General features: G+C 41.8%; 1 non-coding gene across 1 annotated transcript; it reads left to right on the top strand.

Annotated features, from left to right (window-relative positions):
- Positions 1-18,511: 18,511 nt before the first annotated feature.
- Positions 18,512-18,567, top strand: LOC130475891 (U7 small nuclear RNA). The gene has a single exon (XR_008933262.1). It is a non-coding gene; the product is annotated as a U7 small nuclear RNA (small nuclear RNA).
- Positions 18,568-144,179: the final 125,612 nt, after the last annotated feature.

The raw sequence follows: 144,179 nt of genomic DNA, 5'->3' as shown, positions 1-144,179 counted from the left end.
TTTGCCACCGGCGGGGTTTTTTTGAGGTGATGCCTGAGGAGGGCAGGGTTTGGGGAGAGGAGGGACTTCAGTGCCATAGAGTCCAATTGCCAAAGTGGCCATTTTCTCCAGGGGAATTGTTTGCTATCGGCTGGAGTTGTAATAGCAGGAGATCTCCAGCTAGTACCTGGAGGTTGGCAACCCTACCATGGATCTATTGATCTGCCTGCCAGTTACTCTATCACAACACTGCACAATATGCACATCCAAATCAGATCACAGCAGGCAGTTTGCTTTCAACAGCCAACCAAGATACCTATTCTGGGGCTTTAGTTTTATTAAATAAATTGTGTAGCAGTTCTACCTTCCTACTCATGTGCAAACAGCAAACATTAATGCCAGATACTTACTCAGGGACTTGGTACTTTTACCACAACTTTGTAATTCTATACGGTTCACATTAGGAAAGTGCCTCACATATTCCTGCTACCCACCAATTAGTCAACCATGCATGGTAATCTCAGATGATGATTTGGATTGGATGCTGAGAATGAAATTTACCCCTTTTCTCCCCCCCCCACTATGATGGGTGATTGATGCTTTCTACACTTGCAGTACTTGCTATCTGATCATTGTATCTGCATGCAGTCTGGTGCGATACAGATAGATCTCCAGAAGTTCAAAAGTAACAATGAAAGATCAAGCCACATGATATCAGTCCTAAATCTCTACAGAAACAATGCACATCTGTTCTATTTGTTCTTCTTCCTTATCATTTTTTAGGAGGTCAGCAATGCCCCATTTTAGTTCTTGGGTATATGAGAATCTAAAATTAGGCTGGTATTACAGATATGTTATTTTGCTCCTGTATTATTCTTGACTAAAGGAATTGTCCTCAAAAAAAGACTAGAGCAAGGTTCTCCAATCCTTTTGAGCCTGCAGGCACCTTTGGAATTCTAACACAGGGTGGTGGGTTAGGATTGCAGGTGGGAGATGGGGGGTGCTTAATGTGTGTGGGGGGGTGGGGACAGTAATCTTTGTTGCTGTACAATGGCATCACTTCCAACACAACCTGGAAGCACCAGCATCACCCAGGAGCGATGCCAGCACTTCCAGGTGGTGCCAGAAGTGATGTCATTATATGGCAAAGATCACTCCCCTGTTTTTTTTGCCTGCTTCTGCCAGCTGACCAGAAGAGTGTCGGTGGGCATCGGAAAAAATTACTAGGAGTTTGTTTGCCATTAGCGGGCACTGGTAAGCCTATGGTTGCTGTAACTATAGTTAAATTGTACATAGTTAAATTGTGGAACTCCCTGTCCCAAAATGTGGTGATGGCTGCCAACTTGAAAGGCTTTAAGAGGGGAGTGGACATGTTCATGGAGGAAAGGGGTATTCATGGCTACTGGTTAAAATGGATACTAGTCATGATTCATACCTATTTTCTCCAGGATCAGAGGAGCATGCCTATTATCTTAGGTGCTGTGGAACACAGGGAGGATGGTGCTGCTGCAGTCATCTTGTTTGGGGGCTTCCTAGAGGCACCTGGTTGGCCACTGTGTGAACAGACTGCTGGACTTGATGGGCCTTGGTCTGATCCAGCAGGGCTTTTATTATGTTCTTACCACAAAATGGCTGCCACAAGAGTTGGTGCCAACTATAAAATGTCAGGGAGTGAAGTTATGCATAACTAACAGTAGCTGTTCAACATTTCAAGCAGAAGCTCTGTTTAATGAAATGTCTTTTAAAACAATTTCTGGCATACATGAAGCTTACCTTCAGTCATACAGCTGTGGCAGCAACTGCTGATGAAGCACCTTTAAAAAAATATGCCCAGCTAATCAGATTTCCAATGGCCAATCAGAAGCCCTGCTGGTCAAAAGCCCCCACCTGCATTAAAAAACAAACAAACTACTCTCTTGGTATCTACAGCCTTGGAACAGGTACATATTTGAATCTTTCATAGTGGCTCCCTTTGCACAATTAGTGTACCTGTTCTAAGTGCCTGTAACAAATTATTTCTTGTCGGTTTATGTTATGTATATTTATGTAGTTGTAGATTCATGTTCCATACGAGTTACTGATAAATTAATCCCTGTGTTTTTCTGGAAATCTATCCATTATGGCATCATTTTCAGAAGACTTACTTACCATCTGATTTACCTAGCTTCAATGATACACCTGAAGTTGTGTCTGGACCCAATCTGTTCTTTTAATCTAGAATTAAGTCCTGCATTCTATTATCTGGGCCATTTAAGTGGTCCATAAGAACAAACGTAGTAAGTGGAGACTTGCAATTGGCCAGTAATACCACTGTATTCTGAGAAGTTCAACTTTCCTGTAGGGAGTTCTGATGAATTCTTATTACCAAGTATAATCTAGGCAGATAAATATTGCCACTCTCTTTCCTATTGTGCAAGTCAAGCTGCAAGAGAGAAGCTGCCAGATTTTTTTTTAGATCATCACTTACTGTGATGTACTTAACTCAGATTTCATTACGTGGAGATTTAAGGATAAAATCCCAAGGTGTCTATTTGTACTTCTAGCTGTCATTCTGATGTATGAAATGCAAACAACTCAGGGGGTGCTGCCTAAGTAAGATGAAACAAAGAACAACAAAATTGCCATACTGACAATATTTCCTTGTATTTATGCCAGTTGGCACCATAAATCCTTGCTTAGACTGACACTGATTAAATCATTCTCTTAAGCAGAAATGTAACAATTTTTCAGCATTTTTTCATCTTTCAATTGGGTGACAACTTCCATGTGTTATTTGTTTCCATTATTTTTTTATTTGGAGAACATTTCTAATTTACCTATAGCACCACTTGTCTTTCTAGAATCTTACAAAAGTTAAGTGACTCTGCCTGCCTGTATTTTTGGTAACTGATAAACTGACTGAAAACAGACATTCAGCATAAACAACATGTCAGTGTGCCTGTCCCAGAGAAAATTTCACCTTGTCTCTGAATTGCTAAGTTTAATGATAGTCACATATATTCAAGCAAATCTGAGCTGAACAATGGCGAATGATGCTGACATCTTGGTCAGACATATTTTATCCAATATTATTGCGACATCTGGGAAAACATTATTTTGTAGACTCTGCTTTCAGACACCATGCTAGTTAGTAAAGGAGCACAATTTATTTTTAGTAGGGTTGGTTTTACCTTTCTTATCTCTGCTGCTTCAGCCCCACAAATCCTCAGATTTCACTGGTCCTATGTGTGAATTGAACCCAAGATATTTGGTACCATTTCCGTGTCCTCACACAATTTTTTACTGCAAAATGTACACATCCCCCTTCTTTGTTTCAGTATATCTGAAATATACATTACAGATATATTATACATATAAATTATGTACATTGTTATGTACTGTATAAAACCACACAATACATGTGCAAAACACAAGTGAATCTACAAAACCAACAGCACAAACAGCAGGAAGGGATAAAATAAACAATTGGGGACCCATGAGTAGTTTATGGGAAAAGGGAAATCCCATGACACACTGCCCCTGCTTCTTTCCTTCTTGTTCAGCCTCTAGGGTTGTCAGGTCCCTCTTTGTCACCAGTGGGAGGTTTTGGGGGCAGAGCCTGAAGAGGGTGGGGCTTGGGAGGGGAGAGATTTCTATGCCATAGAGTCCAATTGCCAAAGTGGCCATTTTCTTCAGGTGAACTGATCTCCATCGGCTGGAGATCAGTTGTAATAGCAGGAGATCTCCAGCCACCACCTGGAGGTTGGCAACCGTATCAGCCTCCTACCCTCCAATGGCTGCCTTTCTACCACTCAAGCCTCCCATTGCCTCAGTTCCTTCCTCCTCCCTGCCCCCTGCCCTCCTGTCACATCCTCTATCCCTCCTAACCCTCCCATTACCACTGTTCCTTTCCTCCCACTGCCGGTTGTCTCTCCCCTCACCCTCCCTGTGGTCCTGCCACTTTCTCCTTATTGACTGGTTGGTTGGTTTCTTCTTCTGGCCTTTCTATTGCTGCCTCTTTCTCCACCTACCGCTGCTACTGTTTTCATCCTGTTTAGAGAAACACAGCCTTAGTGATGCATATCATGTTGAATATTTCACTAACCCTTGCTGTGCTTTGATGGTTTCATCACGTCAAGCTAAATATTAGTGTTCTTTCTCAGACACAAAATAATTTTGTGTGTGTGTGTGTATATATATATATATATATATATATATATATATATATATATATATATATATATATATATATATATATACACACACACACACACACACACACATCACCTAGATAACTACTTTCTTGCTCTTCTCAATTTGATGTCCAAATCAACCAGACTGCTTTACTATGTAGTTTGTACCCTAGGTAAGACATGGAGAGGCAGTTTTGGTTGTTGCCTAGCAACTGTGAAATACCTGAGAACTTCCCGTAGTGTTCTGAGAACTTCGGAGAAAAGAGGCTAAGATTAAGCTGATACTATATCTGGAGGATTTGCATCACTTTATTAGTTATGTATTACAAGTGCGAGCACAGATTTCATATTGTTAGGAAGTTATAAACAATTCTGAATTATGAAGAGGTGTAGGACATTTTTAGTGTTCATTTTACCAATTACTAAGTTAACACGTGGTGTGAACCTTCACCCTACTTTAAAACTTTGTCTTAAAACCTACATTTAAAGGTTTAGCTCAAAGAAGATAGTATGTTCTCAAAGTAATCATGGAAAGCCTAGGCTAAGTCTTAAAACATTTAGGACTAGGATACCTAAAAGATCACTCATTCCTGTATTAGCCTGCCCAAGAATTAAGAGGTTCCACTGAAGCCCTTCTATAGATGCCAGAAGAAAAAGTGGTTTTTATATGCCAACTTTCTCTCAAACCAGTTAACAATCACCTTCTCTTCCCCTCCCCACAACAGATAACCTGTGAGATAGGTAGGGCTGAAAGACTGTGACTTGCCCAAGGTCACCCAGCTGGCTTCATGTGGAGTAGGGAAACAAACCTGGTTCTCTAGATCAGACTCCACTGCTCCAAACCACTGCTCTTAACCACTACACCACAGTGGCTCGCAAAAGTAAGATGGGTGATCACTTCGGGTACTTTTCCCCCCTGTAGAGGCCCCCTATACCAGGGGTGTCAAACTCAGTTGTTACAAGGGCTAGATATGACATAAATGTCACCTGGTCGGGCCAGGCCATGCCTCTCAAGCCCAGATCAAGAGTGAGGGGTGTGTGGCTGCCTCCAGCTGGCTTGTGGGCTGGATAAAAGCCCTCAAGGGGTTGGATGTGGCCCACAGGCTTTATGTTTGACACCCCCACCCTAGACTGTGGCATTCCCACCACAAACGTTGCCTGGAACCTGATCTCCTTAGTTTTAGGTGCCAAGAAAAATGCCTTTGTTTACCTGTGCATTTCTTTTTCTTTTCTTTTTTTAAGAATATGAGGGCTTTTTTATTTTTATTTACCTGAATGGATGTTGATGCTTAAAGCTTTTGAAGACTGTAGGTTGGATCCTACAAAATTTTATGTTGGTGCACAATGGAAGAAGGGTTATCTTGCTCTATTCCCCCTATTAACTACAGACTTGTCCCATGCAGATCCCATGACAGCTAGCATAGACAAATTAGGTGTAAAACAAGCTCCCTCCTTGCCTTATACCAGTTTGAAAATTGGTAGGATCCAAAACTATTTTATTGACTTAGTTGTGGACTTTGCTAGTAAACCACTTGAAATACCATTAAGTTGAGACATGACTCTGAATTTTATAAACAAGCAGTTTGTGTACATGATGGCTACATAGTTGAGAAACAAATCTTTCACCAGAATGCAGAATGTTTAGTGAGTCAAAGCACCATCATGAGATATTTCTGTAAAAGATCTGTGAAAGTTCTGTGTTAGCCTTGAGTGTCTTAGTAGTAATTGGCATGTTTGAAAAATGAACACTCCAAAACCTTAACTCCAAAAGAATCAATCCTTTAAATAGTTGTTTGAGTTTTGCAGGCATTATTTATGGTTATTTAGGTATCAGAAGAGCTATATAAGTGAGATGGGAAATTGTAACCTTCAGTGTCAAGTACAGCTTTATAAGACAGCTACGGGCAAATTATATGAACAGGAGTCTGATGCTCCTGCAAGCGTTGGAGAGGTACTGTGTGAGGCACTCAAGCAGCATAGAGGCGGATTGTTTTACTAAATTTAGAGGATTTTTTTTTTAATGAGGCCATCTAAAGCTACAAACCATGCAATACGGGGAAGGGGCTAATAACAATTGCTTGTGTCTTTGCCTACTTCCCATTGGTCAGTCCTGCTGTTTTCCACTCTGGCAAATAATAACTTGATGTGGGGTTGACTTATATTGCAGTTGAAATTGACAAAGCCAAATCAAATTTGTTAGGCTATGCTGAAATATTGTTGCTAGAGAGGAAACGTACATAATTTGTAGAAGTAATATTTTCAGCATTTGATGGGCTGAAAGCGTACCTCTTTAGTAGACATTCTATTTAAAGCAATAAAGTCACTAGAAATGGTGCTTTTATGAAACAGACATCCCAATCTACACACATGGTTTGGAAGTAAGTCTACAAAATCAGGAGAGACCCAATTATTTAGTACTAGCGGTGAGAACACCCCCCTGTTTCTCTGCCTTTCTTATTCCAGAATTTTGCTAATTCTAGATCCTACTTTTTCTGAATTCTGACTTAACAGGATTGCTGCAAATATGAGTTCTTTACCTTGGTTGTGTCTCTTCTCCCTTCTACATTACTAGTGTTCATGCCTGTAAATAAGTTCTACTACCCTCAAGGCTGATTTTGTTGTTGGTTTTACTTTCTCCAAACCTGATATAGTTTTTACTTTCTCCAAACCTGATATAGTTGCATAGAAGATAGTATCTCTCCACTTGATTTTTATGGGAATTCTGGGTCCTCTGGCATAGATGATCTTACCTTGCTTTGGTATGGGCTTTGCAGAAGAAGCAGTATTATCTATTTTTTTTGCCTGTGGCTTTCTAAAAGTGAGAGAAGATATCTCTCACCCATAGATTTTCTGTTGTCCTGAAGAATTTGTGAGAGGGAAACTTTGCTGAGCATCTGGTGAAGGGAAGGTTGTCACAAGCAGTTGTATTTGTGAACCTTTGGGGAGGGGCTGTGGCTCAGTGGTAGAGATAGAGCTTGGCATGCAGAAGATCCCAGGTTCAATCCCCGGCATCTCCAGTTAAAGGGACTAGGCAGGTAGGTGATTGGAAAGACCCCTGCCTGAGGCCCTGGAGAGCCACTGCCAGTCTGAGTAGACAATACTGACCTTGATGGACCAAGGGTCTGATTCAGTATAAGGCAGCTTCATGTGTTCATGTGATTCACATGCTACAAGGTTCTCATGGCTACAATGTGGACATTTCATCAGGCATGCAATGGGAGTTCTGTGCCTCCCAGAGGCATCAGAGCCTGAATCTGATTGTGATAGTAATGCTCAGGTAGAAGCTTCTACCTTTCCCCAATCATGCAGTGTTCACAACCTGATATGGCCCCAAAGAACTGCTTCTTTTTCTGGTGGGGAAACTTACATGTAGTCATCATTCTGAATGAATGATGGGCCAAAAACATGAGAGTTGGACTGAACTCTCATGTTTTTGGAGGGAGGTGTATTAGGGAAATGTCCACCTTTCTGTCAAGTAAGCAAGTAACTGGGTGCCACATAAGCGGCCCAGAAAGGACTAAAAAAAGCCTTTGGAGCCATGGGTTTGTTGTGCCCCACACCCAGCTTCCATTTATTCCTAACGCACCATCAACTTTCCCCAATGATATAGGTTGGCTAACTGATAAATGAAAACATGTTCATTAAACAAAAAAACTAAACAAAACAAAATTCTTGTACGCATAAGGAAAAGAGAGAAAAAAAGATGCAGAAAGGATTGGTAGGTATACCAAGGTCAGTGAGCAAGCGTATCAGAGACCTGATTCCTGCTCTGTTAACTCCTTCACTAAGTCATACTGCCTCATTAGAAGCTGTCAAATGCAGTGATGTCTGTTGTTAGGGAATTGGATCACCTCTCTCATGTTCGTTGGCAAGAGAAATGCTAAAACGGTCCCCCTTTGTTCCCTCTCCACTGATTGATGTGGCTGCGGCTACAGCGTTTATTGTATGGCTCCGTCAGTTTTGGGGCTGGTATAATCAGGGTCCAACTAGAAAAAGACATACATTTCAATCTCTCCTCTGATCAGGAAATTTACTTTGAAGTGGTTTGTTCTGGAGCACAAATGAAAAGGTTTTTTCCCCTCTTTAAATGTGGGTGGCACAATGAAGTTGGAACCACAATAAACCACAGCCGCAAGGTAGTATTTATAAAATGTAATGAAATCTGAATTGTTTTCACATGAGCATTTGGTCTAACAGTACTTAAAGGCCCTAGATGACAATGTTCTTGATTTTAGAAAGCCAGGGCACTTTCATACCATGATATTATTTCCACATAGGAAACCTGTACCTGGGGATGTCAAAATGTTATAAATGTGAATGTCACCCTCGTATGCATGGCTTTCAGACATAGAAGTGACACTGTGTAGAAAATCACCTGTGTAGAAAATTCTATCAGCACATCTGAAAAATTTGATTTCTAGGAAGAAAACTACTATTTGGTCCCTCAGACCCCCACTTCCATTCAGCTATTTATACTTCAGCTTGATATAAGATTTTAAAATTGTGTGCGTTCTTCTTGGGAATCACTCTCCATGATGTTATTTTGTAAATCTGCGTGAGGCAAATACAGATTCCAGTGTGCATTGTTAATATACCTTTAATTGACCATATCAGAACTTCCCCTCTCATAATATTTAGAGGGTTTTTATACACATGAGACTTCTTTTGTTAACTTTTGGTCCCAGTCCAGAGCAAGTCATGCTTAAACCAATGGTGAAAGTTAGTCATGACTAACTGAAGTCCTATTACACTAATAAGACTTAAATTCAACTAATTTTGTCTAGATTTGCAGCCTCCTGTATATTGCATGTTTGCTTACTAATTTTTCTACATGCTTTATACAACAAAGTAAAAAACGTTACCTACTATACTATTATATAAATGATATGATATAATTGGCTTTGTGATCACTAAGAAGACATCAGTGCTATACAGATGTACTATTTCAAAATATATGCAGACTGCATTCTTCATTTGCACTGGAATATTCCAGTCATCGTCTCTAGTTGGCTAGATTTAACTAAATGACTGCTGTGGGGGTCACATAGCAGAATTGGATTTGGAGGTTGAGAGAACAGCCATTTCAAAATGGGTCTTCCGTGCATGAAGAAATCCCCCAGGTATTTCCACACATACACAGGACTGTGGGCTCATCAAAATCTGTCAGTTTAAGTAGAAGAGTTTCCTGGGAGGAGAAGAGATCATGGCAAATGTAATATCTATGGAACCTAAAATATGCATGGTTGTACTATCTGGATTACTGAGCTGACAATATGAAGTGCACACTTCCATAAAATTACCCGATGATCGCAGTCTTTTTGGCATCTGTTATACAATGGCACTGATAAGTAAAACTTAGATCTTGAGGAAAAGAAGCTGATGCCTTATTAGCATCATTAGATAAAAGGCAGTTTATTTGATGAGCAAACAGAGTGAAACCTGGTGAAGCTTGAAAAAAGGTAGAAACGACTTTCTAGTTTCACTGGCATGGCATCCCTCCACAAAATTACAGGAATGATGATTCTCTGAAAGGGCAATCTTTCATAGAACATTTCTATTTCTTTCAGAATTATATTTGCTAAGATTTCTCAGGGAAAGGTGCTGCAGTGCTTCAGTTACATACAAGCCAACTGAGTCTGCCTTTGTACCATATGAAATAGCCCCTTTAGTTTCTATTTTTGAAGGCTATAGATAGCGTTCTGTCTTTTTAAGGATCTCACCTTTGAAATTCCACCATGTGTCTCTGTGGCTACATGTCTGGCTAAGAAGAACAGATTGGTCCCCTGGTGCAGCATTTGTTGTTGCTGTTTATTTCGGTGGTCCTTGCAGATCCATCCATGTTATATTCCAACACTTTTTTGTGTGTGTGGTTTAGCTTGCTAGCTAACCTAGATGCGCTTGGACTGAGTCACAGACACTTCCTTCCAGCAGTTAAAATCTCCTGACACAATCCAAGGGTTCCAGACGAGGGTGGATTGGCCATTTAATTTATTGGGAAGCTTCATGGTGAGCTGCTGCCCTGTGGAACCACTGGAGGCCAGGGACAACTGAGTGCTCCAATACAATACAGGATTTTTTCAGGCTGATTTCAATATTGGAATTACTTTTAGTGTACTTCTGCACTGTTGCCACTAGGGGCACATGAAAAATAGAGTAGAGAAAGTAGGAGCAGCTGTGACTTCCTGTTCTTGTTTCCCGTGCTGGTTTAGCAATCTCGTTCTGTGGCTCCATACTTTACTATAGCAAGGCTGAGACAAACCCTTGCCTAATGATTTGTGAGGGTCCTGCATAGGATGCATGAAGCAAATTCCAGAAAATTATTTTCTGGAGTTAAAAGAAGGGGGAGAAGGACAAGTAGAACCAAAATCAGCTCAGACCAATATCTGTTCCTATTAATATTACAGTGAGGAGACAGAGCAGTGCAGACGTTAATAGGGATCAAAAGGAATAGTCTGCTGTGCTTTGCTGCCATTTGATGCCTGCTATCTCAGCTGATACACCATTTTGGAGGATTCTCTATGGGTTGAGCTCAGCTTTGGGCAGACATTTTTCTTTCTGGACTACTGCTGTTTCATGAACATGGTGGGGGAAAACAAAGGTGAAGCTGGTTATTGCTGCAAGGAATTTTTTTGTAAGAAGCTTGAAAAACAAACTCATGAGAGCAGAAAGATCTGGTTATATGGCAATGAATTTAGCCAATCAAGTCTAGCTATGTGATGATATCACAAAGCCCATTAAAATGAATGCAATCTCATACCTTCACTCTGAATTTTGCCCTGTTCATAGCCCTCTTGTAGAAACAGTAGGGCCTATCACAAAGGAGAAGTAAAACTTGTGAAAGCTTCCCCCCATCTTGACAGTGTAGATTTGTTTCCTGTGTCAGTTCACAGTCTTGCAACCCATTCCTGTAGGGGGGTGTAGATCTGCAGCGGCTGGGAGCAGCCCAGCCGCGCCGCCTCCTCAGAGGCTTCCCGTCTGCCAAAAATAAATTAAAAACAGTTTACAGTAAAAGAAAAGAAAATGCCCCCATTACAATCAGTGGGGCTACGCTGCCAAAAAAGGTTGCACAGCAATGCCACAGCACTAGGGAGTGTTCCCGGGGCAAAGGGGGCTAGGAAGCTGCCTAAAGGGAGCTCCACCCCCAGGAATGCCCTGAGAACACCCCGCCCATGCCGGCGTGGACTTTCCCTTCTAGGAATTCCCTGCCGGCATGGCTGCGTTGGTGGCGGGGGCTGGCGCAGCTGCGTGGCTCCCCGACTCTGGCATGTTTGCTCCTGGGATGGCGTAAGTGCCCCTTATTCTGGGTTCAAGAAGTACTTATGCCAGCATGGGGTCACACAAACTCCTAAGGAGCTTCAGACCACCCCTTCAGGATTGCAGCTTTGTTGTCACAAACTGAGTAAAATAACCTTGTCAGATGCCTCGAATTCATGTGATGTTCATCATCAAAAAAATTAGTTATCCTAGCTTGTTTAACATTCCTTTAGCATAAAGAAAACATCCACTGTTGATTTGTCATTAAGCCCATCTATGGTTACAATTAGTTTTGAATATGAAAATTGTCTCATTAAATAATCTGCAGAAAGCAACAGACAGAAAACTGTTCAAATGTTCACAGGTAGTGAATCAGTACCATGAAACAGGATAGCCTGTTAATATATGTGGAGTCAGACCATACTCTACGTGCTATTACAGTGCGATCCCAAGTAGAGTTACGCTGTTCTAAGCCTACTATGGTCTTAGAAGGATTTAAGTCTGTTTGGGATTGAGTTCTCTAACAATGTAGATATTTTTGCCGTGCAGCAATATGGTGTGTGGGTTCAGCTTAGGTATGAGCAATGTTTTTGTTTTCATTTTTTCTTTCATTGTAGTTACAAAAAATAATTCACTCTCATTCTTTTATTATTACATTCATGAGCTCTTTCATTTTGCTCCCCGTCTTCTTTCTCCTTTCTTCTGCACAGTTAAATTGTAGAACTCCCTGTCCCAGGATGTGGTGATGGCTGCCAACTTGGAAGGCTTTAAGAGGGGAGTGGACATGTTCATGGAGGAGAGGGCTATCCATGGCTACTAGTCAAAATGAATACTAGTCATGATGCACACCTATTTGCTAAAGTATCAGAGGAGCATGCCCATTATATTAGGTGCTGTGAAACACAGGCAGGATGCTGCTGCAACCATCTTGTTTGTGGGCTTCCTAGAGGCACTTGGTTGGCCACTGCATGAACAGACTGCTGGACTTGATGGGCCTTGGTTTGATCCAGCATGACCTTTCTTATGTTCTCCTTTGGGTTGACGACAGGCCAGGAAAAAGATGTCCTGTCCCTTTAGGCTTGATGTGTGTAAATAGACAGGTCTGGCTTTTTATGGAATGGGTGTAAATAACATCACCTGGTAAATAACATTGCATTAAGCCTTTTGTAAAGGGATGGTTTCTTTCTCTCCAGGTAGTTGGCAACCCTGTTTCACCCAGATATTCAAGTGATGGGGAAATTCTCCTCCTCCTCCTCCTTCTTACAAAATTTGGAACAGGGAGGAGAGGGGTAATAAACCTGTGCCATCCCTTTCTGTGTTCTGATATTTTCATCAGTTTCCTACCTACCTGGCTTCCAGTACTCTGGCTAGGAGATAAATGCAGAAAGCAATACAGTAAGGAACAAGATGGGACCAATTTTTAAGCCTCTGTGACCTGTGTACTCTGTTTTTGGGTAGAGACCCTCCCACCCCTTAACAGATTACCTGGTTTTTCTGGGCTGTTAGCAGCTGGAGGCGCTTCTGTGGGGAAATGGGTTGGCTTCATTCTTTGAAATGTCATTCTCAATGAACTCTGATTTTTGAACCTCATAAAAGAGTTTTGAGATGAAAATTCTTCACTGGCATCCTTGGAACAAGGGCTGGAACAAACCAATACTATTTCTAATTAACACTTATGAATATAAAATTAATATTTATAAAGAATAATGACTTTCAGATTGGCAGTGGTGGGGCTGTGGCTCAGTGGCAGAGCAACTGCTTGGCACGCAGAAGGTCCCAGGTTCAATCCCCAGCATCTCCAGTTAAAGGGACAAGGCAGGTAGGTGATGTGAAAGACTCCTGCCTGAGTGACCCCGAAGAACCACTGCCAGTCTGAGTTAGGGCTGTCAATTCGGTTCGGTCCGAACTGAAAATCAACCGAATTTCCCCTGATTCGTTGCTTTTCTGTTCGGACGGATCCGAACTCAAAACTGGCGGGCAACCGGGGGACTGCGGTGGCCGGGCTGTTCTTTCCTCTGCATGGCAAGGGGATGTTCTGGTACAGTCCTCATGCTGCACCAAGGTTGTCGCAGCTGACACCAATAAAAAAGTTGTGGCCGCATATTTACCAATAAATAAACAATATTATCAAAAAGTTAACTCTTATATATATATCAGAATGTTTAAATGTTGTTAAGAAGTAAAATAATTGTTGGTATCATTATGAGTTGCTGGTATTAATTTCCTCCACAAGTTGGCCCTGGGGGGGACAAGAGTAATAATGAAAAACCATAGGCCAAATAATGACAAAAATGGTCTAACTATGGGAGGAAAAGGTATTTGGGGCACCCCAGTAGCAGGTGATGATAGGTAGTCCTAAGGCGTGATAATAGATAATGAGGTTAGCACACACCAGACACTTACAGAACACACCAAAAAGAATAGAGCACTCAGGATTCTTCCCATTCACTTGTCTCTCACACAAAGATACTTAAAGTATCCGATTAAGGGAGTTTTGACTCTTGAAAGTTTATGAGTGGCAATTTGCCAGAAGGTAGTCATGGATATGTATTCTAAATAAGAATTGCTTAGTCTGAAGCCCTGATCTGAAAAACAAACAAACTTAGTATGGTAATCTTAAACAGAGCTGACTTCAATGGACTTTGAAGGATGTAACTCTGTTAAGGATTGTACTGTGGGTCTCTTTTAAATTAATAGATTAAGTAACTTGTTATTAACTTGTTCTATTGATTTTAACACACACACATTGATTTTAATGAGTCTTTACTCTGTCTGATTCTTTGTGGATTAGTGCCTAAACGCTGACATGTAGTTGCCAATGGATATTATCTTGTTATCAACTGTTTTTATGAAAACAAATCCCATTGGGCAAGGTGGTTATTTAATTCATTTACTTCTGATACGTTGCTCCTCTGTTTTTGTCTTTCTTAAGTGTTGAACACCAGGGATTAAATTTAAAAAAACACAGATCAATAGACGTTTGCTTTCTGTGCTGTTTCAATCATGCAAATTGAAGCAGCCACATAAACCGCCCTTGGAGATGCTGGTTTTAGGGCTGTCAATTCAGTTCGGCCCGAACTGAAAATCAGCCGAATTTCCCCTGATTCGGTGGTTTTTAGTTCGGGAGGAACCGAACTCAAAACTGGTGGGCAACCGGGGGGGCCGAATTCAGCGAGTTCAGGAGTTCGCGAATAAATTCGGCCAATCCGGCCGTCAGTAAGCAGCATAACCGTCAGTAAGCAGCATTCTCCTCCCCCGGCCAATCGGTGGGCAAGCTGGGTCTTCTTCTGGCCAATCAGTCAGGATTGAGTACTGGAGGAATCAGCTGATGTGCGGCCCAGCCAGGGAGAGAGAGAGAGAGAGCGAAATCCTCGTGTGTGTGTGTGGGGTGCTTGTGCACATTCGCTCCTTTCTGTGGCTGCAGGGGGCGCATTTGTTGGGGTGCACACACAAAACTTTCAGTGGAGCTTCAGATGAAGCTTCTTAAGGTACCCCCCAAGTTTTGTAAACATTGGGTCAAGGGGTCCCGAGATATGGGCTCCCCCCTTTTTCTTTCCATGGCTGCAGGGGGCGCATTTTTTGGGGTACAAATCCCAAACTTTGAGCGGAGTTTCAGACCAGTGTTCTTAAGATACCCCCCAAGTTTTGTAAACATTGGGTCAGGGGGTCTCGAGATATGGGTTCTCCCCCTTTTCCCTCCCCCCTTTTCCATTTATGTGGCTGCAGGGGGCTCTTTTTTGGGGATATAGCCCCCAAACCTTTATCATAGCTTCAGTGAATTATTCTTAAGATACTACCCAAGTTTTGTAAAGATGGGTTCAGTGGGGGCAGAAATATCGCCTCCCCCCTTTTCTATTTCCATGGCTGCAGGGGGCGCATTTTTGGGGGTGCAGACACAAAACTTTCACTGGAACTTTAGATTAAGCTTCTTAAGGAACCCCCCAAGTTTTGTGAACATTGGGTCAGGGGGTCCCGAGATATGGGCTTTCCCCTTTCCCCTTTCCCCTATTGGGATGAATAGGGCAGCCGATCCGATCCTGTGTGCATCTCTCCAGAGCAAAACGTTCCGTGCCTAATTGGAATCATCTTGCTGATCTTGGATTACAGCCCGTCCGGATGGAACAGAAGACAGCCACAGTAAGACCCCTTTGGGGGCTTTAATCTATAATTTTTCTCCTGTGTATGTGTGTGTGTGTGGGGGGAAAGCAGAGTCTGTGTGTGTGTGGGGAGGGAGCAGTTTCTGTGGGTGGGTGGGAAGCCAAAGGGGGCTGTCATCAGTTCTGCCTGGGGTGTGTGTTCCTCGCCTTCCTGGGAGTCCCGGGAAGACAGGCGAGGGGTCTTTAAACCCCTCTGCTTTGCCTGTCCAGGCAGAGCAGAGGAGCTTGCCAACCTCCCGCTCGCCTTCCTGGGAGTCCCGGGAAGACAGGCGAGGGGTCTTTAAACCCCTCTGCTTTGCCTGTCCAGGCAGAGCAGAGGAGCTTGCCAACCTCCCGCTCGCCTTCCTGGGAGTCCCGGGAAGACAGGCGAGGGGTCTTTAAACCCCTCTGCTTTGCCTGTCCAGGCAGAGCAGAGGAGCTTGCCAACCTCCCGCTCGCCTTCCTGGGAGTCCCGGGAAGACAGGCGAGGGATCTGCAGTGGATCGCCTGCCCTTCCCCCCCTCCAATCCCCCCTCCAATCTCCCGAGCGATCCTGCCGCCTGCGGGGGCCACAGAAGCCACGGCCCTCCATTTGCAAGATCTCAGCAGGGCTGTCAAAGATGGGACATTTTGGAGGACTTTCATTCATGGAAGGTTTTGCATCAGAGTTGCCACTCTTTAGATGCACTTTTCCCCCCATCCATATTCTCCAAACTCAACAATAAGCCGCCGTGCAGAGTTTTGAGAATTCAGATGGGGAAAATGTGCATTTAGAGAGTGACAACTCCAATGCAAACCTTTCCATTAATAAATGGCCATAGGGTCGCCATGAGTCGGAAGCAACTTGACGGCACTTAACACACACATGCAAACAATGAGCAGGCGAGTGCGGTGGGGTGGGAATTTCTCCTTTTGCATCAGGACAGTGAATAGTCATTTTAAAGGTGTTTGGTTTGTTGCTCTGTGTGTGCGGGCTGTGATTTCTGGCCTGTGCTACTGTTCCCAAGTTTGGCTTTCTAATTCCTGCTGTGGCCTGGAGTTGGCATAGGCTTTTACTGACTGAGTCTCTGTTAAGCTTGGCCTGGTTTGGGGCTCTTTATGTTAAATTTGATGTTTGGGTTGTTGCTCTGTGTGTGTACGCTGTGATTTCTTGTTGGGGGGGGATTACCTGTTCTGGTTGGGGTGGGCTTGCCTTTGTGGGAGTGTTATTCCTGCTGTTTTTTGTGGTTGCCAACTTTGGCTGGAGTTAAGTGGGTCAGTGTGAGTCTCTGCCCGCGGGGGGGGGAATCCAGTGTACTTTGGTTGAAGTTAGCTTGGGTTCCTAGAGTGTTGCGCCGCCTCACCTGTGTGATTCCTGCTTGCAGGGGAGATCCATCTGCTTTAAGGTAGCTGCCTTGTTTGTGAATTGTGATGTTGGTGGTTAACTTTGTTTAAGGGTGCACTGGTTATTAGGTAGAGTAGCACCCAGGCTTGGGTGAGGGAGGTAAACCTCTTGGTCATTTAAGCAGGGGAGGTTTTGCCTTGGATTTGCCACTCTCCAGATGCACATTTTCCCAGCCAGATTCTCCAAACTCTGCATGGGGGCTTATTGTTGAGTTTTGAGAATTTGGCTGGGGGGAATGTGCATCTAGAGAGTGGCAAATCCAAGGCAAAACCTCTCTGACCCTGGAGATTATAGATATGCATCATGACTAGTATTCACTTTGACTAGTAGCCATGGATAGCCCTAAGCCCTAAGCCAAAAGTTTTGCATTGGTTTTTATGGAGAAGGGGGCAAGCCCCCTTCCAGCCCCCCCCAACCCAATCCTCACCAAACCTGGGGGTTCTGGCAAGAAGTCCCCCCCCCAAGCTACCCTAAAAGTTTGGGACCACCACCTCAAAAAATGCCCCCCACCCAGAGCCGTGGGAAAAACCTCCCTATGCCTGCCTATGCTGGGAGATTTCTCATTAACCTACTTCCCATGAGGGGTTAACACTTTGGGTGTATGTGGTTAACCAGAGTAAACAAGCTTAATGAGAAATCTCTCAGCACCAGCAGGCATAGTTTTTCCCACGGCTCTGGAGGGGGCATTTTTTGAGGTGGTGGTCCCAAACTTTTAGGGTAGCTTGGGGGGACTCTTCTTGCCAGAACCCCCAGGTTTGGTGAGAATTGGGTCAGGGGGTCCTGAGTTATGGGGCCCGGAAGGGGTCCCCCCGCCCATTGCATGAATAGCAGCCGGCTTCTGTTCTTTCTTTCCTTTGGGTGGATGGGGGGACCCCTTCCGGGCCCCATAACTCCGGACCCCCTGGTCCAATCTTAACCAAACTTGGGGGTTCTGGCAAGGAGGGTCCCTCCAAGCTCCACTGAAATTTTGGGACCTCCACCTTAAAAAATGCCCCCCCCAGAGCCGCGGAAAGGCGCGATTGTGTTTTTAATGGCTTTATTCGGCCGAATTTTTTTTCGAACTTTGAATTCCGGCCGAATTGAACGGATCCGAAGTGGGGGAGTTCGGACTTCGGCACGTACCGAACCCACAAGGGCCAAATTCGGCCGAATCCGAACTGTACCGAATTTTTTTTTTTGACAGTCCTAGTCTGAGTAGACAATACTGACTTTGATGGACCAAGGGTCTGATTCAGTATAAGGCAGCTTCATGTGTTTCTGTGTTCATCATGAAAATGTTCTGGTACATAGAAGACAGTGGGAGAACACTTAAGTCTACCAAGGATGGTTTTCTCCTTACCTGAGATTCAGCATTCTTCAACAAAAGAACTTAATAACAACCCCCCTACTCCAGAGCTGAATGTGGACTTGGGAGTTTTATCACACTGTAGGTGCTAGCTATCTTGCAAAACCTGTGACTCCTGAGCCTTTGCAGAACTAGTGATTGGCCTCTGTATTTCTCTTATTTAGATTAATATTTTGCATGATTGAAGTTTATGACTCCTCGGCTTTCCACCCAATGCAGGTGATAGCTTGGTTAGCATAGCTAGTGATTTATCTTTGAATTTGTCTTGTAGGGTTTCCAACCTCCAGGTAATCCCACAAAAAGATGTCTAAGCTGTAGAAGGCTTGGCAATTCAAAAAAATACAGCTATTACGGCTATCAGAAATCGAAAACACACACATATATATTACTCGTGAGTAAAATAGGGTGTTGACAATACGGGTTTTTTGTATCTTTTGTTACTCATGAGTAAAATGGGCTGTTGACTTACTACTTGTGAGTAAAATAGGGTGTTGACAATAAAGTTTTTTTGTATCTTATGTATTGTAGCAAAAACTTCTTTAATATCTATTGTATTTCAACATAAATAATAATTGCTGCTACATCAGTCAATTATATTATACACTCAACTTGTGTTTTTGAATTTTCATACACAATCTGTGTTTCTAACATACAATGGATTCAACAATAACAGTTCATATATGGTAGGTGGGACAGCTTTCTGGTAAGTAGCGCTGTTTCATAGTTTTCTTCAGCCACCCTTTGTGTCCACTTCCACTTTGTAGAACAGCAAAGTTGTAATTCAAGCTATTAACATGAAAATATATACATAAAATCATATATACAAAAATATCCAAATAAATTCTTTAAAACTCACAACACCTTATATAATACTTACAGTTATCAATTCTTATGATTTCTTATAGAAGAAAATTATTCTTAAAAATGCTTTTTTAGGATCATGCAGTAGTCTCTGACTAGCTTGTGAAGTCCCAATCTTTTGAATACAGAGGCTTCCTTGCTCATTAATATACCTATGGCACCTTTGACTTAAAGTAATCTTCTTAAAGTGACCCTCATAAAAAACCAGTGTAATCTCATGTTGCGTTTAGCCCATTGGGTTCCAGTAATCTAAGAAGGAAAATGAAGTGGGATTCTTGCTGAGCTAGTATCTTTTCTATGTTAGCTCTTTGATATCTGCGTGGCTTATATTACCAGAAGGCAAAGAAACGAAGATCCGTCTCTGCATGTTTAAATTTTTAAAAATGAGAAACAACGGGTGCTTCCATTACGTTGTTCCTTATGCGGGACAAATGTCGCCAATTCTTATCTTAAGTGGTCTGGTCGTCTGTCCAATGTAAAAAGGTTTACAAGGGCAGACTAGGACATAAATCACATTTAATGAGTTGCAATTAGTGAAGGTTTTGAGTTCAAAATTAAAACCTGTTTGTTCACAGGTGAAGTATTTTACAGAGAGTGCATATGCGCACATTGCGCATGCGCCGCAACGGTGATGTCCGATGACCCTAAATTAGAAACAGTTTGCAGGGAATCTGTGTGAACAAGTCGGTCTTTTAAAGAGACAGTACGTCTATATGCTAACAATGGAGGTTCAGCACAGCCAACAATGTCCTGCACTATATGCCAGTGTCCATTTATAATTTTTTAAATTTTTTTTCTGTAAAAGGAGTAAATTGTACAGAAGAAACCAATCTTGTACCTGAGTACCTGAGTCACATTTTTTTATGAATAAATCATTACGTGGTATGGCTGGGCAACCTCTGTTTAATAAAGTGGTGTATAAAGAGTCGGCAGTTTTCTCATAGTCCTCTTGTTTTGTGGAGTTTCTTTTCAGGCGTAAAAATTGCCCATAAGGTAAGTTGTTTTTAATATGTCCTGGATGGTGTGATTTATAGTGTAGCAAAGCTTTTCTATCTGTGGGCTTTCTATATGGCGAAACCCATATGTGTCCATCTTCTGCAAGGTGTATTTCTACATCTAAGTAAGGCAAGCCGGAGTTACTTATTTTGCCTTCAAATTTAATGTGTGGAAAAACAGCATTCAGTTCCCTGATAAGGGAGTTGTAATTTTCCAGGGAATTGACAGCATTTAACACATACACAAAATTGTTTTGGGTGGGGCAGTCTCTTTCTTCTTCCCTTACCAGAGGCCTGTAATTAGTTCCAGAGTATGCCCTGAACCTAATGGTCCTGTGCCATCCTGAAAGCCACATTTCTGCCCTCCATTGTAGTGAAAGCAGAACTCATCTATACATGTGACAATGGTAAACAGCTGTGAAGGAAAATAGACCCTTTTAGTAAAAGGCATGAGAACCATGGTCATTTGCACAAACTTCTATCCCAGCATGACAAGCTATACTTACCAAAAAATCTCTTCTTCATAATTAATGATATAGAATTCATGCCCCTCCTTGCTTTCTGGTCACCCCAGGCATTCCAATATTTATTTCATGTAATTATTTGTATCCTGGAGCCATCATCTGAACCTGAACTGTCCAAGCTGAAACCATGAATAAAGGCATCTCTTTTGAACAGCTGTGGCTAATAGTTATAGGATTGATTCTGGAAAGGTTGGTTTTGTTACATCTATTCCCTTTAGCAAAGCTTAGTAATACTGTATATTAAGAATACATCTCATTTCTTCGTTTTTCTGATGGTTGTTTCATGTACTGAATCCATTGATTTACTTATCTTTTCTGTGATGCTGTAGTTTTCTTTAATACAGTCATCCATTTTGTGCTGGCCTGAAAGACAGATCTATGAATAAAAGGATGTACTAGATACAAATAAATTGTTAAAACCTAACAAAAGTTTCATGAGGCTAATAAAAAAGACAAAATCCTACACATAATAACTTCTTTTAGGTGCATAAATGCATAATTCCTTTGATTTTTTTTACTTTGTATTGTTCACAATAAATATATATTTCAAATCCTATTTTATTTTCTGCACTCTGTCATAGTTTCTTACAGTGCAATCCCAAACAAAGTTATGCCACTCTAAGGTCATTAAAGCCAGTGAGCTTAGAAGGGTGTAACTCTATTTAGGATTTTGTTGATAATCACCATATCAACAAAGCCTTTACTGTAATTTCTACGCTGTGGTTGGCTTTGATTCCTTTCAGGATACGAAAATCACTTTAGTTACGGCATTTTCTTCAGATGAAGGTAGAACGCTGGCCATTTTGATATTATTATGCTAGTGGAACAGGAAGGATTAAGTCCGCTGAGATCTATCATTGCTGCTTTCAAAACATATCAGACCAGATGCAAAAAAAAAAAGAAAAAAATGATAACTGTACAGCCATTTTCAAATTGTGCATATGTTTCAGGAACAAAGCCAAATTCTTATTTCAGAGTTAATGTATCCATAAAAATGTAATTACCCCAATCAGTACTTTTAAAATTACTATTGAAAGGTCCAAAAGCTATTTCTAGAGTAATTTCTCACTGATATTAATGACCCACCTGTAATTAAACAACCCTAAAAGTGAATGATATTGTTAGAGGGGACGCTACCATTTTGAGCCCATTATAGCCATCCTCTCTGCAACAGACTGTTAGGGATTTGTGGAACTCCCACACTAATAATATCAAAACTCTTCCTTCACTCAGATTTAATTTTACCCTATACAATGCCTGACTGTTTCTGGGCTCAAGTCAGGGTGCTGATTTTCACCTTTTATAAGGGTTACCCATGGGGGTGCCAACTCTTAGTTGGGAAATTTCTAGAGATTTGGGAGCAGGGTTGGAGAGAGCAGAGTTTGAGGGGAGAACAGAGCTCAACAGGGATATGATGCCATAGAGTCTACCCTCCAGAGCTGCCATTTTCACCAGGGGCACTGATCTCATTAATCTGGAAATTGGTTGTAATTCCTGAAGACCTCCAAGGCCCACCTGGAGATAGGCAACCCTAGTTATCCACTTCAAGGTGGGATCTGGAGTTCTCCTGGAATTAAACTGATCTTCAGACTACAAAGATCAGTTCCTTTGGAGCAAATGGCAGCTTTGGAGGGCTGACGTTCCTGTTGCACTCCCTCCTTGCCCTGAACTCCACCCTTCCTTGGCACCACCCTCAAATCTCTGGGAATTTCCCAAGCATTATTTGGAAACACAAATAATGTTTAATTATTTAAACCCATGGCCTGGGGCCTTCATATCCGAAGGACCATCTTTCACGGTCTCAGAGAATCTGCCTTTTCCCAGCAGTTTTTACTCCCCATTCCATTGTACAGAATTTGAAGATTTGTGTTGGCTGAAACATGAGCAATGCAACTGCAATGCCAACCCTCTGGAACAGCCTCCTAGGAGAGGGATGTGAGCAGTGGAGTCTCTCAGGGATCTGTGTTGGGACCGGAGCTTTTCACCCTGTTCATCAGTGACCTGGAGCTGTGAGGTGGCCAAGTTTGCAGATGACACTAAATTATTTAGGGTGGTTAAAACAAAAACAAACTGTGAAGAGCTCCAAAAGGATCTCTCCAAACTGGAGGAATGGACATTAAAATGGTAAATGAGATTCAATGTGAGCAAGTATAAAGTGATGAATATTGGGGCAAAAAGTCCCAACTACACATATACATTGATGGGATCTGTGCTGGCAGCAACAGATCAAGAAAGGGATCTTGGGGTGGTAGTGGGTAGCTTGATGAAGATGTCAACCCAGTGTGCAGTTGCTGTGAAAAACACAAATTCCATGCTGGCCATAATTAGACAAGGAATAGAGAATAAATCTGTTGCTATCATACTGCCCTTATGCAAATATATGCTGAGACCACACTTGGAATACTTTGTAAAGTTCTGGTCACCACACCAAAAAATGATATTACAGAGCTTGAGAAAGTGCAGAAAAGAGCAACCAAAATGATCAGGGGGCTAGAGCTACTGTCCTACGAGGAGCAGTTAAAACACTTAGAGCTGTTTAGCTTAGAAAGAAGGCGGTTAAGGGGAGACTTGATAAAGTCTTTAAAATTATGCATGGTGTGGAGAGAGTAAACAGGGAGGTTTTCTCCCTCTCTCATAATATTAGAACATGGAGTCATTTGCTGAAACTGAAGCGTGAGAGATTCTAAACAGACAAAAGGAAGTATTTCTTCGCACAACACACAGTTAAATTGTGGAACTCCCTGCCCCAGGATGTGGAGATGGTTGCCAATTTGGAAGGCTTTAAGAGGGGAGTGGACATGTTCAGGGAGGATAGGGTTATCCATGGCTATTAGTACAAATGAATATTAGTCATGATGTATACCCATTCTCTCCAGGACCAGAGGAACATGTCTATTATCTTAGGTGCTGTGGTACACAGGTAGGATGGTGCTGCTGCAGTCATCTTGTTTGGGGACTGGACTTGATGGGCCTTGGTATCATCCAGCATGGCCTTTCTTGGGATCTTAACAATGGGCTGCATATTAATGGATTTCTATTAATAAGCATATGTTTCAAATGAAAAGTTTCCATCATTGTGTGTGCTTTTTACAGCAGCTAGAAATAGATACACACTAACAGCTGCATTTACTTTAGAATTGTACTTATCTTGCAATGTACCAATTTAGGTCACTTTAAATTCTTTAGAAAATGTACACGCTATGTTGGGCATAGACACTAATAATAATAAAAAAAGATGATTTTACATTGTGTTTCAAGTGACTATGTGCCCTTTCCCTCCCTATGCAATTTCTGAAAATGACAGAAAAATAATGACTTCATCACCTTTTAAATCGCCTTGTTATTAAGTCAGTAGGGAAAAACATCTCCATCAAAATGAAGGGAAAGGGGGTACTGTAGGCTTCTTGCCAGGTCATTTTGGTTTTAAAAGGCATTTCAAGGGAATCTATGAGCATGGTTACTTCCGCTACAGCACTCCAGAATACGCAGTTGTTCAGTGTAATATATATAAGTGTTTTTCAAAAGACCATTGCCTGCTGCACTGCTTTAGTCATCCATAGCTGTAGACTCAGCATGCATGTTCTGTGATGCCTCCGCTGTCCATTGATTGGATTGGCTGGATGGATTGTGTGCATGTGTGTGTGATGTCTTTGAGCAAAGGACTGGATTTTTCTGTCCTTTTGGCCCTGCCCATTTTATGATTTTGTTTGCTGACCTGTAAGACATTTGTATAATAATCCTGCAAAGTCTTCCGAAGTCAACCCTCCCTCTTTTTTTTTTAACTAGGTCACATCTATTTATCTAATTCCCACATGAGCCCCCTGCCTGGGGATAGCTAAATCTACAGCTAGAGGGCAAACTCCCCCCAACAGGTTTTTCTGCAGACTTGGGGACCCCCTGGGTCTGCAGAAAGTCCAACTTTTTTTTAATGGGGAGGGGTTAAATTCCTCCCAAATAAGAAAGCATTCTCTGTGCAACCACAAAGAATGCATTACCTCAGGCTATCACTGGCAGTGGTGGCACAGCCCAGGAGCAATGCTGGGCCTGGTGGCGGCAGCTCCTACTGAGAGAAAGAAAGAAGAGAGAGAGAGAAATGTGGCTCCCAGCAGTGGCCTCGGCATTCCCGCCAGCCAAGAGGGAGAAAAAGAGAGAGAGAAAAAGAAAGGGGGGAGGGACACTGCTCCCAGCTGGGGGCTCAGTGCACTTGCTGGTTGAGAGGGAGAGAAGGACAGTGAGAGAAAGGGAGATGATACCAAATTATTTAGGGTATAAAAACCAGCTCTTCTTCTTCTATCTCTCTTTTTTAACCCATCTCTTTTTATTTATTATCAATTATAGCTGGGCACCTGTGAAACTCCTGCAAGTCAAAATCACTCAAAAGCTGGTAAACACATGGTTCAACACAAGGGAAAATGGTACTTACTGTATTGTGCATGGTTTGCAGTAGAAGCACCTGTGCCAAGGCAGCAGCTGTTCCAGAGCCATGCATTGACTCTAGCGGGGTGCAGAGATACTCAATACCCCCCCCCCCAGGGTTCTTTGACTTTCTCTTGCTGGCAGTGATTTTTATCAACGTCTTTAGACTAAATCCACCTCAGGCACTTCTTCAATGAATATGCAAATATGCAGAAGCAAAGAGTGACTCTCTTTCAAGCACGAATTTTTATGTAATCACAAAGATGCTCAATTTATCAAGAAATATTATTATTGCCCAATACTTTTCAAGTCAGTTATTTGCTTCCTCAATGGGAATCTTTCAATGGCAGATGACAAGCCTTGAAAGCGTTTCTTCGAGTCTGACACTTCTTTGCTTTTGTTCATATCCTTCTACTCCTCACCCCCCCCCCCCCAATTTATATTGTGGTATATAAAATAACCATTGGATGAGATTATTTTGATGGATAAAGTTTGGGATGAAAACGAATCATTGGACTTCTGTTGTAATTAGTATATTTAAGCCATTTGGCACAGCAGGAGCTATGTTGGCACTAGCATATAATCGAGCCCCTTGGGTATTGTGAGGCAAAAGACACAGCTGCTGCTGATCAAGGGGAAGGAAAACCCAAAAGATTTGTGATGTGCAGTTATTTCATGAAGACATTATTGTAACAGAAAATAGGAAAATGTATGTAGATATATTTTTTATTTTTTCTACTGGAAGATGATGGAGTTGACTGATTACAAAAAACTACTGATCAGCATCTTGAGATAAAGACAGTATTTATGTAGCTGGATTCACTACTTCTCAGCATTGTTTCAGCAAAGGCAGATGCACATTTGATGAAAAGGTACATTTTAAAAGATGGTGAAATACTACCTATGTTGCGCATTTTCTTTCCCTGTTAGCTTTAGTTAGATGAGTTTTAAGACAAATTTCCTACTAAAGCCTTGGTCATCCTTGATTTCATATTGATAATAGTTTTAATCCTGCCATATGTCCAGATGAATTACTGGCTTGCTGCTGGCATAACACAAAACCATGGTCTAATTCAGTGGTACCCATGGATTGCAGAGAGCTAGTTCATAGAATCATAGAAACATAGAGTTGGAAGGGACCACCAGGGTCATCTAGTCCAACCCCCTGCACAATGCAGGAAATTTACAACTACCTCCCCTCACGCCCCCAGAGACCCCTACTCCACGCCATCAGCCAAAAGAGCCACATGACTAGTATATGCCCTGTCACCATCCCAAACATACAGAAACAATAATCTGTAGCTATAACATAAGCCTTGTAATGATTAGAATACTTCTGAGCATGTAGGTTTGTCTGTTCCCACTACTACTGAACCTTAGTCAGGCCTTGTGTATGTGCAGTGAGAGGAAGGGCTTGTTCTGGTTTTGACAACAAGGGCCTGGAGCAGGCTTAGTAGCTGGGGGCTGGTTCCAGTCTCACAGGAAGCATGGGAGCAAGCTTACCATACAAACTGGTTGAACTAGCAAGGCTCTCTGCTTAGCCCACAGCATAAGTATCCTGAGGGGCAGGAGGCCCTATCTCTTCCTGGGCTTCATCTGGCCCGGGCTTCATTGAGCCCTGATCCTGTAAAGCACTATATGCACTTTGGCAGTGATCTGGCTCAGTAGCTGGAACTTGGGCTGCCAGCCTAGTGCTTCTTCGTTGCTGAATTGCCTCCTCATATGCCTTCTGTCTTAGTTGCTCTCGCTGGGTGGCTGCGTGGGTGGGTGGGAACTTGGTGAACTAGAAGTCCAGGAACTGGCCTACCTGGTCATTGATGGGCGTTTGAAACGGATATGTTGTTAGACAGCTTGTATTTTTGGAACCACGTTCTTTTTTACGTTCAGTATATTGATGATCTGTTTTGTATATTGGACTCCGATTCCTCTTATTCCACCATCTTTCAGTGGATGAATACTTTAAACTCACATTTACAGTTTACAGGCTCTATGGATCATCAATCTATATCATTTCTTGACTTGACGGTCTTTAGGACCGCAGGGAACAGGACGGCTGTGAAACCATACAATAAACCCACTGACGTAGGTGCTGGTTTGCATTTTGCGTCTAACCATCCACTCCACCTACGCCTTAATTTACCGTACAGCCAATTTCTTAGAATAAAACGTAATTCTACATTTAATCAAGATTTCACCATTGCTGCCTCTGACTTGTGTAAGAAATTTAACAGTAGAGGTTTTCATCCCCAAGTGATACAAACTGCTCTAACTCGAGCCGCAGCTACTGACAGGGAGAAACTGCTGAAACCATTGATACACAGCAAGTCTACCCAGCCGAGAATTTTTGCTTCTTTAGAATTCAATCATCTCCCTTATGAGATCCAGAAGATCGTGCGTAAGCATTGGCATGTTTTATATAACGTACCTGGATGCGCTGAATTTCCATTATTTGGACTCAGGAAAACAAAATCATTGCGCAATTATTTGGTAAAGTCAGATATTCTAGAGAGTAAGACAGAAACTAAACCGAATGGTCACTTTAAATGTGGCGCATGCGCCATGTGCGCTTATAGTTTGCCGATTAAGGAAGTTAGTTCTTCGAGTTCTAATTTCACTTTTAGACTCAATCAATTCACTAATTGTAGTTCCACCAACGTGGTGTACGGAATCTTTTGCCCGTGTTTTTTTATTATACATTGGATCAACATCAAGACAATTAAAAAACCGTATTGGAGAACATAGGGCAAGGATTCGCTCCAAAACACGTGAGGCACCTTTAACGAACCATTATCTAGAAAAAGGCCATTCAGACAAAGACTTGCTGTTTTTTGCGTTATGGCAATACAAACCACGTCCTTACTGTCAAGAAGATGTTGTTAAATTATTACACAGACACGAAATGAATTTTGTCCATTTATTCAAAACCATGACACCATTAGGTCTGAACAATGAATTTGATTTGACTAGTTTTCTTTAAATGTATACACTCCTTATAACCTACAGGTGTAGACTATTTGATCTTAGGAATATATGCAGTATGAGCTTTGCACTCTACACCAGCTTTGGCAGAGCTTGAGGAACCGTGAGGGTCTGCTGGTCTACTGGTGGTAAGCTTGGGAATGTAATTATTCATTACTGTAATATTTGATTGTTATAGCACACTGGTTCCCAATTAGGGATCCATGGACCCCCAGGGGTCCACGAGAACTAAATTAAGGTCCACGAAACAAAGTTATAAACCCATAATAAATTAATATTTTCAATTAAAAGTTCTCTATTATAAAATATATATATTCAAATATTATTCTAAGTTTAATGTTTAACTAACAGTTAAACAGTTAGTTAAACAGTTTATTTTCAAATTCTCGGAATTTTTATTTTGAACCTTGGGGTCCCTGCACCGAACAGAAAAGTCCTAGTGGTCCCTGGTCAAAAAAAGGTTGGGAACCACTGTTATAGCATGTCGTATATATATTGTATATATTGTCTTTGCAGAGGTCTTTGTACCCTTTCACATTAAGGATAACGTTACCCCAAAGGGCAGGATTAAAAAGAAATAATCAACTGAAGAAGCAATTTATATATTGTGAAACGATCACTTGTCCAGAAGTGCCGTTTTGGATTATACTATCTGTTTGGATTATACTTTGATGGATTGAAATTTCCCAGATATTGGACACCTTTGTTTTGGACTTTACCTTGCGGATTGAGAATTTCCAGATATTGGACACCTTTGTTAAACGGACTCTTTTGTTTAGATCGTGGAACATATGGACTATTATTTATAGAAGTGATTGGTATATATTTTTGGTGAAGCAACCTATTTTTCATTCCTTCATTTATTTCTGTTCTATGTCATTATTAACTTGGTAAACTCCAGGTAAGGGCTGGAAATCTTCCAGAATTACAAATGATCTCCATATGACAGAGATCAGTTCCCCTTAAGAAAAAGGCTGCTTTGGAGGGTGGACTTTATGGCACCATACCCTTCTGAGGCCCCTCCCATTACTGTCCCTAGGCTCCACCCCTAATCTCCAGGGATTTCCAAACTGGGAGTTTACAACCCTACTTGTAAATCAGAGTTATGACAGAAAACCGTGTGCAAGGTTTTAAGTTCTCCAGAGCTCTGTTAGGCTGGATGTTAGAAAATGAGTATTTCCCTGTGACAAACATTTCTTTCAAGTTTTACTCTCAAAAGTAACAAACACCTGTCTGTGAAACCTATCAGCTACATTTTGAACACAAAACATCTGTTGTAAATAATTATTCTAAGTTTCCTCATTCCTGTTGTGTTACCTGTCAAGTTTATTTCTGAAATCCCCCTGACAATCTGACTTTACCATTTCCCCCCAAAATAAAAATAAAATAGTGTTGGAGTTCTTAATTCATTCAGCCTCTCTTGTGCCATATCCAGAATTAAACAAATAAAGGGTTTTTGGTGGATTCCTCATTGTCCTAAGTGTGAGTCAGAAAAACAACTAGAGACAAGTCATAAGTCTCTGGAGTGAATGGTTTGGTGAGGAATAAAAATATAAGGTCTGTCATAGCTTCATAACCAGGATTTAATATACGGATGATTACTAAAAATTTGGTTTGCTAGTTTTATCATCAACTCTTTCTCCCACCTGTTCCACAGAGACCTGGCTTATATTCTGGCCTGTACTGCTATGGAGGCAGTGTTATGGAACGAGCTAAGGTTCACAAAGGATGGCCACATCTGTAAAGCTGGCAAAACCCCAGGGTAATTGATGGGTAGGTAGGGTAATTAAATGACAGGGGGTAGCTGTGAATTTCCTGCATTGTGCAGGGGGTTGGACAAGATCAAAGCTTCTTAAACTGTGGGTTGCGACCCCATATGGGGTCATGTAACTGAATGTGGGGGGGTCACAATTTTTTAAATTTTAAAATAATTTTCTTTATGAATTATTATCAATAAATGTTTGATTTGTATACCTATTTTATATACCTATATACTCGGGGTCACATAAAAAATTCTCGGGCAAAAAGGGGTCACGAGTGGGAAAAGTTTAAGAAGCCCTGGACTAGATGATCTTTATGGTCCCTTCCAACTCTATGATTTGATTAATCTATGATTCTGCAACTCTCCTAAAGCTATGTGCATGTGCAAAATAATTGGTAATTTACTTAAATGAATACCAAATGATAAAACTTTTTTTAAAACCTACAGTAGCTTTTTATAATCACTGGCTGACTGATTGTCTAGTAAGGGAGAGGAATCCTGGGAACATGTTTGCCAGCAGTATAACATCTTGGCTGAGTTTCTGTTTCCCTTCCTGCTTGCAGCTGTTGAAGCCTGGGCATGGCCAGAGGTGTAAGCCTTTTGACATGAGCCAAAGGTGTTTTTTTTTAATAATATTTTTATTGATTTTCAACAATAAATAAGGGTACAGAAGGAAAAAGGGATGGGGAGGGGAAGGAAGAAAAAACAGAGGTAAATTGTTAAAATAATATTTAACAGTATAACGTCTTATACTACCCCCTTGCATCTTTTATTAATACCATTATTTTCTAGTAGGGTAATTTTAAGCCCCAACTTAAATCTACTATAGCTCTTGGAGTCTAGTTGTTATTTTTTAGTTGCAATATAATCATAGAAAGGTGTCATTTTGTCTCTATTTTGTTTTTTATCATTTGTTTGTAAAGTTTCAGTCAGTTTTGCCATTGTTATATATTCATAAGATTTATCCAACCAGATCTCTATGGTGGGGATTCTATTTGTTTTCCATAGAGATGCTAATACTACTCTAGCGGCTGTGATTAGATATTTCAGCATATTCTGTTGGTCTTTGTCAATATTGTCTGGAGTTTTACTTAATAGAAATAATTTAGGGTCATATGATATATTTTGACCAATAATGCCTTCTAAGTTCTTGTGTATCTTCTTCCAAAATTTCTGAACTAAATCGCATGTCCACCAACAGTGATAGAAAGTGCCCCTAGTTTTACGACATTTCCAACATAGGCCAGATGTCAGATTATTCATATTTTGAATATCACTAGGTGTAATGTACCACCTATGTAGCATTTTCAACCAGTTTTCCTGAATCCCTTGACATAGCGTAAATTTGAGGTTCTTACGAAATAGTTGTTCCCATTCATCAATCGTTATGGTCTCATTCAAATTCTCCATCCATTTAATTTGGCACAACATCACTTGTTCGTCTTCTGTATCATATATCACCAGTAGTTTATAAATTTTACCTAATAAATGTTGAACTGGTTTACATATCATCTGTTCAAATTCTGTTTTCATTTTCAATACTCCCCGAATTAAACAGTCTTCCTTGAATCTTGAAACTAACTGATGATAAGTTAGCCATGGCATCTGCGGATAACTATGATGTATCTCAACTAGTGTTTTCAATGTACCGTCTATTTTCACCAAGTCCTGATATTGTATTGTCCCATATTTTTTCCTGTCACTTACCGAGCCAAAGACATTAAAAGGTGCCATCAATAAAGATCCATTGGAACTTAGTCTTGGTTTTAGTTTTTGCCACACTGTCACCATGTTTTCTATAACTGGGTGACCCCCAGTTTCTTCTAGATTTTTCTTCCAATTCTTCCCCCATAGCATATAGTGAGCTCCACATTGTAAGCTAGCCAGTTCCAATTTAACGCTTCTTTCATTAGTTTGCATGATCCAGTCTTTAAGCCGTACCAGGGTTGCCGCTCGATGGTATAATGTTAAATTTGGAAGTGACATTCCCCCTCTTTTCTTTTCAACCGTCATTATTTTGAATTTTATTCGTGGACGTTTTTTGTCCCATACAAATTGATTGAGTTTTCGTTGCCAGGATGTTAATATCTTATCCGAAATTTTAATAGGAATCATTTGAAACAGAAAGTTTAATCTTGGAAGAACATTCATTTTAGCTATAGCTATTTTCCCCAACCAAGAGACTTTTAATTTATTCCAATTTTGTAAATCACGTTCGATCTTATTCCACACCGTTTGATAATTGGACGCAAACAACTCTTGATTTTCTTTTGGAAAGAGTATTCCTAAATATTTTATTGGTTTAGCTGATATTGTGCATCCTGAAAGAGCAGTTATGTTTAATTCTTCTACTTTAGTAGTATGTTCCAGAAATATTTTTGTTTTGGTTTTATTAAGTTTATAGCCTGCCAGTTCTCCATATGCTTGGATATCGTTCATGAGTTCTTTAATACCGGTTTCTGGGTGTGCAATTGTTAACAAAACGTCGTCTGCATATGCTTTTATTTTAAATTCCTCTCCTTGCGTTTGTAAGCCAACTATTTTCTGATTCGTTCTAATTTTATTTGCTAATATTTCTAGCGTTAAATTGAATAACAGTGGAGATAAAGGACATCCTTGTCTAGTCCCTTTCTCAATTTTTATATCTTTTGTTAATGTTCCATTTATTAGTAGCTTAGCATGTTGATCTGTATATATGCTGGAAATCCAGTGGGAGAAATTGCCTTCTTCACTTATGCTATAAATTACTTGATTTATAAATTTCCACGAGATATTATCAAAGGCTTTCTCTGCATCAACAAAAATAAATGCAAATTTTTCTTTTCTACGTTTTACCAGTTCTCTTGCATTAACCAGAAATATGATATTCTCTGACATATGCCATGTGGGTATAAATCCTGTCTGATCTGAGTGTATCAGCGTATCAATATTGTCTAACAGTCTTTGCGCAATTATTGTAGTAAATATTTTATAATCTGTGTTGAGCAGTGATATTGGTCTGTATGAGGAAGGTAACGTTGAATCTGTTCCTTCTTTTGGAATTAGAGTTATATAAGCCTCTTTCCATGTATCCGGGACTTTATTTTTTTTGTATATTTCGTTCATCACGTCTACTAATATTGGTGCTACTTCTTCTATGAATAATTTATAATACATAGCTGTGAGCCCGTCCGGTCCAGGTGTCTTCCCACTCTTTAATTTCCTGATTGCGTGTTGCACTTCTTCTATTGTAATATCTTGATTTAGGAGAGTTATATCTTCTTCAGAGAGTTGGTTTAAATGGTTCTGTTGAATGTATTTTTTTATGTCTTCAGTTTGCTCATTCTGTAATTGTTTCTTATAGAGACCTTTAAAGTAATCTAAGAAGCATTGTGCTATCTCCTCTTCTTTATGTGTTATCCGCCCGTTTATTTTTGCTGAAATTATCGCTCTTTTCTGTTTTTCTGTTTTAATCATAGACACCAAATATTTGCCTGGTTTATTTGCGTATGCAAAATGCTTTTGTTTTATAAATTTTAGTTTTTTTGCCATTTTGTCTGTATAAAGTAGATCAATTTCGTGTCTTGTCCTTTTGATCTCTTTCAGGATTTTCTTGCTATATGTTCGCTGATGAGTTTTTTCCAAATGAGCAAGTTTAGTCTGTAGATCTGTCAAGTATTTATTCCTCTCTTTCTTGTTTTTTGCATTTATGGAGATTAAGATACCTCTCATATAAGCTTTTGAGCAGTCCCATATCGTTGCTTGACTCATGTTTGGAGTTCTATTCCTCTGCAAAAATTCCTTAAGTTCTGTTCGGCATACATTAAGATCTGTCTTCTTCTTAAGGGATGAGTCACTTAATCTCCATCTAAATATTGTCTTCATCTTTTTTTGCCATTTTATTAAGATCGGGTTATGATCTGATAGGATCCGAGATAGTATTTTGACATACTCTAAGTTTTTCATCAGGGTAGTCGAGATCCAGGACCTATGTCTGTCCGAATAAAATGTATAATCTTTGGCATTTGGATTCTTTATTCTCCAAACATCTTGCAAATTAAAATGCTGCATGTTTAATTTAACATTTTTTGGTAGTTTGCCACTTTTCTGATTTTTAGATCTATCCAGTTTACCGTCCATAACTCCATTCATATCCCCAATAACAATGATCTCATGTTCTAGCTGGTCTTCTAAAGTTGTAAAAAGGTCTGTAAAGAATTTTTCTTTTGCAGTCAAGGGCGCATATATAGAGGTTAGTATTTTTATCTCTCCTGTTAAAAGTTGCAGCTTAAGTATTAACTGTCTACCTTTCGTATCTTTTACTACTTCCAGCACTTTGATAGTAGGATCTCTAATATATATTGCTATGCCCCTTTTTTTTTCCGGCGCTGAAGATGCATATACTGTACCAAGACGTTTGTCATTTAATAAGTGGTTATATTTTCTTTTTATATGCGTTTCTTGAAGGCAAATTATATTGGCTTTACATTTTGAAAGTGCATGAAAGGTCTTCTTTCTTTTTTGTGCTGTGTTCAGGCCATTTATATTAATAGATAATATTTCTAGGCCTTCCATTTTGTTGTTCTTTATTTGTAGGCCGCAGCCTCATCTAGTAAGCCTTCTTGGTTTGTCGAAGCATTTTTGTCTTCATTTCGAGGTGGGCTTGACCTATGAGACCTATCGTTTCTTTTCTTTTTCCTCATTTTAAATTCTTCTTCCAGTTCTTCTGCTTCTTCTATGGTTCGTATTAATGTTCTACCTGTTGGAAGCAGAACACTTAAGAAATATGGTCCAACCCATCTATACCTTATCTCCAAGTCACGTAACGTCTTACGTAAAAAATCAAGGTCACGTCTTTTTTTTTCTGACTGAGAACGGCAGGTCTGGGTAAATCTGTACTTCTTTTCCCATGCAAAATAGTGGTTCTTCTCTTTGCTTGTTTAGAATATCCTCTTTTACTCTTTTGTCGGCAAACTTTATAGAATTTCCCTAGGGAGTTTTTTTGTTGTGGCATATTTAGAGTTGACCTGGTATATTTCTCTAATATCTATGGCATCTTCTTCTATTTCAAGGTATGTGGCCAGCAGTTGAGTCATATCTTCTTCTAATTTTTCTTGTGCCATATCTTCAGGGACTTTTTGAAAATGAAGATTATTTTCTCTTGCTTGCATTTCTGTTGTCGCTAATCTGTTTTCTGTGTCATCTTTCCATGTGTTATGTTCTACTTGTAATCTCTCTGTTCTAGATTGTCTTTCTTTAATTTTCTTTATATTTTCTCTGTTATCTAGAATATCCTTAGTGTTCTCCTCTATTTTCTGTTTTATATCCTGGAAACCTATAACCAGTTCTTGCTTAACCGTTTTCATTTCCGTCTGGACATTTAATACATCTCTTCTAACAGAGTTGCATTCTTTCGTTAATCTTTCTAATTCATTGTTTACTTTATCCATCTTAGTATTTATTTGATCTACTTTCGCCTGTAGTCTTTCTTCTGTTCCAGTTAGCTGAGTTGTTAAGGCCGTGAGTTGGTTGGCTAATTTTTCCAATGCCTTCTCCATATTGGTTTGTGTTTGATTAGATTTCTTTTGTTGTGGTTGAGGGCTTGCAGTTTTTTCTAGGTTTTGTATTTCTTCTTCCTTCTCATCTTCTGGGTTTTTCCTTAGATTTGAGTCGCTATTTTTCTCTGTTTTTCTATTTTTTTTCATTAGATTGTATCTGTATGTTTTTCTTCTAGTTTGCAACTCTGTATAAGTACCTGATATAAACGATTAATATATATACTAGCAGCTATCTTTAAATTCCACAGTTTTTTGACCTTATTCAAATATCTATATGTTATCCACACCAAATAAATTATAGATGTTATATATCCACCCCAAATAGAGTATAGACGTTATATATTTTATACCAATTAATTCAGAAGAGTTACTTTGATTTTCTTACCAATATATTATTAAGCATACATTTAGATTATTCAGCACTTTAGTTAAATAAATTAGTCTCATAAGCACATTTGACCTTTACAACAGCCTTCTATACAATTCATTTATATAGATTGTTTCAATAGATTTTCCCCATTATTTATATATAGGTTCCTTATTTAAATTCCTTTCCCCCCTGAGACAGTATTGAGCTAACTAGAAATCGCTAAGGTTCTTGGGAGTTGTAGTTCAGCGTACTACCGGTTAACGTCACCGAAATTACTCAAAGCTTAGGTGAGTGTGGTGTGCAATTCTTGTCTGCTCCCACCACCCCTAAAGCCACCAGCTTCCGCAGTCCAGCCGCCTCTACAGTCAGGCCAGCCTCCTCAAAAGTCAGCACTGCAATTTCCTCACGCCTCCGGGTCTCCTCGAGAGTCAGCTTCCTCACGTTGCCGGCCTCCGAGGCCTCGTCCCTTCCTCGCCTGTCGGCTCCGCCGCCCTCCTGCATCGTCGGCCTCCTCGCGAGGCAGCGCCTTCTACTCCAGCGACCTCCGGGTCTTCTCGAGAGTCTGCGCTGCCCTTCTTCACACAGCTGGCCCCCAGGGCCTCATCCTCACCCGTCCGCATTGCCACCCGCTCACACCGCCAGCTTCCCGGGCCCTTGTTGTCTCCTCGAGAGTCAGTGCCGGCTTTCTCAGTAGACTGGTTCCTCGGAGAAGTCAAAAACAAAAAAGTTAGTGACGTTCTTATCAGTGTAATATCCTATATTTTTATATATAAACCAAGGGGTATAGTTGTTAGCAAAGGAAAGGGCGAAGGAAAGGGGAGAGAGAGGAAAAAGAAAAGAGAGAGGGGAAAAAAAAGGGATGGGGGTGGTCGGTTGGGAGGTCGGAGCTATACAGGACTTGCCTGAATTTGCCTGCTGGTACGTCCAAAGTCCTTTTCGGGGATGCGACGTTTCTCCTCTCTTGAGAGTTGGGTTCTTCAAAGAAAATCTTCTGACCCAGGGCTAAAGTAGGAATTATTAGCCACAAAGCAGGTATTCTTCAGTCCCGCTCCCACGGGAGCGGTCGCTCCGCCATCTTGCCCAACCGGATGTTTTCTCCTTCATGAGCCAAAGGTCTTGTGGCTCTTTGCCTCGCAGCCTGACGGCTTGAGTAAACTCTTGTCAGTGGATCCAGGACCAACCCATGATACAGTTTATATTTTTATTGTGTTTTGCTCTTTCGGTTTCTTCATTTAAATGAAAAGTTTTTTGTAAGCTGCTTTGTGTCCCCACTGGGGACAAAGATGGAGTAAAGAATGCCTAAATATATTTTGCTCAGTGTTTATTCAACTAGCTGCCAAGTGGCATGCCACGAAATCAGGTCTGTGGGACAGAGGGGAAACTAGGATTCCCATTGGGCTATGTAAGAATTCACGTGAGTGAAATGCTGCCATTTGCCCTGGAGTGGTCTCTTTGAATACACAAAAAGTAGCTCAGCAAGCAGGTTTAAGCTGCTTGTGAACAACCAACTACAGTAGTTGGTCAAAAATCAGCCCCTGTTCATGACTAGTTAGCACAACATCAGTCAAACTGGGAGGTGTTTACTGTAAATTGACCCCCTCCCCTGGAATGGCATGAAATGGCAGATGCTTGTAGTATGAGGGGTGGGGATGGGGAAAATTAGAAAAAAATCAGTAGTGTCTGCCCTGCTCACACCCAGGGCACTTTAGATCCAAGCTGTATCACTCCATAGTGATAATAATAAATTGATTTGAGCAGCAAGGTATTTTGTTGTGCTAAGGAATGAAGAGACAAAAGTAATTAAATGGGGAAAGATCAAGGAAATGTAATGGGAGAAATGATTATGTCATTACCTAGTAATTACTGTCATAGCTTACAAGTTATAGTGGGAAACTGGCATTTCTCAATAACTGTGCTGCTGCACTGATACTGAATGATAATGATGAGACGTTATTCCTGTAATTAATATTTCATTGACCTTGAAGGTACAATGGAAACTGTTTATTGTAACCCGAAGCACAGTTTTTTTTCATAGTCTGAAAGAGCCAATAAATATCACTGGCATGCTAAAATGCACAGCCAAACATATGCAGAGCACTAAACCATTGCTTTTATGAGCGGTTGTGTATGGATATGTTATGAAGGAGTGCCCCCACGCTGCCACTAACTGAATGAAGATAGCACAGGCATCTCATTGGGGGAGAATCGCATCCGTGTTGGGAGGGTGTCCATGCTCTTCTCTGAAAGGAATATTGGAAGAGCAAATTGGGGCTTAGCCTTGATGGCAATGCAAGGATGTTTCTGAAATCTCGTCCTAATTTCTTCCTTGATTTTGGAATGACAAATGATCTGACCTTGATTCTGAAGTGCAATTGATGCATTAAAAATTCTCCATTGTTGTATGTTTTAGATTTCCAACTTTCATACAGAGCACTTAGAATGTATAGCTTGCCACTGCTGTCAATTCATCCAGTTTTGGTGTCTTTTCTCTATTAGCAGTGCATATGTACATAGCTAGAACATTGTAGCAAATGTGATCCTATGTATGATTGCTTCACATTGTTTTAGTTGCAGTGTTTTACAAATATACCCATATGCACTCATATACGATTGCATTAACATTTTTTGTGATGTTTTATTGGTACATGTCTGCTTGTCTGTCTATCACATTTTTTGTTCTGGTCTTACACCTGGGAATGTAGGTACATAGTTCTTCCTTACCTGTTTTATCCTCAAAACAACAAGCCTGTGAGGTAGGGGAGACTAGGAAAAACAGAAGGTCTGGCCCAAGGTCACACAGCAAGTTTTACAACAGAATGGGCATGAATGAAGCATGGGCATGAATGAAGAATGTTTCTCCTGGAGTGGGGGGGAGAAGAAGAAGAAGAAGTAGTAGTGCGGAATCAAACCCAGTTCTCCAGATTAGACTCCACTGCTCCAAACCACCGCTCTTAACCACTACATCATGCTGGCTCTCAAGGCTGAATGAACTGACCATCTTTTCTGCCTTCTGTAGGAAAAATCATCTGCACTTTGCACACCACACGGTGGACATTCATGAGTTCTCACAATTGCAATTAGGTCCAGCAACAACAACAACAAAAAAAGAAGAACAACGCTTACCTCCTCTTCTGGCATTTCATCACAATGCTTCTAGTCTTTAGATCATGCTCCTGCACAGATATCTTGCAGTGCTGTCTTAAACAGAGTTAAACCCGGCTAAGCCCATTGTCTTTTGTCCAAACCAGCTAGGGCTGTTGAATTTAAAAAAATTCGGTATAGTTCGGATTCGGCCGAATTCAGCCCGTTTAGATTCGTTTAGATGTGCCGAAGTCCGAACTCCCCCACTTCGGATCCATTCAATTCGGCGGGAATTCAAAGTTCGGAAAAAAAATTCGGCCGAATAAAGCCATTAAAAACACAATTGCGCCTTTCCGCGGCTCTGGGGGGGCATTTTTGGGGTTAGAGGTCCCAAACTTTCAGCAGAGCTTCAAAGGACGTTTATTGAAAGACTCCCCAAGATTTGTAAAGATTGGGTCAGGGGGGGCTGAGATATGGGCCCTGAAAGGGGTCCCCCCACCCTTAATGTGCATCTCTCAGCAGAGCTTGCTGCCCACGCACAAAGCTCCCAGCCCCGACAACAGTTTGCAAAGCAACTCAACCTTGTAAAACAACACCTTTGCAACAGAGAAAAAACAGAAGACACACAACTGAAACCTCCCCCTTCAAATCAGGGAGCGAGAGACTCGAGGGGGAACACACACCCCAGGCAGAACCGACGAAAGCCCCCTTTGGCTTCCCCCCACCCACAGAAACTGCTCCCTCCCCACACACACACAGACTCTGCTTTCCCCCCCACACACACACATACACAGGAGAAAAAATTATAGATTAAAGCCCCCAAAGGGGTCTTACTGTGGCTGTCTTCTGTTCCTTCAGGAAGGGCTGGGGAGGACTTGTAATCCAAGATGATTCCAATTAGGCACAGGACGTTTTGCTCTGGAGAAGATGCACACAGGATCGGCTCGCTGATCCATTCATCCCAATAGGGAAAAGGGGAAAGGGGAAAGGGGAAAGCCCATATCTTGGGACCCCCTGACCCAATGTTCACAAAAATTGGGTGGTCTCTTAAGAACACTGGTCTGAAACTCCGCTCAAAGTTTGGGATCTGCACCCCCAAAAATGCGCCCCCTGCAGCCACGGAAAGAGAAAAGGGGGGAGATGATATTTCTGCCCCCACTGAACCCATCTTTACAAAACTTGGGTGGTATCTTAAGAATAACTGTCTGAAGCTATGCTAAAAGTTTGGGGGCTATATCCCCAAAAAAGCGCCCCCTGCAGCCACATAAATGGAAAAGGGGGGGAGGGAAAAGGGTGAGAGCCCATATCTCGAGACCCCCTGACCCAATGTTTACAAAACTTGGGGGTATCTTAAGAAGCTTCATCTGCAGCTCCACTAAAAGTTTGGGGTCTGTACCCCCAAAAATGCGCCCCCTGCAGCCATGGAAAGAAAAAGGGGGGAGCCCATATCTCGGGACCCCCTGACCCAATGTTTACAAAACTTGGGGGGTATCTTAAGAAGCTTCATCTGAAGCTCCACTGAAAGTTTTGTGTCTGTACCCCCAAAAATACGCCCCCTGCAGCCACAGAAAGGAGCAAATGTGCACAAGCACCCCCCCACACACACACGAGGATTTCGCTCTCTCTCTCTCTCTCCCTGGCCGGGCCGCACATCAGCTGATTCCTCCAGTACTCAATTCTGACTGATTGGCCAGAAGAAGACCCAGCTTGCCCACCGATTGGCCGGGGGAGGAGAATGCTGCTTACTGACGGTTATGCTGCTTACTGACGGCCGAATTTGCCGAATTTATTCGTGAACTCCCGAACTCGCTGAATTCGGCCCCCCCCGGTTGCCCGCCAGTTTTGAGTTCGGTTCCTCCCGAACTAAAAACCACCGAATCAGGGGAAATTCGGCTGATTTTCAGTTAGGGCCGAACTGAATTGACAGCCCTAAAACCAGCCTCTCCAAGGGCGGTATATGTGGCTGCTGCAATTTGCATGATTGAAACAGCACAGAAAGCAAACGTCTATTGATCTGTGTTTTTTTAAATTTAATCCCTGGTGTTCAACACTTAAGAAAGACAAAAACAGAGGAGCAACGTATCAGAAGTAAATGAATTAAATAACCACCTTGCCCAATGGGATTTGTTTTCATAAAAACAGTTGATAACAAGATAATATCCATTGGCAACTACATGTCAGCGTTTAGGCACTAATCCACAAAGAATCAGACAGAGTAAAGACTCATTAAAATCAATGTGTGTGTGTTAAAATCAATAGAACAAGTTAATAACAAGTTACTTAATCTATTAATTTAAAAGAGACCCACAGTACAATCCTAAACAGAGTTACATCCTTCAAAGTCCATTGAAGTCAGCTCTGTTTAAGATTACCATACTAAGTTTGTTTCTTTTTCAGATCAGGGCTTCAGACTAAGCAATTCTTATTTAGAATACATATCCATGACTACCTTCTGGCAAATTGCCACTCATAAACTTTCAAGAGTCAAAACTCCCTTAACCGGATACTTTAAGTATCTTTGTGTGAGAGACAAGTGAATGGGAAGAATCCTGAGTGCTCTATTCTTTTTGGTGTGTTCTGTAAGTGTCTGGTGTGTGCTAACCTCATTATCTATTATCACGCCTTAGGACTACCTATCATCACCTGCTACTGGGGTGCCCCAAATACCTTTTCCTCCCATAGTTAGACCATTTTTGTCATTATTTGGCCTATGGTTTTTCATTATTACTCTTGTCCCCCCCAGGGCCAACTTGTGGAGGAAATTAATACCAGCAACTCATAATGATACCAACAATTATTTTATTTCTTAACAACATTTAAACATTCTGATATATATATAAGAGTTAACTTTTTGATAATATTGTTTATTTATTGGTAAATATGCGGCCACAACTTTTTTATTGGTGTCAGCTGCGACAACCTTGGTGCAGCATGGGGACTGTACCAGAACATCCCCTTGCCATGCAGAGGAAAGAACAGCCCGGCCACCGCAGTCCCGCGGTGGCACCCTGGGATGATGTTACAGGGATTGGCACCTGGACGTACGACCCTAGGTGAATCCCCCGCCATTTGGGGGGATGGCTGCCTGCTACCCCTTGGGCAAGTTTTTCTTGAACCAATTCCCCAAAACCCCTTATTGAGATTCCCTTAATCTGAGGCAAGGGGACATGCAAGCCGCCTTCCTCAATAAAACCGGGTACAGCCCCATGCTAAACCAGCCAAGTTGTGACAAATAACATGTAATAACAGGGTGGGTGGGTCGGGACAAAACTGGAGACGGACTGAAGCTATTGGGCTAAGTTTGCCTGTTTTTATCCTCCTCTGGTGGACCACGGTGAAGCCCCTCCTTCTCTCCTTCCTGGCCCCCACCCTCTTCCTGGCCCGCCTCTTCCCCCCGTTGCCCATTTTTGGACGGGGTCGGGGAAGCCATTGGCCGAACGGGGGGAACGAGGCTCCCAGCATGAGGCAGCCATCTGGAGCCAGCACGAGGCCCTACATGTGGTGAGCCTCCAAGATGCGGCGTCAGCCCGGAGCCACAGAACCCGCGGCCCTGCGCTCAACCTCCTGTGCCTCCTCCCCTAATTTCCTCCCCAGCCCGGGTCAGCAAAGGAGGCTTCCGTTGACCCGGAAACCTCGCCTTACTAAGATATTCTATGTTGTTACATTCAATTCCATTTTTATTACATTGTCAGTGGTTGTAGCCCATACCCAAAGCATCTTCCCTGCCAGATATAAAAGCAAATTCTCCTCCTCCTCCTGACAAGGTGCCTGTTGTGGGGAGAGGAAGGGAAGGTAATTGTAAGCCTGTTTGAGTCTCCTTAAAAAGGTAGAGAAATTTGAGGTATAAAAACCAACTCTTCCTCTTCTTTTTCTTCAGTTGTCTTTGTAGTGCAGTGTGGGTTGGAAACCAAAGGGAGATAGATCAAGATGGGGAGAAAAGAATACACCTGTAGCTAGTCTGTGTAGAAATCAGATAAATGAAGAAGGGATCAGTTGTGCTTGGAGGCTGAGTTGAAGTTCATGTTGCAGCCGGGATCAGATTTCGACTACTGACTTTAAAACTGGGCCAGTTATACTGTTTTAGGCCAACAGGTAGGGATGCCAGCCTCCAGGTGGGACCTGGGGATTTCCTGGAATTACAGTTCATCTCCAGACTACAGAGATCACTTCCCCTGGAGAAAATGGATGCTTTGGAGGGTGATGGACTCTATGTCATTGTACTCCACTGAGGTACCTGTCCTCCCTGGGCTCCATCCCCAAATCTCCAGGAGTTTCCCAACCTAGATCTGGCAACCCTACCCCCCCATCCTCTGCCAGTTACCAAGGGGGACCTGGCAGTCCTACCCATAGGGTAGCATGGGTTCTTATGAAACAAAATATTTCAACAGAGGATAAAGGAATACTTGAGAGTTGGGAAACTTATCAGGATAAAACTATAGAACTGAGTAAATCCGCAGAAAAGAAAATGTGTGGATGAATTATAATTCAGAATTACAAAACTGGGGACAGGGCGCTGTCATATATTTGGTAGGAATTTTGGGGACAATGGGAAGATGTGACTCAGAGGTTCTAGGCTGTCACAGGGCCCTTAATGCCCAAAGTGGATGAATGGTCAGTGATAGCCCACCATGTAAAAGACAATACAAAGAGAGGCATCTTTCTCTTCTAGCCTGGTACGACTTAATTGCTTTCGTCCTATTGGCACTTCCTGATTTCTCCCAGAAAGGCTTTTTTTGAAAATTGATGTTGCTGCAAGATCCTTTGCTGTGTTTTGTGCTGCAAAATCAATCGTGAGACAGAAAACAGAGTGATTGCTCCCCATGTTCTGTGCTTGCCTTGTGGGGTCCGGGACTCCTTCACAGTGTTAAACATGCCGGATGGGAAGGAGGGGTGAGCAGATGGGGGGGGGGGGGCTGGCGACAGTACCAATCCAGTATTTATGTTAAGTATCATGTATGTATTTAGAGAATGATGAAGTTATCATCTGAATGTGTGCTGTTAATCTCCAGCATAACAAGTGTCTTAAAATTCCACTTCTCATTTTAATATTATGAACTATATGAATTAAATCTAATGCTCACCGTAAACATTCACATGAAACTTTTATAAGGTCAAATTGTTGCAAACATGCAAGGCATACTTTTCTTTCTAGATGCATTCTAGGCATTACATTATAATTTATTTTCGGTCTTTGCTCAGCCTTACCTTATGAATATGGGTGGATGAGTAATTTGTAGATAAACCAAAATAACCAGAGAGGGAGTGGCTGTAATTTTAATGGGCTCTTAGACTTGTCATTGCTTAGGGTCTCAGCACGTCTTAAACTGGCCTGCTGTTGCTGCCCCATTGCTATGGAATAGCCTCCAAGAAGGGGTGAGGTAGGCATCTACCCTTGGGCCTTCTGTTGAGACTGTAAAGTGAAATTATTTAAAAGAGTTTATAAGCAGCTTGAATAGGCTCTGGTTTAAATGACTGTCGGGAGAAAGGTGGACTATATATATGCTCTGCACATGTAGAGATTTCTCTATTTGATGCAACTTGAACAACTTTTCTAAGACATTACCTGCTGCTCCACAGAGTTACTGAGAGGTAGCTGAGAAAGCCTGATTTGCACAATGTAGGGTGTAGCAGGTTCTTCAAGGAAATGGCAGATCCTCTAATGACGTTTGGGAGATCTCTGCCATATGTTGGGAGATTATGTGAGGGTGGGGGTGAGGCATACCTGATGGCTTTCATACAACCATGACATCAACTCTGGAGAGAGGAGGAAGTGGTCCCTGCATCGGTGTCATGGTTTAGGGTTCACCCAAAAACTCTATTAAGAATAGTAGAGGTTGATCAGTATTATCCAAAAGTCAGTTGTAGAATTGATTTTTCTTTAAGAAATCCCTTTTTCATATCTTGGATGTATACAGATTGTACTTGATAATATTGAAGCCATGATAGGTGGTCTTTAACCTCATCAAAATCCTTCAGGGCACATTTATTCTCTTCCCATTTTAAAAGATCTTGGTATATTATAAATTGTGATGGTCTTAACGGTCGCATAGTTAACATTTCTTGAGAAGATATCCATAGTGGTGTCTTTGTCTCCAACAGATATTTATATCTCAACCAGGTTTTTATCAATGATGATCTGATAATATGGTGTTGGAAAGCCACATGTATTTTAGTTTTGTCATACCACAAATACCCATGCCACCCAAATCTATTGTCAAAGCCTTCTAAGTAAATGTGCATTTTTCAGCGTTATCCAATCTTTTAACCATACCATAGCTGAAGCTTCCGCATAAAGTTTAAAATTAGGAAGAGCAAAACCACCTCTCTCTTTTGCATCTACCAAATATTTATATGCTATGAAAAAACAATTTAAAAAAATTTATTTAAAAAAAAGAATAATAGAGGTTGGTAACAAAGACACATTCCCTATGATGAAAGCAGTAGAAGGCATGGATGGGGCCTGGCGGCACTGGTGGTCTTCCCTGTCACCTTGGCCTCCCAGCTTGCCTCTCCTGCCAGTCTCCTGGCAGCTGCATTGCATTGCTGCCTTGCCCTTGGTATGTGGGGAAGGGGTGTTTTGGAGAAGTCTGGGGTGGTGGCGAGTGCCGACCCCAGACATCAGGATTTTTTCAGTTCATTTGATCTTGTTGAAAAAGAATATATCATACATATACTACCTTGCCTTTTATTTTGTTCAGTCTACAAATGAATGTTGAAAATAAAACCAAGTTTCCAATATAACCTTGGTATTTTCCAGAACAAAATGAAAAGTCAAAAATGTCAATGAAGGATTGTCTGAAGAATATTGGTTCTATAGCTCACTGGCTCCAGTGTAAGGGAGAAAAAAATTAAAAGGAACCTTTCAGCTAAATTGGTTATGTGACAGATGCAGTTAATATAATCGCCTCAGGCCTTTGTGGCCAGACATAGATTCTGCACTGAGTTAACCAAGAATGGATAGTGCACCTTGAAGAGGCTAAATGATTTTTGGCCATGATCCAGTACAGAGTCAGGTTCCAAAGAATAGTTGCCTGGGAATAAGCACTATTGAATAAAGTGGGATTTACTTTCCAAGGATTGTTTAGGATTGCTCTCTGAGGTTTGCCTTTTAAAATATTAATATCAATGGGTCTGAGAGTATATAAGTCTGCACTAGATTTTCTGAACCTTTCAGAGGAATTTTATTGCAGCAGTATGTGAGTGTATTGTAAAGATGTTCCTAAGCGATGGATTCCCATTATAAAAATATGCAGTTGCCGTTATATTACCTTCTTCTTCAGATTATAGCTATATCAATTTGCAGTAATTCTATGATTCAAGAGGTCAGAATTCAAGATAAAGAACTTAATGTAACATCATATGCTAACTGGGTGCTTTTTAACCCTACTGCATCTATTCAAGAAATTTTAAGGCGCCAGAGGATGTTAATAGTGTATCTGGTTGGTTATAAGATTAAAGAGTCAAAAATGGAGCTGATAGGATTTAACTTAGACAGAACTGTAAATGTAGAAGTAATTTCAGTTTGTTAAGCCAGGTGGAAGAAAGGAGGCATTATCGCTTTGATAATAGTATTTTTTAGACTGCCGTAAGTATTATTTTCACATTATAGAAAGATTACTTGAACACAAATGTATTCTACTGCAAGAGAAAATTGGCTAGAAAGACTAGTTTAAATATCTCCTGGAATAGTTCCGTATAGTTCATTAAGGAAAATATCAATCCAATCTAAGTTTCTCTTATTTCTGATACTACTAACATCTGTATAGCAATACAAAGAGAACTGACTATAATAAAAAACATTCATTTTGAAATGTTAGAATCATTTAGGTAAACACAATATTATACAACAACGAATTTTTAAGGGTAGAAGCCATTTTGCTCTCCCAGGGCAAGCTGGCAATGGGGCAGAGTCATCATAGCCCCTTTCCCCCTGGTATACTCCATAACAATAACAATAACCACAACAGTAATAACTTTCTGGTGGTAAATGGCCAAATTTTATTGGCAAAAGCTGAACACTGCAACAGCACAGCATGGGAACTGGAACCAGAAACACAGGCCGACCCCAATGCGGCCAATGCTATAAACCTACTCCAGCAAGCCTGCTGAGAGTAGACTGGGATGGCAGTATTGGGATAATTACGTAGGCATGAGCCATTTGCTGGTTCCCCTGCCACTTAAGAGGTGGCTCCCTGCACAGCCCCCAGCCGGCCGTGACCCAACCTGTGCCTCCTCCCAAATCCCCTATTGGGATCCCCAAGCATGGGAAAAGGGGCATGTAGGACACTTTCTCCCAAAAACGGAAACCAGCTCCATGCTTATCGCCTAAGTTGTGACAACATACGCAAAACACAACATGTATTTACACAAAGGGGGAGGGAGGGGAGGGACAAAATCCCCGAGTGAACTGCTGGCTATGCAGCAGCTGGGCCCCTATTTAACCCAACAGGACAGACCAGAGGGAAAACTCTCCCTCCGACATCCAACCTCTCATTCCTCCCCCCCCAAGACTGCTGATACCCTTGTTTGAGCCTAGAGGGAGCCTAGAGAGAGGCCGCTGATTGGCCGGCAAGCCTGCCGAGCCTGAAGCTGAGTGGTGAGGAGAAGGAGTACACCAAGCACTCTCCCAACCCGCCGCTCATCAACGGCCTTGCACACCGCCGACTACATCCTCCTGCCCCAACTCCTGGGACAGCAAAACAGAGCCACAGGTAAGCCCTGTCACCCTCGCTTACACAAAGTATGGTGTTGGTAGTAATGTGTAATCGTTCAATATGGGAAATATTGGGTTAGATCCTTCCAGCCAGCATTTCTGCTGGTAAAAAAGGAAGGAGACATTGGCTTTGACATCCCAAAAAGGCTCTGCTGAGAATCATGGGAGCGTGTGTACAAAAGCAATGCGAGATGAAGACTTTTGTATAGAGGGGAAATCGATGACATTGAATGGAAAAGCTGCCTGGAGCCGAACCATTGTGTTAAATTGGTGTATGAGCTAAATATGAACTAAGAATCCCTTTGACTGAGCTTTTACTATTTAAGAAGACTGGGAGAACTCTGGCAATAGCATAAATTTAAGATAAGGTTTTAAACTTTGAGATAAATATAGAGAAGGGCCAATGGTCTCATCTATTTTGGGGAGTTTTTGTCGTCAACTCTCTCCCACAGCCACAATAAAAGAAATGGGAGAGTTTGCAACATGGATAAGATATGGAGTGAGTAGACTGAAGGGCTATTTTAAGGATGGTTGTTTCTGTCTTGTGAGAAAATAGCAGCTAAGATGGAGGGTGACAGACCAATGTTCCATCAATTCGTAAAGATTAGAGCATTTATTCTCTCTCAGGGAGAGATAAGAGTATCTCAAGGCCATTAATAGTATTTGAACAGGTTCTTCAGGGAACAATTGTGTTTAAGAAACTATTGTCAAGGCCATATAATATCTTGACATAGTTAGTACCCCTGGACTACAGATACAAAATTAAACAGGGATGTAATAGAATCAAATTAATACTGAAGAACAGTCAGTATTCATCAGTACATTCTGTTCAGCGTATCTAAGCCTGAAAAGAATTTTCACAAAACCAATGGTACTTTACCTCATATAATTGAAGAAAACATTTAGAAGGATCTTTGGAATGTTCTAACAATGTAAGAAATATTACAAGAAACAAAGAGGCGGGTGACCTTGGGCTGGTCACATATTATCAGCATAACCTACCTTACAGGGTTGTTGTGAGGGTAAAATTGAGGAGAGCATAATGAAGTAAGCCACTTTGGGACCCCACTGGGGAGAAAGACTGGGTATAAATGAATAAACAGATAAGGTCTTTAAAAGAACTCATAGTGAGGCTGCAGAAAACTCAGCTTTGAGTGTGACTGCTAACTCCTAAATTCTTTGTTCTTATGATTTTGATAACTATTGAATTGTTTTCTTTAATGCTGAGGTTTTATTTTATTGATATCCTGCCTTTCTGTTCAGAAGAATACCCAAGGCAGCAAACAAATATTTACTATTTCATTATAATATAGACATAAAACAAATCACTATTAATTGACAAAACAGTACCAGTGTTCAAGTTGGTTTGACTGGCAGGCACCTAGGGGATGGGGCAGAGCAGCTAGAACAGCCCCACCTAGATGGCAAAGTTTCTGCTGGCAAAATGGCAGCATCTCCAGGTTGCAGCTTCTTTTAAAGGCACTGGCAGTCATAGGGTGGGACTGAGTGGTGTAAAAGCTCAGCCTAGATGGCAGGGTCTCTCCAGGCAAAGACTTAACCAAAATTCTTCAAACTCTAACCCATTACCTGATTCTGACCCAGAGGCTGCAGGGAGGTTCTGAGCCACAGTACACAGGTTGCTACCTATAAGAGGCCCCAGATGTTTCTTAAAAACAGGAACCATGCAATATCTTTTAGAAGGGCCAAGCACAACGATACAAAATAGTGCGCAAGTTTTAAAGGAAAGAGACATTCTCTAATGTTCAACACTAAGCACAAAGACTTGAAACTAGGGTTTTGAAGAACATGACTCTTGAAAGGGTGATGGAACTCCCTTTTCCCCTCCTGGACTAAAAAGTCTATGCTAGTGATGCCCCAAGAACCCAAGAAGATGCAGTTGAGACAGACATACTCTGCCTGGCTTGTTCAGCTAACTCTTGGTGATGAATGCTATTTCATTATGGACCAACCTACTATTTAACATCAGCATCCAAAAGCATGATGCCACGTTGAGAGTTCCTACAAATTGTCAGGCCTGTATCTCAGTTGCTGTTTGCTTTCGCTTTCCCGCCGACCAGGCTCAAGGACTGTTATGCCAAGAACTGTTATGCCTACTGAACTCTGTTTAAAGCTCTGGGAACACAGTAGGACTGTTATGCCTACGGAACTCTGTTTGAAGCCCTGGGAACACAGCTTTGTTTTTGATATGTAATCTCTCGCCTTTTCAATGCTTTTATATTGCCAAGTTTTAGCCAGGCAGCCTCATAGCTGTCACCCTTTCCTTTATGCTCTGTTATTCTATTTGACCAGTAAAGACCAGCTTCTTTGGACCTGATTGTCTATGTCGTGGTTTCTGGTTCATTTGGACCAAGGGCTTACACAAACGGAGTGTGAAGGACACATGATTTTGAGTGCATCCAGTGACTTCTGTGTAAACTGTATCCTGTTTATTATTTCAATTTAAAAATACGTTTGGGTAAAATTTGATTCCATGTTGCTACAGAAATTGCAGGAAAATATAGACATCCAAGTGAGCAAAATTTTGGCTTTTATGGCTTATGTTGCCAGGTCCTAATGTGAAGTTATTTTCGTATTCAGTTGGCAAAAGCTACACATTTAAGCTCCCTGTATTTTTTTATACTTTTCACACATAGTAAGCAATTGTTATTTAATAACAAGTAAAGAGCCCTGTGGCGCAGAGTGGTAAACTGCAGTACTGCAGTCCAAGCTCTGCTCACAACCTGAGTTCGATCCCTACGGAAGTCAGTTTCAGGTAGCCGGCTCAAGGTTGACTCAGCCTTCCATCCTTCCGAGGTAGGTAAGATGAGTACCCCGGTTGCCGGGGGTAAAGGGAAGATGACTGGGGAAGGCCCTGGCAAACCACCCCGTAAACAAAGTCTGCCTAGGAAATGTCGGGATGTGAAATCACCCCATGGGTCAGGAATGACTCGGTGCTTGCACAGGGGACTTTTACCTACCTTACCTAAAGAACTGATAGCGAGCTGAATTCATATGCTGATGTTAAATATGCACCATTCTTGGAAGCCATATTTTCAAGTTCAGGCTCCTAACATATTTTTCCATGGTGACTGCTATTGTTATTTAGCTTTTGTAATATTATGCCTCTGATTTTCAGACTCTTAAAAAAAGCTATAACTGTAGAAAATGTCAGATTAATTGGAGTAATTCTATATGAAGCCCACTAATAAAGCCATGCTACTCCGTATAAAACAGAGTGATTTATAAATGGAGGCTCTACACTGTTCTGTCTCCTTCCTTAGAATTGGCAGTGCAGAGAAAAGGACAAAACTAACAAAATCCATCTTCCCATTGACCTGGGACCTTCTACAAATCTCAAGCACTGGCTAGCTGTATCTGCTGTAATATCAGGAAGGTAAATGAGCAAATCAATCTTAATTCAGTTGGAATAATTCATTAGCTAGCTCTGTCCCTTGGGTCTATCCAAGGTAAATCCCAGACTAACTGTTTTTTTTTTGTGCCTTTCTCCTCAGTAGGCTGAAGTTAGGCCCCTAGAGAAGGCTGGCTCTAATGGAATACCAAATTGAATGTTCTATATACAGAGTTTAGTGGAGCTCATTTTATTTCTGTCTCTACCAGACTCAGAATGTACAGACTACTAGGGTTAGTTTTGCCAGAGCATTTTCCTTTCTAGGAGTTTGCATGAATAATTTTTTTGTCTTCTTGTTTGTTCTTCTCTTGTCCCCTTGAACAAGAGACTATAAATGGTGTGGTTCATGAAAGTCTGAATGTCTGTTTATATGTCATAACTTTGGTAACTCACCCAGTCCTAAACCTTGTTTCAAAAGTATTAGGACTATGACTAACACCTGCTTTGGCATATCTTGGAGATGCCCTGCTAGGACCACTGGCTCACCGCAGCAGCAACTACAAAGGCTTCTGTGAATAGGTGAGGGCCACCCTCATTTGTGGCCAAGGTGACCCTGGCGAGGAGAGGTAGTCTGCCAGCCATCAGCTCAGTGGGATTTTTCCTGGTGGTCTCAATGGCCAATTCATTCCTTGTACCCTCCAGAGATGCATTTTAAAATACATTTTATTGACAGAAAATGATCGTGGATAATTTTCAAATGGTAGGAACATGGTCTCAGTAATAATTTTGTGGCACAGAATAAGAGAGACTTGAATGACCATGAAGTACCTGACATTTACAACACTGAATGCCAAGAATTTTGTCAACAGCTTTTTCTCTTGTGTTCTTGATTGAAAGTCAACAGTTGATTGTATTCAGAATAAAATATGGCCCAAACTGTTTTAGGATGCCTCAAGGATGTTTATTTTTTTCATCTTTGGGGGAGGGGCTGAGGACACATTTTGCACCTATTGAGTGGCAATGGCAACTCTGTCTTTGTGGATAGTATTCTGTGTTCATGCATGTTCCTCTTTAGCTGAAGAAACCTAGACCAAACGGATAGAAAGTAAGCATCTGTTACTCCCATTGGAGGAAGTCTGCTGTTTGATTTCCTGTTTCATTACAAGGTCCTACAAAGTCTGCCTGCCATCAGTTCAAATGCTGTTTGAGGCTGTGGCTCACCAGTTGAGCAGGTGTTATGCGCACAGAAAACCCTTAGTTTAATCACTGGTATCTCCTGTTCAAAAGAGAAATAAGTGGGTTCTAGATCAAATCAAGCCTGAACTCTCCCCATAAGCTAGAATGACTAAACTAAGACTATTGGTCTTTGGTCACATCAGGAGAAGACAAGACTCACTGGAAAAGACAATAATGCTAGGAAAGGTTGAAGGCAGCCGGAAAAGAGGAAGACCCAACATGAGATAGATTGACTCAATAAAGGAAGCCACAACCCTCAGATTGCAAGACCTAAGAAGGGCTGTTAATGATAGAATGTCTTAAAGGTCATAAATTCATAGAGTTGCCATAAGTTGGAAACATTTAATGACATTTTGCACTACTTTTGCATAATTTCTATGCTATTTTTATTTATGTACTATTTACGTGACATGTATATATTATAAATATAAATGCCAAAGTAATGCCAAAATCGTTTTGAAAAAAAGTGTTAAATTTAGCAAGAAATGTTTGAGATCAACAAAATGGTTCAAAATTAATAACTCACAGGTTCAGTCCTCATAAGAGAGAAAAAGATCAAAACAGGGATTTTCTAGTCAGAATGCGAGAGCTGCATAATTCAATAGCATCCCTAAAACACACATTTATAACTTATGCAAACATGTCTGCAAAGTCCATCTCTACGTTTTGACTTATTTCTCATGTGAGTAGCCATAAAGTTTAAAGATTTAAGCTAACAATGGCTTTCTACTTTTTTTATCATACCATCTGGGAAAGAGGGAAGAGATGAGGCTTGACACAATAAGGTTACAACTTCCAGAACTTTCAGAAGAACAGAGAGAGTGTAAGAAATTCATGATGATCAAACATGTAATTTTTTAAAAGATGAGATAAAAGTACGGCAGTTTTCAAGAGAGCTATCAAAATGTTCTGATCATGATTCTGAAGTGATGGCAACTCAGTGGCCAATTCAAATTGGATTTGTGTGTGTGTGTGAGAAGCAGATTGAATTAAAAGCAGGTATTCCCAGGATCTGATTCTCTGAGCTCCTGCACAAATACAAGAGATCATTAAGAGCCCAGAGTCAGCCCAGATACCAGCAGAATATATCTATACCCATGCAATCTCTCTATACAAGAGGCATCCATGTCATGGAAGGGAGGCAAGACAAACGCATATGAAGCTGAGGACTGAGAACCATTGATGTAACTGTAGGAATGGTGGCTTGAATTTTTCTTTTTTAAAAAATAAACCATTTTGAAAAGCAAAAGATCACACTTGCAAAACATAAGCTATCACTTTGGGTGCAATGGTGCAAGGCTCTGTAACTTTATATATTTATTTAGAGCATTTTTAGTCTTTCTCTTAAACTGGATCTTCAAAAAATAATGATAACCCTTCAATATTATAGTTGTTTATATGGTAAAATATAGACCAGGGCCTTAATAATGTAAGCCACACTAAGCGTACTATAAAAAGATAACAAAATAGGCTATGGAAGGAAGACTCCAGGCAGCAGAATAAAAAAAAGAATTCAGATTTTCATCTGAACATGTTAATCTTGTGAAAAAAGAGCTCATTTTGCTACTTTCCCTAAACATACTTCAAAAGTTCTACCCTGTTCTGTAATGGCTTGGCCACTGTATTTTGATTTGAGAGACTATGGCATTCTCCATAGGTATAAAATGGGGGGGAGGGAAACTTGCCTGTTGAGAGAATGAATAATTCAGTGGCAGGTTGAATGGCAGGTTGTTAGTTACTTTTGATGATTAGTGGGACAGGATATGTAATGATAATAATATCGCACCACTGTTCTCACTACATCAACTGAATCTCCCCAGCACCTTTTAGGTATATTTCTGAGACTAGTGCAGAAGGGGGCTCCAGAATAGGGTTGCCAACCTCCAGGTACTAGCTGGAGATCTCCTGCTGTTACGACTGATCTCCAGCCAATAGAGATCAGTTCACCTGGAGAAAATGGCCACTTTGGCTATTGGATTCTATGGCATTGAAGTCTGTCCCCTCCCAAAACCATGCCCTCTTCAGGCTCTGCCCCCAAAATCTCCAGGTATTACCCAACCCAGACCTGGCAATCCTACTCCAGAATCTGCTGTAAAACCTCACAACCTTTTTTTAAAAAAATTAGATGTTCTCAATGGGCACCCAATGTAGCTTACAGCATTGTTCTCTTCTACTCACATTATCTGTTTAACTTGCTGTAAACTGAAGAAATGGTGTGGACTTAAAGCCAAAAGTCTAGTTCTGCAATTCCATGCATTCTATTACAATTCCATGTCCAGAGATCTCATTCTTCCAGCCTAGGTCTTGCCCATTTAATTTCTCTAAGTGATTAGATGATCCATCATGTCTGAGAAGGTCCAAGCATTTAAAGGTGACTGCTCATTATTTAGGGGGCTATGCAGAGTGCTAAATATTGTAGCACTATCTGCAGTGTTAAGTATTGAATTTAGGATCCATTACAGGTAGTCTTTTATGACCACTTATAATGACAAGAGATGCCAGTTTACACATTTGATCATTTTAAAGGAGACTGAGATCAGCTTTAAACCCAAGCACAAATTGTAGCTCATTTCCCTTATACAGGCTGACTCAGCCAAGAGCTTTGCAAGAAAGGCATAGAGGAGGAGCTGCAGTGCTCCCAAATGTAAAGTTTGTGGACGTTTCCATGTTGGTTTCTTATGGGAATAACATTTCTGTCTACATACTTCATTGTAGAGTGCCAAGCACAAATGCAACAATAGAGAATCAATTGCAGACAAGACTTAATTTCTGAATATCCGGGGGACTTTCTAAGGATGCTGAAAAATATTAATTTGTAAGTTTAATGAAGATCTGTCCCACCCAAAAGCAGCCTGATAAGGACTAAACATGCTGATTGCTACAGAATACTGTAAGCAGCTGAGAACCTGTAGGAGAGACTGTGGAGGATAAAGATTAAAGAAATCCTAAAGAAATTTTTTTTTTAGATTATTTATGAAAAGGCAAAAAAGCCTTGTGTAATTTACATACTGCCCATAATGGGCTTGTTACCTTGCCTCCTGCCATTCACACCCTCTGCAAGGAAGAAGGGATTTAGCTGGTGAGCAGCAGCAGAAGCCTGGGAAGAATAATCCTTAAGGCTGTTGCAGTGCTCAAGAAGTTGCTCAACAATGGGATGAATAAGAATGGCAGATTCCTGTTCCTTCCAGTTCAGTCAATGGGGCTGGGAGACATTGGAAGCTACAGTTCCATGCATGTCAGTGGCAAAGGAAGTCAGGAGAGCCTAGTCCTTACGACTGAAGTGTATAAAACTGCTAGTGTTGCTATCACTTCTTCCATGTTGCTTTTCAAGGACTGTGGTGTAGGCCAGAACCCACTTCGTCACATAGGTGATGTGTTACATCAGATGGCAGGTACTCACCCACATCTGCAAAGCAAAACAAAAAATAAAAACCCAAACGAACAGAATAAGAGTCTGGAAGCAGGAGCTATTACAAACAGAAGCTAGAAGACCCAGTATCTCATGACTTTGGTGTGATTGATATAATTGGATATATAGTTATATCAGCTTTCTTTTTGTGTTGTGTTTTACTGATGCAGAGGAATGAATGTATGCCATCAATAAGAAGATAAAAAAGAGAGCTGCAGGCATCCACAGGTAGAAGAAGAATTGATTTTCTAAGGCTGCAATGCATTTCAAGCATATTGCTCTATATCAAAGGTATTTTACTCTTGATAATTCCTCAGGGCTGGGAAAGAGAACAGACAAATATAGAGCCACTTGTATGTGAAGGAAGTATTAAGGGTAAAAAAAAAATCCATGATGAAAAACTGCACATTCAAAATATGTTAGGTCAACTTTACAGATATTTTTTTTACTGAAACTATGGATGTTTTTCCTTGTTACCCAGGGAACAGGTGTTACTTTTACAGGGCACTTTACACAAGTGCTTCCTTCACCTTGGTTTTGAGACCCTGTTAAACCTTTTGTATATATAAATAACCACAGGAATATTAGTAAATGACAGAGGCCATTATAAAGTAATAAGAACAATTTAAAGGCAAGCAAGAGAGGCAAATTTAAAAGTGCACTTCAGTCACAGTAATCTCTATTCTGAGCAGTGTACTATTCAGATTGACTCACCAACAGCAAGTCCAGTCTAGACCTTTGGTTATGTGAACAGTGTTCCGAAAAGAAGGGAGAAGAGTGATTTGAAACAAGAAAGACAGGGCTAGGAAGGAATCTGCTGAAGGACTGTGGAGAGAAGTAAGGAGAAGGAATCAGCCTTGGAGTAGGCTAGTTAGAGAAGGAGAATGTTTTCAGTGAGAGGAAGGTAAGTGGGGTAGGAGGGGAAGAATCTGTGGCAGCCTTCCTTGTGCTTGGGTAAGCACAAAAAGCGAAAGCATGGACAGAGAGAGAGAGAGAAGGAAGGAAGGATAGCTTGAGGGAGGAAGGCTTTGGAGCAAGGCACCAAACAAGTGACAGGGAGAGTTGGGCAGTGAAGGTCAGAAACCATGAGGAGGAGAGAGAAAGAGTGCAGGAGAAGTAGCACAAAGGAGGGGAGTTCAATTATAAGTTATCTGTTCCAGAAGCATGAGTGTTGTCCAAGTATAGTGGTGGTGGAGGGCATATTTTCGATAATACCTAGTTTGCCGATTTAAAAACTGTATTATTCTTGTGTAATCATTCAGTATGTCTCTCAGTAATATCAAGGGGTGAGAGGAATAGATGAGAGCTATTGAATTAAAAGCAAACTCCATTTGTACCATTTCTGGAAGCATTTCAGAAATTCCCATAGAGCAGAATTAAAAATAACAGAAGCAATAAAGGAACAGAATGGGGAAATTCTGTAATCCCTACTGAGTATATTATTTTTATTTAAAGCATCTTTAAGCCACCTTTCCACCCAATTTAGGGTCCCCAGGGCAGCAAACAATAAAAAACATTAAAACAAGCACACACACATGTAAACAATCACAACAGATGAACACATATTGTGTGCCCTCAGAGCCACACATCCTAAGATACATTGAGTAGAATGAGCAAGGTTCACACACTCAAAAAACTAACTCTGACATGGCATGGTAGCTACCGACATTGCTCTGTCATTGCTGCACTTGCCCCCTAAATGCAGGGCCATAACGGGGGGGGGGGTGAGGAGGGCATCCGCCACCCCATTGTATGCACAGAGGATTGCAGAACTGCCCCTCCTGCCCAGCCTGCTCCTCCTGTAGGAGAGGCATTTCTGCCACCCCCTCCGCATGCCACAGGGGCGGTGGCTGCACTCCTCACCTCCCCGCCCAGCTATAGCCCGCCTAGGTGTTCAGTTCTCTCAGACATAAGATCGTGTCACAAGGGACCCACTATTTTGAAGCTATGTTTATTTCAGAATGAAACAACTTATTCAAATGTGTCATCCAAATTCTTATTTGAGTGCCTCTTGCTTTCCTACGCATGCATGGTGGGGGACACTCTAGTGCAGAGTTGGGAATTACCTAAAATAAAGGCCTTAAAGGTAAAGGAGGTAAAAAGGTCTACTCAGTCCTGGAACTCATCCCAGCAACTCTTACCAAATATGCCAAAGGAGGAAGCATGGGTTGCTTAACAAGCAACAGGAAAGCAGATCCAGTCTTGTATAAGACTACCGGTAACCGTGAGGCCGCCTCCAATGTACTGCCTTGCTAGATGGGTATGACACCTTGTTTTCCTATGAAAGCAGTGTTGATGGGCTGCGTCATTGTCAAGGACAGAGACATCAAAATATGAGCAAGGTTGAATGTAATCTTGCAGGTAAATGTGGCCCCCTAAGTGCATTCCAGATGGCTTAGAACAAAAATTTTCTTGCTGCCACCGACTGCCTATTAAACAGCTTCCATTATTGCCATTGACAAAGATATCCCTGTGTGCTCAAGAGAACAGCCATTTTTTTTTCCATTTTACAGGACAAAATCCTGTGGCATTGTAACAAGAACTAGAAAATAAAATCCCCTTTTCACGATTCAATTTACAACCTTTTTTTTATTTACTACTCACAGCATAAAATTACATAACTCATGACTTGGTCTGAAAAATTAATAAATTTAACTTGATGAGTTACTTCCATGTCAAGTCATTTTAGTAGAAATGATAGTTTCATGCCAGATAAAATAAAGTATCACACCGCTAGAAAGACATGTAGAGAGGCATTTTATATAACATTGCAAAATGGAAACATTTGTAGCAGAGGAAATCAGCTTTATTATTAAAGCTCAGGAGCAGACAAGAAAGCTAATTTGAAGGGATAGTGCTGAAGTTTAGAACTGAGAAGTTCAGAGTCCCAATTCAGAACTTCCAGTCTAATTCTAATTAGGGATGCTTGAACACCCGCTGGGACAGCTCACATTCTCATCATCAGTCACAATCAGGGAGCCCGTTTACTGATAGACTGCTCAGCTGGTTGTGCTTGTTTGCTATCAACAGGAAATTTTCTTGCTGTGACCTAGCCATGCAGGGATACAGGGAGAAGTTTTGGAGTCTGGAGGGGGGGGGGATCAGAAGCTGCCCCTCAGCTGATTATGGGATCAGCTAGAATTTGTCTACTGATCTCTCTCTTCCAGGTTGGGACTCAGCAACATTTGGAGAGAGTCTTAGTTATCAGGGGGATCCAGTTCTGATTTTTCCTGTCCCTGGAAACTTTGCTGTGCCCCATCCTTGCAGGGACTCCCTAGTTTCCCAAGGGTTGGATCAGAAGCCATCTCTCAGTGGATTACTATGAGCAGCTGAGACTCGGGTTCTGTCAGATCTTCCATCTTGTAAAACATAGCAGAGCAGCCACAAACCTCTTTGGCAGCTTCTCAAATCATGCAGAGCCTAAAAGAAGCCAAATGGGGCTCAACACACCTCTGATCTTGGCAGTCAAAAGAGGAGGAAGAAGAAGAGTTGGTTTTTATATGTTGACTTTCTCTACCATTTAAGGAAGAATCAAAATGGCTTATAATCACCCTTCCTTCCCCTCCCCACAACAGGTAGGTGAGGTTGAGAGAGCTGTGACTAGCCCAAGGTCACCCAGCTGGCTTCATGTGTAGGAGAGGGGAAACCAGCCTGGTTCACCAGATTAGCGTCCACTGCTCCAAACCACCACTCTTAACCACTACACCACGCTGGTATGCTTGGAGGGCAAACACAATCATAGTGAAGTTCTCAGCATCTCAAAGAATAAGCCTACCTGTAAACACCCCCCCCCCCAGTGCAAGCTCTAGTCATAATTATAAGAAATACGGTCCTTTCTGTTGCTGCCACCTCCCTTTCCTTTTTCATTAGTGCAGCAGCAATGAGAAACTGATGCTGCAGCACGTATTAGATAGAGTATTTGCTTTCCATTTTAGTAAGGTCGCAGGAACCCTGGGAGAATACAATTCATATAATCTTAGTGCTCAGGATACCACTTGGTGTTCTTGGTGGTACCATGATCCCTGCAAATGGTAGTTTCCAAAGGCTCCTGAATCCTTACTAACAATTGTGAAACCTTCCAGAATGGCACAGCCATTTTTGCCCTGTGAATACAAGACTTCCATGTAGTTGGGCAGGAGCTAATGTATTAACTAATGGCTACAGCTTTACAAGTCTACTTGTTAATTTCAGATGAAGCTGCAGTGTTAAGACCCATTGTTTCCTTGTATCTTTCTTCCAATGTCCATCAGCAATAGGAAACCAATGAGCATCATTGCCATCAGCTTCACTGCAGTTAGATGACACCTCATTTTAACGTTTTAAAATGTACTTCTTTTATACTCCACCATTCTTCCCAATGGGGACCGAAAGTGGCTTACGTCATTCTCCTTTCCTCCACTTTATCCTCACAACAACCCTGTGAGGTAGGTGAGGCTGAAGATATGGCTATCCATGGCTACTAGTCAAAATGAATACTAGTACTGATGCATACCTATTCTTGCTAGTATCAGAGGAGCATGCCTATTGTATTAGGTGCTATGGAACACAGGCAGGATGCTGCTGCAGTGGTCTTGTTTGTGGGCTTTCTAGAGGCACCTGGTTGGCCACTGTGTGAACAGACTGCTGCCTTGGTCTGATGCAGCATGTCATTTCTTATGTTCTTTTTTTATATATATATATTTTTATTATTTTTTCAATAATAACCAACATTATATTTTGACATACATCCTCTATATCAATAAAAATAACCATTAAAATTCATAGAATTATTAGATGTATGTCTTCAAAATACAATAAAAAATAATTGACTTCCCCACCGTCTTCCTCCCTCTCTAAAATATCTAAAATCTCCTTTGCATCCATGCATTCTAATTCATTTATAAGACACCCTATTTCATATTGTAGTTTCCCCTTATCCAATATATTCAATATTATTTATACCAAGGAGAGAAAAAGAGAAGAAGAAAAAAAGAAAAGGAGAAGAAAGAATAAAAGAAAAATAAGAGAAATCTCACTTCCCTCCATACATTCATCTCAAAATACATGTGTTAATCTAAAAAGAAAAGCGAAAAAAGAGGATTAAAAAAAAAAGATATACAATCTTGTACAAAGATAATGATTATAGTATTTTCCCTCTACCTTTCCCATGTTGAAAATCAAATTTATGTTCTTCCTGCTTTCTCGGCCTTTCTTCTTATTCTTTTTCTTCTGTCGGGAGTTTCTATCACCCATCACTTTTTTGCTCGAAGTAGTCTCCTTTCTGGAACAGTCAATACCCTGTGTTTCATGAGCTATAGAATCTTCCTCCTGTTTTCCAAGAACATGAGTTGATAGCTCACTGTTTCTTGTCAAAAAAAATTCCACGTCTGCCAATGAGTTAATAGCATGTTTAGTTTGTTTATAGGTAAAGGTAAGACCTTGTGGTAGCAACCAGGTATATTTTATTCCTTTGTTTCTGAGTATTTCAGTAAAATCTTTGTATACAGCTCCCTTTTCCATCAGGTGACGTGGAATATCTTTAAGAATTATCAGTGGTATATTATCAAATCTCAGTTGATTCTCCAGTTGAAATTTTATGATAATATTTTTCATCCTGATGTCAAAGAAAGAGATCAAAATTTCTCTGGCTTTTGCTTGCACCCGTGTTGATAAAGGAATTCTATATATCTTATTTATTGCTGCATTCAATTCTTGTGCATTTAGATGGAATATTTCAGCCAATGATTTAATGATGTCATCTCTGGTAACCCCCAGTCGTTCCGGATAATTGTGTATGCGTAGATTATATTCTCTTTGCTGTAAATCCAAAATAGCAAGTTGATCTTTTATTTGCTGTTCTTGAAATTGTATAGCATCAATTAGTTGTGCCTGGGAATTCATGTCTTTCTTAAGCCTGTTGACATCATCCGTGTTGTTGTTAATTGAAAGTTGCATCTTATTCATACTGTCTTTCATTTGTGAAACTTGGGTTTTTATTTCCTTAATCTCATTTATAACATCAGCAAACTGTTGAGTAATGATTAAAGTCATTTGTGCAACTGATTGCTCTTGTTGCTTGGAGACCTGTTCAAACTTTTTCTTAACTAGTCCATTTATCAATTCATTTTACTCAGCCAGCATTTCCTGTATCTTCTGATAGTTTATTTCCATAATTGTCTGTGGCTTTCTCCTTTTCCCCGACCAGAGATAAATGTAAGCAGGCAGACCGATTCAGTAAAGTTGTAGAAAGAATCTGTTAGCTTTAGTACTGTTTCTAGGCAGAACTGGAAGATGCAAGGATGTAAGCCTTCCGTGACACTCTGATACAGGGAATAGGATGTATTTTGATGTTGCACAGAGCGAGGCACACCGGCACGGCCCTCCTCTTTGATTTCCAAGTCCTAGAGAAGTCTCTTCCTGGAGGACTCTTCCAGACGGGGAAAACGAAAGCTAAGAATATTCCTCCTCCCCTTCACACTACAGCTGTCGATTGGAAGCTATCGATGCCACTCAAATCTTCCAGGTTGTTTTTGTTTGCCTGCTAATTGAATTTATATTGTTTTAAACAGACTTTTTAGCAGGATGTTCATTTAAAAGTCTGGGTGGTGGGATGTAAAGTCTTAGTTGGATTTTAAACAATTCCAGTTGTTCAAATCCTTGGTAGTAAGCAAAAGGAATTCTAGTAACTTACATGGAGCTTGAAAGACGGGGTTTCTCTTTCATTTGCTTGTAAAATTTATTGGTGTAATGTGAAGGGGACCACAGCTTCTGTTCCTCGAGGTGTTTTATGGCGATGAAATCCTCCTCAGCTGGCGGGACTCAAACCATCTCTCCCCCTCTACAGGAGGGGGGAGGTTGGGAGTCAAAACCGCTCTTCTCGGCAGCAGGAAGTTACCTGCATTCCAATCCCCTGTTTAGGATCGGAGACGGGGCTTTTGAAGAGAGCCCCGATTTAAAACACCTCTCGGTTCTTCCGAGCGAGCTCAGAAGACATGGCGCTGGGTCGGCATCTTCACAGGAAGTCTCATTTCTTATGTTCTTATGGGAGAGTGTGACTGATCCAAAGTCACCCTGCAAGCTTCCATGTTGAGAGTGAGGATTTCAACCTGGGTCTCCCAGATCCTAGTCCAACACTCTGACCCCTGCACCATGCTGGCTCTCCAGTGTTAATTTGTTCTATCACACCTTTCCCAATCTATGCAGGAAGGTGACTAGTTGAAAACTATTTCTGCACAAAAGCAAAACTAAAAAGGGAACTTGTCACACTCTTCTAACCTGAGAAATGCAGAAATTAAAAAAAATATATTCTGCTTTCTTGAAACAAAAACAGTCCTTTGTTTCCCATGCCTGTCACCCCTCTCCTTCATCTTTGAAATTTCAGTCTGAAGGAAAGTCACAGTAGTCCAATGATATATTAATACAACCAGTATGATAAATGATTGAGTTACGAGAGGCAAACCGTTTTCTGACAATATTAAACATCAGCAAGAAAAGATCACAGCACATTCTCCTTGGAAACAGGAAACCAAATCGAAATGCAGAGTTCATGGGCCCAGGTTTGCTAATGTACCTTTCAATCAACATAAAAATTGTGGCCATGGTGGGCTAATTTTCTACATATGTGCAATTATATTACAGGTGTACTTTCAATGTCCAGCATATAGTACAATCTGCTACCATCTCCCAAGATTTTTACAAATTAGAAAAACACACATTTGTTAGTTTGCCCCAGGGTCAATCTAACTGGATTATTTCCTTGGGCAAAGGGCAATCCTACAGAGCTTTGTAACATATTATTTTAATGAAGAACATCCTGTATATTTGCATCCTGTAAATGTATATTTGCCAGTCATTATCAGGATGCAAGATTATAATTAATTATGCTGTTTCCCAAGGTCACTGGGGGATATAAAATTCCCTTGGCCCAGACTGTTGGGGGGGGGGAGGGGGGCTGAGAAGGTAGTCCACCTGCCTAACTATGCTATCACCAGGTAGCATGAATGGAATCACAGTGCTTAAACAACATCTAAAATCCTCTCTAGGAATTGATAATCACTCACTTTAACCCATTTGTAGGACATAAATCATATCAAGAGATCTCTTAAAGCAAGAGGACAGTTGCTATGTTTTTCAGTTAAGTGAGGAATTAAAGTGAACAATTATGAATTTCTGGAGAGGCTTTCCCCGTTACAGTTCCATTAAGTTCCCTCTATCATATGTCTGTCTGTTCAGGGTCCCAGGGGGGATCTTTTTTCAGGGTCCCATAGTGGCTCTTAGCAGGCCCAGCATTTCTATTTCTTTTCATTGACAAAGAAAAAAAAAGTAATGCTTGGAAGGAAGAGAATAGGATGAAAATCAGGCCAATATATATACATAGAGAGGTATTGCATTTGTTTGGATTCTTTTATTTTAACCCAAACACCTTTGCTGAAAATTCTAGATGTGTAAGAGTGTATTCAAACATAGGTACAATAGAGAAGCAAACAGAGAAAGTATTAGGAACTAGCATCAGAACTGTTATACCTCGTCATCACCCATCTTGGGCTCCTAGAAGCATAACCCTGTAAGAAATTGCTAGCCTGGGCTGCTCTTTTGTAATCTCATATAATAAGCAAAACATTGACTATATTTCATGTTCCCAATGTATGAATTTTTTTCCTATTAATGCTAAAGATACTTTAGAGAAAAACAAGATCATTAAATGTGCTGCGCATCTTGAGAATAATATCTCAAAATATAACATTCAAGACATGTTCACAGCAATGCAATACAAATAAAATTTGAACTAGAAATATTGTAAAAAGTTGGCATCTTATAAATGTTTGCCTTGCTTGGAGAGTGAATTTTCCAGTTTATTTGGGTGGTGGTGGGTGGGTGGGGGGTTAATATTCTTAACCAGCTGTCAATTCATTTGCATTTTTCATGCTGTTACAGAAGGTTGCATTGCATGGGAAATATCCATGTGTAGCTTCTTCTACACAAGCCCCATTAAACTGAGTGGAATTTGTGAAACAGCACATTTGTGCTTTCCTGCAGCTCCCATTGGGCTTCTTATAGAGAAACTGACAGTAAATGAAACCTGATATAGAAAAGGCGTACTTTGGTTATGATAGTAAAATGATAATACAACAGACTGAAATTTGCTGTCTTGTGCTCTTTCCCACACTTCATTCCCTGTCAAATATTCTGTGTGTGTGTGTGTGTGTGTGTGTGTGTGTGTGTGTGTGTGTAAAGTGCCCTCAAGTTGCAGCCGACCTATGGCAACCCCGTACGGGGTTTTCCTGGCAAGAGACTAACAGAGGTAGTTTGCCAGTGCCTTCCTCTGCATAGCAACCCTGGTATTCCTTGGTGGTCTCCCATCCAAATACTAACCAGGGCTGACCCTGCTTAGCTTCTGAGATCTGATGAGATCAGGCTAGCCTGGGCCATTCAGGTCAGGGCTCAAATATTCTACTATCCACTATTTACACTGATATCTCATTGTTGCTAGATATATACTGGAGTAACTATAATTTACCCTATTTTATCACATCTCTATGACCCTCCCCCCATCTAGTATAAAACATTAGAAAAAATGTCAAAAAGTTCATACCCACCAATGCTTCACAGATGAAAAGTAGAATACTGATAGCCTGAAACTTGGTTTCTTATACCAAGGACTATTCTGGGAGAAAGGCTGAGACTCAGTAGACATGTACTCTCAGAAGTTCCTATGTTCACTTTCTCACATAGCCTGTTAAAAGAATCTCAGGTAGCAGACTTTGGGAAAAACATTTATCTGAGACCATGAAGAGCACCTTCTAGTAAGACTAAATAAGACTAGACAATACCACTGTAGATGGTCTAGTTATCTGATGGTATAAAGTAGCTTTGTCCTGACCTGGATGGCCCAGGCTAGCCTGATCTCATCAGATCATGTGAAACCAAGCAGGGTCAGTACTGATTAGTACTTGTATGGGAGCCCACAACAAAAGTTCAGGGTTGCTACACCGAGAAAGGCAATGGCAAACTATCTCCATTTGTCTCTTGCCTTGAAAACCCTATGGGGTCACCCTATGAAGTTGGCTGCAACTTGACTGCACTTTACACCATCACAAAAGGTAGCTTCAGATACTCCCTCCCCTCCCCTACTTTAGCACATTTGTTTGCCTAAAGTATGCACTTCCCATTTGCCTTGCAATAGTACAGCAAGCAACACCTTTTATCTCTTGCCTTGCTAGTAAGATTCTCACAATATCTGACTAGTTAGTGCTAAAAACAGGGTTGGGACAAGTGATTCCCTTCCACCAACATAGATTGAGACATTTTCAGGAGTAAGGCTGCAATCCTGAAGGCAAAGCTCCTTAGGAGCCAGTGTGGCCCCACATTGGTGCAAATGCCCATTTAACCATGGATAGTGGGCACTTTGCCATCCCGGGGGCAAACATGCCGGTGCTGGGGAGCCATGGATCTGCACCGGCCACCACCACCAATGCAGCCATGCTGGCAGGGAATTCCCACAAGAGAAAGCCCACACTGGCTTTGGGGGGGTGTTCCTGGGGGCAAGGCTGCCTTAGGCGGTTCCCTAACCCCTTTCACTTGGGGAACGGCCCCTTGCGCTGCAGCATTTTGGTGGCATAGCTTTGCTTTGTTCTATGGGGGCATTTTCCCGGTTTACTTTTTAAAATGCCTTTCATTTTCTTCGTGGGGGCCGGGAAGCCTCTGTGGAGGCAACACGGTTGCACAACTTCTGGCTGCTGCAGATCTCCCCCACCCCCAGAATGGCCTGCCTGTCTGTTTCCTCTGGAGCAATACTTCTGACTTAGTAGAAGGAACTCTTTGGATCTAACTCACAACTCCAGCCTAGATGGACCCCTTGATCGCAACCAAGAAAACATTTCTTACAGTATCTCATAGGAGCCCAGATTTCCTGCTCAGGTTCTCTGCTCCCAAATCTGCATCTAGTTCCTTGGGTCCAAAGAGGCACAGCTAAACTACCTTTTTTTAGAACCAGCCAGGCATACTATATGCTAAATTGCCTTTGAAACTAAGGGATATTTTAAAAAAGAGTTTGCCATAGTTGGAACTGCAGAGGAAAGTCAAATAAATCCACTGGGAAAATGCAAGGCTGAAGTAGTTTTTCTGATCCCCATTGCCATGAAAACAACAAAAATCCCATTGTAATTGGAATTCATAATAAAAATACTTTGTTGCGATTACTACCTCAAGCATAAACTGTTCTTACACATTTTGTTGTGAGCAAACCAATTGGTTTGTTGTGCGTCACATCCACTTTGCTTCTCTAGTGATCTGGCTATGTATCTGATGTTGGGATTTCTCTGTCTGGGGTAATTGATCAATGTGACACATTCTTTTACCAGGAAGAATGCAGGAAGCTTTTTCCTATAAACAGTGCACCTCTCTTGCTACTTACACAAAGGTTTTATTAAAAGCTCCAAAGTACAGTGGGTATGCCCTTACTGCTCAGTGGTCACAGTCTCTTGTAAGCAAAAATTTGAAATTCTTGTCCAGTATGATGAGAGTGACTTCTGCACTGCTGAATCCAGGTGTGTGACATGAAAGCCTGCCTCTTTACATGGCAACAGGAAAATGCAGTTAGAGATGTATTTTTTCAATTAGGGGACTTGGGTCCCTTTCATGTGTGTGTGTGTGTGCATGCGCGTGCAGTTAAGTAACAGCTGACTTATGGTGACACCGTAGGGTTTTCAAGGCAAGAGACATGCAAATAGGGCTGTTAAAAAAATTCGGCAAAATTCGGATTTGGAAAAATTCAGCCTGTTTTGATTCGGGAAATGCCAAAGTCCGAACTCCCCCGATTTGGGGAATTCGGCATGAGATTCAGCGTTCCCGAATCAATTCGGCCAAAAAAAAGACCCCCATCCGGTTTCCAGGGAGTCCCTGGAAGCCGAGCAGCGGGGGGGGGGGTGTCTTTAAACTGCTCTGCGCTGCCTGCCTAGGCAGCGCAGAGCAGTTTAACCTCCCCCCGTTCCTGGTCCCGAGGCTCAGCTGTTGGAAATAATTTCCATGACCAAGCAGAAGGTTTTGAGTGTGAACTCACAAAGATAAGACGTTTTTATAAACGTAGTAAATCCTTGATGCTGTAACGGCCCATGGTTAACACCATGCCAAACAGGAATTGTACTAATTTGTAAACAGAAAAATGTAGAAGAAACCCACAAAAACTTCAAAAGTATTTATTCTAGCCACAAACTCTACAAGTAACTTCTGAACTATTACCCAATGCCTTGTATTGTGGCTTTCTGCCGAATATGTTAAATTTGTTACCCTTGTAAAGAGCAGCTATGCTTGAAATGAGATGGGAATTTTTCTATCACTTTGTAGTTGTAATAAATATTTTTGTTCCTTTGTTGGGTTTCTACTATATATTTTTTGCTGTTCAACATCACCACAGCCTTCTTCGATCACAGTCTCTTTACAGTCTTTTCCAATGGCCAATAAATTGGTTCTGGTCCATTCTGCTTCTTTATTTTCAACATATAGCTTGATATGATATAATTGTATTGGCTACTCGAGCGTTACAATTGTGTTTCAGTCTATTTGACAGCCCTTAAGATTAGATAGGCTATAAAACTGCCTTTTTGGGGTCTCATCCAAAATTCATTGATGCCACTGAAAATAACTCCAAGAACTTGAATGGGCTTTTCAATAGGGCTGGTTTTTCAGCTGCCCAGCTTTATTGGCTGTTGGACAGGGATGAGCACATTTTCCACCCTCACCAGTACCCAAGTAACCAAACAGCTAATTTTTAAGGATGCACAACAGCTTCTTTAATATTGTCTGTCAGCAGTGTAGGTGTTTGTGATCCAGCACTTTCTACTGTCAAGCTGTCTGGGAGATTTGCCATTCACTTTGACAATTTTGTTTGTCTCCTATATTGGTCTGCCCCCCTTTTTTTAGCTTGAGTACTTAAAACACTGAATTAGAGCTGTAATTTGGGTGAAATGCCTGAGACGTCTTGTGGCAATCTTGTTCTGATCTCATAATCCTGGAGCATGCAGTGTTTTTTTCTCAATATGACCATGATAGTCTCTATCAAGCAGTGAGTTAGAATAAAGTAATCTGTACAACATTCCCTTCTTAGTTCTATTCTGTAATTGTGATGAACTCTAAATTGTACAATGCAGATACTAAAAGAAAAAAAACTTCAGTAGCCGTTCTCCCATTACTATTGCGAGTTTGAACAAGTTCTAAACACGAGCTCCAGCTATACTGATGGAACAAATGATAGCAATGTGAAGCTCATCTAAATTACACCTGTCATAGTGACTCTGATGTCTTTATTGTTAGCAAATCCATGTTAATGCTGTCCATTATGCAGTGTTTCCTACTCACACCCAATGGTGGACGCAAGTGACATGGATCACATGCTGGGGAATTCAATGGGTCTGGATGAGCCAGGCTAGCCTGATCTTGTCACATCTTGGAAGTGAAGCAGAATTGGTCCTGGTTAGCATTTGGATGGGAGACCACCAAGGAAGTCTAGAGTTGCTGCATAGAGGCAGGTAATGGCAAATCATCTCTGTTCATCTCTTGTCTTAAAAACCCTATGAGGTCGCCACATGTTGGCTGTGACTTAATGGCACTTTCCACCACCATTCACATGTTGAGTACTACTAAAAAATACCATCGTGTGGAGGAAAAAAAGGACCAACTCTTCCAGTATGTACCCATGTAGCAACTCTTCCCACCCAAGCTACACACTATATTATAGGCATATTAGAACATCTACTGTCCATTCTTGGGTTTTTCCTATGGTGCCTCCAATGTTATGGAATGGCCTTTCTGAGCATAAGAAAGCATCTGTTGAACAAGCTTTCTGTTGTTATAAAATCCTACTATGTTATTTTTTCATCATTTGACATGTCATGCTAATGCTTATGCTTGGTTTCAGCTCTGTTTCAGATTTCTGCTTGGTTTCAGGTTTTTGCAATCCAAATGCTATTGCATTGTTTAGTGGCTGTCCCATCCTGGTGATTATGTTGAATTACATTGTATAATCCGCCTTGAGTATGAAAGGCAATTATAAGTGGCATAAATAAATTTTAAAAACCTACTTTGTTTGGTTTTTTAAAGCAGTGTTTAGAATTGCTTAGGAGGGTGATTACAGTTGATAACTAAATGTCTTTTTTCTTAAGGTTTTGTGCAACTGATTTTATAACTTAACATTTTCTTGTTGTTTTGATACTGTCTGCTAATTGGTTTTTAAATGGTTTTATTTTAAATTTAATTGCAAACTGCCTTTAGTCTGTTGTTGAAGACAGGCAGATTAAACAAACTTGGTGTCAGGGTCCTAAATGTCCAGGGTGACTGTCATTCATTTAGTTATTTAAAACATTTCTGTCCCCCCTCCCTTGGATGCCCACCTTAATGTGGTGAGGGGGTTTCTGTGTGTCAGCAAATACGAGAGCAATGCTGTAAGGGGTTTAGACCCTGTCAAGAGGCTAAACCCCTGGCAGAGTCACTCAAGGCAGAATAGTCATAGCTGAGATATCAGACTACGATGCTTCCACCCCCTTCAGGGATCAATGGCTACATCAGCAGAAGAGAACAGAGTTTTCCAGTGATTATGGGGTGGAGGAATCCTTGAAGGGTAGCTACTGGGCAGCAGCAGTAGTGGAAGGTGACACTGGCAGAGGCTTTTTAGTAGACAACAGCAGTGCCACTTCAGCTAGGTTAGTACTGTGCAGAAGAAGGGAATGATGAACAACTTATGATCATCTCTTACCTTAAAAACCCTATGTTGAGACAATGCAAAAAAAGAAGAAGGTAAGCTTGAAATTGTAAAGCAAGACATGGAACGTTTAAACATTGTGATCCTGGGAGTGAATGAACTAAAGTGAACTAAGAACATTTTCAGTCGGAAAATTACAAAGTGTTTTACTTGGGGAAAGACAAATGCAGAAGAAATGGAGTTGTTTCTAACATTGAGGCGAGATGTAGCACAGGCAGTCAGGGGCAATAATGTAAAGCCTGACCAAATCAGACTCCATGGGAAGCCTATAAATATAACCATCAATCAATTTTACACCCCAGCTACAGATGCTGATGAGGAAGAAATTGAAAGCTTTTATGAAAGTGTCCAGGAAGAAAGTGATCACACACCTAAGCAAGAGCAATCCTAAGCAGGTCTACTCAGGATCCTACTCAGAATTCTATTCAGTGGTGCTTACTTCCAGGAAGTGTTCTTAGGATTGCACTTTTTGGTTTGAATCCCAACTGCCTCAGACGTTTGCTTGCTGAACCTGGGCCAGTCACTGAACCTACCTTACAGGGTTGTAAGGACAGAATGGCAGTTGGGAGACCAATGCTGTAAGCGGCTTTGGGTTACCATTAGGGAGAAAGCAGGATATAAATACATTTATATAAATGTACAACCAACCTGTCCTGATGTGAGAAATCACCCATGTCAGCTTGATCACATATATTACTCAGTAAGCAGCAGGGAGATTTTTACCATTCATCAGATGCAGATGTGTGGTAGAATGTATGGTGAAATGATTGTGTGTTATTATGCTCTTACACTGACCAGTTGGGTTCATGTCCTGCTTGCTGGTGGTAATGCCTGGGGAGCCCTTTGTTCAGCAAGATGTTCAGTTGTGTCCAAATGAATCTGGGCATCTCTGATAGTATAATTAGGACTGCTTTTGTGCACCATGGGACTTTGACACCACGCTTGCTGCCTCTGTCTGCCAGCCATCTGCCGCTGCAGCCATTCCAATTTTTAAAAGATTACATGGTAAAATAAAAATTCAGTTTAAGATTTTTGAGTTGATACTTACTACTTGGTGTCATCTGCAATGTCCAAGCAGCTACCACACAGGTACAAAGCTATTTGGCATAGTACTGTCCTCAAAATGAACTTTGTAGGGAATGGTGAAACAATCTACAAGCTTGCCTTGTGTGTAATTTAGAGCAAGTTATGTTTTCCTGGCAAGCATATTTGTTGCAAAGTTCTCAGCATGCATAGTGGTCTGTTTGAGTATCTAAAACCACTCAAAGGTTCAAGCAATTGGGTGCTTATAGTATTTCCTTGTAACATTTGGCATTCTTCTGCATTGTACATTCTGCTGAATGATCATGAGAAAGCAAACAAAATTATTGAAGACATTCTTTTTTTAATTCTCACAGTTTGAAGGTAATTCTGAGTTATAAATAATAAGCCTGATTTTCTCTGATTTTTGTGTCTTTGCTATTTGATCAGCTCACTGTGGAAAGGGAAGGAAACAGGGTATGTGTCAACAGCTTGATCTGCAGAAATCAGTCAGTGAACCTTTCCACAGCATGGAGAAAGCTGATAATTGGCTGATGCCTGTGCATCAAGCTATTCTTAAGGGCACAGTTACAGTGGCCGGTTGGAAAGAAGGTAACTCAAGTAAGAAGAGCCTATTGGGCATGAGAGAAGCTTGATGAACTCATCATAAGAACATAAAAGCAGCCATGCTGGGTCAGTAAATTGTCCATCTAGTCCAGCATCCTCTTTCAAACAGTGGACAACCAGGTAGCCATGGAAGGTCAACAAAAAGAGGGTAACACCTCTCACTGCTGCTGGCTCCCTGGACTGGTATTCAGATGTTTATTTGCTCTATAAATGGAGGCTTCATATAAGCCATCATAGCCATTCCATCGCTTGTGGCACCCCATCTAATATTGTAGACTTCCAACGCTTCTTGTTAGTTTTTTACTTTCTGAAATGTGTGATGGGCCATTGCTGTCCAATGCAGGCATGATTCATGTAACAAGGATGATCTTCTATGGCAGGGGTCGGCTCTTTGGCCCGTTGAGTGCGGCTCTCCAAACTTGGTTCGGAGCCCCTGCTCTCGCGCCCGCTTGCTCCGGCAGCCGGGCTGCGGAGCCGGCATGCCTGAGAGAGAGAGAGAGAGAGAGAGAGAGAGAGAGAGAGAGAGAGAGAGAGAGAGAGAGAGAGAGAGAGAGAGAGAGAGAGCAGGCAAGCAGGCATGCTGTATCTCCCCCCCCCCACAGTGGAGAATGGCCTGGTCCCCCTTTCCCTTGCCCTCAATGATTGGGAGGCTAAAGCCTCCCCTCCCCTCTAGCTGCGCGATTGCTGGGCGGGCGGCTCAGCGGTTCCTGGCCCGCCCCGCCCGCCTATCAGCTGTTGGGAGGCCATGTCTACCCATTGGCTTTCTTGGCGGTAGACCTGGACTCTGAGGAGGGGGGAAAAGTTCCCCTTCAGAGGCCAGGTCTACCAATAGGCTTTTATGGCAGTAGACAGGCCTCCAGACGAGGACCGGACGGGGAGGGGGAAATGGCAGGGACTTACAATTTAATTTTTATCAATAAATAAGATCACTATTAAGTATGATATCAAGTTTTATTCAGTGTACCTATAGTTTAATTAAGACTTAAAACTTTAATTAAAGTTTATTAATAAACAGTGTACCTACCTATATAGTTTAATTTTAAGAAATTTGGCTCTCAAAAGAAATTTCAATCGTTGTACTGTTGATATTTGGCTCTTTTGACTGATGAGTTTGCCGACCCCTGTTCTAGGGTATAATTCCTTCTAAAAGATTATTTACATTAGTTATTTTAGTGCAGTTTTTAATTTAGTGCAGTGTTTGTTTCATGTGGTAAAGTTTTGTTTACTTTTTGTTGTACTCTTGGTTCAGACTTTGTTTGAACCTTTGAGCCTGTGAGTGTATGACAGTGAAAACCAGGTCACCGCTTAGTCCTTACACAAGTAGTAAGGTCTGCCCTACTTTGGAAACTGTTTTTCTCACTCCCGTTGTAGACTTTTTGCAGAATATGCCATATTGTGTGGTTTTATTTTGTGATATATGTAGGAACAAAGTGGAAGTGTCTGTTTGGTAGATAAGATTTTCTCCATTTCTGACCAACAGATGGAAAGTGCTGATTAAAATGGAGTTACATTTCAATATTAATTGGGTTGAGATCACACTGTATAATAATCTTCACTCTTTTCAATAAGCTGTCACATGAAGTGTTTTGGACACTGAATTTTTCATTAGCACATAATTGAATCTGCAGCACACTGTCCAAAAGAACATCACAATATGCCTTAGTCTCACTACATCTGAGGAGAAAAGAGTAGCTACAGCTGTTTATCATATATTTTTTTCAAAATGGCTATTTTTTTCTTTTTTTCCTCCCACAATTCTTTATAGGTGTACCATGAAGAATGGCAGTAAAGACCGTAGTGTTTAAATTTCATGGCATATCTGTAGCTTTCCCACAAAATGAGTTAGTTATTCCTTTTTCTTAAAAATAATACTCTTTTGTGCTTCCAGCCTCCATTAAAAGTTGCTCCTGGAAACTTTTCTTCTGAGTTATAGGTTATGAGAATGCTGAACTGTGAAACTGAAGTTATGAGAAGCTCACTACATAATAGACCATTACATTTTTTTAAATGGAATGGCTGTCAAAGATCTAAACTAGTCTAATTCAGTGATTCCTGCTCTGCTGATATCTGTATTATTATTATCTATATTCAAATTGGAGGTAAGTTTTTATTTTCTTGGTATTTGAAAGGATCCAAATATATCATCTTGATCAGCTCCCCCAAACAATGAAGCATCCTGCTTACAGCTGCAATATTGCTTCAAGATCAATAAAACATAAAAACCATGAACTGTGTTCAAATAAAACAACATAAAACAAAGAACAAAATGTGTTTTGAGAGAGTTTTCATCAGTGGTCCATTACCACTGAGTAATCATGAGTAATTTTCAAATAAAGTATTAATTTATACATATAAATAGTGTTTGGTCCTTTATTTTGTTCAAACACAATTAGTGTTTTTATATATTTGACTGAATTTGTGAGATTTCTATTTGTTTATCAAAGTTGAAGTATCATTGTCATTTAAGCATAGATATTCTTGTATTGGTTTTCTTCAACCTTTTTTGGCTTTTAGTTTTTTAATTTTTTTATTAATTATTTATTGAACAATACAATAGGGACAATATACAACAAGATACATGTAACAAAAACAACATGTTTTAGTTTTATCAGATTGCAGGTTTGTTCAAACTGTACCTGTTACAGGCTTTGACATATTAGGGCATACAAACTACTGTACATGTGCAGAATTGTTCAATGTAAAACCCTAACAGCTTATAAAAACCCATTTAAAAAGATACAAGCCTGAGCATTCTTGGCCACGGACAAACGTGACAAGCCAGAACAATGCTTGTACCTTATCCTTGAAAGACTTAAATGTCACCGAGCGGCGAGCTCAATGCTCGTCCTTTACCCTTGAAGGACCTAGAACACTGCTTGCATTCTATCCTTGAAGTGTCATGCAGGAATTACGCTTGTATTCCTGTACTAAAAGGACATCACCTTCACAACGTTTGTCCTACAACCTTGTATTTTGCTGACTAATGTACTGTAACATTATATTGGGTTTTAATATGATAAAATAATGGTAGAAACTTATAAATAAAATAGGTTCATTTTATTCGTATTATCCAGGAGATGAGAATGCTTTTGGGGCTCAAATTGCACCATGGCAATGTACCCAGCCTGTGGTCTTCGGTGAGGCTCTCATTTTCATCTAGACCAGCATTCTGTTGCAAGCAGCCAAATGCCTTTGAGCAGTGATGGCTGGCAGAGAGCATGGCTGGCAGAGAGCTGCAATTGCTACTATCAAAATCCAAAAGAGCCACATGACTACTGCATGCCCTGTGCACCACCCTACCAAACACTCACTGGATAATATATAGATAAAACTAGAACCACAGCCCCCTTACTTCTACACCTAGCATAGGTCCAGCAGCACATCTATCCTCCAGTTCCTCTGGCAGTGGATTTTTCAAGGTTGGAACCACCCGTCAGCAATGCCTCACTGGCAATGGTATTGCCCACTTTCCTGGAACATGAGGCGGGTGCCACATTGGAGATTAATGCTGAGATGAGCCACAGGTGTCATGTTAAAGAGCCACATGTGGCTCCTGAGCCACTGAGTGAGTGTCACGGCCTTTGAGAAGCTTTCAAGCAAAATGTGAAGGCAACAGCACTGCCCTGTTAGGCCTCAGCAGTGAGGCTCCTATACATTTAGCTATCAAGCATGAAAAGGAGAGCTTATGTGGGATAAGATTAAATGATTTCCATTTAATAGCAAAGTTTCTGGGAGAAACAGTTTTGCCCCCTCATTAGAAACTTTGAAAAGTCAAGAAAATAAAGGCTGTGGGAAATAATAAAAGGCAAACTATTTAAAAGTCTTTGCAAAGTTCTGGGCTGTGAGAAGCTTTGAACAGTTTGGTTAGACAAGCTCAAGGACTGCACAGCTTCTTTGTGCTGAAGTTCCAAGGCATCTTTGAACATGACCATAGTTCTCTGGAGCCAAAAAAATGTATCTTTGGGGAGCATTTGCTTACCTCTGAGTGCATCCACACTTCATTGCTTGTGATACACTGTAGCAGTCATTTGCAACGGTATTTGTCTGCATGTACAAGTCAATCCAGGAGATGAATGATTGCTATAGAGCAACAATAGCACAATATTCAGCAATGTTAGGGTTTCCAACTCTGGGTTGGGAAAAACCTGGATATTTGGGGGGTAGAGCTGGGGAAGGGTGGGATTTGGGGAGAGGAGGGACCACATCAGGGTATAATGTAATAGAGTCCACACTCTGAAGCAGCCACTTTTTCCAGGGGAATTGATCTTGATCTCCTGGAGATCAGTTGTAATATCAGGAAATCTCCAGGTGCTACCTAAAAATTGGCAACTCTAAATAATGTGGGGATGCCATTTCTGTTTGAGCAGTGATACTGCATTTGTACCCTCCCTTTCTTTTCAATTAGGACTCAAAGCAACTTATATCTCTCTCCTCCAAAGTCACCTGAAGCTTCCATGGGAGAGTGGGGATTTGAACCTGGGTCTCCCAGGTCCTACTGTGATACACTTACAGCTACAACTATACCGGCTCTCTGTTTGTGCTCAGAACTTGGATAAAAATAGATTCCAAGTATGATCTATGCAGAAACTTATTTTATGTTGTAAGTCAGAGTTTAAAGCTCTGTCTCAAGGATTTTTTAAACAACGTTCATCAGTTATGGCCATAACTGCATCCCACTTCTGAAATCAGCATAGTTTGTCCTTTGCTAATCTGTAGAAAATGTGAAGATTGTGGCTCAAGCAGAACCTTCACAAGAACGTGATTGTAGTCAAAAAGTCTTTCTATAAGGACAATGAAATTTGTGAGTGATCTCACTCACTATAGCTGTGAGGATATTATCCAGTGTGTGATGGAAAGCAGAAATATCAGTAGGTTTGAAAAACAACTAGATTCTATAAATACTATTTTTTCCAGTCTTGTTTAGTGCCATTGGTTCGAAGAAGAAGAAGAAGAGTTGGTTTTTATATGCCGACTTTCTCTACCACTTAAGGAAAAATCAATCTGGCTTACAATTACCTTACCTTACCCTCCCCACAACAGATACCCTGTGAGGTAGGTGGGGCTGAGAGTGCTCTAAGAGCTGTGACTAGCCCAAGGTCACCCAACTGCCTTCATGTGGAGGAGTGGGGAAACAAATCCAGTTCACCAGATTAGCCTCCGCCGCTCAAATGGAGGAGTGGGGAATCAAACCCTGTTCTCTAGATCAGAGTCCACTGCTTCAAACCACCACTCTTAACCACTTTACCATGCTGGCTACACCACACTGGAGTCTGTGCATCATTTCCCCCAGCTGCTGCTTTCTCCTTTTTCATATAGTAGTCACATGGATGATCCCACCTAATCAGGGACCACATGAATCAGTTGGCATCAAAATGCTACATAGTCAGGTTTATCAGTATGAGGATGTCACTGAACAGAAATTAGGGGAATTGAAAGCAATGTAAATAAGCAAACTGTTTTGCAAGTCAAGATAGCTAAGTAGAGCCTCCAGCTCCATAGGCAATATAACTCTGAATGCCAGGTGCTGGAGACAAACAGGACATTTCAAGTGATGTTAAATAAATTTCCCTACCATCTGTGAATTTTACTATAGAACAAAATGGACAGTTGAAACATCTCTGGTTAAAAAGTGGTACTCTGAAAGCCTGGTTGTAAATAGAAATCTAAAAACATAGTGATATTTTCTAACCTTTAATTTCAAAATTAGCATTTTGCTCTGGGAAACAGATACACATTTCAGTAGGGGATTACTGAACTGATCTTGAATAATTTCATGTTTTGCTTTGGTACCATAAGTCAGTTGTGACTTGATGGCAAAACATACACACATCAAAGAAATAATATCCTTGGCAGTGCCATCCTAAGCCATCCTTCCGGGTCCATTGAAGTCTGATTGCTTAAAAGGGTGTAACTTAGTTAAGGATTGCACTGTTAGTGAGCATGTTGTCGTGAAGAATTGCAATACTGAATGCTTCGAAGACCGAAACTGAAAATGAAATGAGCTCTTATCTGATAAGACACCTGCAGCTGTTTGCATATCATTTTCAAGTTTTTAAGTTCACCAACTGAGAAATTAAGTTTCCTCAGGAAAAAAACAGATCACTTCATATGATCTTATAAAGGCTCAAATCTTCTGCACACCTACTTGGAAGTAGGTCCCACTGAATTAAGTAGTGCTTGTTTACAACAAAGTGTAAGGAAAATATGTGCACTTAAGGAGTCCCAGATGCTCCTTTTTTCTCTGTGTGTGAGTAATTCCACTAAAATTAGTAGTATACTGCATCTACCTACTTACTTATGTATTTACTTATTTAGACATTTATTCATGTGTTATACACAGTGGATATCCCAAGCTGCCTACAACAGCATTCACCCCTTACTTTACTGCCTCCTGAATAAAAATTACCAAACTAACCTTTAAAAAAATACCAAAGTTGTTTTTTAAAAGTAAATAGACAGTCATTTCAGGAGGAATACTGAAAAATGTATAAAGTTTATGTGAAAACTTTGGTGTGTCAGAAGAGAATTGTGGTGTGAAAATAAAAGAACTATGGATTTGATTTGCACATGGGAGAATCGAAATTTCAACAAGAGTGTTCAGATCAAAACAGTAGGGATGAGAAATTCAGAAACGGTCCTGGTTTTATGTAGATAAGATAAGAAACGTTCAAATTGTTCGGACTCCATGGATTTCTGTTACTTGTCCAATCCCCTACACTGAAATTTACTGATATATTGTGGGTACAGAATATCCATCCTATATATGCTGGAATATGGATCAAAGCTTTTCAGCAGCTTCCAAAATGGTTGATGTACAATGGAAAGGGTCAGGTAATGGGACTGCAGCTGAGAAGAAAATGAAAAAAAAAAGCAGCTTGATATGCCTGGTTCTATTCCATGTACATCTCCAGATCATGGCATTTGACTCCTGTACTATTTTCTTGACTTTAAGAGTCAGTGAATGAATTAATTATACTGCTTTAGAAACAGCTAATGTAGCAATATTGAGATTTCTACTGTGCCACTAAAGAGGGGGAAATTGAAATAATTTCAAATTTATCACAAGTGATAATGATGTCATATGGGAAGACAGAAGAGGCCACTTTTCTAGAAGAAATAAAATAGAACATATTTTGAAAATGCATAAATCTACACAACTATGTTAAATCTAAAGGGAAAAATTACCGTTTCTAGTAGACCAAGGGTCAATGTTGACTTTGTAAAATTGAAATTAATTCCGCTTGCTGTGGTAGACAGTGGGATCATTTGTATGTATGAAAATTAATCTTAAAATACTTTGTGGCTGGAATCCAAAGGGCTACCTGAGGGAATTTCTATATGGGCAGTGGAACTGCTGAGGCATCTGTTTCAATAGCAGTTAACTCGCATCAACAGAAAAGTCATTGCTCTGGCATGGGGAACATTTGGAGTACCCTTAGATACACTGCAAGGAACTGAAAGACAGAAAAAAAACCCTAGGAAAGTCTTGGCGTATATGTGAAAGTTCTTGCATGTGCTTGAGGGATATTTCGATCCCATTTTGTATGTTTACATGCTCAGTTCTTTAAACATCCCCCCCAAGTACCATTTAAAATATTCTCACTGCAAATCTCATTGGTCTGAACCCACTAGAGTCCATGACTGTTTCTCTCTGCTACTTCTGAGAACCATAGCCTTCCCTTGCCTCGGTATAGACCAAGAGGTTCATCCATCTTCACTTGAGTGAGTTCTTATGTGCAGTCCTTCTGTTGCATTTTGGCATCAGTTTTTCCCCCATACACCATTGCAGTTCTTTTGTGTTCTGTCATGACTACAGTGGTCCTGGAGAGAACTTCACAGCAATCATACCTTGTTCCATTTCCCTTAGTTACACAGGAGGTGAGCTCCTGATTGTATCACATTGATGTTCCCTGCTGAAGTTCAAGCATAGCACTGTGCTGAGCAACTTTGTGCCTGCAAGGAGCCACTAGACCCACTAGGTCATTAAAGATTGCAGCTGCTTTTGCCCAGTATAACTAAATAATCTTATTCACCTGAGAAGAGGCACACATTTCCCCAGGTTAATAGTCATTCAAGTCATTAAACTGACCAACTTGTGCAAAGCATGGGATCACTTTCTATTTGACCCCCTCTTTGCACCTGTGCAATCCTTTAAATGATCAATGTTGGAAAGACTTTTTGAATCTGTTTTTGTGCCTGCATGCTCAGCATGAACTTGTGTTTAAAGTGGCTTACAATAATAGTTAAAAATCATTTCCAGTTAACAGAATAAAACAGAATAAAATAACAAACCAAAGTACGGAACAGAATATCAGTTGTGTTCATGCACAGACACTGAACGCACTCTATAGGGTTGTGCATATTGATATACCCATACTGAAAATAAACCCGAAATTAGCCATTCCGGTAATTTTCAGGTTTACCAAACACCAAAACTTGGGGATCTGCCTGAAGCCAAATAGACGATTCCCAAAAAAAGCCGAATAAATATTCTGCTTTTTTTTTCAGTTCGGGTATTCACCTTTCTCCCATCTTTTTTTTTACTGGTTTTGTGGCCCTTTTGAGGTGGGGATAGTGTAATCAGAGTCAACTTGGTCTGACCAACCATCCAATCACACAACCATTCATCCATCACCATTCAGTAGGTTAATTTGGATAAAGAATAAGGGTGGTTTTTTAAAAGATGGGGCTCGCCAGTCCCATCCAGAGGGATTTACCCTCCAAATAAAAATAACTGGCTTCAACAGCTGCTCACATCACCAGGCTTCCAAAGGAAATTTCCTCACCTGCGCAGATGAAAAATCTCTTTCAGACAGTCCACATGGTCGAGACTTCGGCTGGCTCCAATATCACAACCACCCCCCATGAAAACCTGGTTTCAAAAAGAAGGTCACCCTGAGTAGAGACTTCATTTCTCCGCACTGTGACCGTCTCTTGAAATCAGCTTTTTCATTACTGTAATAAAGAACTGTTCACAGGATGTCATTTGCCACCAAAAGAAATGTTTTTTGTGCCTTATTTTTCTTGCATTTAAGTGGTTTTCCTGAGTTTGGAAGCTAATTTGCATGGCCATCATGCTATGCGCCCCAGATACAAAGGGATCCTCCAGACTTTGAGGCACCAGCCTACCAATTAGCTCTTTCCGCCAGTCCTCGGCAACGCTGAACTTCTGAACCTGAAAACTGATGGACAGCTCGGCTCACAAATGCCTGGAGGATGGGGGTGACCCCTTTGCAGGCCCATAAAATTGGACTCCCTGTCTTAATGTTCACCAAACTTTGGTGTCTGCTCTAGCCTGTACTTTACTTACTTACTGATGAATGGAGAGTGACTTTCAGATTGGACTTGCAGTATGCTTCAGATGCTTGTGTAGATGATTGACTCAAACTGTGTTGCAGCCTTCCCTCTGGTCCTGATGTGGCATTCTATCTCCTCCTTTAAACAGGCTCAGCTACAGATCTTATATCCCCTTTTCAGTTATCTGTGCCCCTTCTGCTTTTCCTTGATGGGGAATCTTCTTTGTCTTCAGTTGCTTACTCATCCAGCTCTTGGAAGACCTTGCCAGGTAGTTCTCCATCTCCCCTCTTCCCCATGTATTTGTTTGCCTTTCAACTACTTGCCAGCGCCTTTCTGATTATCTTCCAGCTGCTTCCCTGCTACATTTCTATATACTAGCTCAGGAGGCTTCCATCCAATCAATTACAGACACTTGTCAGCCTTTGGTCCCAGCCTTGGTCCCTGCATTTCAAAGTCCACAACCCCCTCAAGTCATCTTTCCTAATTAAAACCCTATTCTTAGCTTGAAAGTCCTTCTCACTGACCATTTAACCTTCCCTTAGCAACACCCACTCAATTAACCAACCAACTAGTCTCTGCATATACAGCATATGACTTTATAACCAGCTTTTGCCCCTATAAAACAAAACATACATGAACAAAACGAAGGTAACCATAACACCCCATTCTGAAATTATGTTTAAAACAATCATATTTTGTTAACAGAGAGCTCGTTTCTCCATTCGTGAGACTAGCTAACAAAAGCTACATGGAATAGTGGCTGCTGTAAGGACAGAAATCAGAAGAGATCAGGCAGAAAAACTGGTAGGTTCCAACCCAATGGCATTGAAACAGAGGGGATTCACAGTCCTTTTCCTTACCAGAAACCTAATGTTAAACTTAAAAGTACATTAGGGATCTACTGCAGCAAACCTTTGAAAATAGTGGCTATTAGAATTGCCAGGCTGCAAAACAGACAGCTGCACGTAAGCTTTTAAAACAATAAGGAGCAGTAGATAAGTTGGTGCAATTAGTCCCATCTTTTCTAGCTTTAGTTTTCCATCTGCATAAACAAGCAGGACTCCATCAGAGAGCACTATCAGGGGACAGGGACAAAACAATTTAGGGATAGAACAGCCGGGAAAAATGGTGGTTGCCTTGTTCACTACTTTATCTGAGATTTTAAAAGTGTGACATAAATGTGTGGCCTACAAAGGAACAACACTAATTGTTAAAGGTTTCAGGAACTTTCTGCATGGCACAATGTTTGGATTTTTACTAGATACTTCCACAGAGTACTTGCCACTGTTGGGAAGGAAGGAATATATTCCTTCCTTCCATCACATGGCAAACCTACCTCCTGCTTTCTAAATTATGATTCTGGAGAGGATTCGGTATTTTTTTATCACCAGTCACTTCACATTTATCATTTGTCCCAGCACATTAAGCTATTATGCCACTCAGAGGCGTCACACTGTAGCGTGCGTAATATGACTGGGTGCAGTGTAACCCAATGTGACATGATGTAATGCCATAGGACAACTTCAATTGATTCTCATTTTTACATCAGGAAGCTGTTGTCACAGTAGATAGACCTTCACAAGAGACATGGCTGACCTGCAGTAGATGTCCACTGTCATGGTCTTTCACATTCAGCTTATACAAGAATACAAAGCTATAGGAACAAACTAGGACACACAAACATCCTCAAGCGATATCCAGATTTCCTGAATTTGACCTCCCTGCTTCTCCGGTTTCTGCACTGTTGCTATAAAGGAGGACACAGGGCTGTTGTTCTGTAACTCAACAAGCACCATGCATCTCAGCCAGTCTTCCAGTGGGAAGTTAGCTATAGTGTCGGTTTTGTCTTTTTGTTCTGCTTGATTATTCTGAGTTATAAAATCATTTTTTTGGGTTTAACTATATTTTGATTTATATGCTTTAATCATAATCATCACTTTTTATACCCTTTTGACAGATGCATCAATTGAAAATGCATACACTGCAATTTATTGCCATCTTTCTGAAATATTTTATGCTCAGCATCATTTTAAGATGCATTTAGTAGAGCTGAACATTTATATTGAATTGACATTCTACTTTTCTCCATTGTACAGGAGATTCAAAGTAGCTAAAACATAGTAATATGTATTTAGTAAAAGTATAGTAATATGTATTTGGGGCAAGAGTAGGACCGTAGGGCTTAATGGATTTATTCTGATTCATTTCTTTGTTATTATTGTTGTTCCAGAATTTATCTCTGCACTTCATTCGATTTGTCCTTAATTATGATTTAACTTCTAAACTTCTAAAATTAATTCAAGAAGTTGATAGTGAACAGTTTGCAAAGCCTTCAGTTCCTCCTGTCATTTCAATCTATTTCTCACTCTGAGTTAGGGATGTGCACATCCAAAACACTGCAAAAAAAAAAAAGTGACCTTGAGATAAGTGTGTGTCTGATTGTATGAAGACGCTTAGATGTGGGGTTTTATTGATGTGGTCATACATTCCTTCTCTGCATTCATAAAACCTCGTTCAAAAATAATATTGACAAGATTGTATGTATAATCATATTGAGCTTGCTTTTTTGCAGTGTTTTAGTAATCTACGCATGCACTTTAATAACAAAAATATGAATATGTATGGATGAATTGAAAGTTGCAAATACAATGCAGAGGATTCTGTACCAAATTTGGAAACAAGCAAAATAAATTAATGTTCCAACACACACTTGCTTACTTTTTGTGAGCACAGAACTGAATGTTTGGCAAGAGGTTTGGATTTATCTGAATTTATTTGGATGTGTCCATTTGCATGATTATAATTGTTTTCTTGCAAAATTAGATTTTCTCACTGCTCCCCCACCACATATCTGCTGTTGCCCCTGCCTCTAACATTTAAAATGGCACATAATAAAATGAAAAATAATTCAGTTTAGTTTTTTAAATTGAGATTTACTACTAACAGCCCATTCCTGACCTCTGAGGATGAAAGTCCTCAAGAGGCCAGGAAGGGGCTGTGCTGGCGTTGGTGCCCCAACACAGGTGGGGAGGCCCAGACACTGGTCTCCCAGCACTGCCACAGCAGTGCCACCCAGAGATGCTGGATGGGCCTTCTGCCGGCATCCCACCAGTGCAAATCCCCGTGGTGGCATTCCAGGGGGTGTGCCAGGGGGCATCCTGGGGCATTCCAGGGGCATGCTGAGGGGTGGAGCTGCCTGTAGACAGCTTCCTGTCCCCATTTGGCCTGGAACGCCAGTGTCAAGAATATAGTTGCTGTGACTGCTTTTTGGCAGGTGCAGCATCTCTGTTCTCTATGGGGCAAAAAAACCCATTTTTACAACAACAAAAAGCCTGTAAAAGGCTTCTTTAAAAAAAAAAAACACCTTTTGGTGGCCATGAAACAGCTTTGGAGGCACCGTGGCAGCAACTTGGCCTTGTCGTCCTCGGCCGCTGAAAGGTTAGGAATGGGCTGTTAGTGTCTCTGTTTGACTTTGGTGTCTGTTCACAAGCCCAGTTAAATTTGTGATCAGTTCTTGTGATCACTCCTTGGGTAGATGCACTGACTATGCAGATACAAAAAGCAAGCCAGGCAATCTAGCTGACATTGGTTAGTTAATTAATATGTCTGACTCCACAGGCACAAGGAGGGATGAACATTAAGTGATAGCCTGCTAATGACAAAGTTTGCCAGAAAACATTCTTTTTGCAATCCAGTAAGGGAGATCGCACAAAATATGTTCTCTCAGTATTCACAGCAAACTTCTCAGCACACCTAAGATTTGAGTCCAGTAGTACCTTAGAGACCAACAAAATTTTCTAGGTATAAGCTCCAAAGGGCGGTCTGATGGAGGGAGATTTGACTCTTGGAAGCATATATCCCCAAAATCTTGTGGTCTCTGAGGTGCTACTATACTTAAATCGAGCTCAAAATTTGGGGAGTATTTCAGAAACATCCTGGTCAATAACACATAAATTTCACCCAAAAATGCAATTTTATTTTTGAAAAGCTTCCTATGCTCCAAAATAGCCAGACTTACTGCTTGCTTTGTTTATACTCACCTTGAAAAAACAGTGCCAAGAGGCATTAAGCCTCATTCCCAACATGCAGCTTCAGCAACAAATGGTTTGGTTGATGCTGCTTAACCAACAAGGGCTTCATTCCCCCCTCCTCAGCCTACAGGACACCTGAGCCAGTGATAGGCTAGCTTGGGAACAGACCCCCCACAAAATCCTTAAATGGCCCACGGTATTAGGGATAAATGGCTCAGGGTACTAGGGATAAATGACAATCTATACTGTAGAAACTTGCACTAATCCTGCCAAAATCTTTTACAGTCTACCACTCAACATACCAGGCCTAATTAGAAATGCCACGACTCCCCAAGATACTGGGAAATAGGCAAAAAAGAGGACATCTTCACAGCCAATTTGAAGGCCAACAAATTCCTGTTCAGCTCTTCAAAAGGCAACCAGCTATTTCCACATTGTCCACAGCAAGAGTGGGCAGGCAAACTTGCAACAAAAGCCTGCTGCAGGAAGCAGAGCAGGCTAGATCTAGGGTTGCCTCCCTCTTTGCCACCGTTGGGAGGTTTTTGGGGCAGAGCCTGAGGATGGCAGGGTTTGGGGAGGGGATGGACTTCAATGCCATAGAGTCCAATTGCCAAAGTGGCCATTTTCTCCAGGTGAACTGATCTCTATTGGCTGGAGATCAGTTGTATTAGCAGGAGATCTCCAGCTAGTACCTGGAGGTTGGCAAACCTAGCCAGAGCTCAAGAGCTAGTCCAGCACCCTTCTGATTGGCTGCACCATACATGGCAGCATCAGGAGCCAATAGTGCTCTTATGCCTTCTTTAAAATTGGGATTGGCAGAAAACAAGAACCCAGCCCTACAGGCTGAGAATTATATTCTCAACAAAGGGGCATTTCTGAAAATGTCATTCTTCTACACATTGGTAAGATCCAGGCATGATTGGATATTGTACTATTGTAATCATTCACCTCTTAAAAGTTCCCCCTGTTGGAGCCAGTTTTGATAGGAGATGAGCTTGTTGTCCTAACCAACAGAAAATGTACTAACCAATAGAATACACAAGTTGACATTTTTGCTACTATGCTTGACAGGGAAATCCAGGAAGTGAATGATTACAATTGTGCAATACCATATGGATCCTTTATCTCTTGTTTTTGCCCATTTATTGCATGATAATCATATTGACTTACCTCAGAGTCATGATGAGTATACATGACATGTTTGTAAAACCATGTTTAGGAATGTGCCAGTGGAGTAACAGACATCCACAATCAACAATATATTAAAAGAGCAACATTTACATGATAATAGTTACCAACAGGCAAACAAATTAGTCATTTGCGGTGATAGGGGGAATTTCATTTTTAGGAGGATTAAAAGACTCTGCCTAGAGTGGTGTAAGATTCATTTCCTTCTATGGCCAATTGGCCATCTTCAAATGCTGTACAGCAAGCCATTCATGCTCAATAGGACTTCCTGAACTTGAAAAGAAAAAAAAATCACAGGGCTCATGAAGCTTTATTCAGTATATGGTTAAACATAGCTTGTCATGGTGAGTTAAAAGATTATAAAAGGGAATTATATGAGCTGCTCCAAACGGAAACTGTGGGGATTGGGAAGAGGAGGTGGTGGCATAGCAGGTATAGCCACGAAGACAGAGGTGACCAGACACCCACCAAATCCATTGGCTGAGACCACTGCTTTACCTTGCCTCCTTATTGGATTAGACCTTGCTACCCGTCTGGAATCCTGACAGAACTGTCCCTGTATACATAATCCCATCAGGGTTGATTTTCCCCCACATATAATTTCACAGGTGCATATTGGTACTGTAACAGGAGGTGAGGAGATGGAAGATCTGAAAGAACTGGCAGCTAGAGAACACTGCAGTTCTGAAATTAATTTCAGAAAGTCTTTTAGTTGACTAGAATTAAGGCAGAATGCAGTGCAGTCAAGAGTCCAGGATAACAGAGCGATGAAATGAGGATATCTGCTTATCTCCACAAAATCTGAACAGAAAGATTAGAGGATGCCTAGTCCATACTGTGATTTTTTTTTAATGGAACCATTTTATTTCCAGATGGCTTACTGCAACTTCTGATGTCAAATAATCTCTTTGTCAGCTTGTTAGTTTGACTAATGGGATCATTAGTGTGAAGAGTAATTTATTAGTTTAGATTTGCCTCACACAATGTCTTTTGTTAACAGGAATAAAGAGTATGAAAAAGAGAGTAGTGCAGAGGTGGCATCATAAAATTAGCAGCCGCAATTCCAGAAAGAACTTTATTAAAACTCATTTTAAATAAAAGATTTGATTTGCAGTTCTCAAAATGAAAAGACAAAAAAAAACAAAAAAAAAAACAAAAAAAAACATGAGGGCTCCAGTGTGGGAACATGTCATATTATGACCATCGTTCCAGCCTGGAATTTCAAGAAAAATAAACCACAACGAGAAAGCTTAGCTGGATGCAAAGTGACACATAGGGCATGGTTACTCAAATGGGAAAGCTCCTGTCGAGAGAAGCAGCATCACTTGCCACCTGATCTAATTACTTCTGACATCAGATGAGAGGTACCTAGAAAAAGCCCAGCATCTGTAATAGGCTGATCAAATTTCATTAACAAAGCATGAATGCTAACAAGATTATAAAATACAGTTCACTTGAATGGTTACCCTGTACACAAAAGTATGATTTGCATTTAAAAGGCAAAAGGGCTGGTAACTGAAAGTTGCAAAAGACAACAGCCCTCATATCAGGGCAATGAAAGGCTGTTCACAATTATGTGTCCACATGCAAACAATGTGAACACTTCTCATTCAAACCCTGCAAGAACATTGTACTATCCTCCATTTTAAGATAAGGATTGATTTCTACTGCCTATACTCAGCATGCAAACTATCTTCAAATCCTTAACCCCAGGAGACAGTTTGAAGTGAGCGTTGTAACTAGGGTGTATGTGCAATTTCTTACATTCCATTTCACATTTTTATTCCAAATTTTCATTTTTCTGTTTCATTTGTTTTTGGATTAATTTGTTTTTTTATTTCTGTTGCTTTCAATAAAAACACATGTTTGGTTGTAAAATATTTGTTGTCCATTGAACTGAGATTTAATTTTAGGGACCCCATTTAAAGGATTTTCCCTGCCAGATTTCAGACAGATGAAAGAAGAAGAAGAGTTGGTTTTTATATGCCGACTTTCTCTACCACTTAAGGAAGACTCAAACCGGCTTACAATCCCCCTCCCCACAACAGACAGCCTGTGAGGTAGGTGGGACTGAGAGAGCTCTAAGAGAGCTGTGACTGGCCCAAGGTCACCCGGCTGGCTTTGTGTGTAGGAGTGGGGAAACAAATCCAGTTCACCAGATTAGCCTCTGCTGCTCATGTGGAGGAGTGGGGAATCAAACCCAGTTCTCTAGATCAGACTCCACCGCTCCAAACCACCACTCTTAACCACTACACCATGTCCAAGTTTCAAATTCCTGCTTGTAGTGTGGTCAGAAGGAGACATTTGGCACTCATTACACAATGGGCACAAAGACTTAGCTTGAACTTTCTAAACTATATGGCAAAGCATCAGAATAATGAATACCAGTGCTATTAGTTTTCCCATTTTTGTTGTTCTAACAACAACAACAACAACAAAAAGACTTTTGTTTTATTGCTAAAATTGTTAATAAACATTCATAGAAGAAATGCTTCCTTTTCTGTTGCAAAGGTGGTCCTGGCAACGTGGAACACTTTTTTTCCTTTAAAAATAATAATTTTATTACATCTTATAGAGAACTTTTTTCCACTGCTCAGAGTTTCCATTTATGTAAGACCAGTGTCTTTCAAGGAGCCTCAAGTCACCAAACACTAGAGGAAAGGGCTGTGCTGTGGAAGACAATAAGGGACACAAATGGAAGTAAGGTTTAGAATCCAAGCCCAACACCCTGTTTACAGGATCATATCGGTTCCTGTTGTATTGGCGGACAGTTGCTTTTGATAAGATTTCAGTTCTGATTGTGTGTGTCAAAATGAGAAATTACACAAGTTGTGTAAAAGCATTAATTGCCCTTTTTTTTGGCTTATGGTCTCCATTTTAAAGACTTGTGTTGTATCCCTGAACCTTTGGGAAGAGCAACATAAAACTATTTCAAATATATAAATGCAGACAGTTGGTGTGGAGAGGGCCATAGACAATTTCTCTATAATGACACAAGCATGCTCGTGGTGTATACAGGCAAAAGTAGTTATATATCCAACACTAAGCACTGCCTATATCATGATTTTCAAATGGATCAAATACATAGGAAACTTTCCTTACATAAACTCCCATCATATATTGGGAAGGATATATACGATGTCGGGTTTCTATTAGACGTTTGCCAGGATCTAAGAATATATTTTACATTTTATTACTTTGCCAGTAAAGTCAATAAATATTTTTGCCTTGACTATATTTCAACTATATGTATGGCAGAATCACTTTTTCTGGGCTGTAATTTTGAAGATTTACAAGGAGCCAGTTTTTAAAATTATTTATTTATTTATCTGAATCGACGGGGATGTAATGTACTTTACAATTTCAAAGAGTGAAAAATTAATAGACCAGGCGAACAGCAAAGCCTGCTTTTGGCAGGCAATGTATATGCAATTTCCACATCTTGTTGATGCATTTCCTATTCCTTACCCTGTCCCAAGGTTTTTCTTACAGCCTTGAATGACTTGGCTGTGACTGCAAATTTAGCTAAATCTACATACTACCTTGATGCTGTTTTTAAAGCTCTACCCACGTTTCTATAAATACAAAGTCTGAACTATTGTTTTGTACTGTATATCAAGACATGTGAAGGAAATCCATCTTAAAAATCTATATGATTTACCCAAATTTTGATAGCTAACAGAAAGCCTTCTAAAATAGGTAGATCTTACATTTCTTACAAAAGGTCAGGAAAATCATTCCTAAACTGAGGGGCAACACTTGAGAATGCCCAATTACTCAGAGGCACCAGAGTTCCTGTGAAGATGGCATACTCAGCAAGTGTTGATGGAAAGAAGGTGTCTGTTTCTATACCACAGTGCTCTTAAGGTGGTAATGCATTCAGAGGGGAAAGCTGCTTGTGCATAATTCTCAGCTGAGCTCTGTTGAGTTGAAGCTTGGATTCCTTTCTGTCACTCCCAGTGTTTTGGCTCAACTCTTCTTTCACCCATGTATCCTATTTAGAAAGTTGTTATGATAAAGGTTGATAGAATGGATGCCACATGTGCTACTGAACTTTATAAATAAACAAAAGATGTTCAGCCAGCCACTGGTTCAGTCTGCACACTGTCTACAAGTTGCAGTCAGCACCATGAAGTGTTCGACAAGCTGTTTCGTGTTTGCTCAGTTTGTATAGTTTTAATCATACTCCCCCCAGCACTGATTGACAATGTATGTTTTCATAGTGCCTTTCTGTGGCTTCCCTGTCTTCTGCTGACATTGCTCCTCCATCTGCTGATCACCATATTTTAAAGTAACAGCATTAACATTTCACACACAGAGACTTACAACTTTGAGGTGCCCCGGCTCTTTGTCCCTTACAGCTGCCTGACTGTGTTCATTAATGGCAAAGGCACATCCATTTTATCACACTGCCTCATGGGGATTGTAGTTTTTTCTCTATCATCTCCTTTCTGCTGTCAATTTCTATTGTTTTATGTATGACTAACAAAATATTCCTTGGCTTGTGCTATTTCTGTATTCTTGGTACATCATGCTTACAAGACCTGTTTTTGTTAATAGGGAAAGCAGGCAAATGGTCCTGATTGAGAATGTCTCTCTGTGTATGTGTCCTTTCACAATCCCATGAAAATTGCAGTTATTTAGGAGAGGGGAAACCCAGTATTCCCTAGACAACCATGTGATTTTTTGTCCTGCATTATGATGAGTTCCTCTTTTGGGTGCTTATCTACGAAGGCACAACTTGCACATAAATGTGTGCAAAGAAATATATGTAGGAACAGGGACAGTTGCCAGGCTGAATACCATCCACTGTACAGACTCAAAGCTGATCCACATGGCATGCCATTTAAAATTTGAATTAAACAGAGAGGCAATCAGATGAAGGGTTTGACTCACATGTAAATGTGGTAAGTCTGAATGTCAGTCACATTACCTTTGCAGCATCCCTAGACATGAAATGCTTTTAACTAGCATTTTTGTGAACTGGCACATTCAAATGAATCTTAAAACTGCTGAGTTACGGTTGCCAACCTCCAGGTACTAGCTGGAGATCTCAGCTGATCTCCAGCTGATAGAGATCAGTTCACCTGGAGAAAATGACCGCTTTGGCAATTGGACTCTGTGGAATTGAAGTCCCTCCCCTCCCCAAACCCCACCCTCCTCAGGCTCCGCCCTAAAAATCAAAGAGGGACTTGGCAACCCTATGCTGAATGCAGTAAAATTTCTTCATTAAGGACTGAACTTGCCCACCTGCTCAGCCCCATCCCCATACTTCTCCATCCCATACAAGAGAGCTGCTGCGAGTGCACCTGGACCAATCAAAGCATAAAAGATGGCTGGGAGGTTACAGGTGCTAACCTTTGGTGGTTAGTGACTGCTCAGGTTCTGGCCCTTAACACTCAGTGGTGGTGGTTGTTCTTAAGAGTTCTGCTCCTGGTTCCACTGACTAGTGTTTGTTGTCACTGAGCCCTGTTCCTTAGGGTTGCCAACCTCTAGGTACTGGCACGGGAAGAAATCAGTACAATAATACAAAATGTGTATATTGTGTTTCAAAACATTTCAACAAGTACAATGGACTACAACAAGTGACAATAAACAATATATACAAAATATACAAAACGTGTTTGATGCAGTCTATGAATAGTACAGTCTATAAGTAGTAGAATCTTCTTAGTATATAGAAAAGTATTTTAAAAGTCCATCAGGTACATGTATAAATGATCACAGAGTCTTCATTAAGCATGATGGGTGGGGGATGGCCGTTTCAAAATTTCTTCAGCCCCATTTTCAATCCTACATTAAATATAATATAATACATTCCATCCTGAAATTCCTATAAACTACATTTAATTGAAATTAATTCATATATATTATACAAGTATCCAAGCTTAATTAGATTCTATATATCATCATGAAGCCAGTTCACCAGTTCCCGTAGGATACTCCCAAGTGTAGGCAGCAGCTTAGCTTGTTTAGAGCCAACCCGTAATCACAGCTGGAGATAAGAGATCACTCAAGCCGCATTCCTAATAGAGTCTACCGTAAATCCTGTAATACTGGCGTTAAAGCTCCCATTGCTGTGCGAAAATTATATATAACAAGAAAAATCATTTTCCAAATTTAATCCGTTTGGCTGTAGTGTATTAAAAAAATGTATAAAGTAAGTCTCTTTTTGACGTAAGATTCTTTCAGTATCCCTTCTATCATAACGTTTACCCACCAGATTCCAAATCACAAAAAATCTAAGGTCGTTCTCAGAATGGCGTGCCTTCATGAAATGATCAGCTACTGGGGCATTTGATATTTTCGCGCGTAACCTTGCCCTAGGTTCAAGGATCCTTGCTTTTATGGGTCTAATACTGGATCCTATGTATAAAAGATCACAAGGGCATCGAAGGCAGTACACAGAGTTCTTTGTTTCACAATTTGTAAAATTTCTAAGTGTAAATGTAAATGTTGCATCTATCCGTTTAAATTCTTTAACCTCCAGAAAAGGCTGCAAGCAAGGCAGCCGTGACATGTATAATGTCCTCGACATCTTTCAATACTGGCCCAGACCAAGAGTCAGTGCTGTACGTACTTTTATTTAAGATGATGGTATTACAAAGGCCAACAACCAAACATTCTTCTTTCTCATATATGGTGACTCTTACTTTTAACTGTGAGAAGAAAGCAGCAAAAGAAAAAAAAATCCTGCCAAGCTGACTAGTACTTACAAGGTATTCAGATAGGGTTGCCAGGTCCCTCTTCGCCACCGGCGGGAGATTTTTGGGGCAGAGCCTGAGGAGGGCAGGGTTTGGGGAGGGGAGGGACTTCAATGCCATAGAGTTCAATTGCCAAAGCGGCCATTTTTCTCCAGGTGAACTGATCTCTATCGGCTGGAGATCAGTTGAATTAGCAGGAGATCTCCTGCTACTACCTGGCAGTTGGTAACCCTATATTCAGACCTACTCTGCTTGCATACAGTATATTACTAGTTTTGCATACAAGGGACAATCTCAGAGAGAAGATAAATCATAGACTACAACCAGCAACTGCTAAGATCTGGCTGTAGTTTGAGGATGCCATGACTAGGTCGGGACCGTGAATTGACCATGCATAAATGGCTAGAGAGAGAAAATAAAATAAAATAATTCACGGTCCCGACGCAAAAGGAGAAATTCCACGCCCACACACACACTCGCCTGGTCCTTTGTTCCTGTTTGCACAGCCATTAGCATGTGTACAGCTAACCTGCTGCTGTTGTTTTGCATGGTTCCTTCAGGGGGATTCTTCACAGCAAACACCAAAGGTCACGTTAAATGGGCTCTTTAGTAATGCGAAGCAGATATGGGCCGGCTTCATAGTCACTTCTGGAATGACGGTTCAGTGTGAAAAATTAAAAAAAATATGTGGGGCAATTCAGCCTGGAACGCACTGCTAATTACCATGCAAAAATGGCCTCTGACTCCTTGTTCTTTATTGTATTTACTGTTATTTTGAGTTTAGCTAGAGGAGCATTTTTAGGTCAGTTTAGCCCTCCTAGTAGAAGAAAGCTGAGGTAAAACATTTTAATAAATAAACAATACATTTATTATACTGATAGGAAGTTGATTGATTAAAATGCTACTTAGTAATGCTGTCCAATAATTAATGGTTTGGAAATCATCATAAAATGCATTGCTTGCTAAGTCCTCTGGCTATAAATGTAGAACATAAAATTTACCTTCTTGATGCAATGCCAAAACGTGGAATTTTAAAAAAATGTTTTACTTCTTGTTTTGTTATTCTTTAACTATAAAATGAAAGTAAACAATTTTAAAAATTGCATTGTGAAGCAAGAGAGGTGCAGACCTGCTTTGCAGTGCTTATCAGCATGCAAAACATTTTGGGTGAGGGAGGAACATTAGCAATTAAAATCAGATCAAACATCCATACTTTCATCATTAGTGACTTGAGATCACAACTTGATCTTCACGCTAGTATGCATTAAAGTCCCTCCCCTATCCAAACCTTGCCCTCCTCATGCTCCACCCCTCAAATCTCCAGGTATTTTTCAACCTAGAGCTAGCAACCCTAATGTGTTAGTATTAGGGTTGGCAACCTCCAGGTAGTAGTTGGAGATCTCCCACTGTTACAACCGATCTCCAGCCGATAGAGATCAGTTCACCTGGAGAAAATGGCCTCTTTGGCTATTGGACTCTATGGCATTGAAATCCCTCCCCTCCCCAAACCCCACCCGCCTCAAACTCTGCCCCAAAAATCTTCATGTATTTCCCAACTTGTAGATGGCAACCCTAGTTAGTATACCTCTATTGACTTCCCCCAGACTATGGCACTCTGGTAATCATTAGTAGGCTGGAATATCAATATCAGTGCTGTAACATCTTTCTATCCCATTGTCAGGTACTGGATTTCACAGGAGGAAAATGACGTCACTGGATACAAAGGCATAAACCTCCACTAGACATTCACTTTGAAACACCTAGCAAGTTCTGTCCACTTTTCTGTCTTATTTGGAAAATTTCATGGGCACTGGTAGGCTCCTGGCCCATGCCTCTTATTAGCTAGGAACTACATATACATAATTCTGGGTGAATTGAGATTTACACTCCAATCTGAGCAGAGTTGTACCCTTCTATGTCCATTGACTTAGAATAGTGTAACTCTATTTAGGATTGCACTGTAAGGGTTGGATCCAGCCAGCTTTTCTGATAATTTTTTATCATCGGAGCATCAAAGGACCTGAATGAACAAAACCTCTTTGGGATGGGGATGGTATTAGAGAGAGATTCAACAAGATAGAGTGAACTCAACAAGATAGAGTGAAAAGGGTTGGCTGGTAGCCATAGGTAACGATACCTTTATGCAGTATGATGTACGGTCAGTTTTCAAAGGCACAAACGCAAAAATGGTGATCATCTTTTAAATCATTCAGGCCAAGCCAGTGAGTCACCCCAATCTCATTTGGTGCCTCAGTTTAGTTGGACCCGTTGTTGGTTAACTGCATAAATAGATGGTGCAAATAGATGGTAACATGAGGAATAATTAGATGGTAACATGAGGAATAATTAGGAATTCAAATGTGAGCATAATTATTTTTTAACACAAATGCAGTCTTCAAAATATTTTACTCAGTGACTTGAGGTCAGCAACTTGCAACCAAAACATAACATACTTTAGAATCTTGTTCTCTGTCTTGTGGCAAACTTTTTTTTCTTTTTGGCTGCACTATTTTAGATGTGTGTGTTTTTTAATACTGTGATTATAAGTGCTAATCTCCCTGATGAGAACAGTGATAATTTGTTACTGAGAACTATCAGCCACAAGTGATAATTTAAATGTATTGGATTTTGCAACATTGCAGCCTGCAGCCTTTGACTAATAATATTTCAAAATAAAGGCTATAATATAGAACCCTACTCAAATGAGAATTTTAAATAGGGGAGGAGGAATATAAGGGCAGTACAGAAACATCTCTCTCTTTCTGTCTCAAACCTGTTCAACAATAGTGTGCTTTCATATTTTGGAGAAAAAACTAAAGTAGGGTAAAGCATCAGATTTTTCATATCTCAGACAAAAGCCATAATTTGTTTGTTTCAAAGACTTGTAAGTCATTCTGCAACAGCAGCATAAAAAACAATAAACAAGAACACCAATAATAAAATGGCTTGTATCTAACAAACTGCTAGCAGACACATTGATTTTCTTTGCAGTCCTCTCTCTCCTGCAGTCCTTTTCAACCTCTGGCAAGATGATTCCTGAGTTTGTATGACGTGTGGATGAACTGTTGCATGGGTTGGGGCTACAGTGAGGAGGGTAAAGGAGATGAAATTGCACCAGGCTTAAATTGGCCTTTTCCACTTTACCTGTGCTTTTGGTCATCCCCACCTTCTGTGAAGCCCTCCTCCCATGTTTAGAACATAGTTTCTGGTTTGATTAGGAGAGCTGCTAAAAAGGAATAACTGAAGCATACTTTCAGAGGGGCAGCTCCTGTGTTGATCTGCAGTAGAAGAGATTTAAGTCTAGTAGCACCATACAGACCAATAAGATTTTCAGGGTAGTGCCACCAGGATGGTCTAAAGGAAGCACTGGAAACACTGATGCTACTAAGCCAAGTAGGGCTGCCAACCTCTAGGTGGTAGCTAGAGATTGCCTGCTGTTGCAACTGATCTCCAGGCCAGAGAGATCAGTTTAGCTGGAGAAAATGGTTGCGTTGGAAGGTGGATTTTATGGCATTATACCCTAATGAATTCCCTCCCCTCCCCAAACCCCTTCTCAGGCTCCACTCCCAAAATTTCCAGGTATTTCCCAATCTGGAACACTAAAACCAAGGAAAAGCTGTCTCAAAAACTAACATCTCCTGGGCTTAGTACAGGGTCTGCCTGATCTCTTGGTGCCCTATGGTAAATGGGACTACAGGACGCGTTAGAAGTAGGGTTGCTAACTCCAGCTTGGTAAATTCCTGCAGATTTAAGAGTGGTGCCTGGAGAAGGCAGAATTTGGGGAGGGGAGGGATCTTAGTGAGGACGAGATTCCCTTTCCTCCAGGGAAGTAGTGAACATCTGTAGTCTGGAGATCAACAGTAATTCTGGGAAACTCAAGAATCAGCCGAGTCTCTGGGTCTGTAGCTAGAACCCACCAAAGTCAAGGAATACAGAAAAATTTGTCCACTTCTCTTGGGCTGCATATCAGCCAGCCATCTGTGGCAACTCTGTGTTTTCTCTCCTGACAAGAGGAGATGGTAGAGGCCCCAGTGAGGGCAATTTCTATTGCTAGTCCTATTTGTTTATGTCTTAACAAATAGAGATGGTTTGTTTCAGACAAAAATATGCATTCTTGGATATTTGTCTTCCATTTAAAAAAGGCACCAGGGGGTGGGGACGAGAAAGGAACATAACCATCTCCTGAAGTTCCCTGTGGTTCAGCTCATCATTCCCAAGGGCAATGCTATTACTACATTTAGCCTTTCTAACATGGGCAGCAGTAAGGACAGCGTGAACGTACGAATACGCATGCTGATTTCAGCAGGCTGTGAGTAATGTCGTTATCAATTACTTGCAAATATTGTGACAACTATCAGATTGGTTCTTGTAGGTTATCCGGACCAATGAACTCTGACCGTGAAAGCCTTCGACAACTATCAGATTGTTTAAAATAATAAAAATAGGATGGCTTTTTTAAAAAAAATCATGAATTAATTTCCCCTAGTAATCTTTATTTGTCTGAAAGATATCAGCCACTCAAAATATGGAATGATCCTAACAGTTACAATTTCTAAATGGGCATGCTGTCAGGCTTCAGTTTTGATCAGTTTCAGAAAGATTAGAAGTAGGATAGAGATGCTGGAAACCATTGTTTCTGTGGAGAATACATTTGAGTGAAGCAACAGGATGCTCTGACTTTCAAGTAGAGGCACTTGGTCAGTGCTGGATGTGAATGAATTAGTCGCTAACTTTTCCAAATAGAATCATAAAGGTAGTAGGCAAAAAACAATTCCCACCTAATACAGCTATTACAATGGGTTGGAGCTAAACAGCTCACCCAATTCCTCTCTATACTGCAGACCCCATTCCACATGGCTTTTTTTACATACAGGTCCCATTATTCTTTACCTAGCCTTTTTGGGTAATCAATTATGACATCTGCTTCCTTTTTCACCTGCAGAAAAGCCGGATGGATCCAATCTAGAACATTTACTTTTTTCTATATTCCACTCCAAATTTTCATGGTGCTTTGATGCTTGTGAGGAATATTCCCTGAAGTTGGAAAGCATAGGGGAGAATCTTATTGTGTTTTTTTTTTTTTTTTTTTTGCTACAGCCAATGGTTCAAGTCTTAGATCAATGGATCAAGGTACCATAACTACAGAAATAGCAACATTATGGCTATTCTTTGAGTTCCTGATGTTCCAACAGATCTGGAACCATAAGGAAAGATGAAAAGGCACTTAGAGAGCAATCCTATGCATATCTGTTCAGTGGACCTTACTCCCAGGAAAGTATTCTGAGGATTACAATGATAGTAACTGCCAACGAACCCTTTAAATATTGCCATTTTCATTGTTTTTCCTGGCTTTCGCTGTGTCATCCTTCTGTGCTGTTGTGCTATTTGTTGAGTTTGACTAGAGCTCTGAGCTCCACAGCAGACTGCACAGCAAGGGACATCTGATGCACAGGCATTGTGTGCAACAGGTGCCACACTGATATTGACCAGTCTCTTTTTATTGAACAAATGTGGGCTGGCTTGAGCTTAGTGTGGAGAGTTTGACCAGAGTATAGCGACTGTACTCCTAAACAGAAATCAAAGGGTAAGATGTCTTCTTTTCAAAGGGGAAAAAATATTGCAAATCTCGTCTCTTCTCAACGGATGAGTAGAGCAGCAGTCATTAAATTATCTCATTAAAAGTGGATCCCAGGAAAAGTGAAGAAAGTCACTGCTGAAAGTAATATGGAAGTAAAATATTGCTTTTTGGAACAAGAGGTATATTCAGTCACAGATATTGAAGATAAAATTTCAGAAACTTCCCCCTGCTGTGAATAGTCATCTAAACTGTATAGCGGGTGTGAGCATGCGTGCATATTTGACTTTTTTATCCTGATCCCCTAGTTATATTGTCTTTTAGTCAAATATTCCTCTTATCTCCCTGTGGAAAATATAAAGTAGTCATAAAAAATGCATAAACACCCATATACTTTGCATGCCTTGCTTCTAAATGTCATCTCGCTGTGTAAATAAAACATACATTGGGAAAATTTAACAAGTTCAGTAAAAATTGATGAGGTTTGCCATAATCATACACACAGAATCTCTTTCATACACTCTGAACCACAGTGTGAGCCCATTTTAACAAAAAGAATAACAGCATAAATCTCTGACCTATTGGCACCTTTGAAATTAAAGATATAGACCAGACATTGGCTAATTCAGAATGAAATAAAAATGCCCCATTTTCAACTTATCAACTGAATTAAAAACTAATAATACTCCAAAAAAGTTTGTTAAAGCTTGGTAATTTCTGGTACCTCATGGTGTGGTAGTTTGCAAAGAACAGTGGGAATGGGATGGGGAGAAAGAGAGTCAGCAGTTAATATAAGTAACAGGGATGTTTTCCAGCTAGCCACATTACACATCTTGCCACTGTGGTTTTCCCATCAATCATTTCACTGTCCACGTGTCTTGGAGAGTGCTTTTTGGAAAACACATAAGCAGCTGCCATTTTCCTTTTTCTGCACCATACTTTTTCATACACAGCCTGTGGTTTTACGGATTTATCAGTAACATGCTTTGCTATTAGTAATACTGTGTTGGTATTTAGCTAGTGGTTGAGTTTTTTTTCTTCCTTTAGAGTCACTGGGGCATTTTTCACGGTAGATTTTGCTTCTCTCATGCCATGGACCAATAAAAAACCCGATTTAAATGTTTTTTTCATGGCGGCGATTTATCCCCGTCAATTATCTGTAGTTTTGGTTTTTCATGGGAACAAAGCATGCTGTATTTGACAACGGTTTGGTCTGTCCCTTTTGCAGAAGGCCTCCCCTTCCAACAAGCTCATTGTTTATGCCTGCCCCCAACTCCGCCCAGCAGATTACATCGTGCGGTTCACCAGCCCCAGTGCAAAAAACAACCACCAGTCCCTCTGGTCTCCTCCATTTTTCTTCCACCCTCGCTCTGTTCTGCTTTTGGAACAGTCAGATTCTAAATTGGGGGGGGGGCAAGGCAGCGCTTTCCTCAAAGCTTCCCTCTATTTTCTATAGGTGTGGCACCCATTGCCCTTTAATGAAAGACAGGATTGGGGGGGGCAGGAATTGCATCCATGTGCCAAGAGGTGTGCCTTGGATCCAAGGTATGCCTTGGATTTGCCGCTCTCTAGATGCACATTTTCCCAATCCTAATTCTCAAAACTCTTCTTGGGGGCTGATTGTTGAGTTTTGAGAATTTGGATGGGAAAAGGGTGCATCTAGAGAGCAGCAAATCCAAGGAAAAACCACCCGTGCATAAATGGCCACGGTAAACCTCTTGCATTAAAGCCAGTGCATCGTGAGAGAGAGGAGGGCTCCTGGCTTGCTCGCCGGCCCCGATCTAGCCAGTGTGCATGGTGGGGGGGAGAGGAAAGAAGGCCCCTGGCTTGCGCGCTGGCCATGATCCGGCCCCAGTGCATCGTGAGAGAGAGTAGGGCTCCTGGCTTGTGCTCCAGCCCCGATCCAGCCAGTGTTCATGGCGGGGGGGAGAGGAAAGAAGGCCCCTGGCTTGCGCGCCAGCCATGATCCGGCCCCAGTGCATCATGAGAGAGAGGAGGGCTCCTGGCTTGTGCGCCGGCCCCGATCCACCCAGTGTGCATGGCGGGGGGGGGGGAGGAAAGAAGGCCCCTGGCTTGTGTGCTGGCCATGATCCGGCCCCAGTGCATCGTGAGAGAGAGGAGGGCTCCTGGCTTGTGCCCCGGCCCTGATCCGGCCCCAGTGCATCGTGAGAGAGAGGAGGGCTCCTGGCTTGTGCGCCGGCCCTGATCCAGCCAGTGTGCATGGTGGGGGGGAGAGGAAAGAAGGCCCCTGGCTTGCGCGCCAGCCATGATCCGGCCCCAGTGCATTGTGAGAGAGAGGAGGGCTCCTGGCTTGTGCGCCGGCCCTGATCCAGCCAGTGTGCATGGCGGGGGGGGAGGAAAGAAGGCCCCTGGCTTGCGTGCTGGCCATGATCCGGCCCCAGTGCATCGTGAGAGAGAGGAGGGCTCCTGGCTTGTGCCCCGGCCCCGATCCGGCCCCAGTGCATCGTGAGAGAGAGGAGGGCTCCTGGCTTATGCGCCGGCCCTGATCCAGCCAGTGTGCATGGTGGGGGGGAGAGGAAAGAAGGCCCCTGGCTTGCGCGCCAGCCATGATCCGGCCCCAGTGCATTGTGAGAGAGAGGAGGGCTCCTGGCTTGTGCGCCGGCCCCGATCCAGCCAGTGTGCATGGCGGGGGGGGAGGAAAGAAGGCCCCTGGCTTGCCTGCTGGCCATGATCCGGCCCCAGTGCATCGTTAGAGAGAGGAGGGCTCCTGACTTGTGCGCCGGCCCCGATCCAGCCAGTGTGCATGGCGGGGGGGAGGAAAAAAGGTCCCTGGCTTGCGCGCTGGCCATGATCCGACCCCAGTGCATCGAGAGAGAGGAGAGAGACCCAGAGCAGACTGGCTGCCCCTCTTCAGAAGAGTGATAGGAGGGAGTTTTGCCTTGGGTTTTCCGCTCTCAGGATGCACATTTTTCCCATCCGAATTCTCAAAAATCCCCCCTCCCCACTGGGGTAGATGGGCCAACAGCCACTTCCCTTGAACATCCCCCCCACGGGTCCAGCTGCCCTAGACCGAGCTGCCACCACCACCACCTCCAGCGCGTGAGGTGCACATGGCGTGGACCCGCCGGTCTCCCCCTGGAGCCGTCCGTCCGACGTCCCCCTGGGCTTGGAGGTGTGGGCCCAGCTCCAAGGCCCATCCCGGGCGAGGGACAGGGAAGGCATGCCGCCTGCCTGCCCGCCAGCCTCCGGGACGGAGGGAGAGAAGTGCCAGGATTCTAGGCAGGCAGGCAGGCAGCAAAAGGGGTGGTATTCTTGTCCAAGTGCGAAACTCCCCCAGCCAATCACTGTTCTTGGGGGAGGAGAAAGTAGACGTCACGGGCAGGGGCAGCGGAACTGAAGCAAACAATTCTTTATGGGCCTCTGAGCCAAAAACCCACGCGCCAACAGGAAAGGACGCCTCAAAAGTGGTTTCAGTTGCCTCAGTTATAACGCGGCTTTTATTGCTCATTCTGGGAAAACGCGGACCTACAATGAATAACCAAAAATTTGCACCTACACAAATCAGATTTGAAAGCACAGCAAATCTCTGTGAAAAATTCCCCACTGTGTATGTTGCCATGATTCGAATCATAGAATCATAGAGTTGGAAGGGACCACCAGGGTCATCTATTCCAACCCCCTGCACAATGCAGGAAATTCACAACTACCTCCCCCACACACCCCAAGTGACCCCTACTCCATGCACAGAAGATGGTTAAAAAATAAAAAACCTCCAACAACCCTGGCCAATCTGGCCTGGAGGAAAATTGCTTTACCTTGGGCATGCAAGAAAGGGCCACGAGAGCCAAAGATTGATGCATACCTTCCTGCCCTTCCCTCTCATGATCTGCCTAAGGTCACAGAATCAGCATTGCTGACAGATGGCCATCTAGCCTCTGCTTAAAAACCACCAGGGAAGGAGAGCTTACCAAGGCATACAACTCCTGTGAGAACCACTGTCATGTAGTGGTTGTTATTGTGTGTGTGTGTGTGTGTGTGAGAGAGAGAGAGAGAGAGAGAGAGAGAGAGAGAGTGAGTGAGAGAGAGAGAGAGAGAGAGAGAGAGAGAGAGAGAGAGAGAGAGAGAGAGAGAGAGATGCTCAGCAATCCCAACCTGAACAGCAGCAGCATGAACCCCAGCACCAGCCAAACCTGCCAAGTAAATGAGGGGAAGAAGAAATCAATTCGTAATGAAAAACAAATGAAAAGAACAAAAATGAAATATTTTTTCAATGAAAATGAAACAAACAGATATGAAAATCTGCTTTATGGAACATTTCTATCAAGCGCTCATACCTTGTACCCATTTTTAAAACGGCAAAAATAATTGTATAGGAGATTTAAAAATAGTGAAATTAACAGGAGATTAATAGTGAAATCCTGCAGGGAGGCAAAAGCACACAGGGAGCCAATGAGGTGCTACACCATCATATCTCTGAGATATACCAGTGTAGCTCTCCAGTGGTATTGTGCCCGAATCAGGACCCAGTGTGGTACTGGCACAGAACAACACAGGTACAAGCCACACTTCGCATAAGGGTAGAAACGGGTGGATCTCGGGGCATGGCAGGAGTTAGTCAGCTCCCTAAGCAATAGGATTGCCAGGTTGCTTGGATTGGCAGGCAATTGCCTGCCAATCCATTAGCTGGCTCAAGAGCGGGGTTTGCGTGCGGGGTGGTGATTACGTCACTTCTGGTTTACATCTGGAAGCCCCGCATCGTGATGGGCCACTTTACCACTCAGGTTTGAGTGGTAAAGCGGCCTGTCACAGTGCAGCACTTCAGGGTGTAAACTGGAAGTGATGTAATCACGTCAGTGTGGCCCCACGTGTGCAAACCTCAACCCATCCCCATCCCAAAAACCTCCCATCAGAGCAGAGGGGAGACCTGGCAACACTACTAAGCAACCCCAGTCTGGGAATACCTCCAGAACATGAAAAATTACATAACAAAAATCACAACAAAGCTACAGGCACCCATATGACAGAAAAGGCCAAGTGCCCCGCCACAGGTGTGTCCCTACCTACAAACTCTGGCATAGCCCAGAATGCCGACTACAGCCACAGCCTATCACTCCCTCCCCATTGATGGCCAAGTTCCCCACCCCACCCATTCACAGCCCTTTCCAGGACTACATGAACCTCAGCCAGGTCTCCCCATCGTACAGTAGGTAGGCTGAGTGGCACAGGACTGTCTCAAAGTTTCTAACATGCACACTTAGTGCTCACACCATTGCACTTTGATTGTGGTAAAGGCACAGAGAAAGCACTGACACTAGGGCTGTTGAAAAAAAATTCGGTACAGTTCAGCTTCGCAAATTCGGGCCTTTTAAATTCGGGCCGTGCTGAAGTCCGAACTGCCCTGCTTCGGATCCCCGACACAGGGAGGCACAAATTTATTTAAAGGGCCCCCCACGCACCTTCAGGTAGGGCTGTTGATTCGGTTCGGCCTGAACTGAAAATCAGCCGAATTTCCCCTGATTCGGTGGTTTTTAGTTCGGGAGGAACCGAACTCAAAACTGGCGGGCAACCGGGGAGCCGAATTCAGCGAGTTCGGGAGTTCGCGAATAAATCCGGCAAATTCGGGGCCGTCAGTAAGCAGCATAACCGTTAGTAAGCAGCATTCTCCTCCCCTGGCCAATTGGTGGCCAAGCTGGGTCTTCTTCTGGCCAATCAGTCAGGATTGAGTACTGGAGGAATCAGCTGATGTGCGGCCCGGCCAGGGAGAGAGAGAGAGAGAGCGAAATCCTCGTGTGTGTGTGTGTGGGGGGGTGCTTGTGCACATTCGCTCCTTTCTGTGGCTGCAGAGGGCGTATTTTTGGGGGTACAGACACAAAACTTTCAGTGGAGCTTCAGATGAAGCTTCTTAAGATACCCCCCAAGTTTTGTAAACATTGAGTCAGGGGGTCCCGAGATATGGGCTCCCCCTCTTTTTCTTTCCATGGCTGCAGGGGGCGCATTTTTTGGGGTACAGACCCCAAAGTTTCAGTGGAGATTCAAATGAAGCTTCTTAAGATACCCCCAAGTTTTGTAAACATTGGGTCAGGGGGTCTCCCCCTTTTTTCCATTTATGTGGCTGCAGGGGGCGCTTTTTTGGGGATATAGCCCCCAAACTTTCAGCATAGCTTCAGACAATCATTCTTAAGATACCACCCAAGTTTTGTAAAGATGGGTTCAGTGGGGGCAGAAATATCGCCTCCCCCCTTTTCTCTTTCCGTGGCTGCAGGGGGCGCATTTTTGGGGGTGCAGATCCCAAACTTTGAGCGGAGTTTCAGACCAGTGTTCTTAAGAGACCACCCAAGTTTTGTGAACATTGGGTCAGGGGGTCCCGAGATATGGGCTTTCCCTTTTCCTCTTTCCTCTTTCCCCTTTCCCCTTTCCCCTATTGGGATGAATGGATCAGCCGATCCTGTGCATCTCCAGAGCAAAACGTCCTGTGCCTAATTGGAATCATCTTGGATTACAAGTCCTCCCTAGCCCCTCCTGATGGAACAGAAGACAGCCACAGTAAGACCCCTTTGGGGGCTTTAATCTATAATTTTTCTCCTGTGTATGTGTGTGTGTGTGGGGGAAAGCAGAGTCTGTGTGTGTGTGGGGAGGGAGCAGTTTCTGTGGGTGGGGGGGAAGCCAAAGGGGGCTTTCGTCGGTTCTGCCTGGGGTGTGTGTTCCCCCTCGAGTCTCTCGCTCCCTGGTTTGAGGGGGGAGGTTTCAGTTGTGTGTCTTCTGGTTTTCCCTGTTGCAAAGGTGTTGTTTTACTTTGCAGTTGGTTTGCAAACTTTTCAGCTGTTGTCGGGGCTGGGAGCTTTGTGAGTGGGCGGCAAGCTCTGCTGAGAGATGCACATTAAGGGTGGGGGGGACCCCTTTCAGGGGCCATATCTCAGCCCCCCCTGACCCAATCTTTACAAAACTTGGGGAGTCTTTCAATAAACGTCCTTTGAAGCTCTGCTGAAAGTTTGGGACCTCTAACCCCAAAAATGCCCCCCTCAGAGCCACGGAAAGGCGCTATTGTGTTTTTAATGGCTTTATTCGGCCGAATTTTTTTCCCAAACTTTGAATTCCCGCCGAATTGAACGGACCCGAAGTGGGGGAGTTCGGACTTTGGCATATCCCGAATCTAAATGGGCTGAATTCGGCCGAATCCGAACTATACCGAATTTTTTAAATTCAACAGCCCTACCTTCAGGGAAGCCCCGTGAAGGAGCGTGGGGGGCCTTTTAAACAGATCTGCGCCTAACAGCTGTTAGGCGCAGATCTGTTTCCCCCCCCCCCCGTGCGCACCTTCAGGGGGCTTCCCTGAAGGCACGCGGGGGGGCCATTAAACAGATCTGCACCCTGGCCGGGAGACACAGATCTGTTTAAAGGCCCCCCCCGTGCCTTCAGGGAAGCCCCATGAAGGCGCGCGGGGGGCCCTTTAAACAGATCTGCGCCTAACAGCTATTAGGCGCAGATCTGTTCCCCCCCCCCCTCACACCTTCAGGGGGCTTCCCTGAAGCTCCCTGAAGGTGCGCGGGGGGCCCTTTAAACAGATCTGCACCTAACATCTGTTAGGCGCAGATCTATTCCACGGTAGTGGATGGAGCAGTTACAATTCACTTCTTCATGGGATCAGTAAGTGTCATTTGGATGGCTAAAGCATGTGACCAAGGGGGAGGTGTCCCTGACAAATGGAACTCCCCCATGGGGGTGGAACCACAGTCCCTACTGGGTCCCCAAAGGCATGACTATAGAGAGCTTCAGGAAGGGATGGTTGCGTATGGCCAGTGCTTTCTCTGCCAGTCAGACCCTTGCCGGGGAGGGATGGGTGTTCTATGGGCCATGCGGGTACCCCTCTTCTATGGGCTGGGGAAAATGCTCAGACCACATGTATCTCTGGGACTTGCACTGTCACTGGGTCTTTCCTCCCTGTCTGCTGGCTCTCCATGGGGGGAGTGGCATCAAGAGGCAGTGGCCAGATCAGTGATTGGTTGCACCTGTGTGTACCACTCAAAAGGACATTGTCAAGTGCCACTTCCTGGTTGGTGAGTGCTGATGGTGTTGCTGTGGCATGCCTGCTATGCCATCTGTGCCCTGCATGGGACATGCACTGTTATTTCCTCCTATGGAAAGTCCATGGGGAACAGAGCAGGGGCACCTCTGATGTGTCGGCCAGCCACGTGCACTACAGCAGTCCTCAAGATTCCTCTGCCCAAAATTTCGAAATATCCAAAGTTTGTAAGGTATATTGAAAGCCTTTGCAGAAAATAATAAGCTACATGGGGTATCTCAGGCAGTGGACAAATTAGCTATGACTTTTTAGTCCTCAAAAGTCTTTAAGAATCTGATCTTCAGCTATTCTGTCAAGAGAAGTAATGCAACTGTAATGTTACACAAAGTGAGGGCAGCAGGAGGACTGAACTACTAGGCAGTCATGAAAATCAGTGGAGACTAGAAAACAGTCATGGGGAAATCACTAAGCCTCTTTGGATTATAATCATGCTCTAAAAGCATAAGGAACATGCACTGAGTTCTTGCTTGGTCTAATTCTTTTCCTTTCTTAGACAATCTTCTATAGATCTAATTCCCAACTGTGCCGCCTGACTGCGAATACTTAAATCTGCAGATAGGGGGCATACTTCCCCCAACAGGTTTTTCTGCAATCTCAGGGGACCCCTGGGTATGTAGAAAAATCTGAATTGTTTTTAAAAAGGAGAATGAGAACACACCTCTATGGCGGCAGAGCCCTGGTGCCATTGGCAAGCCTGTCCGTGGCAGTGCCCTGGAGCCATTTGCAGGTCCATCTGGCTGCAGCCGGGCTGTAAGGTGAGCAGAAGGAGGAAGATGAGAACCCCTCTGCGAGTTTTGCGGGCCACCCCCTATGTCTCCTGGTGAGTGGCTCCAGGCAAGTCCATGAGAGTGCCAGGATGGGGGGAAAGGAAGCCTTGCCAGGCCCCTGGTGAGCTGGCAAGAGATTGGAGGGAGGAGAAGGCCATGCATGCCCGGAAAGACTCTGAGCAAGCAGGCAAGTGGTGTTGGGGAGGAGGAGGCTGCACTTGCCTGGTGAGTCTCCAGGTGAGCCAGCAAGTGAGCATGGCTATGGGGGAAGGAGGCCTGGAGACACAATGGGGGGAGGGAGATGGTATTCCCCCATGTGAGTTTCGTGGGGCCCCACTTGTATATATACTAATAATAAAGTTGGCCAAAACTTTGAATACTTAAATTCAGTGACTGGAGCAGTGAATGGGCATTTCTTTTTACAAACCTGAAAAGGGCCCCAGGTTCGCAGAAAAATGCACAAGCCAAAGAAAATACATGGGTTTGTTTTTTTTAAAACCCAAAATAAAAGGAGCATCTGTAGCTTTAAGCAACAGATTCCTTCACTGGCTTTTGCTAGGCAACCACAGCATTCCAAGGCTTGGTTCTGTCAATACATGCAAGGGGGATGGGGCAGGGCCCTTTCCAGGCCTATTTTGGCCTTTGAGGGAGGGCACCTTGGAACCAGGCCTGTAGGGTTGCCAGTTCCAGGTTGGGAAAGTCCTGAAAATTTTGTGATGAAGTCTGAGGACCGCAGGGTTTGGGATTGGAGAGGCCTCCACTGAATATAATGCCATAGAGTCTACCCTCCACAGCAGTCATTTTCTCCAGGGAGACAGATCTCTGTTGTTTAGAGTTCAGTGGTAATTCTGGGAGATCTCCAGGTCACTAAGTTCTAGGCAACGTAAGCCTAGAAGCAACCTCAGGCTGACTTGATACCACCCAACTTCCATGATTCAACTAGGCCTGACTGCTTGCTACTGTTCAACAGCAGCCACCCTTTGAAAGCCAGTGTGGTGTAGCATTTATAGCCTCAAAGCAGGGCCTGGGAGACCCAGGTTCAAGTCCCCATCTTGCTGTGGAAGCTCACTGGGTGATTTTGGGCCAGTCCCATACCTTCAGCCTAACCTACCTCACAGTGTTGTGTGGATAAAAACCTAAGTTCCCCTGAAGAAAATGGCCACTTTGGCAATTGGACTCTATGACATTGAAGTCCCCCCTCTCCAAACCCCACCCTCCTTAGACTCCACCCCAAAATCTCCAGGTATTTTCTAGCCTGGAGCTGGCAACCCTACACACAAGTGAGCCACAGCTTTCCTAGATGGGGGTGGATGAAGGAACGCTGAAGACTCAGGGGCAGATAAAGGCAGGTCGGCTGTAGGGTGGGAAGAAAAAGAAGAAACAGGAAACAGGGAGAGGCTGAGGTGTCTTTCACAGAAGGGGAAAGGGAAATAGTGGGGGGAGGGGGAAATGAGACCCCCCTCACAAGTCCTTGCAAGTTCCCACTTGTTCCCCCCTATTTTGGATACACAATAGCAGTTGACACCTCTCCCTTCCCTGTTCCCTTTCCTCTTCATTTTGTAGGAAAATTAAACAGAGAGAAAATGTATTTTCTAGAAATAGTAGGTTCAACTTGCACTTCCATCTCTTGGGTCATGTGACTGTGCCAGTTAAGGCAGCCATTTTATGCAGCTAGACCCACTTCCTTTCATATGTTGTAGGGCATGGAGGCATTTATTAGGAAAAACTATTTTAACTGGAATGAGCTTCAAGTGGGAAGACATTCCACTGGTGGGGTGCTTACTGGTGAGGAGTCCCCTACCTGGTCACCTTCCACCTCACTTCCATGGACTGGGTCACCAGGTGTAGTACTTGAGATGAGGACCTTAACCAGCAAGGTGAACATTGTCTCTCAAAATGCAGCTTGCTCTGCATGGTGGTCAGGGAGACAGCTATAGAGCTTGTAATAACCTGAGTGGAGTGACAAATATCAGGCACGTTATGCTTGAATTATTAAGTACCACTGGATGATTTGTTTTATGCTTACAGTTTGTTAAAAAAAGTTAAGCATTAAAAAAAAGATTAAGGAGAACAACTCATTTTGGGCTAGCTCTGTGTGATATCTTCGAAAATAATATGCAGTCAACAATAAAGCGATGAGACCATCTGGGACAGGCAACTATAGCATTGTCACTCACTTTAAAATAAATTGAAATCTGTTGCATATTTCAAATTTGATTAAATTGAACATTTGGATTTTAGGAGCTACTATTTTGGTTGAAACAGAACCTTGGGACTGCAGGCCTGTTTGGATTTTCTGTATGATCAAGGCAATGTCTGAGAAGAAAAGCAGGATTCCTGGTTAACATGGAATGAATCTGTGCATATACCGTATATACCCAGGTATAAACCGACCCGAGTATAAGCCGGGGTGCCTAATTTCACCTCCAAAATGGGGAAAAATTAGGCACCCACGTATAAGCCGAGGGGAAAATGCACCCCCTCCCCCCCCCCCGCGCAGGCTTACCTGACCGGGCTCCAGGTGCGCAGGCAGGCAGTGGCGGCGGCCCCCTCCCTGCACGCAGGAGGCCCCGCAGGGTCAGCTGGCAAGTGGGAGGACCAGCCCGGGTGAGGTTGGGGGTGGGGGAGATGGGGGGGAAGAAACCGCCGCCGCGCAGAAGGCGTGATCGCGCAAAAGGCGCGATCGGGTGGGGTGGGGGGGAGAAACAGCCGCCGCCGGGCAGAAGGCGCAATCGGATGGGGTGGGGTGGGAAGAAGCCGCCACCCCAGCCGCGCAGAAGGCGCGATCAGGTGGGTGGGGGGAGAAGGCGGGACAGCCCACCCATCAGCTGGCCGGAGGGAGCGCGCTGGGAGAGGGCCCGGCAGGCGAATTACCGTATTGACCCAAGTATAAGCCGAGGTGAGTTTTTTAAGCCAAAAATCATGGCTAAAAAACTCGGCTTATACTCGAGTATATACGGTAGTTCTATGCATGTACTGGGTTGGATCCAGACAACTTTTTTTCACTCATTCTCACCCAATTCTTCTCCATCCCACTTGGCTTTTTAACATGTGGATCTCATGATTCTCAGTATAGCATTTTTGGGTGGTCAAAGAGGATGTCTGCTTCCTTTTTCAGCAGCAGAAACATTAGTTGGGCCCAATCCAGTGTGTTCACAGGCTATGCTGCATAGGCGAGGTAGGAGAGATTCCATTCTCTCTCTATTGGTCACACCCTTGTTGAATATGTACTAAGCTCAAGCAACCCCATGTAACCATGTAACAGATTCTGTGGGGGGGGGGAGGCCAAGGGGGGGAAGTTTACCTGTTCTGCTGGGGGTGGCCTTGCAATTTGATTGTGTTTGTGTTCCCTTTGTTTGGGACTGAGATTTCTGCTGCTTTAGCCGGTTGCCAACTGTGCCTGGAGTGAGGTTTGTCTCTCTGCCAGGCCTGTGTTTGTGTTCCCTTTGTTTCTCCCTGTTCTGGTTTTTTTTTTTGGGGGGGGGGGTTCCTGTTCTGCAGGGGGTGGCCTTGCAATTGGATTGCCTCTGTGGGGGATTTGGGAGTCTGGGACTGAGATTTCTGCTGCTTTAGCTGGTTGCCAACTGTACCTGGAGTGAAGTTCTTGTTAACTGTTTTGATCAACGGCTTTAAGCAAAGCATTGTTGATTAATAAGATCTGTTAGGGAGTGTCTGGGCCTACATTGGCCCCTCACATTTAAACTTTAGGGGTAGGGCCGGTTAGCTTCTCACCAACTAGGCTCAGTTAGTTCTTTAAAAGGGCAAGGGATCTTGATTTTTAAGTAGATTAAAGGGTCAAACAGTTGTTGGGTAGCCTCTGGCCTGTCTTGTGGCTGGGGACGGCTGCTATTCATTCCAATGGGCGGAGGGGGGACCCCTTCCAGACCCAATAACTCCAGACCCCCTGACCCAATCCTCACAAAACTCAGGGGTTCTTGCAAGGAGGGTCCCCCCAAGCTACCCTGAAAGTTTGGGACCCCCATCTCAAAAAATGCCCCCCCCCAGAGCCACGGAAAGCCCCGAATGTGTTTTAAAGGGCTTTAAATGGCCGAATTTGTTCGGGAATGCCGAATTTCCTGCTGAATTTGGCATTCCCGAACAGGGGAGGTTCGGAATTCGGCCGACTCCGACCCAAATCAGGCCAGATTCAGCTGAATCCGAACCGAGCTGAATTTTTTTTTCCAACAGCCGTAGTGAATGGTATTAACTGTACTTTCTTCCATTATAGCCATCTGTCCAGAAACTTCAGCTGGTCCAAAATGTAGCTGCCAGGTTAAAGGTTGCTAGATACAGGGATCATATCACCACTGCAGTACTCTGCACTGATTTTCCATATGCCCATTTGTTTCAAGGAACAATTCAAAGTGCTGGCTCTCACCTTTAGAGCCCTAAATGGCTTGGCGCCAGTGTATTCTTCATGACAAGTTCTGCGCTCTGTGGAACTTTCCTCATTTTCCTCACTTGTAAGTTCCCATTTCTTCCAGGGAGGGAGAGTTCTGTTCCACATGAGTTTTGCTCCCTCTAGTGATCAATTTGATATTACACCAGTTTATGTCCAGCATATCTCCCTGCAGGTTTAAATTTTGGGTTTTTATGCCAGACATACACCAGTGTGATATAAAATAGATTAATAGATGGAGCAAAATATGCATGGAACAGACACCTCTGAAGAAAGAGGAACATAAGTGAGGAAAATGGGAATGCGGAATAGCACTGTGTCCCAGCCTTTGGAGGTAAGTCTGGGCTTGTTCAGTGGTAGCACCACATCTATGCCCTTCCCCTTGAGGTTTGCTTGGTGTCTACACAACTGTCTTTTAGGGTTACCAATTTCATGGCGGAGCTTGAAATTGTCCTGGAATTACAACTGATCACCAGAATACAGAGAAATAGTGAGGACTCTATGGCATCTCAAATCCTCTGAGCTCCCTCCCCTCTCCGGAGTCTGCCTTCCCCAGCCATCTCACCCAAATCTCAAAGAATTTTCCAAGTCAAAGTTGGCAACCCTGGGCGCCAGGCCAAAACATTTCTGTTTACTCAGGTTTTTAATTAGGGGGTTGGTCTTTTAACACCATTTTTATAGTGCCCTTTTTAGCCTGAAAAACTGGTAAATTCATTCAAGCTGCTCAATTATTTTCATCCTTTGGCTGAGTTTTTAATGCTGGGTGTTCATTAACACATTTTTAAGGTTTTGTATTTTTATTTTGTTTTATTTTGTAAGCTGCCTCAGGTAGGTTTCCTGGAGAAGTGGCATAAAGGTTTTCTAAATAAATAAATAAATTTGTTGAAAATGGTCAACCAGCTGCCTGCAATAAGCATAGACTATATAGGCACAATGACTCTGCTTGCCATTTGTCTGCAGCTTTTGAACAAGCCCGCTTGGTTTAAATACCAGAGTTCAGAGAAAGGGGAAGAATCTTTTTGCTTACGTTCTATGTATTTCAATAAGTGCTTGAAATGTAAAATGGTGCTCTTTAATTTTACGCTCTCCGAATTTCAAAATGCAAATGTCCTACAAAGTTGATAACTATCCCTCACTTACAAGTCCACTTCTGCCTTTAAAAAAAAAGATAGAAGAAGGACTTTAATATCATGTATATTTTACAATTTTAAATGTATGCTGGGTGAACGGGCAAAAATTCACTCAAAAGAATTTTCTTGGCAGCAATCAAAGGGCTCCTGTGTATAGGAAAGTTGTCTGTGTGCAAGGATGCATATTGCACTGAAATCCCATTGCTAGTTTGCTCCATTTATGTTAAAGAGCTGTATGAAAGCAGGATTTGAAAATTGTCAGTGTGCATTGTTAAAATGCTAATATGATGGAGCTGAAAGGGACGGAGCCCAGGAAGCGAGAAAAGACGAAGGTCTGCACACACTTTAAAACACGGGTGCAAGTTCAAATGCACCTGGATTGTAAGGATTTACAGAAATTTAAAGCATGCTTTAAAATACGGTCTGTATTATTTTTAAAGAAAAACCAAGAATTTTTGCTCTACCTCACTGCCATGCATCTATAGGAAGGAAGGAAGGGAGGAAGGAAGGAAGGAAGGAAGGAAGGAAGAGAACTGTCCTGTGACAGGAAGCTCAGCTACCGACTGCAGTGTAATGTGAAACATCCTTACTCTTCCCACTTCTTGGGTTTTCAGGGATAGACTGGATAATTTCAGCAATTTCAGGGGTAAATGGGAAAAGCAATTCTCATGAGTCAATCCCTTGAGCTATGTTCCATAGTGAAAAAATGTGAGCAGCTGAAAAAAACCTTAAATCAAGCTCTACAGTAGAAGGCACCAATGGCACCCACAAATACCTTTCCTGGTGCCTGCCAAGTATTCTTAGAAAGTGGGTATGGCCAGATGGGGTTTTTGTCCAGCAGGGATTGTGATTGGCCATTGGAGATCTGATTGGCTGTGCAGATTTTTAAAAACATTGCTTTGGCAGCAGCTGCCACCACAGCACAAAGCACAAAAGTAAGCTGTGTGTATGCAAAAAAAAAAAAAAAAAAACCTTTCTACATCAATATGTACATTTAAAAAGGCATACTGTTAAATAGCGCATCTACCTGAAATGCTGAAGATTAACTATTAGAGTTATGTATAATCTCGCTCCCTGACATTTTGTGGTTGGCTTCACCTTCTGCAGCAGCCATTTTGTGGACATGCCCAACAACATGTGTCTTAAGGTGTCTGCAGGCTCAAAAAGGTTGGAGACAGCTGCTCTTGGCTTTTCTATTTTAGCCATGCTCAATGTTCTGGTGCCCGCATACTAGGATTGCATATTAATCAAAGGTTATACATGATAATGGGACGGGAATAACTCATTCCTTTTTTTGAATATATATTCCTGTTGTATGCGAACTTGGTCATTGAAAGGTTATGAATATAGGACTAAATTTGTTTGTCATTAAAGTTTTGCACATCTGTTCTAAGTATCACCAAACAAAGGACAAAATAATTTGTGAAGAAAAATAGCTTTGATGCAAACTGTTGAATGGATAAATATAGGAAGAAGCAGATGCCAGGATCAAGCAGCGGTAAGCACAGATCAGTTTGCCAAGCTCAGCAAGCAAATAGCTTTCACCGAAGTAGGTGCCATTACCAGATTTGCTGGCAGATTATGTTGTACAAGCAGGTGCATCTGTGGCTATGTACAGATCTCACACAAAAATTAATACATGTTTGCTGGTCCAAACATCCTATGCAAACTTCAGTTTATCAAGACATACTTGTACAGTTGGACCTATTTCAACCCTCTGCTTGGTTTACCTGAAATAATCATATTTGTTGTACTGACTGACCATTAATGACTGCAAGTAACAGATGTTTTGTATTGGCAGATCTCCCAAGGAACTGGAATACCAGAATATAGTAATGCTAGGCGCTTCCTGTCTGTCACACATCTACCAATCAGCAGCATATCACTATAGCCAACAGTAAATTGGCTGGCCCTTGTGCAGATAACAAAAGTTGTACAGTGGGGCCATCCAAAGTCAGGGTAAGGGTCTTTACTCAGTGGATTCCTCAGGTACATAGAAAAAAATATGACTTCGTAAATTAACTAAAAGAAAAAGAAAAATTACTACACAAAACCTGATAAAGGCTGAAAATGCTCCAGAAAGAACAGAATATTGAGAGCTGTTAACAGTCCAATCCTAAGAATGCTTTCCTGGGGGTAAACATTTCTGAATAGACCTGAGTAGGATTCTGACTATACCTGCCTAGGGTGTCACTATTAGGGTCAGTTAAAGGGGGAAATTGAGGAGCCAGCCTCTATCCCGCCCCTGTTTACACAGTTTCTTGAAGACCCCAGTTAACAGACACAAATGGACTGATGTTCTGTTTGGAAGTGTTTTGCTCAGTAAACTGGTATGCACACCTTGTATGGAAGGCTAACACAGCCCAGAAATAACTCACAGTGGGTAGCCGTGTTAGTCTGTTTGAAGTAGTCAAAAAGGGCAAGAGTCCAGTAGCACCTTAAAGACTAACAAATATATTTTCTGGTAGGGTATGAGCTTTCGTGAGCCACAGCTCACTTCTTCAGATACAGCTAGAATGTGAATCCATCGGTCTTTAAGTAGAGGAACAGTATGTAAATGTGAATAGCAGGCTTGATGGGATTAGGTGTGATATGCAGAAGAGTCTGTGATGTCCAGGGGAGAGATGGGTGTGGAGAAATCAGCATTGGTAATGGGCCATGAATGCAAGGTCTTTATTCAGCCCAGGTAAATGCATTGACTTTAGTTTGAATATCAACTGTAATTCAGCAGTTTCTCTTTCCAATCTCCCTTTAAAATTCCTTTGTAAGAGAACTGCTACTCTTAAATCTGCAACAGAATGTCCTGGAAGGTTGAAATGTTCACCCACTGGTTTTTGAATATTGTGGTTTCTGATGTCAGACTTATGTCCATTTAATCTTTGTCTAAGAGACTGACCTAAGATTCTAGGAACACCATCTCTGGACCCACCAATGTCACCATACTATCTCAGGTTCATATTCCTGCTCATCTTCTAATGTGATTTATGCCATCACATGCCAGCAATGCCCTTCCACAATCTACATTGGACAAACAGGTCAGTTTTACATTTACATACTGTTCCTCTACTTAAAGACCGATGGATTCACATTCTAGCTGTATCTGAAGAAGTGAGCTGTGGCTCACGAAAGCTCATACCCTACCAGAAAATATTTTTGTTAGTCTTTAAGGTGCTACTGGACTCTTGCCCTTTTTGACTACAGCCCAGAAATAGAACAAGTAGTATGTATTCCATGGCAGTGGGCTCTTTAATTTTATACAATATATTCAGCACAGGGTCAAATTGGAATACATCCCTACACACATACCTGGGTTGTTATAATTCTGCTATAATACTGTTATATATGTTGTATTATGTGTATGTGTGTATTATACGTGATTGTATTAGAGTCTGACCACTGATGAAGGCCAGGGGGCTGAAATGAATTTGGATTGTGGTTTCAGTTTATCAACCTGTAGCAGTTGCCATTTGTGTTTTCTTTTAATATAATTTTAGTGTTTTTAATATAGACATTAGAATCTTAAAATAAACAATTACTATAGTTAATTGATGTTTCCCCCCATCCAGCCTTTGGGTACCCAGCTTTGGCTTTTTGGTTGGATCTTTCCTTCCCCCTTTTGTTTTTTTGCCTTTTAGCTTTTACAGAGCCTTAAGTGATTTGTGCATGTTGTTTTCACTTATGCAACTATAAGTGTTGTTAAAATCACCTAAGTATATTAAGAGTAACCATTTCCACCCTTGAAAACTGATGTGTGAACTCCCCTCAGTTCAATTTGGAATTGGGTCAGCAATTACAAGCATCATTGGACAGTACTGAACAAAATACCCCTCGAGTTTTTTGAGAGATCTTTAATTAACTTGGAACATAAAATGAGATACTGCATATGCATAGAATGTGTTTATATTTTGTCCAATTGTTGCCCAACAAGCCTGAATGCTCAAAGATGTTGACAGCTCAGAAAGAGCTAAACAAGAAGACCTTGAAAGGACGATTTGTAAGGCCGGACGCAACTGCAGCAAGAGAGAGCTAGAGATCTGGGTGAAAAGAAGCTGTCAGTCCCTGAGCTTGCCAGGAAGCTTCCTAAGCCAGTACTTTTGCAAAGATTTTGTATTATATTCTGACATTCCCATCACCTAGCTTTGATTTTAGCTTCTGCTATGGAGGCAAACTGTTCTTCACACAAACCTCAGTGTTCAATGTACATTATTTTGGGCTGATACATTTGGGATTCCACAACATCTTTTCCCTAAGGATCTGGAGCTCCCTGGTGTGCCCCCTTTTCTCAGGAGTCTTAAAAATCACTCTTAAGACTGTTTATTTAGCTATGTTTACAGTCCACCACTTGGACAAAAATAAGTTAAGCTGAAATAACATTGTATACACTATACATTGTGAGCTGAGCAGTAAAAGAATTTCTCATTGAACTGATTATCCTTTACATTCTCTTTAAATTTTTGAAAACACTATACCAGCAACATTGGTGTGTGTGTGTGTGTTTTAATTTCATTTTTTATAGCAAAGAAAAAATTACAAACTTACAAATATTGCTTCAGCATCAGGGGCCAACTGAGAATTCACCATTCCATATTGGTAGCTGCTTTGTCACAAGGTTCAGGCCATGACAGAACCACAGGATGTGCAAAAGAAAAGGAGTAGAAGAAATGGGATTCCTGAAGCAGAAAACTCATTCCTAATTGAGCATCACAATCTGACCTGTATTGTAATTGGATAGGCCAGCTCTAGGAGCCCGATTCGCTTAAGAGCCACAAAGGTATTAGTGCACTTGCTTCAGTGGGCAGAGGGTACAAACTGCTAACTAGAAACCATGAAAGTACAATGTGACATTGCATTGCCCTTCCTTGACCCAGGTCAGCAAGATGTCAATGGTGCTGATAGTTCAGAGTGAATCCATATATGAGGTTTCCACTGAGCGTTCAACTTGTAGCTTTGACCAAATCTTATTCTTTCTTTTTGAGTATATGCCAGTCATAAACTCTTTCAGTATTGCCAGTTTGGAACAGGATAAAATATATTTCCTAGACATGTTAGGTTTTAAATTTCTATCACCATATCTCTTTTAGAAACTATTTCTAGCAAGAATGTATGATAGCTCATTTGGCTCAGATCCTGTTCATGTGTGGAGTTTGCAAGAACTTGATATGCTGTTTGTCTGCCTCAGAAGAGCTCAAATATGACTGATTACAGGAAAAAAGATGACATACGGGATTACATGCTACTTTGTTGCACCTGCTGACCTGCCACCACCTCAATTTAAAAGGTACCTTGTTAATAAAGGGGGAAATAACATGTTACATTTTGTTTTGAGACTTACTCCTTTAGTTTCTCTGTGTGCCATACTGTGGCAGCATAACTCATGAATCTCGCAGTCAGGTCTTACATTCATGATAGTTGCTGCAGACTGTTCAGGTGCAAAGAGCAGGCAGTGCAGGCATCACAGGCTATTTAAACAGTGCTGCACAGTGGTAAAGAGTCCAATGGTGAAGGGCACAATGGTGGGTGGTAGTGTATGGCGCATTACGGGCCTTTTTTCTTTTTCTTTTTTTTTAAAGAATAGAATAGATAGTAAATATTAATGTATCAGTTTAGGTTGTAATAGCGCGCTGTGTTTTTGTGTATTTTATGTTTTGTGTTTTTTTTGTTTTTTTCTTTATTATTACTGTTATATATTTTTTCTTTCTTTTTGTATGTTTTATTATAAAATCAATAAAAAAAATTTTTTTAAAAGAGGGGGCAAAGTGTGAGTGAGCTATGTTTGAAAAATGTGTGTGTGGGTGTAAAGTGCCAACAAGTTGTAGCCAACTTACAGCAACCCTGGTGGGGTTTTCAAGGCAATTAAGCAAAGGTAGTTTGCCATTGCCTTCTTTTGCAGAGTGTCCCTTGGTGGTCTCCCTTCCAGGTACCAATAAGAACAAAAGAAAAGCCATGCTGGATGAGACCAAGGCCCATCAAGTCCAGCAGTCTGTTCATACAGTGGCCAACCAGGTGCCTCCAGGAAGTCCACAAACTAGACAACCACAGCAGCATTATCCTGCCTGTGTTCCACAGCACCTAATGCAATAGGGATGCTCCTCTGATCCTGGAGAGCTCATGACAGTGTATACAATTCTCCATTTTGTCTGCACAACAGATCTGTGAAGTAGGTTAGACTGAGAAAGAATGATTGGTGTAAGGGCTTCAGGGTTAAGGTGGGATTTTAACCTTTATCTCCAGTTCCTAGTTTTATACTCTAACCTCTTTACCACACTGGCTCTCAATCCATTTTCAGGTCTCACAGTATAAATATTAAATTCACAAATACCATAAACTATCTGAGTCAGCTTTAGATTTGTTTATAGGTTCCTAAGGATACAATCCTATGGATATTTACTTGGAATAAACCCCACTGAAGTCAATGGGACTTTTTTTTTTTTGCAGTAAGTATGCACAGGACTGGGATGTAAACAACTTATTTGATTCCTGGGGCTAGATTAATTTAGAAGTATAACTCTGAAAAACTAAAGTGGTGGTTTCAAGAAATGTCGGCAGAGGTTCCTGTGAATATTTTGTCATCTTGTTCTCCCACCTTGGTGTTTATATTTGTTTCTGGCTGCTAAACAGAATGTCTTCAGTTCTCATATTCTTGGCAGAATGCTCAGCATCTCAAATGAACACTTCTTTGTTCAGATGAAAAGGTGCTGTTGTTATATAATCCATTTAACCCTTCTATTTTATTAAACTTCTGCTTTATTAAAGTTGGTATCAAGATCTTGCCCAGATGCAGCAGGCTTTAAAAAACACACCTGTATTTCAAATGTTCTAATGGGGTTAGAATAAGCCTATGAGGGAAGGGGGATAGAGTTCATGGTGACAAGTTCCAACTCCCTGACCTTTGCACATTTATTGTAACATAAGTGAAGAGCCTACACTAGTATTAAAAAGGTAAAGGTCCCCTGTGCAAGCACCGGGTCATTCCTTACCCATGGGGTGACATCACATCTTGATGTTTACTAGGCAGACGTTGTTTTGCGGGGTGGTTTGCCAGTGCCTACCCCAGTCATCTTCCCTTTACCCCCAGCAAGCTGGGTACTCATTTTACCGACCTCAGAAGGATGGAAGGCTGAGTCAACCTTGAGCCGGCTACCTGAAACCGACTTCCATCGGGATTGAACTCAGGTTGTGAGCAGAGCTTGGACTGCAGTACTGCAGCTTACCACTCTGCGCCACAGGGCTCCTACACTAGTATTACGGTCATGCAAAAACAAAATTTGATAAATTTCAGGTTCGGGTTCAAACCCTGGGTGGCAGCACTGGGAGGATGGTGACTGTGCTACCCTGGGTGGCGTAAGTGGCACGGGGGCTTGCATAGGGGGCCCGAACACTGACACAGCCCCTTTCTGGCCTTCTAAGGACTTTCATCCTTGAGGCTCAGGAGTGGGCTGCCCATCTGAGAAAGACAAAGGGGGAAGGGAGAACACAGAAATGCAGAGCTTAGCTCCACCATTTCGAAGGTGGAGCTAAGCTCTACCTCTCCCCTATTAGATGTGGGTGGAGTGTCGACATACCCAAGCTACCCTGACTATCCCTGTTTAAATTGGAGCTTTTCATTTGATTTAAACTGGGAAGCCCCAGGAACCCACAGACTGAGCTCAGAAGAAGGACAACACCATGTGGGAACCCCCTGAAAATGCCTGAGATTTTTGCTCTCCGTTCTGGAGAACAACCTCATGTGGAAGCACCACTTATTTCTTGAGTTAAATCAATGAATTAGAAATACTCTATTGTTCAAAATTTCAAAATTTTTGTAAAAGGGCATGCATGAACCACAAGGAAAAGTAAAGTATAAATGTTTTAATAAATTAATAGATACATGTATAGTTGTCGAAGGCTTTCACGGTCAGAGTTCATCGGTTCTTGTATCGGTTCTTGTTATCCGGGTTGTTCGACCGTGGTCTAGGTATTTTCTTTCCTGACGTTTCACCCACAGCTGTGGCAGGCATCTTCAGAGGAGTAACACTGAAGGACAGTGTCTCTCAATGAAGGACAGTGTCTCTCAATGTCAAGTGTTTAGGAAGAGCAATATATAGTCAGAAGGGGGTTGGGTATGAGCTGAGTCATTGTCCTGTAAAGTATTGAAGGTAATGTGCTAATCATTGTCCTGTAAGTATCAAGATAATGTGCTAATGAGGGTGTGGAATGTTAATGTGGAACCATTGTATCCTGAAGTGATCTGTTAACATGTGGAATCAAAAGCTAATCTGCATGGCTATTATGGACTATAGTCTTTGTTAGTCTGGAAGTTTTCAGGACAGGAAGCCAAGCTTTATTCATTCTTAAACTCTCTTCTTTTCTGTTAAAGTTGTGCTGATGTTTATGAATTTCAATGGCTTCTCTGTGCAATCTGACAAAATAGTTGGTAGAATTGTCCAGTCTTTCAGTGTCTTGGAATAAGACCCTGTGTCCTGTTTGGGTCAGTCCATGTTCAGCCACTGCTGATTTCTCAGGTTGACCAAGTCTGCAGTATATAACATGTATAGTTAGCTGCAGCTTTCACTTCCTTTAATTCATTTCTATTTTTCTCCTCCACATCACAGATGTGGGCACATTAATTAAAGAAACACAGACTTGATGAGGTTTTTTGTATGACTGTATCAAGATTCTTGTGTTTTATCAATGTGACACGCACTCATAAGTATAGATTGAACACTGCACAAGAAAAACCCTTCTCAGTGTGGATATCCACAAAATACTGCAAAAAAGAATCTTGGCGCAATTGACTGTATAATTAAATGTACTTTGTTGCCATGAGTTATCTATATGCATCTGTAGATTGTAATATAAGGCCAAATAACATGATACATATGGCCATGAGTCAGGTCGGAGTTCCCCCAACCCAATTTGTATTCCCACAGGCGCATAACAGCTGTGGAGATTTATTTACCTAGCACTGCAGAGTCCAATCTGGATCAGAACCAAATTGGTTCTGGGGCAGGAGAGTCTCTGTCCTTCACTCTGCACCCTGCACCATTTCCCTGAGCTGAACCAGCCCCAAAGGGGGTGCTTTTTGCCCTGTTGTGGGGCTTAATGTGCAGTACTCGGTTTAGTTAGGCTTACAGAAGAAAAAGTTGCAAATGAACTGGGAAAACCAAATGCTACAGCAAACTGCATATGACCCAATTATGGAAAATTTCAGAAACCCTCTAGTTAAACCAGAATTAAAAGGGAATAGAGTGCAATTCAAAGACAGACTTCTAGAGTACTAAAGGAGCCAGACCAGGCAACAGTACTTATCCATTATTTCATGAGCTGGAGGTATTGAGTTAGAATAATGTTCATTTGGAAGCTATAGCTGTCGTGTTATATTTTAATATATGTAAAAATATATCCTGCATATGATTTTATGTTGCCGAGGTCCATGGCAACTGCAATTTCTGAAAAAGAGACACAAAAACAATTAATGATGCTTGATGATGCACCTTATTGTAATTCATTCTCTATGAGAATAAATGCTGTGATCCAGGCGGCATATAATTAGCTTGGAATCAGCTCCACGGTTGGACAATAAGGGAACCTGCCAGTTTGTTTTTGTCTTCTGCCCATAAGCTAACCTTGGCAAATTCAAGAAGAACAGAGTAATTACTCTGCTGATGTTAATCTTATATTTCATTACCATAAGGTTATTTGAAACTGTAGGCATGAGAACCTCAGTCTGACATAACTAAACTGGTGCTTATTATAACAGAGTAACCTTCATCAAGAATTTACTCAAGAAAGGTACTTTTAAATTGTTAATATTTTGCTTCTTTCTCTTAACCACACCTTCATTTACATGCCGAGCCATCTTCTAGATATAGCAGAAACATCTTGCCCCAGTTCTTCCATTCTTCCTCCCAACTCCCCTCCCCCTCCTGCTAAAATCTGAAATGCCACTTGGAATGCTCCTTCTGCCCTCAGAAATGGCATTAAGAGTGAGGCTTCTTCTCTGATACATACTTCTGATAATTGCCCCCTTTGTCTGGAAAATGTGGCTCCTTCCAAGCTTATGGGAACCAGTTTTCCCTAACATGGACATAAGTTTGATCCTGGATTTTCTGTAATATTTTCATTTCTAAATAAAACATAACCATATCAAAATAACCTCACAGAGCATCTAGACTCTGAGTAATTGCTTAAAAGAATGGTGGGCAAACAGTTTTATAATAAGGTAAGATTTTTAACAGATATATCTGAAAGAATTTTTACCACCAACAATATAAGCTGGGGATCTGTTATCACCATCTATTGGATGTTAGAAGAAGCAGCTGGTGAAGAACTCCTATTTGGCCACAACACAACAACCAACCAGGAGCAAGCCCACTCCCTAACCTTGACAAGAGGGTAAAGAGACCATTCTCAGATGGAGAGCAGGACCACTTTCACCAGAACACTGTGATCAATTTGGCCAGTCTTGCCAAGAGAACAACTATGCACAGAACCATATTCACTATATAACATTTTCACCAAGGATGTCTGAAAACCACAAGGGCACTTCAGAGACCACGATTATCATAATTTTTTTAAGGTAATGAGAGTAAGAATTCAAAACTGTGTTTGAATAGTAGGACACAACCCTGGCTTCCTCAAATCTAGTTTCTTAATTCCCAGCTCTAAAATCAACTGGTGCCATGAGTAAATTTAATCCCCCCACCGCTTAGGCCTTTCATGCCTTCTAAACCTTGCCTTGAATTATTGATACTTCAGATTAAAGAATCATGCTCTAACTGCTATATTAAAAAAAACATGTACAATCCATAAAACTGGTCTATGAGTTGTACTGTAAATCAGTTGTAGTGCGCAATCTCAGACCACATGATGCACTACAGATGAAGTCAGCAGCATGCCTTTGCATGTATCCTACAATACCATATTTCTGCAATACCACATTTAATCACCAGCCCACCCTCTGCTAGCAATTTAAAAGCACTCACTACTATTAAAACATAGCAGAAATGCCAAACCATTATGGTCCTTCAATATACCTAAGTACCCATGGAGATAATAATACAGCTGTGGTTACAACTGTGTATCCAGTATCACTTTTGCCCACCAATGCTACCAGGAGAGACAAGAATATTTTTGAGCCACCAGCTCAAAGAATATTTTCACCACTAGCTGCCTATCAAAGACATGCTTTTGTTACTTCATCAAAGGTGCATCAAAATAATTCTGCTTTGCACCTTTTATGGAACAGAGAGAGTACAGGAGATTTTCATACCGTATCCAGCAGGGTGTTCTAAAAAGTACATACAGCCACTAAAAACAAGCGTGCATGGGCTGTGGATAACCTCTTGAACAGAGGGACCTGCTACAAACTATACCATGTTTTATTTTGTCCGAGACCTGGACACAAACTAGTACTCACAGAGATATATCCTATTACTGATAAAAGTTTGAAGTCTTCCTTCAGCCTAAAGAGACTTCCTCCAACTTGAGTGGCTCATTCTCCAACAGAAGAGCTACTTAGGTTGGAGGAAAGCTGCTTAGGCTGGAGGAACTTCTCTCAACCTAAGGTAGGATGCATGCCATGGAGCAATGGGCATAATTTAAGCAGGGATGCAACCTTTGTATACCAGAGTCCATACCATAACCAGTAAATGAGGCAGAAGCAATGGAATTAGGTTTAAAAGGATTTTACTCAGATTATATGTTCACACACACATACAAAACTACACATACGCATCACACAACATACAGAGTCTAGGAATCAAAGAGAGGAATATAGAGATGTTTGCCCCATGTGGCAGGCGCTTTGATGACGGGGAAATACGGCACTTGTCCTGAAGCGGCATCCTAGGTTCCATGGGCTAAGAGGAATAAAAAGGGGGCAGGGGGGAGTCTCCTGCGTGTTTGAGCATGGCTGCCTACTCCGGCAGAGTGACCATAAGTATGCAAGGGGAAGACCTATGGTATCATATGGAAGGTGGGGACCCCAGATATACTGTTTTCTGGGGGGGAGGGTGATTGGATTATCCTCGTGGTTCCCAAGCTAAAACAAAAGCTGACAAAAGGGATTAATGATTGGCTGCCGGGGTCGGGAAGTGGGGTAATTTAATAAACTATGCTGTTTCTATTGATTTCTGCAATTTTGGGGGAATCGAGTTGCTTGTAGATGGGATTACTACTCATACTCAAAGATGCACATCGCTGTCTCCAGGGCTCATCACTTTGCATAGCCAGAGGAATGTTATTTTACTGTTGTCTCAATGTCTCTCGATGGCTCGCTAATCAAGTTGATGAGACAAGGGGAGGGGGGTGTTGATGGTGGTTGCATGCTGACAGCTCCCTGCGAGATGGCTTCTACTGGAATGGGGGCACACAGGAAAATGGACTCCCTCTGGCTCACTTGAGGGGTTGACCTGGCCACTGCTCCTTGACTGCCGATTAGCGGGATGACAGGGCGCTCTTTTCCAGGCAGCTTTAGGCTTACCGCTTTCTCTGGAGAGGTGGAGGCTCACACCGGCTGGGGTTGCCATGACCAGTCCGGGAAATAGGCAACCTATTTTGTTACATCTAGTTGCAAGCAGACACTGAAGATCAATGGGATAATCACCAAAGGCATAATTCTGTAGACATCTAAGAAATCCACACCTCACTTAGTCTGATGACCTGTTCATCTTTTTCTTTCTGCACAAGGCATGAAAAAAGTTCTGTGACTTACTTTCCAAAGTTTCCCTCACAAATTTGAATTACAAACAAAGTGAAAGCAATACAAGTTCTTTTTTTTAAGTTCCCGTTTGCATAAATCAGATACAAATATAAGATGAATCATTTGAAAATAGAAAGTGCTCTGGACTGTCGGTGACCCAAGTAATCAATGAAGACCCTAAATTCAATTGAAATCTAAATAGCTTTCAAGTGAAACATTTCAGTGAGCTCGATACACGCACAAACTACTGTTCCTGAATATGTATCTGCAATTTTATTCTTCGAACAGGCAGATCTTTTGTAGTAAAGTGACAAGGTGAATGGAAAGGAATGTTCTTTGCTGAACTCTTGTATGAAAGAATAAAGATTGGATCTTTGCTTCAGCCGCTTGGTAGCTACTTGACAGAAGGATCATTCATAAACTACACATCTTCCCTGAAATTCATCCCAGATACTCAGCTGGTCGTGATGTGTTTTCCTAGGAGCACACCTAGTTGTATTTTGGAAATATATGTGTAATCCCTGCTGGAAAATAAAATACTGGTTCTTCCTGTACCAAAAAAGACATCCAGCACTTGCATTATACCAGAATTGCACTTTTGATTCTCACCTGCACATGTGTTGTTGCAACATGAGGTATTTAAAGGGAAGATCATGGGACAGAGTTTTCAGAACATTCGCACACCGAATCCCCTAGAATCATCCCTGTATCCTAGAGTTACCATGGTTTTCCTGTAGTCAGTCCATAGGGGGGAAAGCAGGATAGGGCAATCAAAACTCTCAATAGTAGTAATCCAGATCTTTCTAATTAGTTCCACAGGAATGATACTGGAAAGTAGATGGTGCCACAAATTTCAAACACGACTCAGACATCTTGCAAAAGGGGTGCCCCAGCCTTCTGTTCCTATGTAACAATTATGATTTGAATTTTTCTACACCATAAAAATATTTTAAGATAAGCTTTTAATTTTTACTGAGAATATGTCAAAACAGTCTTACATACAAAAACTACAATAATTCAGAAACTCAAAACAAGCCAATGTGCTTCAACGTGTACACTTCTTTCCCCCAAAAAGAATAACTGTCACAGTCTGATTTCTTATTTTCTGACAGTAAGATTTCTCCCTACAACTTAGTCTAAACATATCTATTTCTGTCAGGTTGTTCACACTTTGAATGTAATTCTAGAAGTATCTGCAAGATTCACTAGGTTTTGCAAATAAAGTTAAGCACTTTGCATAATGAGCAAAAAAGAGAAGCTTTTATGTCCTGCTTCTCCTTGCCACCTTTGAGAAGACCATGATCCTATGCGTTGCTGCACTGGAAGATATGGTCAAAATAGGAATGTGGTCTTCTAAAGAATACTGGCATTCCCAGTTGTTGGGCTTGAGATTGGTTCGCCTCATATATTTATTTTATTTTTTTGTCAAATGAGGCTTGGGGTTGGATTGGCTGCAAGCAAGAGATCAGCCATCCAACTGGAAGGAAGAAGGGAGAGGTTATATAGTGTTCCATCTCCCTCATTGCTCAGCTTTTGCTGTTGGCTGCTGAGGGAGAAAGAAGAGCATGCAGAGACTTGGAACTGGGATGGAAACTTGGATTTCTCAGTTTGGATGTTTGATCCTAGTGGGAGAGGTGGTGTGTGAGTGCGAGTGGCAGAGCTGGTTCGTTGTGTGTTTCTTAAGGGAAGGTATTTTGTCATTTTTATTTTCTGGGTGACCTTTGAGAAAGGGTGAAAGGTAGCTGAGTGTGTGTGTGTTTGTGTGTTTAACTCCTCCCCCCACACACACCCTCTGTCCCAACGGGTGAGTATGTGTGTGTTCTACCCAATCCTCTCCCACTCACCCCCACTTGGTTGTTTATTCACTTTGCATTGGTTGTTTCCCACCCTCCCATTTCACACCCACCCCAGCTGACCATGAACCTGCTTAGACCTGCTTAGATTGCTGGAGGAAAAGATTGAGAGGTGCAAGGACATTGCAAGGATTATGTTGGATAAAAAAGAGGTCCCTGAAACAGTTGCAAGGTATATTAGGGCATTTTAATTTTGCCTGTAAAGTGTTAGCAGGGCCTTCCTGAGGTGTATGGCTGATGCAACTAGGGAGCAAAGAAGCCTCATCACCTGATTAGCATATCTGGTGCAATGAAGGTGGATGCTCACACATAGCTTGCTTTCTAATGAGGTGTCTTTTTGGAGGTGGTAACATCTCCTGGGGCATGATTTCCAGATTCAGCTTGATGGAGCCAGACCCCTGGGTTTGGGGATTTATTTCAGAGGCCACCAGCTCAATGGTGGCTGGAAGGATGGGAACAGGCAGGTGTCAAGAGATACCTCACTTTTTTGGAGTTGTTTCCCATTATTGTGGCTGTGTTGCTACATTTGGGTGTTGTTGCTATGTTTGGGTGTAGCAGTTCAGAGAAACTGTAGTGCAGGTGGTGAATAGTCAGTCCTCAAGGAATGCTAGTGTCATGCAGTTGGTCAGGTCATTGGTTTTGCAGTGTTTACACCTTAATATTTCATTTAAAGCCAGACATATGCCTGGCCTTGATAATGGTTTTGCTGACAAGCTTTCTTGTTTCCAGGAGCAGCATTTTTGGGAGCTGGTGCCAGGTGCAAGCCAGGGCTGATGCTAATGCTAGTTGAGCTGTGGCATCTTGGGAGTTTGAAGTGCGGTGTGCCATAATGGCCTCATTGGCAACTGGCACAATAATGTCCTAGGAGAAGCAAAGTAAGGAGTTCTGAATTTTTCACAAGCAGGAGGATTTGGAACAGGTTTGGCCTTTGCTGGTAGAGCATATTCAGAGGTCCATGATTCAGTTGAAGTATAAGGGTTTGGCATCTAGGTCAAGGGTTATTTAGTGGAATTGGCATTTTCAGCTAGGTGATAGGATTTAGGGATAATACTAGCGATTTTAGGTTTAGGCAAATGTTGGAAAGTTGGTTGTGGGAAGAGCCATGTGTCAGGGACATGCAGCACCCTGAGGTTATGCACACCTGGTTGGCTGGATGTAGGGACAGTTATGTTGATTTGTGTGAGAATGCCCTCTATCGGATGGCAGCATTAACAGGGTTTTATGCAGTGCTAAGGATCAGTGTGTGGCTGGCAGTATTGCTTTGGTATATTTCCCCGACAGCTTTGCAGGTAGGGGATTTGAACCTGGCTGTGGGAGAGGTTTGATTGTTGGTTAAAAAGTTCAAGACTAATCAGCATGGCAGGGGCACCACTGGGGTCCTTTGGACCACAGGGAAACCTCATCTAAGCCCAGAGCAAGCACTGTCAGAGTCCATGATGTTGAGGGGCCTGTGCCCTGGCTATCTTTTTTAGCATGCCAGAGTTTCCCTGCTCACTTAATTCCTTTTGGACAGTGACCAGAAGCATTTTAGCAGAAGCAGGATTACCTGTAGATGAATATGGTACTCATTCATTTCACATTGGTGCAATGTCTATGGCAGTGAGCTTGGGAATGTCAGACTAAGCCATTCAAATGATTGGGAGAGGAAATCAAAAGTTTACAAGTCATATGCTATATAAGCAGCTTGACTTTATCTTTCAGGTCCAGGAATAACGAGGAGCCCAGAGTGCTTGTACTGGGAAATTTCATGGTATTCTGGACCAATGGACAGGCCACCAGCAGTGGAACTGGGACACAGCTGGGATTATACCCTCTTGCCAGTGTGCAGTGGCATGGTAGAATATGTTGTGCTGTGGTACCAGCTCCTGCCTTCTCTTTATCAGGTTCTGAGAGAGGGCAGTCTTCTGTAGGTCCTGGTGTTGCATTTGGGAGAGATCCAAGGGATTCATGCTTAGGCTCAGAATAATTAGGGACTTGAAGAGGGTGAAGGAGTTGTTACCAGAGGTTGTGATTTTATGGAGCTGTTGCAACCATGTATTTGGATGGGAGCAGTTAACACCCCCCCCCCCAAGGATTGACAAAGAATGGCACAAGGTGGATTCTGCCATGCGTAAGACTGTTTTGGTAGCTTATGTCCCACATCAGGCAATCAGGTTTGACATGCCTCATTTATTTCAGGCTGACAGGGTCCATCTCTCTAGAGAGGGATGTTATTTGTACTTAGCTGATCTACATGATGTTATAATCAGCAGATGGGGCAAGAGATAGGGCAGGTAGCTCACAACAGGTAGGGATGAGCTGTGAGCACCCTGAGCCGCTGGGCGTGATCAAGGGTGTGTCCTGAATAGACCAGCACTGGCTTTACTGTGGGATGGGGATTAGAAAGGAGCACCTTTGGTGCTAACTTCTTTTTAAACCAGGTAGTGGCTTTTATGGTGCATCAGGTAAGGAGGATGGTGCTGGCACCTCAGCACATTATGTGTGGGCAAGGACAAACAAGGCCGGCGGTAGCTGCTTGCCGAGTTTGGAGACAGGGTGGATTGGCCCCCCCTACAAAAAAAGGCAGCCTGAATTGATGACATAAATCAGTTTTTTTAAATAGTCTAGTTAAACCCATGCTTTGGTCTCATGTCTTCTTTTGGGATATTGGGGCAAAACCCCATTCCTTATCTAGAACAGTAGTTGTAATAATCTGCAAGTTCTCAATAATCAATCTTAGCTGTGTTCCTGTAATCTTTTAGCTGGAACTACTGCGACTTGGACCCTCATAAAGGCAAATATGAATCAGTAAGCATGCATTAACAATTTCACTGGAATCCTTCTAAATTTCACTGTCATGTTTAAAGGCTTCTTTACCGCTCATCTGTAGTACTAGAACTAGTATAACCCCAGGCGATGTTCTGAAATGCTGGCCAGACTGATGTCTACAATGCTGAGACCATGTATGACATTGATTGTAACAATGAACATCCTCCTCCAGTGGTAAAACTGGAAATGCCATTGGAGGACAGTTTTCAAAGTATCATTTTAAAAGTTGCTAAACCAGATGGCAAATGCGCCAGTGTTTACATTTTTAATGCATGCTGCAGATGGTTTGAAATCATTCTCCCTTGTTTGATGGGGATCCGTCACATTGCTAAGATGACCCTTTTCATTTTACTGCTTGAAAGTGCTCAGGTTTATAGTCATCAGCTGAAGTAGCTGCCATCTTGGCTTCCTCCCAAGAAGTGAGATTTCTGTTTCTGTGGACATAATGTGTCAAATTGTCTGTGACACTGGATTCAACATAAACTGTGGTTACAACTGTTGTTTGACCTATTAAAATATAGCTCCGCAGGCATACAATTTTAAATTAACTGCTATTGCAAAGATGATTTTTAATTTTTGTTTTTATCCCCTGCTAAATAAGGCAAGCTCATTAGAGCTGCCACCTTTTTAAACTGGCTCTGCTCCTGTGCTTTTATCAGCAGCCTGACATGCATCAGTTAAGCAGGTGAAACTTTTATTTCAATTTATCTTGCTAATATGAACTGTAGAAGTCTTCTACACTATATGGCTAAATGTCAATGGGTAAAGACACAGGAATAAGTAAGTACTTCCTGTAGAGCGTTTGGTCCGAGCGCCATTGTTTCCTGGGGGCTCCCAGGAAACACCAAGAGTCGTTTAGATTTGGAGTGCAAAAAGCACTCCAACTCGGTCCTAAATAGTGGATCGGGAAGCAGGAAATTCCCCTGCAGCCTTCAAGAGCGGTTTGGACTCCCATATTCTCCGAGAGAGTTTTTTAAGCCTCCCGTTGAGTTGGAAGTTGTCCCCGCCGGCATAGGGGCTACCATTGCCACGGACGACTCTTTGGATTATAGGCTTTGACCTCCTCTATACATTAACATCAAATAATCTATGAAAAGAACAAGAAGCCTCACCTTTGGAAGTCAGAGTGAGTAAAAAGACACTTTTTGCCTTTATCTTGATTGAGAAGACCTGAATGACGATAAAAACACCTACGAAAACCGGTGACTCCCTGCCCAGCGTAACGAGACTTTTAAAATAAACAAATGCCATTAAATGAACTGACTAAGACCTTATCAACTTGATCAGTGAGTAGACGCAATAAAAGGGACTTCTGAATGACTTTACAACTACCAATTAAATGCTTTGAGGGGAGGGAGGGAGACGAGAACCTTCCCCCCCCACTTCCGGCTTCTTTGATTCAATGTCCAGCCACGTCGCCTCTTAAGACCGGAAGATAACAAGAAGGGCTTTGTTACCATCGAAAAGACAGGGCAGATTGGAAGACTTGAAGTGAATCTCCCCGGTGTAACCATCAAATCGTTCCTACTACTTAACCACCGAGAGGAGACGACGCAGGGTCTATGATACTGCAGTTTCCTGTCTACTTTCTTTTCTTTATCTGTGCTGCTTTGAAGCATAATTGAGGATATCTTGAAAATTACAAAGCCTGCTTCTATATAAGAATACAAGCAGATATGTCAAACAAGAGGTTGGAAGAGATGTTACTCAAACAAATGGACATGTTTGCAGTGCAACAAGATTTAGTCTTCGAAAAACAACAAGCGCTCTCACATCAAGCATTTCAACTAGCTGAGGTGATGAATATCCTATTTAAATCAATTAATGGAAAACTGGACACAATTATTGAGGAGATCCACAATATGAAGACCCAAGATTTTAAAGAGGTAGCTGCAAGTGACCAGCTGGCAAGGAGAGAGAGCAACATGAAAGAACTCAATACCTCTACAATTTACTTGTCTGAGTCACTGCTGACAGGAGGAGCATTATTATCCCAAGAAAACACTTCCTGGCAGCCAGCGATGGAGGGAGACATGATGAAGGATTTTACCAAGAAGATGCTGGAAATTTTAACAAGAAGCCAATGGATACAATCACCGGGATCTTCTTTTACATCTTCAGAGGCCAGAATTGCAGCTACTATATTGAAAAACGGGGGGTGGGGATTGGGAAATAAAGAAGGACTGGCAGATCCCCTCCCAAAACAAGATAATGGCTAAAATGATGCTTATTTTTGGGGTGTAAGGGAGCCACGGTGGATTTACTTTGATGAATTTTTAATGGGAAAATTTGTTTATGTATTGATCTAATCCCTTTAATTTAGAATAATAGAATGTTATATAGAGACAATGATGATAATATAACTAGGTAGGACTTGAAATTGCTTATAGAAGTAGTATAGATAGCTTAAAGCAAGTCTGTATGAGAGAAAATAAGGATTAGAAATTAATTTGAAATGCAAAAGTGTTAACCAGTAGAATTAGTGACTGAAGAAGATGCGGGGAAGTCACATATAGTAGATAGCATAGAATATTATAGATAACATATTCTCAGTAATAGCAATGAACTTTTTTTGTTACAAGCAGTTACAACTGAATATATTGTTGAGATATGTTTATTTTAGTTGAATTGTAGAAAATAATAAAAATAATTTTTTTTTAAAAAAAGACACAGGAATAAGTAGAAGTTGGAACCTCCATAATTCCTGCATTCAAATAATCTCCCAAATACACAGACAGGAATGATGGTAAAATTAGAAGAAAAAGACAAATCATTATGAACTAAAGTTGGAGCACTGTTCTCCACATTAAAATTCTAAACTCGAGCTAATTTGAAATGGAATCCATGGAACAATTTGAATTTGCTTGTTTGTAAAGCACTCAAGAAGATTCCTATTAGTAATTCAAGTATGAGCACAATGGATTGACTGCCATATGCCAAAGAGAGCCTTATCTATGAAAATATGCACAATCCACTCCCTTTTCCAGACTTTATAGCTTGTTCACATGTTGCAGTACCAGACTCTGAATTTTATGAGCAGAACATCTTCGGTTAACTTTCTGTATGCCACAAACTCAAGGAAAGCAAGGAATGTGTTTTTCTTGATTGTTTCTGGAGGGCCAAGGAAATTTGTTGTTGACATTTTTATTGTTAATTTTCTACAGGGCAATAAACTTTAATGGTTGATTTATAGAACACAGTGTTTTCATTAAGAAGGAGAGGGGGGTAATGATCATGAGAGAAGAAGGGGGGTGGAGATACTAATACAGTCCCTGGCAGAGACCCCCATAGCAAAGTCAAAGCTGATTTACTTAACCGCTTGCACTGTACAGAATACATATGAAAGAACAGAAAACTTGGATAGAATCCAGGAAGGTGCCATCTTGGTAAATGGTTATCTTTATCAAGCTGTACATTTTATCCCATCCTTCCTCCAAGGAACTCAGAGGAGTGTTCATGCCCCCCCCCCATTATATGCTGTGTTCGTGTGGATACCTCCCCTCCTGGAAAACCAAGAAACATAATCTGGAAGTGGTCCCAACAGATCTGAGATAAACAATACTGTATTATCAGAGGTCTTCAGACCTAATTTTGAAAACTGAAAACAGTGGCTTTTGTCTCATTTTGATGCTGGCAGTTAAAGTACATAGACAGTAACAGTCACATAGGAATATAACTTTTGAATATTAATTAGGTCATGTAGCTCAGACAGCAAAGTTCTGTTTTAGCAGAGCTTATCATATCCCAGTACACCAAATATCTCTGAAACTAATGTGGCCAAAATTAGAACACATTACTAAGTGAGCTACCATGTCAGTAACTGATTAAATAGCCCATACCACATCCTGTCTTACCTGCAGGTAGAAGACACCTTGGTTCACAGTACAAATGCAAAGTACAATAGAGTTTCTTAGTCTTCTCAAGAATAGTACTACAGCAGACCCAAAGATTCCAACATACGAAGAATGTTGTCCTTTATTATCTGGAGCAGAAGCATTGGTGATGAATGTTGTGTTCATTCCCTCATTCAAAGACCAGTGACACAAAATGATACATTTTAATTACACAGAGCCATTAAAATCTTGAAAATATTTTATCTCCACAGGATCAATCAAGTAGTTTTACTTCATCAATAAGGGAACTTTCAATTGTCATTTCAGACATAGCAATGAACAGTCCATCTAAATTTGCTTACATAATCCCACTGATGGAAAACTTCAATTGCTCCAAACCTGTTATGCATGTCATTGGGAAATACCTGAACAACAGTGGTACTGAAGACATGTTGGCTGAGTGCAGCATATTTGGGTTAAAAGTTGTAAAATCAGTTCTGAATGCCAGCCACTATAAAAGATCTCTCAAAGGCGTCTGAATCTTATCAAAAGAAACTGATAAAAAGAAATAGAATACTGTTTGAAAACTCAGGGCTGCTGACAAGTACTCGTTCATCATCAATGTAGTGTAGCAGCAGAAGATATCTGTAATGATAAAGGATGCCAAAGCTGTCCAGGAGATATTCAACAATCTTTTGCTAATGATCACTGTATTATACAAAGATGACAAAGATAATGAAGCAAATGCCACAAGAAATAAGACATGTATAGTTACTGGGATGAATTCCTTGAGCTTGTCCACCAACTCCAAAATCTCATACTAACTGACAGAGAGGGAGATTGAGAAAGACATCTTTCAGCAGTGCAGAGTATCCTCTCTGTGTTCTGCGAGATTGACAGTGCTTACTATCCACAGTATCCATTTTGGTGCCTTAAAAAGCCAGGTCAAGGACTTATTGGCCAGCAAACATATATAATTGCAGTGTTTTTGGTTTTTTGTGAGGGAAAGAGCCAGTACTCATATATAAGATTGCACTGATTTTTCACAAATCCCACCCTCAGGACTTGGGAGAGCCCCCCCCCCCAAAGGTGCCAGTATTTTTATAATTTATTTATTTAAAACATTTATTAGCTGCCTTTATTTCTTATGGAGCTCCAGGTGGCTTACAAATATAGATAGGATTGAAAGCTTTAAAGTTCATGTAAGCTTTAAAGTTCAAAACCAACACCTTGAACTGAGCTCAGGAGTGGATCATTAGCCAGTGTAATTGCTGTAATATCAGGGTCACATGCTTCTGATAGTTGGCCCAACCAGCAGTCTAGCCGGAGTGTTCTGTACTAGCTGCAGCCTCTGAACACTCTTCAAGGGTAGCTGCAAGTAAAGCACATTTCCATAGTCTAGATGTAACTAAGGCATGGATCCCTGCGGTTAGTCTGATTGACCCAGGAATGGAAGCAGTTGACACAACAGCTGAAGCTAGGCAAAACACTTGGAACCATCATAGCTACCTAGTTTTCTAAGCTGGCAGCTGTGTCAAGTAGCACTCTCAAGCTGTGAACTTGGCTTTTCAAGGGGAGTATAACCCCATCCAAGACAGGAAAGATCTCAAGTCCCAGGTGTGCCTTTCTACCAACTAAGAGAACCTCTGTCTTGTCAGGATTTTCAGCTTGTTCACCCTCATCAAGCCCATTACTGACTCAAAGCACTGCTTCAGAACATCAACAGCATGCTTGACCAGGTATAGCTGGGTATCATCTACATATTAGTGACAAACCTCCTGATGATCTCTCCCAGCTGCTTCATGTAGATATTAAATAGCATGTAGATATTAAATAGCATGTAGATATTAAATAGCTATTTAATAAGATCAAACCCTGTGGAACCATGGGGCAGAGCAGAAATCTCCTGGCACCAACCTCTGCAAACCCCCCCCCCCCAATATAGGTCTTGAACCACTGTAATATGTTGTTCCCCAGTGCCAGTGTTGGGAGATGGCTCAGTAGACTACTATGGTTGATAGTATCAAAGGCCACTGAGAGATCCAGCAGAACTAGCAGGTTCACATTCCTCCATCTAGTTCTTGGTAGAGGTCATCAACCAAGGTGACCAGAGCAGTCTGTTCCAAACCTTGGCCAGAAGCCAAATTGAGATGGGCCCAGAAAATCAGCCTCTTCTATGAGCCTCTGGAGCTCAGAAGCAGCCACCTGCTCAAGCACCTTGCCCAAGCTTGGTAGATTGAAGACTGGATGAAAGTTCTCCAACATATTAGGGCTTAGTGAAGAGTTTCACTCCAAAATAGGGTCTAATCACTGCCTCCTTGATGGATGGTACAACCCCTACCCTCAAGGAAGCATTTATCATTCCTATACCCACTCAGCTTTTATCAGCCAGGAAGCACAAGGGCCAAGAACACAGGTGGTACTTCTCACCTATCTAACGATCTTGTCCATATCCTCAGTCTCCACAAACTGAAAGGTATCCATATAAATTTGACAAACAAGTGTCAAAGGTACATCATCTGAACATGCATCCACACCAGCATCTGTCTCAGGATCTAAGGATCTGATTTATTGAAAATAATGTATCAAAATCATACAGGTAATTGTGTGGTCAGAATCCAATTCCCTGGGGCTATGATGCTGAAGACCCCAGACCACACAAAACAGCTCAGCTGGACAATTTTATGCAAACACAGAGGAGGCAGAGAAATATTGCCCCTTAACCACCATCACCACCATAGACTAGGCCAGGGGTCTGCAAACTGCGGCTCCTGAGCTGCATGAGGCTCTTTGGCCTGTTGAGTGCGGCTCTCCGAACTTGGTTCAGAGCCCCTGCTCTTGCGCCCGCTCACGCTGGCAGCCGGGCTGCAGAGCCGGCGTGCCTGAGAGAGAGAGCAGGCGAGCGGGTTCGCTGTCTCTCCCCCCCCCACCGCCGTGGAGAATGGCAGGGTCCCCCTTTCCCTTGCCCTCAATGGTTGGGAGGCTAAAGCCTCCCCTTCCCTCTAGCCGCGCGATTGCTGGGCGGGCAGCTCGGCGGTTCCTGCCCCCCCCGCCTATCAGCTGTTGGGCGGGGCGGGCTTCCTTTGGTAGACCTGGCCTCCGGCTGAGTCCCATTGGGAGGCCATGTCTACCCACTGGCTTTCTTGGTGGTAGACCTGGACTCCGAGGAGGGGAAAAAGTCCCCCTTCAGTGGCCAGGTCTACCAATTGGCTTCTAAGGGCCTCCGGAGGCCAGGTCTACTGCCAAGAAAGCCAATGGTAAGACCTGGCCTCCCAATGGGACTCAGCCGGAGGCCAGGTCTACCAATAGGCTTTTATGGTGGTAGACGAGGACTCTGGATGGGGAGGGGGAAATGGCAGGGACTTACAATTTAATTTTTATCAATAAATAAGATCACTATTAAGTATGATATCAAGTTTTATTCAGTGTACCTATAATTTAATTAAGACTTAAAACTTTAATTAACGTTTATTAAGTTAATAAACAGTGTACCTACCTATATAGTTTAAGTTTAAGAAATTTGGCTCTCAAAAAAAATCTCAATCATTGTACTGTTGATATGTGGCTCTTTTGACTAATGAGTTTGCCGACCCCTGGACTAGGCTCTGACTTTTCTGCCATCAGTGCTCTAGGTGTCTTCCCTCCTGTTTCATCATCATCAGTTCCCTGGTACTCATTACCAGTGTGTACTACCACCTAAAAAGCCCTGTGTAATTGAATAGGAACAAGTATATCATGAGATTGTGATGATAACTAATGTTTCCAATAACTTCTTGGGCCTGACAGAACAAGATGTTATGAAGCAGCTACTCATGATGAACTATGTCTGGTAAAATAGCCTTAAATACTGCATCTTGTGCTTTTTAGCAGAGAGTAGAGGATAGCTGCCCTGACCTGGATGGCCCAGGCTAGCCTGATCTCGTCAGATCTCGGAAGCTAAGCAGGGTCAGCCCTGGTTAGTATTTGGATGGGAGACCACCAAGGAATACCAGGGTTGCTGTGCAGAGGAAGGCACTGGCAAACCACCTCTGTTAGTCTCTTGCCATGAAAACCCCCGACTTGAAGGCACTTTACACACACAGAGGAAAGCCATGTAGAACTTTCAGTCATACACAACTTCATCACCAAGCATCAAGGGAGGTAGCAGAGCATCTCCTTTCATTCATAGACCATGACCATGATGCTTACATACATTTTTGAGAGAAATTTTTCCCCCCACAAAACAAAGCTTATGAATACAATTATAGGAGGTGAAGTTACTAATTATTTGTTAGGGTTGCAAAACAGAATGGGAAGGAAACAAACTTCATGCTCTTCACTGGAAAAGAAAGGGTATTATGCTTCCAAAAGGCACATAAAAATTAAGATAATCACTAGTAATTCTACTGAAGTATGGTAGTCTTCCTTCTACTGCATTATTTGCTACAGATGGCTACATTATTAAACCAGCCAAGCTGGAGAAGGTTCTACAGTCTTCAGAGTATAATTTATATTTGAAAAAATAGCACCAAAATATAATTCTTGAGTGTTTTATGTCTCAGGTATGACAAGTCTAGTATATCAATATTTGAATTTTTGGAGAGCTATTTGATATGATCTGGAATTTTCACATTTTATATAAGGTAGATTTTGTATTTGATAGTTACTGAAGCAGCCTTTGAAGGAAAGAAGAAAAGAAAAACTGTTCAGCCCATCAGGCTTGTAAAACAAGATTTTGAAACTCAGTTCCTCAAGAAACAAAGAGTTACTGCTGCTATCAGCCCGAAAAAAACTTCTACAACAAACCAAGAGACTTGAAAAGACTGTATTAACTAAAACTGTGACTGGAGATGATATGGAGAGACAAGTTGCTGTAGTTACTGATTCTCTGGAATTAGAAGAAGCAGATGGTGGTTTGATATCCATGTTTGATACAGTATCATCAGGTTTCAGATACGCCATCCTGCTGTGTAAATGATAGATGCATTTCTCCTCCTTGAACATTTGTTTCAGCTGTTTGAAAAAGGACTGTCAGAGCTTTGGATGAAGGTGAGAAAAATGTTGTTTGTTTCCTTAATTCTGTGGGTTAGGAAACTGGTATCAGTGTCCCAGTCCCCCCCCCCATAAAGGTCCATATTCTAACAGGATGTGACACCCTAAGTCATCTGCCAGCCTTGCAAAAGATAGCACTCTGAGGAAATTACAGTTTTAGAAATCCTGAAACCATTGACTCATTGCAAAACATAAGAAGAAGAAGGTGAAGAAGAGTTGGTTTTTATATGCTGACTTTCTGTACCACATAAGGAAGAATCAAACTGGCTTACAATCACCTCCCCTTCCCCTCCCCTCACAGACACCCTGTGAGGTAGGTGGGGCTGAGATAGCTCTAAGACAGTTGTGACTAGCCCAAGGTCACCCAGCTGGCTTCATGTGTAGGAATGGGGAAACCAACCCGGTTCATCAGAATTAGCATCTGCCAATCATGTGGAGGAGTGGGGTATCAAACCCGGTTCTCCAGATTAGAGTCCACTGCTCCAAACCACCAGTAAGGAATATACAATCCAAAATGAAGTCAGTATTACAATTTTCACCTACTTTATTCTCAGTTCAATATGGATACCTAAAAATGTTCTTATTTAAAGGTCTAAGCTTGTTAAATGCTAGGCATCAAACTCTCTTTAGCATCCAGAAAATTGAGGTGAGCGGAAGAACCTGTTGGGAAGTTTCTTCCAGAGAAATGCCTTCACACCACTGCCAAGATAGTAATGATTATTTGTAACTGTGTAATTGCAACAATGCTTAGTGTAAATGCAGAATAATTTTCACTGACTGTTCTGAATATTGTAAATGTGGCGAAAATTGTGTAAAGTAATTAATAAAATGTTTCAGTAGGCAATCTTGTTTCTAATTGTATCCATCAAGCAATGTTCATAACAAGTTGTCTCTGAATATATTATTGGTTATTTAAGCTTCATGTATTACTACTACTAGGGATATTTGGCAAGAAAACTGAGGTAGGGATATTTCACAAGAAAATGGAGGCATCAATGGATCCCATGTCAAACTATCACTGGCTTATACAGCTGGGTGTCTAGGGGACAGGATGTCCAGCATCAACCAAGCCCCTAAATGGTTGAGCATCATCTGGGTAAGTTGAGATAAGGCTTAATACTTCTCAGCACTTTTGGATGTGCAAGCTGGGATAAATGAAGCTGGCAATAATGCTGGCCAGATTTGGAGTTCAGATGGGGTTGCATGCAATGTTGGTACCTCTTATGGTCTGTTAGCAGCAACCTGACCTTAAAGAACATGGTATCTTTCTGATGTGCATTGGTCAAGTATAAAACCTAGTTTAATATGTATGTTTGATGTTTCATGTCTTCATTCAGATAATGTAGGCACAACCCAATAATCTTTGTCCCAGTGTTATTAGAACCATTCCCAATCTCTGTTGACCTCAAATTCCTATTATTAGACATTCAGATTACACCTTCTATATTACCCAGGAGAGGAAGAGAAGACACCAACATAACATAAAGGCAGTCATTTAACCAGATGGCATCCTCTTGGGTTCCATGCAGCAAATGATGGTCTACTCAGGGTCGTCCCCCCCCCACCCGTTATTTCCCATTAATTTTCTAAGGTACAAGTGGCGAAGTCACTTTGACTTTGCTATTGGGATTCTGTTCCAGAGACAAGACTAATGAGGAGTAGGGAAAGAGACTATAAGAGGAAGGCAGCAAAATTGTCCAAAAGGGAACCTGTTTTTTTTTTTACTGCAAATGTTCTCTGTACTATTGGTTTAGCAGCAACACACACACACAATAAGAATGTTCCCAACTTGTGCTTTGTTTAACTCCCGCAAGTTTAAAAGGTCATTGCATGTGGAAAATGAAAAGACTCTATTAACATACAATATATTTTCTCCTGGAGCAATATTTGGCATCTGCAAACAGAGTTGGTTGCTACTCTTTTCTAGCACAAAACCTGCCAGGTCTTTACTGTTTCCTCTGTCATCCTTCTGAACTGAACAAAAGTGCCTATAGCCATACTGTTCAGATTGTTCGTTTCTCAGGGTCACAATGGCTAAAGTTTTATCTTCTAACAGTACAGACTCAAGAGTATAAAAAATGCAAGGCAAGCTCTGTGTGAGTACGTACATTATCATTCAGGATGGAGACAATTCCTTTTAAATTAACCTTATTTCTAAGATACAGTTCCTCTCCAGTTGATATAAAATTTGCTTACATTTTCATTCCCCTCAATATAATTATTAAAAGTGACATAAGAGGATAGGGAGAGTGATAAAAGGCATTTCAAAAGTACCTTCATATATTGTTCTCTAAGTGTCAGTAGAAATACTGCATAAAGATCCATTGGTTTGTCACAATGAAACACAGAAAAGAGGACAGGAAAGGGGGAAATACTATGATGATAATTAAGCAGAAGTCACAATCCACTTTCAGGAGTAGTTAATGAGATAATAGCAAAAGAGATTAGGGATGTATCCTGAGCCTGAAATTATATAATTTAAATCAGAATAGAAAAAGAAGTATAAAGAAACACATGTAGATAACCATGAGTTGTAAATTACAATACAGAAATGGTCAGAAGCACTGGCTTGGACCCAGTGGTAATTTCCACTGATGGAAGAAATTTCCATAATCAGAACAGGACTTCCTCACTTCCCATTGCAGCCCAACATGCTGCTCCTGAGGAACAGTGGACTCTAAGGAACAGCCTGAGGGGTGAATCGGGGGGCTGACTTGGAGGAGGGGATTAGCAAAAATTGCTCCCCCTCCACATGTGGACCTCTGCCACCAGATCCCACCCGCTGCATGACCAGTCAATAATAGAAGGGTTCTGTAGGGGGTGGGATCTTATGGTAGATTTCCACAGAAAGGGAGTAATTTTGGGGAACAATGCTGAAGAAAAAGACAGTTGCAGATACAGGACTCAAGTATAACAACTTAGTAAGTTATTTCTAGAAGTTTCTTAGCTACTGCACTAGTTCAATAGCACAATAAAATAGTGTTGTAATGGGCTTTTTATGTTTTGGATTCATTTGGGCAACTTCTGTGAAACTCCTATTATAGTTTACCTCATTTCCTCATACCCCAATCATCTTTGTTTTTGCTGTTCCTTAAACTCTTCTGTCCAACACGTGTTGTGGTATTCCCAAAATTGTCTCAGACATTTATTTCATTTATTTATTTAAAACCTTTCTATGCAGCCTTTCCACCCAAATAGGGTTTCCATGGTGGCAAATATCAAGACATAAAACATTGAAACATTACAACATTTAAAATAAGGTAGATATAAAATCACCCAACAAAAACATAAACACACATAACTACAAAACTAGGGAGGAGGGCCAATAAAAGTTATTGGGGGTATACTGAACCAAACAAAAAAGTCTGAACCCATTGTGATCCCACGGGCAAAGGGCTCCATGGGGAAAGGTAAGCCAAATAAACACAGAGACAATTATTTCTTTTGGGAAACAAATGGCCACAGCTTTATTGATTACAACAGATGGAGCATTGGCAGGTCATGGGGATGGATCCAGGGACCAAATGACCACCCTATCATCTGATGTATCGAACACATCAATAAAACGGCCCAACCACATGTTGGGACAGCAACAGAGTAGGGCTTAGATGACCCCACCAGGACATAAATCTCTGGGTGAAGCCAACACCACCGGAGTGGAATACCCAAAACCAGCCCCTGAGCTGGGCAACGATGATGTACTCCATCCCAAGACCCCTTATGGGGATCCCCAAAATGGGAAGGAAAGGCACCTCTTCCCCAGCTTGGATCAGACCCCATGCCAAAAACCACCCAAGCTGTGACAAAAAAGAATTGAACAGCTTAATAAAAGGAAAGGGTGGGTGGGACTCGCTACCGCCCAGCCACAAACAGGCCTGTGACTGAGTGGCACACCTTCCGAGTGGCGCCCTGATGTCACTCCCCGGTGCCAACCCAGCTCCTGGGGAGCCGCAGGAGGATGGACAGAAGCCCGCGTGAGAGGGCGAGAGCGGCGACGCTCCCCCTCTTGTCCGTGAAACCTCCTTTCCCCCTGGAGCTGGCCCGAAGGATCGCAGCATGCAACCCGGTAAATCGGGTCGCTTCCATTGGCAGAAGACAGCAATAGTGGGAGAATCTACCTTAGAAGAGAATCCCAAAGTTTTGACTCCATGACTGAGAAGTTCCTTTCTTGGGGACTTCTCATCCATCTAGCCATGTAATTAAAACTATTGTTTTTATCCAAAAGAAATTTCAGTACAATTCCAGGGCTGGTCTGTGATCCAACTGAACCAGTGCACAGAAGGCCAGAGGTTGCAAGCCACCAAATAAAAACCAAGGGCCAAGAGTCCTTTGGCTCTTCCCCTTAGGTGCTAGCTGCTGGCCTTGCCCAGAGCAGACTTTAATACCTGAAATGGGAAAGGAAACAAAAGCTCAATCTTGATCTTCCTCAGCTGGCAGACATGTTCCCAAGACATCTTTTTCCTGTTAAATGAGGCCACTCTGGCTACTCCCAGGCTTGAATACTTTTATATATTTATTTGGATGAGAATATATAATTCACCAATTGACTTCCCGTTGAGTTCTTCAAGAAATTCTGCAGTGCTTTCTGTTGCACTACTAGTTAGGAGTTATTCAGACCCTGATTAAATTGAACTGTTGAGATTAACTTCCAGGTTTATGGTTCACTATGGGAAGAGTCAGTTCCCACAACGGGGGAAGGAAGCCACTGTTTGGTCACTCCCCAATTTTAAAGATAAAGACATGGCCACTGCATGGGGTGACTGCACAGTCTAATTGCCGAGCCAATCATTAGGTGCACTTGCAGGCTATATGAAGTGATCAGAATAACTGGTCACTAAAATGTTATAATCCGATTGATGGAAACTGAACTGCATTCCATTGATACTGTGAAATGTTTTCCAGATATTCTCATATATCATTGCATAGCTAACAGAGTGGGAGGCGTGAGTTTCCATCTATT

Source organism: Euleptes europaea, chromosome 3 (genome assembly GCF_029931775.1).
Source record: "Euleptes europaea isolate rEulEur1 chromosome 3, rEulEur1.hap1, whole genome shotgun sequence".
Classification (NCBI taxonomy): Eukaryota; Metazoa; Chordata; class Lepidosauria; order Squamata; family Sphaerodactylidae; genus Euleptes; species Euleptes europaea.
Note: the sequence above shows the minus strand (reverse complement) of the source record. Positions and strands in the feature narration are given on the sequence as shown.